This window comes from Typopeltis vanoorti, chromosome 24 (assembly GCF_054136105.1).
Source record: "Typopeltis vanoorti isolate ZY-2024b chromosome 24, IOZ_Tvanoo_1.0, whole genome shotgun sequence".
Classification (NCBI taxonomy): Eukaryota; Metazoa; Arthropoda; class Arachnida; order Uropygi; family Thelyphonidae; genus Typopeltis; species Typopeltis vanoorti.
The window spans coordinates 87,363,595-87,505,041 of NC_143572.1; the positions used below are offsets into that span (position 1 = coordinate 87,363,595).

Below are 141,447 nucleotides of genomic sequence, written 5' to 3' on the forward strand. Positions count from 1 at the left end.
TAGTGCTGAGGAGTGTAAACACCACTCTCACTGAGCTACACAGGTTATCCATTGAAAACAACATGTTAATGTCTTTTATTCTTGAAAGGAAGTAGGCAAGGCTGTTTTAGCCTTACTAACTTTTGGAGACTGAGGGATAGTTACTCTCTTCCATCCATAGCCAATCAGAGATAGTCCAACTATCAATGCTATTAAATGGTATCTGGCGAAAAGAGTATGCACGCTTGCAAAATATTGCAGATCTGAATCTGGACATTTGATTGTTGTGTGTCAATATTACTTACTGTTATGAGGGGATTTTAATTAAAAGTTTGTTCACTTGAATGTCAGATATCTGAGAGATCACTGTATAATATAACTCTGTTGCACAAATAATGCAAGGGAAAAATATAAAACTAAATTATTAGTATATCACATAAGATATAATCATAATTCAAACATAACTGCTTCTCCTTTGTTACAGTGTGGCTCAGAGCTTATTGCAATTCACAAAAATGATGTCAAATGTTCATCTGAAAATGAAAGTGATATTTTGAAATTGCATTCACTAAAAGGGGTACATATTCGCATATATAAGAGAAACCAATAAGTCAGAAGCGCTGCAACTCTCCATATAGATGGATATTTTTCTTTACAAAGCCAGTTCCATGAAGTACAGCGTTTAAGCTCTTGAATTTAAGAATACGCCATATATTAGCGTCAATGTTTTCAATTTTAGTAACAAATGGTCATCATTCAGATATTCTCCTATATTTTTACTATCTCATCCATGTTGATACCATCTTTAAATGTTAACATAAACATGCCATCTATTTTACACAAATCCTAGAATATTCCATTAAACTAATTCAGCAACATAACTGATTGGTATACTAAAAATATCTTTAACCTGTTGCTAACCCTAAGGTGTCATACCAAATTTTTTCAAATCACCTTGTCTTATTATGCTACTAACAGTAAAAGTTTTTCTTTAAAAATCTTTACTTGCTAATCATTTGTGCTTTCCTTGAAGTCATGAAATTCAGTTTTCTATAATATTACAGAAACAAAAGGAAAAGATAACCACCTTTTTTTCATCTTCATTTGTGGACATGATCTTTTTTTTATCCACAAAAACCCTTATTTTATTTTGGATAAAATATCTTTTAATTATTTTAGAAGACTATCACAGCTAAGACACCTCACACTGATATGTAAATAACAGGGTCTCCAAGTTGGGATTCACTTTTTTCTAGCAAAGCCTGAAATGCATTTTATTTTGAGCTTCTTGTACTTATTATCCTGAGACACCCAATGGAGTCAGACTCATCTAGGAGGTGCCTTTTGTCGTACACATAACTCATCAGACCATATACCTTAAACACATACAAATGCTCTGCAGACAACACTCCCAGGCAATGCATTCCAATCATTCACAAATCTCCAAGCAAAAAACCTGCTTCTCACTTACTTGCTCACACCCTCCTTATACAGCTTCCAGGGATGACCCCTTTTTGTTGACCACCAGCCTACCAACCATTTTATGAAAAACCTCTTCAACATTAATCCAACTTGTATGTCTATCATACTATCCCCCTTCCTCCTATCCACTACACTCTGCAGGTTCCATCATCTCAACCTTTCTTCATATTGGACATTTCAAAGATCAGAAAATATTTTGAGCAATCACTTCTGGATCCTCTCCAACTTCATCCTTTTGAAAACCAGGTGACCAAATCTGTGCAGACTAGTCCATATGTGTACTAATCAGAGCCTTACACAATGGAACCAGAATCTCCATAATTCTGCAAGTCTGTGTACTCACCATCATTGCCAAAATTCATTGTGTTGTCCTCGCAATTTTGGCAATGTCCATTAAATTTTAGATCTTCATCCACCATCATCCCAAGATCTCTTATTTTCTCCACCTCCAACAATATCCTAGATCTTTTGTTTTCCAAATTTTAAAACCTTACATTTCGCAACACTGAAATGGCATTCCCATACCCATTCACACAACGTGTTCGGGTCTTTTTGTAAGGCCATAACATCTACTATTGTCCTTAGTTTGTGCAAACTTTGCAACGCCGCGTTGAGACTCAGATCACAAAAAAAAAAAAGTAGGGTTAGGTTCCGAAATCGTTTTTTTTTTTTTTTAAAGATTATATGAACAATGACATATCCAACAAAAGTATATTTTTATTTAATTCAGGTAATTCATGTAAGTTAGGAAAACATATAAACTATGAAATTGTACGTAAACTTCATTGCTTATAATGCATAAAATGCTTTAGGCAAAATAAAATAAAGTGCATATTTTAATCGTCATCATTATCTTCAAAATTAACATTTCGTAGATGTTCTTTATTTACGAGTGGCCGGACGTCGTCATCACTTGAAATCTCTTGAACATCATTTGCATAATTCTCATTGCATACTTCTGCTGGTTTAGTTATCAAGAAGTCAGTAATAAGACTTCGCTTACCACCATGCCGCAATTTTTTTATTAAGTTCATAATACGAAGCTAAACAAATTTCCAATTGTCTCGTGAATTTTCCGGAGCGCCCCACTGAGAGATCAACATCCATAAAATAACTTTCTTGTAAAGTTCAATCCTTCTGCTAATTGCTTTAACGGATTCATCGCAATCAGAATCTTTGGCAGAACTTTCCTCATTTCGACGTCATCTATTAATTGTACCAGTTCCTCCTCATTTAAATCTATTCACCCATCAATTAATTCACTAATTTCGTTTTCAACTATATCGCAAAAGCGCTCTAAGTGGCTATTACTATAAAAATAAATTTTTCACACAAAAAAAAGCATTACATATTGTATGTAACTCACCAAAAAATAAAGTGCTCAGCTTGAGATTAACACACTTATGATTTTTAATGCGCTTTCCCCGCAGAAAACGAAGACAATTTTCTGCGGGGAAAGCAACAATAAACACTTTATACGCTAAACAATTGACGTAAATGTGTCAAAGGGTATTATTATTATTATTCGTGACACCTCCAAGGAGTCCGAAGACTCATCGCGGGAGGACACCTATTGTACAACTCTGTCTCCACCACCAATCAACATCAGCGCCATCTACTGTCCACCACCACAGCTGGTATTTTATGTCTGTAAATTGCGTGTGTTCTTAAAGGCCGATTTGTCTGTATCGGGATGAAAAACCTTGCTACCTTCGTAATGAGATCGGCTAACTTGCCTTCGATTGAAAAAGTGAAGATTGAAATTTCCCCTAATTTAAATTCGCTACTTATAACTACATGCGCGATACGGGCAGACACAAATTTAACGAAGATATAATTTGATTTTTAAGTCGCGCGTTGAAAAAATATATGAAAAGATAAACGGTTACTACAGTTTGTAGACAGTCATATCGAAACCGTGTTGTATAAGTACCGCGTTCAACATGGGATACTACAATTTGTAGAGCGCGTTATATCGAAACCGCGTTATACGGGGGTTACCTGTATATCCATTCAAATCTGCCCCAACATCATTAACATACAAGTCAACAGTAATGACCCTAAAACAGACACCTGAGGAACACCACTAGTCACTTTCCTCTTCTGGGATTTGCTTCCCCATACACAACTTGTTGATAGTTATCCAAAGCTGCTGTCACCTTCTTGTAATAAGTAAGTAAATTACTAGAACATGACCTTCCTTTAGCAAATCTGTGCTGTCCATCAAAGCTAATACCACTATTGTCAACTGAATTCTGGATCCTGATTCTCGCCCAACACTTTAATCACAACACCTACACAGATTGGCTTATAATTTGATGCTTGAATTCTGTAACCTCCTTTATGAAGTGACAGAATCTTGCCTTCCTTCCACTCTTTTGGAACTTGACTCAATGTAAGACTCATATTAAAGAAATATGTCAAGGCAGATGTGAACTCCATGGCACATTCCTTCAAAATATGTGTTGATATATCATCACATCCCACAGCCTTATTATTATCATCAAGTTTGCTTAATTCTCCATATATCTCTCTTCTTCTTCTTCATTCACAGTCAGTCTCTCCACCTCATCATCCACTGTTCTTGAACTTGCCATGATGTCACATTCACAAGGATGAAATACTTTTATGAACTGCTCATTAAATATTTCAACTATATCCTGCAATCAATGCCATCCTACCATAATCTTTCTTTTGTTGGCTATGTATTAAAAGAACTCCCTAAGATTTCTTTTGGCTTCATTAGCTAACTGCTGCTCATACTAAACTTTTGCTACCCTTGCCTGTTCTTTGTATTCCTCATGAAACTGATTATTACCACTCCTCTTATGTTGGCTCCATAATGCTTTTTTTTTTTCTGTATTGCATACATAATCTTCACTTGTCTACTTCATACCTACCTTATTTAACCTTCTGACCTTTGGAATACATTTAGACATTGCTTCTACTAAATAATTATTGAATATCACTCAAGCAGAACTGATAGACTTTCCACCAAACTCCTCATTTCATGCTACAGCTGCAAGCTGTAGCATGCTTCTTGAGCTTCTCAAAATCACCAGCCTTGTAGTTCCACAGATACCCTTTCCTTATGGACGTATTCACATGGTTGGCAACCACCCAGGTAATCACTTCATGGTCACTCTAACCAACTGGAGGGAGATTTGACACCTCATTTATAATAACATCCTCTGATGATATGATCAAATCCAAAACTCAATATTCATGTCTTTGTTACACACTGCCTGAGGTAGTTTTTTCCTTAAAAACTCATTTTCTTTACTTCTGGTTGCTATCTCGTTATCCCAATCTATATTGCCGTAATTAAAATCACCTGTTTCTCCCTTTGCATATACATTTCCTGGTCACTGCCCTCCACATTACCAATGTCTATTGTCTATAGCAACATCTAGCGAAGTATTTATTCTATTCACCTCTATCTCACACCATACTGCCTCAAAAACCATTAACACTATTTCCCTCTTGCATCTCTACCTTGTATGGAGATAACTATTTTTCTAATCATCAATAGCACTCCACCCACCTTTCTATGCTTTATATATTCACAAAATACATCATATTCTTCTAACTCTATTCCTGTTAGGATGTCATCCTTATCCAACCATGTCTAACTTATTCCAACAATTTTTCGGTGAATGAACTCAATCAATGCAACCATTTCCCTGGTTTCTGATATTCCAAGCATTCGTATACAAACATAACAGCTCATTCCTTGATCTATAACAAGTTTAACTGTTACCACTTATTAGATGTTACTTGTTCATACCTTCCTCGAGCTATTTCTTTCTTTCCTCAAATCCAACCGTTTTACCCTACATCCCAGGTAATCCCATTCCATTCTTGTCTACATATGCATTCACATCCTCTTGGAGTATCAACATAACTCATGCTATGTTCCCCTCTCTTCCCAAGTCTCCCCTTTTTGCTGTTTGTGTTGCACATTTGTTCTCTCTCTTACTAAAGCTAACCACTTCTTCATTCATAAGCACCACTTCAATCTCTTCTGCTCTTTCACATTGCCTTATTAATATCAATTCTTCCTTCAAACTCATTCCACACATTAACAAACTGCACTCCTCTCTGCTAATATATCATTCATAATTGATTACCCAGGCCATTAGAGTGGATTCAGCACTCCTGAAAGACAAGTAACTTTTTTTGGCATTTTAGTTGATAATAATAAGTTAACTTATTGTAGTTTTTGTTTTAAAAGGGTGTGTGATTGACTGAGCTATTTAGTTTGTAAATAAACCTTATATATTTATTTATTTATTTTTTGTTTAAATACAATATTGTTGATATGGCACCAATAATGCGTGGTAGAACAATAGCGGCAAAGACCACATTATCACGTGATTTGACGTTATTGATTAGCAGGGCTGAAAAGAGAAGGAAGCAGGTGGTGCGAAGTAATAATAAAGACTGAGCGAATGAACAAGAAAAACAAGTTAAGAAAAAAATTTTGTATGGAGATTCAATGTTCAAGGGAATACAATGAAAGTGTGACAAAATCATGTTTCCCTGGTGCAAAAATTCACGATATTAGTCATGCCATCCAGAGACAAAAAGGTAAGTCAAATGAAACGATTGTCTTGGTTGGCACAAATGATTTGAGAGGCAAGAAGTATTCTATGAGGAAATATATAAAGGAGTTGTTAGAAGAGGAAAAACTAAAGGGTGAGAAAGCGAAGATTTTAAGTCTCCTACCACGCTATGACAGAGGAGAACCGAGGAGGAGGGCATCAATGCTAATGAGTCAATATGTAGGTTGTGTAGAATTTGTATATCTCTGGTCAGTGTTTGACAGAAAGAAGGATTTATACAAAGCTGATGGACTGCATCTAAATGGTTTTAGTGTTAGGTGTCTAGAGAGAACTTTGTCCCAGGAGATTGTACAATATGAGGAATATTCTGTCAAGAAAGGTGTATATATATGGAACTAAAGGCAGGTGATTATGAGAAGCTTGGGAAGGAGCTTAAATTTGTGCCAAGGAATAAAACACTGCAGAGTAACAATGTTCGTAGTGAATGGGAAACAGTTAAGGGTCATCTACAGGAAGGAATATTAATTTGTATAACCTAAGGTGAGGAGTGTTAATCAGGTAGGAGTTAGATGGCTGAGTAATATCAATAAGCACATGCTGCAGAAGAAGAAAATGCTGTGGAGGATATATAAAGAGAAAGGTGACCAGCAAACTCATGAACAGTAAAAGACTCGAGCAAGAAAGGCAAATTTAGATTATCAAATGAATCTAGTCGAATTGACAAAGGAAATCACAATGAGTTCTTTCATTATGCAGCAAGTAAGAGGAAGACCCAATTTTTAGAATACCAAAACAAGAAAGGAAAAACAAGAAATCTTTTCAAAAAGATCAGGGAACTGACAGGGAAGTTGGATTACTTTTCAAAATTGCCAAGATGACAATTTTGAAAAGTAAACGCAAAGGATATCTTACAGAAGCTGCAGATATCAAAGAAAGATGGAAAGAGTATACAGAAGCCGTTTACAGAAAGGTCTCCAAAATTACTGAGAAATTTGAAGAGCAGGATTATACACAGGAGCCAGTACCACTGGAGAGTGAAGTGAGGTGAGGTGGGCACTGCAACAGCTATCCAGTAAGAAAGCAGCAGGAGGGGGTTGGAATATCCATTGAGCTGCTCAAAGCCTAGGAGAAGAGATAGTTAAAATTTTAACAGCTCTATGTCAGTGAATTTGGATCACAACTACGCTGCCTATGGAATAGAAAAAATCAGTTTATATACCTTTATTGAAGAAAGGCGATGCAAGAGGGTGCGAAAATTACAGAACTATAGCACTGATTTTCATGCAAATAAAGTCATACTTACGATCACTCAGAAAAGACTGGAACCATTAATGGAGAGAAATGCCAGATGAACAGGCAGGATTTTGAAAAGGCAGAGGAACAAGAGATCAGATCGCCAATGTGATATGGATAAATAGAAAGAGCACAGGAATATCAAAAGAATGTCTACCTTTGTTTCCTTGACTATAGCAAGCTTTTGACTCTATAGATCATGTGAAACTGTGGAATGTGTTAAGAACAATGGGAGTACCAGAGCATTTCATTATCCTTCTGAGGAATCTTTATTATGAACAAGAAGCTACTGTCCGAACAAATCTTGGAGAAACTGAGTATTTCACTATTGGTAAAGGGGTGCGACAAGGATGTATTTTATCTTTGTACCTGTTTAACTTGTACAGTGAATACATTTCAAGAATGGCAGGGCTGGAGGAGTCAATTCAGTTGGAATTAAAATTAGTGGAAGAAATATTAATAATTTGAGGTATGCAGATGATACCACCTTGCTAGCAGAATGCAAAAAAGATTTGGAGGAACTTATTATGAAAGTTAAAGAAGAAAGTGCTAAATATGGTCTTAAACTTAACCTCAAAAAGACAAAAGTTATGGCAACATGTAAACTTAATGATTTGAAGTAGATGGGGAGAAAATGGAAGCAGTTAACAATTTTGTGCTCCTAGGATCCCGAATTGATAAAGATGGTTATTGTACTGATTAAGTTAGAAGATTATTACTCGGAAAGAAAGCAATGACAAATTTAAGCAACATCTTTAAAGATATTAGCCTCGCAACAAAAATCATAATCATGAAAGCAATGGTATTCCCTGTGGTACTGTATGGATGTGAAAGTTGGACTCTGAGAAAGAGTGAAAGAAAGATAGATGCATTTGAATTATAGGTTTGGAGACACTAAGAATACCGTGGACTCCAAACCCATAATTCAAATGCATCTATCTTTCTTTCACTCTTTCTCAGGGTCCAACTTTCACATCCATACAGTACCACAGGGAATATCATTGCTTTCACGATTCTGATTTTTGTTGCGAGGCTAATATCTTTATCTTTAAAGATCTTGTCATTAAATTTGTCATTGCTTTCTTTCCGAGTAATAATCTTCTAACTTCTTCAGTACAATAACCATCTCTATCAATTTGGGATCCTAGGAGCACAAAATTGTTAACTGCTTCCATTTTCTCCCCATCTACTTCAAATCATTAAGTTTTGAAAATAAATCAGTGATAGACAGAATAAAGCCAGATTGCTCCCTCGAAGCTATGATCATCAAGCAAAAATTGTCATACTTTGGACATATTATGAGAGCAAATGACAGTCTGGAGAAGAGGAAGACCAAGAATTAGATGGGTAGATGGAGTTAAAGAAGTAATTGAAATGCACATAGAAATTCTGAAAGATATGGCCAGGGACAGATCTGAATGGAGAATGTATGTTTATAGAATCACCAGGAGTCGAAACCGACTTGATGAAACATAACAACAACAAGAGGAAGAATGATTATGGAAGATTAACCTTAACGAGTGATGATGATCACAAAGAGACAGAAGCAGATAAAACAGCCGAGTTACTGAGTGACCATTTTGAAAAGGTATATCATCATAGTGAGGTTACTGATTTAACATATGTAACAGATACTAATCTGGTAACAGAGGTGGATGAACTGGAGATTCTCAGGATATTGCAGAATCTCAATGTAAATACAGCTGTGGTATTAGATGGGATATTAGCTTGGGTTTTGCATGAATGTGCAAGGGAACTAAAAATGCCTCTGACTAGGCTCTTTAAGTCTCAGCTTTGGTAGATTTTCAAGGGAGTAGAAAAAGGCAAAATAATTCCCTTGCATAAGGCAGGTTCTAAGACTGTAGTAACAAATTATAGGCTGAATGTGTAGAAAAATATGATACTCTATGACGACCAACATGGATTTGTGAAGGGTTGGTCATGCCTTAGTAATTTATTAACTTTTTATAATAGAATAACAGCTGAATTGGATAAAGGAAATTGCTACATGATGATTCTGCTGGATTTTGAAAAGACATTTGACAGAATGCCACATGCAACTCTTAAGCAAATTAGAATGAATGGGAAATGGATATGACACTGGTTAAGTGGATAAGAGGGTGGCTACTGGACAGATATCAAAAAGTGGTATATGGAGGGACAGAATTGAGGCAAAAACAGGAGACTAGTGGTGTGCCACAAGGTTTGGTGCTGGGACCACTGCTGTTTAATTGTATACAAATGATAGAGGAAATAACCTTAAAGGAAATATTCAACTGTTTGCAGATGATGCAAAATTAGGTAGGGGTAATAGTAAATCACAGCGATGTGGAGAACTTGCAGGACAATTTAAATAGACTATCAGCATGGGCAAAAGATAATGGGATCAGTTGAATGTGGAGAAATGTAAAGTTATGCATTTTGGGATAAACAAGATTACAAGCTGTGTATCACATTGATGGCACTGTACTCCATGAAATGATGAAACTAGAGATTTAGGAGTGGTGGTAGACAGAGGGTTAAAGTTTAGAGGCCATATTGCTATGGTTGCCCATAAGATTACTTCCTATTGAAGAACATGCTAACAAGCAGAGATAAGGAAGTTATTTCTCTTTATGAGGCCTTGATATGTCCCCATCTGGATTACTGTGTTCAAGTGTGGTCTCCTGGGGATGAGGAATCAGTGGAGAAGATTCAGAGGCTTGTGGCCAAAATGGTGAGTGGTCTGTGGAATATTCCCTATGAAGATAGATTGAGGGCATGTGGGTTGCGTAAGTTGGTTGATAGGAGAAAGAGAGGGGATCTGATTGAAACATTTAAGTTGCTTAAAGGATTTTATAGGATCGATGCAGGGGAAATGTTTCAGCATTTGGCTGGAGGGCCCAGAAAAAAAAAGGGGGGGGTTATCCCTGGAAGTTGAATGAAGGTGTGGTTAGTATGGGTGTGAGGACTAGATTTTTTAATATAGCTTCATCTACATGCCTCTTAACCAGGGATGCATTTATACTTTTGGAGGCACTAGGCGCAACATCAATGACATGGTTATTTCTTGCCATAAAGTCCTATTTTGTGCGAGTATGTAAATGTTCTTGACAGTGGGTTGTTGGGAGTTATGATATGACTAATATATTGATAAAACTGTTGTCTAGGTCTTTCCCTCCCTCTTTTGCCAATGGGAGGATAATAAAGGAGGAGCGCCTCATGATAAGGAACAATCAGGTGCCTCAGCTGATTTCCAATCCAGTCCAATTGAGACTGTTGTGTGATCAAAAGTAGAGGAATTTGATTGGTTTCCAAGAGATCTCTATCATTGGAGATTATATCTCTATGTATATCCAAGAATTTTTTAAGACATATGGTTCCAAAGCTATTAATGAGATTTCAGCTATTTGCTGTGGAGATAATCCAAGTTTGGGATGCATATAGAAAAATAGTGCCTGCTGTGGCCTTAAAAAGTCTACTTTTAGTTTCGAAGCAAACAAGAGAGGATTTCCATATGGGAGTCATGGTACCAAAGATTGCTAGTGCCTTTTGTTTTCGGACTTTTATATCGTATTCAGTGTCCATAATATAAGAGCCAAGATATTTGAAGGTTGTACATTTTCGATTTTGTAGTTAAGGTGATATAGGAAACCATCAGTCAAAATGGGTAGAACTTTAGTTTTGAAAAAATTAATTTTTAATCACACCAAGTTAGTGAGGATAATAAGTTCGTTCAGATGCCATTGAGCTGTGTTGTAATCTGGGTCAAGTAAGACGACATCATCTGCGTAGATGAGTTCTTGCAACTTGACACTTTCTTGATTGAAGTGCGATTCAATGCCAAAATGCGAGTTATTTTGTTGAAAGATGTAATCCAATGCGATAATAAAGAGAAAGGGGCGAGAATGTCCCCTTGCAAAATTCCTGTAGAGATAGGTAATGGGTCAGTTAACATTCCACCCACTAGGACTTGTGCTTGAAACTCTTTGTAGGCAGCCTGTATTGCCTTAATGATTTTGTCTGGTATGCCATAATGGGACAGAATTTCAAAGAGTTTGGATCTGTTAATACTGTCAAAAGCTTTGGTAAAGTTGATGAAGGTAAGAATGACAGGTAGCTGTTTATTCCTGGAGCTTTCTAATACAATGGAATTAGTATATTTTTAGCATGCAGATATGCATTTCAATGCATATCTGCATGCTAAAAATAGTGTGTGGATATGCTACTTTGGAATGTGCAAAGAATAAAGAATCTTAATTAAAAGTAATTTACATACTTGATGACCATCAATTAATCATTTTAAGCCAAACCGCATTTCAAAATTATTAATGATGAACTGTAAGTGCTTTGGTTGAACTAATGGAATTTTAATAATATGAACTTCTGCATATTGTTAAAAAAAAAAATAATAATAATAATAATAAAAGGTTCAGCTATACTTGCCATCCAAGCCATCTTTAAAAAAAATTTTTTTTTTTTGAAAACTTATAAATGGCCTTTTACAGTGTGACAGGTATTTTAAATATGATTAAAATTAGCATACCAGAAGATCAAAAATGTCGCAACTCTGACAGACTTTCTACTCGATCTTCCAAGTCATCCAATTCCTATCCTCATTTCTAACTTATCACCTGACTATGCTACATGAATTACATATTGCTATGTCTCAACTTCTTCATCTACATCAACAGACATGTTCCTGCATAAAATTCACTATTGAATAGAGGGAAGAAAAGTCAGTTACTGTGTGACACTTTAATTATTCAGGAACCAAGGATTTCAACTATGCAATATATGGAAATATGTTGTGGTAGAAATACTTGATTATACAAAAACCATTATATCTAAACTTAAGAAATTACCTCTGCAGTGGATATCAGTACCAAATAAAGAATTTCCAGAATTTCAAATAAAACAGTCCCACATCCATGGGAGCCAGATACAGAGGACAGCAATATTGACAGCAATATTTCCCACATACAAATAATGAAAACGTGTAATCTAAAACCATCATCAAATTCCTGACACGTACCCTCAAGGGATGCACAGGATATGATAGTACTACATGAAGATTATTATGAAAGTACTACATGAAGATTACGGAAAGAGACAAGAGAAACAATTTTAATGTAACGGTGGCCAACGACCAGACTATTGACATAGTAAGTATGAAGAATGAGGGACGAAGCCCTCTAGGAAACCCTCATTCAGATGAAGTCAGAGGTCATTGTAGAAACTTCAAATTCTGGAAAAGAACACCCATCATGTCGGCATACAACTTAAGAACACTCCTTAAACGTGGAAAACTATATGACTTTCTCTGGGAGCGCAAGAAACCCAAATTGATCTCATATGCATTCAAGAACGTCGATGGCAGACAGAAGAAAATTGGAATGTAATGGCAACCCATCATTATAGGAAATTAATTTACAGCTTGGCAGAGCAAAATGGAACAGGAGACGTAGGCTTCCTCATCACTAATAAACTTTAACAAAACATAGCTTCAATCACCAAATTAAGCAGCCGAATAATAAAACTCACTTTACGAACAAACCCAAGAGCCACCAAAATATACAGTTGAGTGCTGCTATAGACCAGGTGATGGAATAGATGGTGGAGATAGTATGCATAAACAAATTGATGAAATGAGTGGAAGGAGGGTATGGGGGATTTCAACTATGGTTACATTGATTGGAAGGAGGAGAGGACACATGTGAGGAAGGAAATGGATTTTATTCAATTATTAAGGGATAACTATCTGAGACAGCATGTAATTGAAAATACTAGGGGTTTGAGAGTGCTTGACCTGGTAATAGCATCTCAGAATTTGACTATAATGAATATGACCATGTTGCCACCTATCGGCGAGAGTGATCATAAGGTCTTGACCTGGGAGGTGGCTAAAGGTGTGGAATTTTCGATCAAGAAGGATACGTGGAATTACCATGCTGGCAAGTGTGACAAGCTTAGGAGATTGCTTGGATCAGTGCCATGGCATGTACAACTGCAAAGACTGGATGTCGATAGAGAATGGGAAGTGATCAAGGAGCATTTACAGGAGGTTATGGCTGATTGTATACCTAGGGTCTCAATAGTAAAACAAGTAGGAGTTAAATGGATGAATAACACCATTAAGCTTGAGCTGCAAAAAAAAAGAAACAACTATGGAGGAAATTTAAAAGAGGTGACCTGCAGGCACATGAACGGTATAAAGTGCAGGCCAGAAGGGTAACAAGTGTGATAAAAAAAGCAAACGCGGATTATGAAAGGAAACTAGCTATGTGCAAGCTAAAGAGAATCCCAAACAGTTCTTTCAATATGCTGCAAGCAAAAAAAAAACTGTACATAGCAAAATGATTTTAGGGAATGATGATGGTAAGGAGGTCATTGAATCAGTCAATATAGTAGAGTTACTGGTCGAGCACTTTGCAAAAGTATATCATCCAGGTGGTGACATTGAAAAAATGAAGGAACCATTAGTTTATATGGGAATTATGATGAATGAAGTGGATGTGAGTAGTCTATTACAGAACCTTAATGTGAATACATCTGTGGGATTGGATGGTATACCGGCACGGGTCTTGCGTGAAGCGGCTAAAGAATTATCAGTACCCTTGACCATGTTGTTTAATCTGAGTCTCGGGTCTGGTTTAGTCCAGAAGGTGTGGAAAGAGGGGAAAATAGTTCCACTGCATAAAGGAGGATCCAAGACTACTGTTACAAATTACCGACCGATCAGCATATCAGCAGTCGTTGTCAAGGTCTTGGAGAAAGTAATCAAGGGAAAAATACAGGAATGGATTGATGAAAATGAGATACTGTATGGGGGACAGCATGGCTTTATGAAGGGTAGATCATGCCTCAGTAACTTGCTCAAGTTTTATAACAAGGTGACGGCAGAACTGGATAAGGGTAATGGATTTACAGTGATACTGCTGAACCGTGATACTCGTGAATAATGAGTTGTCAACAATGGTACACGATAAGGGTGTCTGCTCCAGTAGGCTATGGTATACAGCAGGGTCTCCCAAACTGTGTTCCGCAGAAGGTGAATAAGTGTTCCACGAGAAGTTCCTGGAATTTGTCATTTTAGTTTCCTAAACATTTTTCATGAATAAATATTTTATAGTGGAAATATTCTGATGAGAATAATATTCTTGAATATGTCGAAAAGCTCAGACCAAGAACGCCTAATAACATCTGTGTATCATTAATTTCACACATCGAAACCGTTCAACATTTGGAAAAGTTAATACCGCTGTTTATGACCGGTCATAAAAATTGCTTGCAAGCAGATTATAACAATGGGCAGCATAACCCCTGCTCTCAAAACTGAAGGACATGACACCTGTGTAGCATATGTCAGTGACCAAGCAGCATATTTTTAAACATTGAAATATTCATGAATTATCGTTAATTTTCACACATCGAAATCTTTCAACAATCAGCAAAGAGAATACCACTGTTTATGACTGATCATAAAAATTAACTGCAAGCCTTACAGCAATGGGCAGCATATGTATTCTCTGTTCTCAAAACTGAATGAAATAACATCTGTGTTGCAAATGTTAGTGACCAATCAGCAAGGAAGTATAAAGAAAATTTTTCCACTGAAATTGAAGATCAAGGTAGTCTGTATCCGGTTCTCAAATCAAGTAATACAGAATACTTTCTTCGCAAGTTCGTATCGTAGGGTGAAAGTGCTTGTTTCAAAACCGTAGTGCCGTGATTTTTTAAAAGTAATAGGCCTACAGATTTAAATTTTGATATGAATAAGAAACAAGGGACTTTATTTAATTTTGGTATTAAGAAATCTCTTATTGAAGGTGTTTGTGATGCAACAGGTAGTGAGTCATCCACCACCAGCCCACAAAGCAATCTCCAGGATGTATAAAAGGATGGGAAAACTACCAGCACACAGGAGAAAAAGTCTGCATTCACTTGTAAGTACTTATAATAATATACATTTTTGGTGATCAGAATGGGATATGTCAATGAAAATCAGCACAAATTAATTTAATGATGTTTATGTTTAATTAATTAATAATCATTTGTATTTGTATTAATTAACAATGGGGTGCTTAAGGGTCAAAGCTGTATAACTGAGAGGAGACCTCCACATAGCCTTTAAAGGAATGCGGAGAACCGACCAGGGCTTCTGACTTAATGTCCAATCTTCACCTTCTCGTGGTGCACCCTGTTGGGAATCTACTTGGATACCGAACGAACGAGGATGGGCTGGCAATTTGGGATTTAGCCGACCAAATTGTAGTCTTATTGGTTAAACCAAAATAAAAAATGATGGTACAACATGACAAAATTTCATGCCGGCTGGGGCATCGCCCGGTTAAACAAGGCCCCCGTTGTTTTCACCAGGGAACCAGGGTGAACAGAGAAAAGTCAGCTACTGGAACAAATCTGAAAACAAACCCCAACTCAACATCACCAGAATTAAAGATCAGTACTATCAACATAAAGCCTGAATGGCAAAGAAATGGAGCTAGCTGAGGAATTAGATAAGTACCAGATCGACATAATAGGGATGACTGAAACAAAAAAGACCAAAACTGGTGAGATCTTGTTTACAAAATGTTATAATCAGGCAATGATAATCAAGGAAAAGAAGGAATAGCCATAGTATTCAACACAAAATACGAGGCTAATCTTCTTGAATGGAAGTCAGTCTCAAGTAGAGTAATGTGGGCAAATATGAGAATGGGGAACTGGACAATGAGACTTATTTGTGCCTATGGTAGAAGGTAGAAGTGGAGGAATTTTTTGATGCTTTAGAAAAAGCAACTGACACAATGAAAAATGAAAAGTTGGTCCTTGTTGGGGATCTAAATAGCACAGTAGGAAATGATTGTGAGACATACAAAAATATTTTGGGAAAATTTGGAGAAAAGAGCAAAGCTAATAATAATGACAAATATCTGTTGGATTTCTGCTCAGGACATGGACTGGTTATTACTAACACCATGTTCCAACATAAAAATGTGCACAAATTCACATGGAGAGAAGAGGCTAGGAAGAAGAAAAATCTCATTAACTATGTTATTGTTGATAGTGATATTTTCTCCCTGGTGCAGGACACCAGAGTGTACAGAGGATTTGAAATTGGAAGTGATCACTATTTAGTCTTGAGCAGGATAAAATTGAATTTCATATTGAAAAGAATAACATGTAAGAAAGTTTTAAAGCGAATAAAAGTTGAGCAGCTCTCAGATGTGAACTGTAGACTAAAATATACAAAGATTATTGAAGAAAAAATGAGAGTTTGAGAACAGGAACCAAACCTTGGAGATTCAGTGGCAAGCCTTCAAGAAAACACTGATTGATTCAGCCAGAGAGGCATGTGGTGAGGTTGTCTGCAAGGATAGAAAAATCAGAACTCCCTGGTGGACACAGGAAGTTAAAGAGGCAGTGAAGGAAAAGAAGAAAGCATATCAAAAGTTCCTGGCAAATAAGTCAGCTTTTACTCTTACAGAATACAGAGACAAATGTAAGAAAGCTAAACAGTGTGTAAAACTAGCTAAACAAAAGTCATGGGAGGACTTTGGCAAGAATATAGAAAATAAATATCAAGAAGGTGGCAAAATATTCTGGAGGTTGTTGAAGAAGCTTAGGAATGGAGGAAAGAGTGCTGTAAAAGGAATTAGAGATGATAAAGGTGAAATGAAAACAGTAGAAAAAGATATCCTTGAAGTATGGAGTAATTACTTTGAAAAACTGCTAAATGAAACAAGCAGTGATGACAGCACAGTGATAAAAAAAAACACTGACCAGGCATGCAGTCAGGAATACATATCCATACTTGAAGTAGAAAAAGCCATCAAAGGCTTGAAATGTGGAAAGGCAGCTGGAGTAGATGATATTCGACCAGAAATGCTGAAGTATGGTGGTATAAGAGTCTTACAGTGGCTGCACTGCATAGTTCAGAAAGCCTGGACAGAGGGACGAATTCCCGTTGATTGGAGTAGAGCTCTCATAGTACCCATATATAAAAAGTGAAATAAAACTGAATGTGAGAATTACAGAGGTATTTCCCTACTGAGTGTTCCTGGCAAAATCTATGCAAGTATACTTGAGAAACGGTTGAGAAGAATTGTGGAAGAATCCAGCTTGGTGAAGAACAAGCTGGATTCAGGCCAAACAGAGGCTGTCAGGATCAGATCTTCACTTTACGACAAATAGTCGAGAAAGCATGGTAATATAACAAAGATCTGTATTTAAGTTTTGTCGATTTGGAAAAGACATATGATAAGGTGCCAAGAGAGAAGCTATTCAATACACTCCAGTTATATGGTGTCAATGGGGCATTATATCAAGCAATACTTAGTCTTTATTTGAGTTGTAAGTCAGCAGTTAGAATTGAAGGAAGTACAGGAAGATGGTTTAATGTTAAATCTGGTGTGAGACAAGGATGTACATTATCCCCTCTGTTATTCATTATCTATATGGATCACATTATGAAGGAAAGTGGTAATAAACATGATATCAAAATTGGAGATGTTAATGTCAGCTCTTTGCTTTATGCGGATGATGTTATACTTCTAAATAAATCCGCTATAAGTCTGCAAGATTCTCCGACTAAATTGAATAGCTGTTGTATTATATATGGTATGAAGGTCAGCAATAAAAAGACAAAGACAATGAAAATAGGCAGAATCATTGAAAATGTCAACTGTGTTGTGAATGGAGAACCTGTGGAACAAGTAAAACATTTCAGCTACTTAGGCACGATTTTTACTGAAGATGGTAAATTAAATATAGAAATAGACAACAGAATCAGCAAAGCTGGTATGGTGGGCAGTCAACTGAATAAATTCATATGGAATAAGAGAGAAATTAGTCGGAACACTAAATTAGCTGTATACAAGACAGTGTTCAAACCAGTTTTAACTTATGGATCTGAGAGCTGGGTCAGAAGTAAAACACTTGACCAAAGATTAGAGACTACAGATATGAGAGTCCTGACAAAGATTATAGGTGTGAACAGATGGCATCAATGGCAATATCATATTAAAAATGAGGATATTAGGAAAGAACTTGACATTGTCTGCATCCAGGAATGCATTAGCAGAGCTAATTTCAGGTGGTATGGTCACCTAAACAGAATGGGCGAGGAAAGATTAGCAAAACAAGTGTTCTCTGCCAGGTTGGCAGCAAAACGACCCAGAGGAAGACCAAGATATAGGTAGATTGATATGGTACAATGTGCCTTAGACGATAGAAATATAAGATCTGATAATGTTGGAGTCTTGACAAGTAACAGACTGATTTGGAGGAAAATTGTATATAGGAAGTTAGTAATGATATAATTTTTTCATGTAGTACTATCATATCCTGTACACCCCTTGTGGGTACATGGCAGGAATTTGATGATGATGATGATTAATTAACAATTAATTAATAATTAATACATTACAAAATAATCAAGGTGTTCCGTCAAAATTTCAGGATTTGTGAAGTGTTCTGTCGTCGGAAAAGTTTGGAAAATCCTGGTATACAGGGTACGCTGAACCATTTACTCACTGATGCTGCTTGGACCTCTGGCATTGAAACTGGATGTGATTTGTACTTTCATTGCTCTGTAATTGGTTTGTATGAGCCTGGACAGTATGTCAACCTGGTCATCTATGACATATGGTCGGCCACCACTTGCTCACTGGCGTTGGTACATCCATTGATGGTATACTCAAGGTAGACCCTTGATATGGTTGCCCTCAAGAACTCTAGGGTTCTTACCACTTGGGCAATAGAATGACCATCTGCCTTGTGCCCATAATACATCCATGATCAAAGTTGCTAAGATCACCACATTAACCCATGTTCATTGATTGCAATACACTGTTGTGAAGCCCAATGTCTACCTATTTACCATCTGCATTCAGTTTGGGTATGTTTCACAATGTGCGGGGAATGCCAATGTCAACCTCCCAGCACTCCATCTCTAATGTTTTGTACATTGAATGTATGTAGCAGAAAATTTACTGAAATGCCCTTTGTATTCAGATATGTCAAAATCAAGTCACATAAGCCTATGGAAATTTCAACTGCTTTTGCTATCACATTTGCAGTTGATTATTAATAATTTTTAATGATTAATGATCATTAATTAAAGTTCTTTCCTCTTTAAATCAATGGAACCACTGAAAGAACTGTATCTTCCATAGTAGCAAACCCCACAATATTTTCAATAAATTACATGCTCCACTATCAAAGCTTTACCAAATTTAAAACAAAGTATAATACAAACATATTGTTCTATAATTTCAGTAATGTACAAATCATCATAAAAACACTTTTAACTTTACTGATTGCTTTAACTTGACTACATTCTGTACTACTGTATCAAATACAGATATCGTTTTTGAAAGCTCTTGTATATATATATGTCTAGATGGCTGAGTGAGTAGCATACCTTCTCTCAAACCAATGGGATCTGGGTTTGGATCCCACTATGAGACCATAGCTCTGCTTATTGGGGGCCTGAAGTTCCATGTTTTGTTTCTAGAGCAGGAGAACTGGATTAATTAAATCTTAAATGTACGATATTTTTAAAGCCTTTCATGGGTAGGATGGAGGGAAAATAATTATGTGTATCACAAAGGAAATGATGAATAATAAATTCAGGTAGGATGAAGATAACACTGACAAACATCATTTCTGAAAGTAGAAGACAGTTTCTTTTAATGTATATAAATAATGGTATATACTTATTTAATGTTAGAACAAAATAGAAGAAAAACACATATCTGTCTGTATCTAAGTATATTGTGTATTTAATAAGTATTTTAAGATAAAAATGACTACAGAATCACAGTGTTGTATATAAGACAACAAATCAAATAATAAAGAGTAAGATGTCACGATGGCTCTGATGAACTGTCATAGTCAAGTTTTGATGATCCTGTGAGTCCTTCCACGTCAACTTCTGGTTCAGTTGCATTCAACATATTGAGAGTAATCTCTAGCAAATCAAACACAAAATATTATTTAGGTGAAAGTTACTTTAATAAATATATATTCTGTACTTAATAAACAAATGAAAAACATGCATCTTATATAAAATCTTAATTAGAAATAGGCAGCAGATGATAAATTGACTTCATAATGGACTGAATATTAAAGACAATCCTATCTTCTGCAATCAGATACTGCAAAATTTGTCAGTTTGTGCCTGGGAATCCAAGTTGTGATTTGGAAGAAACTATCAATGCTAAATCATGGCAATAAAAGAATTAATCATGACATGAGCAACATTTTCAAGAATATCTCCTCTCACTGCATGCCCCCCTCCCCCCCCCCCACACACACACTCTATTTATACCTTCAGCCACCAACTATGAAAAGAAAACCAAAAATAAGTACAGTATTATAAAAAAAACTTCACTCAACTAATTTGCATCCACTTCTCCAACATATGGCATAATCCCACAACATGGTTGGTTAAGTGGGATAGTTTCCATTCTCCATCCAACAGGCCATAGGTTTGAATTTCATTTCCATTTCAAATAACTGTCTTACTTAAACAAGATTTCAAGAATGCAATCACACTGCCTTACATTAAGAATGTCACAGACAAAGTGGCTGTGTTACTCCGAGAGTAAACATAAAAGTGGCTTTTTTATCTTTGCAAAAAATATCAAGATCCCTGCATCCACCAAACCTCCACATCGCCCCATGAAAAAACCAGGCGTTTATGAGATTCATTACTCTTGTGGTATTTGTTATGTAGTCCAGAACAGGAAGGTCGGGAGAGATCTGCATGTCTGAACACACAAAAGATGTTGGAAAAAGAAGAGGGCATAAATCAGGCCAGGCATTCCACATAACTACTACTACTGGCCATCGATACTCTGGAAACAAACAAAAATGTCATATTGATAGTGGAGACATTTAGGTTTCGTGAAACATTCAATTTTACTAAATATGCTTCAACATAGACTTGGCCAGAATTCACCATGAAATATACCTCACCTCTAGCTGCTTTCCAATGGAGTCTACAATGTCTAAACACTTAATTTGCCTTTTTAATAGATCCTATTATTATTATTATGGGTAGGCATATGGATGCATGCAAGCTGTTATCGCTGCTCCCGTCTTTATAGTTTTAAAGTGGTTTTAACTCATGTTTTTACTTTGAAAGTGCTGTTATTTAATTCTACTTGTTACACTGAAGACAAGAGGTTTAATTCATCAAAATCAGCTAAGTAAAATCCAAATTTTGTGTGCTGAAAGTCATAGATAGAGTGAACTGTTGTCACCAAAGAGCAAAGAACAAAGGATGTCACCATTTTAAAAGTCGCACTGCAGTTACTAAAGGGAAGAAAGTCCAAAGGTCACCGAGACATCAAAGGTCACCAAGCACAATGAGTTGTAACAAGTACAATAAGCCATTAAGTGACGAAGGGGATGGGCCCCATTGTTCTGGCTGCGGTTGAAGAACACTATCAGTGCTCGGGATCTCAGAAAGCAAGTGGAAAGCAAAAGGAGCTGCGAACCAAAGCAAATAGTGGTGTCAACTATGCCGCGAGAAAATGAAGAACAAAGAACAGACACCAAACAAAAGCACTGACGCACAGCAAGGTAAGTCCCTTCCTGATCCTAAGATTACTGACAACTTAGATAATTTTAAACTCATGGTTAAAGATTTGCTTAATACTCATATGGAACAAATTAACAAAAAATTCGAGTATGAGCATTATATACAATATAATAATGATAGTATAGAAGAGATACTTGGATCTGTGAGAGACATAAAAATGAAACTAACGGTAGTGATAGAAGTGCAAGAAAACCTAAAGTGTGAAAATGAAGAATTGCGGAAAGAGGTAAATGCTCTCAAGTGCCAAATTGAGCATATACTACAAAAAGAAGGAATATCAAAAGAAAAGACAGAAGATTTAAGCTCAATAGTGCAAGTGATTGGCACCAACATCGGCATTCCAGTCATAACCCATGGACATCACTTCTGTTAATCAAAGACCACAAAAAAATAATGAAACCACCACCAATCATCACTTGATTTACCAGCAAAAGTCTGAGAGACCAAATTCTAGCAGCAAGCAAGAAAACAAGGCCAACAACATCGATCCTAACTGATAAGCAGCTCCCAACTCCAATCTATATATCTGAACACTGGACTCCATACTTTAAAAATCAACTATACCAGGCAAGGAAAACAAAAACAGAAAAAAACTACAAGTTTCTGTGGACTAAGGATTCACAGATATTTCTGAGACAGAATGAAAACACTCGAGTTTATATAATTGCAAGAAAATCTGACCTAAGCAGTCTACCAATATAGTACATTAACTCTCCCCAACCTTAAGAGCAATATTTAAAATTATCTCTAAAAACTATAGCATGGAGATCTCAAATCTGGGTGAGCACATCCAGTCAGAAAATATAAATTTCAAACTCTTTGGAGAAACGAACAGACAACATTTCCACAAATACCGACTTCATCACACACATCATGGCATTGATGGAGATGATTCGTAGTAGAGGTTCGGTGTAGTGGTTGAGACAGTTGTAGGTATCCTCCCGCGATGAATCTTCGGACTCCTTGGAGGTATCAGGAATAATAATAATGATAAGAAGTGTCAAGAAACGTGGCTTACATTGATAACACTGCTCAACTACACCTTGACAAACACAGACATACTAATCCTGACCGAAGTTGCAATAAATGACACAAGCATTTGCATACAACATCAATAACTACCATTTCTACACCTTATGTATACCAAACAAAAGAGGAGGCGGAATCATAGCATTTATCAAAGAAAATACAACATAATGGAAAAAAAACTTCTTTAGAAACTTTAGAAACACAAATAACAAACAGTATCAAATACACAATAAACATAATATACACCCCCCCCCCCCAATAAAAATCCACTCAACTTTCTATACAAATTAGAAGCATGGCTTAGTGACATTGAACACTGTACAACACCCTAATAGGAGACATTAGAAGAAAAAGCTTTGATGTAGTAAAGTTTTTTTTTTTTCCCACCAGAGGTCAGACCAATAGTTGTAAATACTCTAGACCAGGGGTCAGCAAACTTTTGAAATGGAAGAGCCAAACCTGTCCCTCATAACAATTTAAAAATTATTTGAGAGCCATAAATATATTTTTACAAATAAGGAATAGTAAATTTATAGTAATATAAAACAAGTTATAATATTAATTATATCTTTATTAAATGAAGAAAAAAATCACACAAAAAAATTGCTCATTAGTTTTAATCAGTGTGAGCAATGAGCTTGTATTTCCTTACAAAGTTTCTGCATGTCCGGTTTGTAAATAGTCGTTTTTAATTTAAGGCACAATTCCAACTTGGCATCAGTAATTTGGCTCAATTTACATTTAATGAAATTCATGTTAGAAAACGATTGCTCACATAAATATGTAGACCGGAAGATACTGAGAACACCAAATGCAAATTTTTTCAACTCATGATACGAGTCTGGAAGACTATTCCAAGTATTGAAAATCATTGAGTCTGCCTTCTGTAGTTCTTTTATAGCAGTCTGCTTGTGCTGTGAAATCAGACTGCATTTTTCTTTTTCCAGTTCTTCTATTTCAGTACCAAGACGTACAAATTTGGAGCTCCATAAGTGTTTGCTTGTCAAGTCCAGCAATTGTATTTCAAAATTGGCGTTGTCAGCATCAAACGGAGAAAAATTTAATTCCTTCACATTGGCATTACGAGGATTTGTAATAAAAGCTAGAGTCACTTTATTATTTCTAAATTCCTGAAACCTTTGAAGAAAAGATTCTCTCATGTTTAAAACTGCTGTCTTGAAATAATTTTTGTTGATGAGAGCATTGTTTTCTCGGTGATATTGAGACAAGTTTGGGAAATAAACTAAAGATCCCCTCTAAATCTTCAGCAAACATAATCAATTTCTTTTCAAACGAAATAACTTCCTCTAGCATTGAAAAAGCAGTATTTCCCATGCCTTGTAATTTACGATTGAGCTGATTCATTGTGATGTAATGTCCACTATAAAGTACAATTTTTGCAACCACTGATCTTCTGTCAATTCTGGATATTGAACATCCTTGTTGTCGAGGAATAGTTCGATTTCATTTATGGAAGATGCAAAACGCTTTAACATCTCTTTAAATTGTCGATGGTTAAGTCCCCTTGCTATAATGGTGTTGGTAATCTTAATTACCAATTCCATAATTTTACTAATTTCTTCTGTAAATGTTTGTGCACAAAGTGCTTCCTGGTAGAGTATACAATGGAAAGTATACTTTCCATTGTATAAATTTTCCATTTCCATTTCCGTTTCCAAATTTTAAAAGGAAAAATTAATCATGAAATGATTAATTTTTCCTTTTAAAATTGAAACAAAACCCTTCTTCGCTCCCGTCATACTTTTTGCACCATCGTTTGCTATTGACACAATTTTATTAAGTGGGATATGATTTTTTACCATGCATTTAAGGATGGCATTTGCTATGTCCTCTCCAAGCGTTTGGCCTTTGAGTGGGAATAATCCCAGAAGTTCTTCTCTGGGACTCTCAGATGATACATACCGCACAAAAAGGGAAACTTGGGCTGTGTCCTTGATGTAGCAAGATTCATCTACCGCAATTGATAAAGCTTTGTTGTTTTAAGGATACTTGCGACATAAGACTGAATGATATAATCACGTAATCACAAGAAAGATATTTATTTAACCAAATATTTCGGTCTGGAAATAGCAGACCATCGTCGGTGGTATTACAAGAACAGTTTAAAAAATATACAAGCTAGAATACTAACAATAGATCGTTGAAATTAGAACATGCCGCGTGATGTTATATCACTAAGTATAAAACGAAATATTTTGAAGTAGAAACATGATTGAATTTGCTATTAAAAAAAAAAAAAAAAAAATTAATGAGTAATCTTGATTAGGCTTTCCCAGATTTTTGATATAGATATGCAGTCATTACGATTCAGGTTGGGATGATGGAGCAAGGCCTCCACGCTTTCCTTGAACAAACGTTCGAACCTATAACGGGATCTATGTAAGAGGCGCGTTTTGGACCAAAGGATGCTGTGGTCAGTTTCAATCCCGTGTTGAGCCAAACCAGACTTTTCAGGTTTATTGTGAAGAATGGATGATTGATGTTCTTGGATTCTTTTTTCAAGAGAACGTCCAGTCTGTCCAAAGTAAGAGAGATCACAGTTGCAAGGAATTTGATAAACTCCAGGAAGAGATAAAGTTGAGCGTTTGTCTTTAGGAGAAGGAAAATGAGAAGACAATTTGTTAATAGGAGAATACGTAGCTGTTAAATCATATTTCTTCAAAATTCTTGCGATAGGTTCTGAAATACCGGAGATATAAGGAATAGGTACTCGACGTATTGAATCTTTGTTGTTTTGTGGAGGATTATAAGATGTAAGAAGACGTTGAATACTTTTTTCAGAAAAGCCATTGAGTTTCATGTGTTGCTGGATAGTAGTCATCAGACTACTATCATCACAGTCATCAGACTTCTGATTTACGCACCTATATATCCACAAATTTGGATCCACATCTTTCTCACATAGTTCTAAATGTAGCTAAACGTTCTACTCAACGTGCTTATAATAAACTAAGTCAACATCTTAACCGTAAATATGAGGCTCTTTTGTCTAAACAATCCAAGCCATTCATAACTCCAGATAATTGGATTGTAAATATATCCGGACGTCCTTTGACTAAAAGCGAAACCCTCATCCTTTCAAAAGGACATGATTTTTCTATTGTTCCAAATAAAATACCATATCTAGATTTCCTAGTTAACATTGAAAGGAATCTTAATCATCTAACCAGCGATAAAGCTAATGCTCTTCGCCTAGAAGTCGCTTCTTCTCTACTTAAGGCTAAACTTCCTCCTTCTAACATATCTCCTTCTGAAATGAAATCTTTACAGTCCTTGAGAAAAAATAATCACCTCATTATCACTAAAGCTGACAAGGGAAAAGCAACAGTAGTTATGGACTCAGCAAATTACAGAAGAAAACTTTCTCTTTTGCTTCGAGATCGCTCCACATATCAAGAAATTGATTATAATCCAACCAACAGACAACTAAAGAAATTAAATTCTCTCCTTGATGAAGTCATCAGTTTGGATAAAGACACAATTGAAAGACTTAAAACTCATTTTGCAAGACCTCCTAGATTTTATGGCCTTCCAAAAATCCATAAGATTGACTATCCTCTTCGTCCAATAGTAGATTGCATTGATTCTCCTACTTACCGTATAGCCAAATATCTAGCTAAATTACTGAAATCTTACATTGGCAACTCGAGTTCTTTTTTAAAAAACTCCTCAGATTTCTTAGAAAAATTAAAAGATGTCTCATTACAACCTACAGATCTTATGGTTAGTTTTGATATAGAATCTTTATACACCAATGTACCTCTTAAGGAAACTTTAAAACTACTTGCTGACATCTTTCCTCAAGATATTATAAAACTATTCGATTTCGTTATACATTCTGGTTATTTCATATGTCAAAACAAATTTTATAGCCAAGTAGAAGGAACAGCCATGGGAAGTCCTCTTTCTCCAGCTTTAGCCAACTTTTATTTGGAACATTTAGAAAAAGTCCTCTTCACATCTAGTTTCCCTCTACCATCTTTTTGGGTAAGATATATAGATGACATATTTGCTATTTGGCCTCACAGTAAAAACACTTTATCTTCCTTTTTAAACAGTATTAATTCCTTACATCATCGCATAAAGTTTACTATGGAATTAGAAGAAAACAACCAGTTATCTTTTTTAGACGTTCTCCTCATCCGATCATCTTCAAATATTCTTACAACTACAGTATACAGGAAACCAACATTCACAGGTCGTTATATTCTGAAAGAATCAGCCCATCATCCATGTCATAAAACAGGAATTATAAAATGTCTCATCAAAAGAGCCAAAACTAATTGTTCTACTTTTGATTATCTACAGAAAGAACTTTCTACTATCCAGCAACACATGAAACTCAATGGCTTTTCTGAAAAAAGTATTCAACGTCTTCTTACATCTTATAATCCTCCACAAAACAACAAAGATTCAATACGTCGAGTACCTATTCCTTATATCTCCGGTATTTCAGAACCTATCGCAAGAATTTTGAAGAAATATGATTTAACAGCTACGTATTCTCCTATTAACAAATTGTCTTCTCATTTTCCTTCTCCTAAAGACAAACGCTCAACTTTATCTCTTCCTGGAGTTTATCAAATTCCTTGCAACTGTGATCTCTCTTACTTTGGACAGACTGGACGTTCTCTTGAAAAAAGAATCCAAGAACATCAATCATCCATTCTTCACAATAAACCTGAAAAGTCTGGTTTGGCTCAACACGGGATTGAAACTGACCACAGCATCCTTTGGTCCAAAACGCGCCTCTTACATAGATCCCGTTATAGGTTCGAACGTTTGTTCAAGGAAAGCGTGGAGGCCTTGCTCCATCATCCCAACCTGAATCGTAATGACTGCATATCTATATCAAAAATCTGGGAAAGCCTAATCAAGATTACTCATTAATTTTTTTTTTTTTTTTTTTAATAGCAAATTCAATCATGTTTCTACTTCAAAATATTTCGTTTTATACTTAGTGATATAACATCACGCGGCATGTTCTAATTTCAACGATCTATTGTTAGTATTCTAGCTTGTATATTTTTTAAACTGTTCTTGTAATACCACCGACGATGGTCTGCTATTTCCAGACCGAAATATTTGGTTAAATAAATATCTTTCTTGTGATTACGTGATTATATCATTCAATTGATAAAGCTGAAGCTAATTTAATGTCTTCAACGTTGGTTGGTCACATTTCACGACATTGTAACTGTCCTATCTGCTACTGTTTTGGAAGATAACGGTATGTTTTTAATTTTATTTAAAATCTCTGCTTTGTTTTTGAAATCCCGAAAAAGTTCTTCAGATGCATTAACAAAAGAGCATCAAATGCTCTCTTTCTTGTGTCACCGACAAGATATTTTCTGGCAAATTCGGCATGTTTTGTCGTGAAGTGTCTCTCAAATTTGACTTTTTGTTGTGCGCCAGTTTTTCTTGGCAAATAAGACAGGTTGGAAGGCCATCTGAGTTTGAGATAAACGCGAAAGATTCAGTCCATTCAATTTTAAAGTCACGATGCTCATCTGTTGTTTTTTTTAGTTTTTTCTTCGTAGCCATGTTGAAAAGCATCCTAAACAATATATTTTATTTAACATGTTATATAAATACATTTTATAAAAAGAAAATAAAAAGAACTAAGTGATTATTCAAAATAATAAATGACAATAATTCTAAAATATAATAAAAATAAATCTCACCAGTAACACGTTTTATTGTAACAGTTACATGTGAAATAAAACACGCCGCGGTACACCACAACCGTCAATGTATCTAAATATAATAAAGCCAATATTATATATATATATATATATATAATAATTGCCAGGTTGCCTTTATCACCTTAATGCAGTTCCTGGATGCACCCAGCCAAAAGGGAACACTAAGTTGCAGAAACAGCAAAGCGACACGGACTCCGCTTTCACATTTCGTCATTGCCCAGTAGAGGGGCCCGTGCGCTCACTTATTAGTCACTTTGTTGCTCTGAAAATGACCTCAGATGTCGAGCACACTAAAACCTAATCCCTAAAACCACTTTGTTTGGCTGACCTACCTACCATGTGCTCAACCATCCCCTCCACTTCCTCTGTATACCCCCTCCACGCTCGCTTTCCCCTCCCTGACATCGCGCATGTTAGTGCCACGAAGTTTTGCGAGACCTATAAAATAAATGAAATCACCATTATGTGAATAAAATCCTTTTAAAAATTTTATAAATGAAACTACGATAGTTTTATTTATCATAGTTTCATTTTCAATTTTACTTCAGAGCCACAGGTATGTAACCAAAGAGCCGCATGTGGCTCACAAGCTGCAGTTTGCTGACCTCTGCTTCTTCAACCACTAACATACCTTGATATACTAAGTCAGTACAACATAAACCCTACCATAAACTCCCCAACAAGAGAAGAAATACTCAACAATTCACTAACTCAATCATGACTGACCATATCAACATATGGGCTCCCATCAATACATATACCTCATCAGTAATTAACACAAAAATCGCTGATCACTACTTTGTCTCAGCTTAATTTCACTACACCACTTCCTCCTCCCCACAAAGCTGCAAAACTCTACAGAACTCCATCATATTAAAGAGCAATACAGACTGGAATTGCCTACACAAAATAAATGACCCTGTAACTTTATACGAGAACTGCCAACTAATGTTCACAAAAATATACAAAAAAAGCAACAGAGCCTACACAAATGATGTGAAAAACGGTTTCTATTACATTTGAGTCATTCCTCTTTAAATGCGAAACGTAGCATATCAGGCAATTTCTTACCTTTCAATGATAACAGTGCAATTCATAGAAATTGGCGCTTGTTATTTGTTTTTGAATGAATCCATTTCCAAAATCGGACTCTTTCCCTTCCAACGGGCAGTTCGTTAACATGGCAGTCTATAGGAGACCGGAGCAAATGCATTTTTATGAGAGGTACCCCATGTTCGTTCGCAACCGGATGTGACGTCACCAGAAGGAGGATGAAACCAGAAGTTACGCCAAGTTGACGTCACCGTGACGTGCAGTACAGGAACTTGCGGCAGACCGTTGGTTAGGTTAGGCTACGTTCCAGCGAGATGCTTTCCTCCTAACTTAACTTAACCAAATCAAATGTAATTTATCTACTCAAATGTAATCGATGGTATGGTTAGGTTAGATACCTAACCTAAACTAACCTAACCGAATCAAATGTAATTTAACTACTCAACTGTAATCGATGGTTAGGTTAGGTTAGGAGGAAAGCATCTCGCTGGAACATAACGTAACCTAACCAACGGTCTGCCAAAAGTTCCCTATACTGCACGTCACGGCGACATCAACTTGGCTTAACTTCTGGTTTCATCCTCCTTCTGGTGACGTCACATCTGGTTGTGAACACACATGGGGTACCTCTCGCATAAAAATGCGTCAGCTCCGGTCTCCCGTAGACTGCCATGTTAACAAACCGCCCGTTAGAAGGGAAAGAGTCTGATTTTGGAAATGGATTCATTCAAAAACAAATAACGAGTGCCAATTTCTATGAATTGAGCTGTTATCATTGAAAGGTAAGAAATTGCCTGATGTGCCACATTTCGCATTTAAAGAGGAATGACTCAAATGTGATAAAAACCTGAAAAACAGACAATAACCCATGGATAAATGGCAACATTCTAAATAATATTACTGGAAAAGAAAATCTATGGAAAAAACTAAAAAAGTCAACCAGTAACACTTATTTACAAACATCATACAAAAACACAAGAAATCAACTAACAACAAAAATTTGCAGGGCAAAAAAGACAATACTACTTTCAAAAATTTACAGAATGTAATGACAATATAAAGCAAACATGAGCTCACGTTTGCTTTATATTAGACTAAACGAATTACTAACTCAAAAAAAGGAAACTTCACCAAAAGATTTTATTGCAAAAAGCTTCAGTTAGGATGTAAACCAAGAGGAACTAGCAGACTCATTCAACCATGTCGTCACAAACTATATCATACAACTCAAAAAAGATAATCTACCAATGATCAACAAAAAATTACCAACACAAAGTCAATAGCAAACTACATATTTTCCACTTGTAACAAAACAGGAACCGAAGGAAGCGTTAGAGTCCTGTTATTATTATCTATTAGGTTACAAAATTAAATTAAAAAATTAAAAAGTAAGTCATGACGAGGGGAATCCCTATATGGGCTTTTTCAGTTGAAGGTGAGTTAGCTGATCTCATATGGTGGTAGTAGGGTTTTTTCCTCCCCCAGAAACTCGGGTTTTTCATCCCACGTACAGACAAACTGACCCTTCAGAGCACATGCAATTTACAGACAAAAAATACTGTTGTTGATGCTGATGGGCAATAGATGGTAGTAGTTGGAGAATTAAGTAGTAGCGGAGAGGATGAGATATGTTTAGCAAAGTAGAGTAGCGTGCCCTTCCACGATGAGTCCTTGGACTCCCTGGAGGTGTCACATAATAATAATAATAATAAATTAGGTTGGAGAGCAACATGTTCACAAAAAAGAAAAAAATAATAATTTTTTTTTTTACTTCTTTTGTGACCATGTTGCTCATCACCCTAATTTACTTTTGTAACTTAATAGATAATAATAATAACAGGACTCGAGCTTTGATGTAGTAAAGTTTTTTTTTCCACCAGAGGACAGGCCAATAGTTGTAACGGTTGGTCAGTAACTTTAGCATATCATGTAGATTGTAGTGCAGCTTGTTTCTTTATATACATGTGTATACTCCAGATGACCTTAATGTGAAACCCAAAACATCAAGTGTTTATTTTGGTTTATATTAAACTAAAATTTTACTCTAACACGGTAGTTGTTTCCATAATTTTCATGATGTATTCTAATTACCATGTAAGCATGAAGGAAAGGATAATCTAAGTAGTATTTCTGCAGTCCTGATTATAACTAATTTAAAGGAACAGACCGATTAAAGAAAAAGTAATGGTATCTGCATGTTAAGGCTAAGTGCTGTGAGGATATCATGTTGGAGGTTTAATGGAATATTTACAGCACTAGGAAAAGATTAAAACTAATTTTAATGCTTCCAATATTTCATCTCAGTCACTGAGACATCTTCAGGGATTATAAATAACTTTTGTAACAACACACTCAATTATAATACAATACTAAGTGAAACACGTGGGTGACTCTAAAGTCCTATCTAGGTGGTGTGCCCTCAATGGGCATTTGTAGGTGGCTTAGGATGCAAAATGGGATCTCTGATAATTAATGTTTCCCAAATTTTGGGAAATTCTATGCAACTGTATTTATTTAAATTCGGTTGATTTTTGAATGCCGCCACAAATTTTAAAAACAATCTTTCTTTTTTGAATTTACTATGGTGGAGCATGGTAGTTTTTTACCTCTAGGAGATCCTATGGATTGTATCCAAAACATGGTCTGCAAGGTCAGATTGACCATAGTCGTGATTGCTGATCTACCTGTCTGTCTGAAGTAAGTCAGCTTGTAGGAACAGGATACTTTATACATTCCAGGCACTGAGAGAGGAGGGAGCTGATCTTTGGTAGAATGAATAAGGGTAGCAAGTTTACAGTGGGGCTTAAAAACGCTGAGTGGAGGTTGTACTTTAAGGACCTGGCAATTTTTTTCTGATGTGCCATGGATGTAGATCCTACAACCGTGGCATATCAGAAAAAATGGTGATGCTGATAATTTTCAATATGATGAATGCCTCCTGTTCATTCACCTCAATTCTGTCATTAGTCACCCTCACATCAGCAACTACAAAATATCCATCTGGGTGATGCAAAGTGATCGCTCAGCAACTCAACTATCTCTTTTGTTTCTGTGACCTTTCCATCATCACTGTTGATTAAAGTTATCCTTCCCTTACTAGCTATGTATGTATGAAAAACTCTTTTGGATTTACTATGGCCCACTTAACTAATTTTCTCTCATAATTAGATTTGGCCTTTCTTACCATACTAGTCACCCTTCTTGTCTGTACTTTGTGCTATTCACAAGTATGCTGATCATCTTTTCTTTATGATCTGTCCACAATGTTTTCTCTTTTTTTGCAGGTCTTGCTTTATGTCTGCTCATCCACTTGGTTTATCTTTCTGACCATGGGTATGCAGCCTGATACTGCTTCTCTCAAACAATCCCTGAACACTTCCCATGCATGACTGAAATGTGTTCCTTGCAGCTTTTCAAGTCATGGCAATGCTCTAAAATGTCTCCTAAGTTTGTCATAATTACCAGCTTTATAGTTCAACATAAACCCATTCCTGATAGAGAATTCCACTTATTTAGCAACCTCCCAGAGCAAGACTGCATGGTCACTTTCCCTGATTGGAGGCAGAGTGTCTATTGGTTACATCTTCTACTATTATTGCCTGATCCAGCACCATTGAAACCTTGTCTCCCCCCCCCCCCCATGACATGCTGTTTCAGGTAATTATACCATAGCAACTGTATAAATTCCACTTCCATCCTGCCATTCCCCTTTTCTCCCTCCAATCTATGTCCCCATAGATGAATTCTCCCATAATAATTGTTCGGTCTGTACTCATTGTGCTAATCTGCTGATGAATGGCATGGCATCCACATCTTCTTGTGGACCTTGTCTTGAGCAGCAACCCACAATATACTTTATCCTATTGACTTCTATCTTGCACCAGACAGCCTCAAACAGGGGGAGGGGAACAGTATTAGGAAGGGGAGGGGAGTATGCAGTCAAGTGTGGGCTGAACCCACACTTGATTGCATTTCACAAAACAATCAATTCTTTCACTCTTCTCCTCTGCAAACATCTTCACTAACATTCTTAATCTTCACACTTGAGAAACATGCTTTCCTTCACTTCCTCATTAAGTACATCTCTTATCATCAAATCTTCATATGATACCTTCACCTTACTCCAAGTTTCTTATACTTTCATACTTTTCTCATTCACTTTACTGATGTATAAATTCCACTTCTATCCTGCCATTCCCCTTTTCTCCCTCCAATCTATGTCCTCATAGTTGAATTCTCCCTAATAATTGATTGGTATGTCTCCTTACTGTCACCTCAATTCATATTACTTTCACAGTCACTTCTTTCATACTTTCATTCATATTTCACACTATCGTTCACTCCTTCCACATTCTCTATTAACACCTTTGCTATATTGCCTTACATCGTTAATATCAGCTGCTTCATTCTCCTGCTTTCCACACTGCTAACATTTCTTGCACTTGCACACAAAATACAACACTCTCTCCAATCTCACTTTGTACCATAAACCATTCACTCTTAGTAATGAGTAGATGATGTAATACACATTACATCATACGAAATCCCTCATGCTGAACTCAGTGAACAAGGAAGCCTTGGCTGACATCTTCCTTCTATGCATGGGTGCTACGAATATAATGCTTTCTGAACAATATCACATATTAAATTTCACAAACACACAACTTTAAAGAATATAAAATAAAAGCAAAAATAATTACCAAAATCACTAATATTCACTAAAACAAGATTATCTGTAAAGCCTCCTTTCCTTCCTTATCTCTCACACAGCAGTGATGTGCTATAAGTTCTTGTATCTCTCGCTTGTGAGGATAAAACAAACAACAATACAAAAAAAAAAAACTGTAGAGCATAGATTGCAGTTTTGTTAACTATTACCAGATTCATGACTTCTTGATGAAAGATTCTTCTTTTTCACCCCATAATAATAATTAAATTTTTATTTGCAAAATGATTTGAAATGATTTGTAATAATATTTCCCGTCCATCCTTTTCCCCTATATTTGTAATATTTTTATTAGCAAAATGATTCGAAATGTTACTTTCTCTTTTCCATACTATAACTGGACTGTTTTTATTAATAAAATGATAAAATTATTTTGTAGCTTCATGAAATTTACTACTTAGGATGATTATTAAAATTATTATTTTGGTTCATCATCATATTCCTGACATGTACCCTTAAGGGGTGCACAGGACATGATACTGCAAGAAAGATGTACATCATTACTAACTTCCTATCTACAATTTTCCTCCAAATTAAGACTCCAACGTTATCTTATATTTCTATCTTCTAAGGCACCTTTTCTTGTGTCAATCAACCTATACCTTGGTCTTTTTCTTGCCAACCTGGCAGAGAACCCTTGTTTTGCTAATTATTTTGGTTTGACATTTTAATTGTAAAACTGAGGGAAAAAAAGTTTACTGGCATACAAAAAAAGCAGCTAGATTCCACTACTGTGATAATGAATGGTGTCACTATAAAGGAATACTATATCAAAATTACATCTGTGGCTGATCATGAATATCAAATTTGATCAAGTTAAGAAAAAATTATATTATCATTTTGCTAATAAAAATTCCAGTTATAGCAAGGAAAAGAAAGAATTAACACTCTTAATCAGTTTGCTAACTAATAAAAACATTCCAATTATAGTGGGTGAAAAGAAAATGGGGATTTATTTCACATCTGTCATGCAGTGCTTATCCTGGAATTGTTAGCCAACTGTTGTGCAAGTCAATGCCTCCGTAGCACAATTGGAAGAACGACAGTACGTTGCGCCCTTCGATTAGAAAAGGCCTAAGTTTGATTCTCATCATGACAGGAGGAATCTTTATATGGATTATTTAAATTAAGGGGATATTAAATCCCACATTGTTTCAAAACATCTGTGGCTGATCATGAATATCAAATTTGATCAAGTTAAGAAAAAATTATATTATCATTTTGCTAATAAAAATTCCAGTTATAGCAAGGAAAAGAAAGAATTAACACTCTTAATCAGTTTGCTAACTAATAAAAACATTCCAATTATAGTGGGTGAAAAGAAAATGGGGATTTATTTCACATCTGTCATGCAGTGCTTATCCTGGAATTGTTAGCCAACTGTTGTGCAAGTCAATGCCTCCGTAGCACAATTGGAAGAACGACAGTACGTTGCGCCCTTCGATTAGAAAAGGCCTAAGTTTGATTCTCATCATGACAGGAGGAATCTTTATATGGATTATTTAAATTAAGGGGATATTAAATCCCACATTGTTTCAAAACATCTGTGGCTGATCATGAATATCAAATTTGATCAAGTTAAGAAAAAATTATATTATCATTTTGCTAATAAAAATTCCAGTTATAGCAAGGAAAAGAAAGAATTAACACTCTTAATCAGTTTGCTAACTAATAAAAACATTCCAATTATAGTGGGTGAAAAGAAAATGGGGATTTATTTCACATCTGTCATGCAGTGCTTATCCTGGAATTGTTAGCCAACTGTTGTGCAAGTCAATGCCTCCGTAGCACAATTGGAAGAACGACAGTACGTTGCGCCCTTCGATTAGAAAAGGCCTAAGTTTGATTCTCACCATGACGGGAGGAATCTTTATATGGATTATTTAAATTAAGGGGATATTAAATCCCACATTGTTTCAAAACTGAATAAGAAACTCAAAGATCGGAATCAAAGAGTTTCATGCTGAATATAGTAGAATCTTTATATGGACTTTTTCAATCGAAGGTGAGTTAACCGATCTCATACGGAGATAGCAGGGTTTTTTCTCCCGGAAACAGGTTTTCATCCCGCATACAGACAAATCGACCCTTCAGAACACACGCAATTTACAGACAAAAAAATACTAGCTGTGGTGGTAGTGGCTGTGGGCAGTAGATGGTGTTGATGTAGGTGATTGGTAGTAGAGGTTCTGTGTAGTAGTGGAGATGGAGATTTGTACAGTAGATGTCCTCCCGTGATGAGTCTTTGGACTCCTTGGAGGTGTCACGAATAATAATAATAATAATTCAAACCTAGCTGTTAGTATTAACAATAAAAATGGAAAGAATCATTCTGATCTCTTAACAAATATTAATTAGTAAGAAACTTACAATTTTACTTTGAATATTGTCATTTTTTTATCACAATGCTTCTTGATTTTATGCAATGAAGCATTCATAACCTGCCTCACTCACAGCCTTAGTGATAATTTTTTTTCAGCTTTCAGAGATGATCCTTTCTTTGCATATGCCATATATTAAAAATTGCCCCAATTTTTATACAAAAGGAGAAAACTTAATCCTTGTGAACCTGTTAATCACATGCTTACACAACGTGAAGGGTGTGACCCTTTCTTTCTCTCTTTCTTGTCGCCTGCCTCTCTGGCTCTGATGTGTACTGGAAAATTTCTTCAGCATTATTTTATAAAATACTGTTAATATAAAGTTACTTGTTTCTATCATATCTCCTCATTACTGCTGATAACTTATATTTGTAACCCACAAATCTTCAATTTATCCTCAAAGGGAGCAATGCACTCTACAGTCAGCATTTTGGTCACTTTCCTCAAAATCCTCTACAATACTTCCACATCTCTAAGAAACCAAGGGACCCTAAATCTATGCATGATAGTCCAAATGGAACAATATTAGTCGTATGGAGAGGAATAATAACGTCCCTGTTATTATTCCTACCTGTGAGTTAACATCCAAGAGATACTTTGAGATATTTTGTCCACTACTGCAATATGTTCTCTGAGCTTAAATTTCTGGTCCACTATCAACTCCCGAATCTCTAGCTTTGTCAATTTTTTGCAGTCTATTTTCATCAATCTTTTCATCCCGAACATCATAACTTTATGCATTTTGCTACATCAAAATGACAGTCATTATCCTTTGTCCACAGTCTAAATCACCTTGTAGGATTTCTATATCAGTTATTAATTCTTGCCTATCCTCCTAGTTTTGCATCAGCAAACAAAGAGCTACCCTCCCACTCCAAATATTATCAGTATAAAAATTAATACATAAAACCATGTGGTAATGCTATTTTCTCTTGGATTCTTCTGTACCATATACTACTTGTTAGCTTCTTCTATCCACCAGCTATACTCTTATATGTCACAAACTTCTTTATATCCACACCATTTGCTGCAATTCATGTAACAGAGTTCCATGTGGTATCCTATCAAATACCTTTGCAAATCCAGCAGGCTATAGCCTTTTCCATTAAATAACTGAATGTCACTTTATAGTAAAAAGTGAGAAGATTATTAAAAGGCAAGGACTACTGAATTTTGCAAAGGAATGCGATAGGATACCACATGGAACTGTTACATAAATGTCATAATGCCCTTTCCCTCCACCCCATCCTCCAATCTCAGAGTATCACATGCCTGAATACAGTTCTTAACCAACTTTCCCAATACTTTTACCACCATTCATAAGATATTGATCAGTCTATAATTTGTTACCTCCGTCTTGGAGTCTCCTTTGTGTAATCAGACTATTTGGTTCACTTTCTACTTCTTTGGGAGCATGCCAGAGCTGAGACTTACAAGGAGACCAGAATGTATAATTCTTGCACCTTCTCATAATACACAGACCAATATTCAATTCAATTCTGCAGTAGTATTCAGACTGAGATCCTGTAGTATCCTAAGTGCCTTCAGTTCATCTATCTCTATTCTTACACAAGTCCCATTTCTCATTGCAATATCTCACTAGCTGACAATACATCCTTGCTAAGTAATCTCTAATATAACTATTACTTTGCTTTTGTCATCCCTTACTACCATGAGCATCCAATCCTACCATAATGATTCTTTCTTTTACTTGCCATGTAGCTAAAGGACTGTTTGGGATTTCCTTTGGCCTGCTTATTCCCCCCCCCCCTCCTCCACCACCACCTCTCCCACACTTTCCATGATAGTTTTCTTCTTACCTGTGTTTGTACCTCTTTCAGCAGGTTCACTGAAAGAGTAATACCACTATTTTAAGAAACACTTATTATAATAACAAACAAGAGTAATATGTTCTGTACAAAGTTCTGTTGCTAACTTTAAAAAAAATCTATAGCAGAAAATCATCTAAGTGTAGTGAAAGATGACCATTTGTCAGTAATTGTGCATTTTTCACATAAGAAAATTACCCATCTCCCTCTTGAGCAAGTGCTCACCAAATTGAGAAAAGAAAACAATGAACATCAGATGAAATTTTCGACACTATAATTTATGTTAATATATAATTAAATAAATGGCAATTATTGCTTTTAATAATCTTTTCTTAATTAATACAAAGACAGAGCTACAACCATTATTAAACCAATCCTTTTATTTTCTTACACATACAGAAATTACCTAGCAAGCTATCAGATATCTTAGTTATTCTATTACCAAAATAGTAAAATGAGGAAGTTAAGGAGCTTATTTTTGTAAAGAAAGCATGGAGCATTATAGTAGAGTCCAGAATAAAAGAACATCTTTGTATATGATTTAAACAATGTTATGATGCATATTAACTTGAAAAAATATTTCTGAACTTTATAAATATTACCTGCATTCTTTGCACTTGAAGACTGTGACATAATACTTGCTGCTATAGAACGTGCTGTTTCTTGCACTGGAGTTTTAATTGTAACAACATGCTGCTTTTTCAAAGGTATTCCAGCATCTTCAAATGATTTCCTCTTCATACTGTTTTTTATCTGAGTACTAAGAGAATGAATATACTTGATAAGACTACTGGTTTATTTCAGTTAAAAAAAAAATACATACATACATACATACATACATACATATATATATATATATATATATATATATTATTATTATAATTCACTCAGTGGGAAATATTATTAAAAAGTTTTAATGACTGACACCGAGAGATAAAGAGATGACATGGTATATTTGAAAAGATACTACTAGTTTCGTTGAATTGATCAACATCTTCAGATATCACAATCAAAGAAATATATAAAAAATTACAAAGACTTAAAATTGCATTAACAGAACAAATACAAAAGATAGTAGCATGTTTGAAAACAAAATGCGAGCTTGAGTTCCAAATAAACGTAGACTACGCGCTATCACGAGTGCGCCAATACTGAACAGAGGCAACGTGTGTGTCAGAGAGATTGAAATTTAGGCTGATGTTGATATGAGAAGAATCTAGAGAAATTTCTCTAGATTCGACAATCTTTCTCTCGAGCTCATCATAGCACACATGGATGTTAGAAGTTTGAGTCCAGTTCACAATGTGTTGGTGGCCTTCGTCTGAGTTAACTGAAAAGAGAACGGCTCTAGTCCTGTTGTAGGAGATATCTCTGCAGTGTTCTTCCAAACGTAGAAGGATGGATTTAGCAGTCTGGCCATAGTGAGGCTTTCCACAATCACATAAAATCTTGTACACTCCTGGAAACTGAGTTGGAAGATGTTTCTCTTTAGGTTTACTAAGTATTGAACGAAGTTTTGGGAGTGTAGTAAAGCAAGTTCTGAAGTTAAACTTCTTGAGAATTTTTGCCAGTTTCGGTGAAAGAGCTGATGTAAGGCAAAGAGATGAAGGCTCTGGGGGAATAGGGATTTTCAGAAGTAGTTGAGTGACTGGGGGAAAGAAATTTGTCAATTTTATTAGGAGAGAAACCATTATTAATAAAAGTTTTTTTTTAAAAAAAGGAGTTCATTTCCAATTTTTGCTTCTTCTGTAAGTAAAGATTTGGCTTGGTGAGCTAAGGTGGAAATAATACCAAAGTTTTGTGAGGGTAGTGATGGGAGGAAGCATGAAGGTATCTATCAGTATGAGTAGGTTTTCTAAAAATTGAGATTTTAATACTCTCAGCACATCTGGAAAGTTTCAGGTCTAGAAAGGGGAGGCAGTCATCGGATTCCAGTTCGAAGGTAAAAGAGATTTTTTAATGACACTTGTTTAGGTGGTCTAAAAATAAATTGAGATTGTTGACAATATATAAAGAGAAAAACAATATATTGTTTCTCTCTTTACAAATGTGCCTGCTCAAGATGTCCTTGATCTTCTCAAGAACAAATTATCCAAAAAAACTATTTACTTTACTCTCCCATTGCATAAAGTCAGGATACTTCAAATATGACAATAAGATCTACTTACAAAACTCAGGTCTGGCCATGGGCAGTCCACTCTCTCTGATTCTCGCAGATATATTTCTCAACGATTCTGAAGAAAAAGCTATTAACTCCTTACCCCTTAAACCAGAATTTTGGTATCATCATATTGATATTTTCTTCATCTGGGAAGATGGTGTCAACAACCTCAATTTATTTTTAGACCACCTAAACAAGTGTCATGAAAAAATCTCTTTTATCTTCGAACTGGAATCCGATGACTGCCTCCCCTTTCTAAACCTGAAACTTACCAGATGTGCTGAGAGTATTAAAATCTCAATTTTTAGAAAACCTACTCATACTGATAGATACCTTCATGCTTCCTCCCATCACTACCCCCCCCCCCCCCCACAAAAATTTGGTATTATTTCCACCTTAGCTCACTGAGTCAAATCTTTACTTACAGAAGAAGCAGAAATTGAAAATTAACTCCTTTTTCTTAAAAAAACTTTTATTAATAATGGTTTTCTTCCTAATAAAATTGACAAATTTCTTTCCCCCAGTCACTCAACTACTTCTGAAGATCCCTCTTCCCCCAGAGCCTTCATCTCTTTGCCTTACATCAGCTCTCTTTCACCAAAACTGGCAAAAATTCTCAAGAAGTTTAACTTCAGAACTTGCTTTACTATGCTTCCAAAACTTCGTTCAATACTTAGTAAACCTAAAGAGAAACATCTTCCAACTCAGTTTCCAGGAGTGTAAAAGATTTTATGTGATTGTGGAGAGCTATACTATGGCCAGACTGCTAAATCCATCCTTCTACGTTTGGAAGAACACTGTAGAGATATCTCCTACAACAGGACTAGAGCCAGCACTCTCTCTAGCCACATTCTCTTTTCAGTTAACTCAGACGAAGGCCGCCAACACATTGTAAACTGGACTCATACTTCTAACATCCATGTGTGCTATGATGAGCTCGAGAGAAAGATTGTCGAATCTAGAGAAATTTCTTTAGATTCTTCCCATATCAACATCAGCCTAAATTTCAATCTCTTTGACACACACGTTGCCTCTGTTCAGTATTGGCGCACTCGTGACAGCATGTAGCCTATGTTTATTTGGAACTCAAGCTCGCATTTTGTTTTCAAACACGCTACTATCTTTTGTATTTGTTCTGTTAATGCAATTTTAAGTCTCTGTAATTTTTTATATATTTCTTTGATTGTGATACCTGAAGATGTTGATCAATTCAATGAAACTAGTAAACTAGTAGTATCTTTTCAAATATACCATGTCATCTCTTTATCTCTCGGTATCAGTCATTAAAACTTTTTAATAATATATATATATATATATATATATATATATATATTGAAAACAGAGATGTAAAAACTTGAAATATATTGTTATTATAATATGATCTTCAAATGATTTATAAATTTTGTTAAAAAAATTCATCTAACCTACAGGTCATAAACTTATCTACAGGTTAAAAATCTGTAACAGCAGATGCTGTTATAAGGTTTGTGATTTCTCATGTGTGTGTGAGGGTTTGTATATTAAAAATTAAAAAATATATATACAATTCCACATGTAAACAAATAATACATAACACATATATAATGTGATTCCCATCCACAAAAGGTAGTCAACCTATAGTATATTAATATTATTATGATTCAGGTCTCCATGGAGTCGAAGACTTATCGTGGGAGGCTAATCCCTAATCCATGTTCTCACCACTCTCCATGCAAATAAAACACTCCTAACCCTCTTGCTACCAACTTCCTTTCACAAATTTCAGGAATAACCTCTTGTTCTCACTCTTTCCTCTTGTTTCACAAAATGAAAGAACTCCTCAGTGTCAACCCTGTAACTCTCTCAACAGGCTAAAAGTTGCAATCATATTATCTCCCCTCCTATCTACCAAACTCTTCAGTCCACATTTCCTCAGCCTATCCTCATAACTAACATTGTACAGTCATGATATCATCTTTGTTATCTGTCTCTCCCTTCAAATCCTGGGGACCCAATTTGAACTCAATAGTCCAGGTGTGGTCTGATCAGAGCTTTATACAATGAAATGATAACTCTTATCTCTGCATGCTAGTGTCCTCAGTATTACAGCAATCCTCTGGGTTACCTTCACCACCTTTGCAATATGTTCACTGAAATTCAGGTTTTTATCCATCGCCACCCCCAGATCCCTTTTCCTTCCCTGCTTCCTCCAGTACAGTTCCTCCAAAAAACTATGTAGCTTTCCATCGATGTATCCAAAACTTCAAGACTTTAAATTTAGCTGAATTAAACTGATACTCACATTCAGTTGCCCATCTATCCTGTTTATTCAAATGCTCTTGCAGGACTACCACATCTGCACTATTACTAATAACCCTTTCCAGCGTCACATCATCTGCAAACAACTGAATATATCCCCTTGCAATTCACTGACAACATCATTGATAGAGATTAAACAATACATGTCCCAGTACTGAGACCTGTGGGACCCCACTTGTAACCTTCTTCTATTATAAAAGGTAGTCATATTATTAAAACAAGAGCACCCCTTAACAAATCCATGCTGACTATCACAGATAACATTACCCTCATTTATCCAACACTATAAATGATCCCTCCCCAATTTATCCAAAATCTTAACAACTACTGATGAAATACAAACTGGTCTATAGTTTGACACCAGTCTGCTACCATCTTTATGCAATGACACCATCTTACCCTTCTTCCACTCATGGGCAGGCTAACTTTTTTTAAAATTATTTTTGAATAATAATATTGATTTGAGTAGTCATTTAATTTAGTTAAAGTAGTCTTTGAACACTTGTAGTAATTTTTTAAAATTATATTTTAAAAAATATAATTTAAAATTTTTTTTTAAAATTTAAAAAAATTTTCAAGTGTCTAAAAAGTTCAAGCCCTTCAGTAAGCAGGATAGGGCATATTCACCTAGATATTCACAACCACAGAAACCACCGGCCAACTAGACTGACATATACAGCCTATACTTGAGTAAATCAGCAATTAGAACTGAAGGACATAAAAGAAGATGGCCTGATGTAAAATCAGATAAAAAGCAAGGATGAATGCTCTATCAGCATTTGTAAAACATCTACTTGAAAAGGGAAGAACCATCAAATCTAATATCAAAATCAGAGAGAGTGCCTAAATGAAACTACTACAAGTGTTCAAAGAGTACTTTAACTAAATTAAATAACTACTCGAATCAGTTCAGTATGAAAATTAGCAGGCAGGCACATGTCATATGTGAAGTTCAATCTTGAGATGCCCATGTATAATAATAATAATTCTCAATGGAGAACTTATGAAACAAAGGGGAAAAAAAAAAAAAAAAAAAACATGCCAGCTACTTTAGGTACAATTTTCAGTAAAGATGGCAAATTATTATTATTATTATTCAGGCCTCCATGGAGTCAAAAGAATCATCGTAGGAGATCCAGAGAAACACAAAGTCTATCAAGACTCATCGAGGGGAGGCCCCCCTCCCCTAAGAAACACAAAGTCTATCATACCACTCCTTAAATGCACTGACCGTTCTCGCTCTCATCACTCCATCAGGCAATGCATTCCATGGCTCAACATTTCCATGCATAGAAACCACTCCGCACCCTCTTGCTCACAGTTTCCTTTCGTAACTTCCAGAGATGGCCTCTTGTCATCACTCACTCCCGCTGTTCAACCAAGTGAAAGAACTCCCCAGTGTCAAACCTATAACCACCTCTCAACAGTTCAAAAGTCTCAATCATATCACCTCTCCTCCTTCTATCCCCCCAAACTCTGCAGTCCACATTCTCTCAGCCGATCATCATAACTATCATTATACAGTCCTGAAACCATCTTTGTTATCTGCCTTTGTACCCTTTCCATAGTTAATTTATCCCCTTCAAATCCTGGAGACCAAATCTGAGAACAATAGTCCAAATGTGGTGTGATCAGGGTCTTATACAACGGAATGATAACTGTTTTATCTCTGCAGGTCAGTGTCTTTCTCATTATTGCAGCAATCCTCTGTGTCACCTTCACCACCTTTGCAATATGTCCACTAAATTTCAGGTTTCTATTAATCATCAACCCCAGATCTCTTGTCTCCTCTACTTCCTCCAGTATAACTCCTCCCAAAGAGTATGCAATGTCCCATCGATGTTTCCCAAACCTCAAGACCTTACAATTTGCTGCATTAAACTGACACCCCCATTCATTTGCCAATCTATTTAGCTTATTCAAATCCTCTTGCAGTGCTGCCGCATCTGCACTATTACTAATAATCCTTCCAAGCTTCGGATCATCCGCAAACAACTGAATATCCCCTTGCAATCCACGGACAATGTCATTGATATAAAGGTTAAATAATATAGGTTCCAGTACTGAGCCCTGTTCTACCCCACTTGTAACCTTCTGCTTCCTTGAAACTGCCCCACCATACACAACTCTCTGATACCTATCAGACAGCCAATCCTGAATCCAGTTGACCAATCTGACATCCAGACCCATGTGCTGCAACTTAAATATCAGCTTATCATGTGGCCCTCTCAAATGCCTTTGCTAAGTCTAAGAAAATGGCAGTATATGCCTTTCCCTCATCTAATGCTCTTGTAACTTTATTATAAAAGGCTAGCATATTGTTAAAACAAGAGCACCCCCTTCACAAATCCATGTTGACTCTCACAGATAACATTACCCTCATCTGCCCAATGCTGTATAAGGTCCTTCACTACTTTCTCCAAGATCTAACTAACTACTGATGACACACAAACTAGCCTATAATTAGACACTTCCAGTCTGCTACCACCCTTATGCAATGGCACTATCTTACCTTCCTTCCATTCCAGCAGCACCTTTCCTGCAGTCAGACTTTCACTGAAAAGCCAGGTCAAAGGCTCTGTCAGTTCCATGGCACATTCTCTCAAAACTCGCGGTGAAATACCATCCAGCACCATAAAGGTGATAAGGATGCAGCTTCAAATTATAGGCTAATCTGTATATCTGGAGTTGTGCTGAAGGTAATGGAGAGATTGGTGAGAAGAAGGATACAGAAATGGGTTGATAACAGCAGTATTCTCTGTGGTTATCAGCATGGGTTTGTTAAAGGGATATCACATTTCACTAACTCACTTATGTACTATAACAAGGTGAAAAATACCTTGGACAAGGGAGATGCATATACAGTAGTGTACTTGGATTTTGCAAAAGCTTTTGATAGACTGCTACACGACAAGCTGTTAAATAAATTTAAACAGTTGTATATGGGGGTGCAGTATCCCGAAAAAGAAAGGTTACTAGTGGTATACTGCAGGGGTCAGTTTTGAGACCTTGTCCAATTTGTATGTTAATAATATTGGGATGGGTTTAACAGATGCAGATGATGCAAAACTGAGGAGAGCGATGAAAGTCAAGCAGATGTTATAGCCTTACAAGAGGACTTGAATAGACAGGTAAGTGGAACTGTCAGTTCAATGTTGCAAAGTGTAAGATTCTGAGATTTGGTGACCAATGATGGGATGCAAAGCATACACTTGGTGGGGAAACTTTAAAGGATGTAGAGGAGACAAGAGATCTTGGAGTGATGGTGGACAAGAACCTGAAATTCAGGGGTCACACTGCACAAGTTGTGAAGATGTCACATTGGATAACAGTAATGATGTGGAGGACCCTGACATGCAGAAATAGAGAGGTCATGATGCCATTGTATAAGCCTTGATCAAGGTCTTATACAATGGCATCATGAACTCTCTCATATCATATCAAGAGTTCATTGGAATGTGGAGTATCAGGACAGATTGAGAGAACGTAAGTTGCAGAGCCTTGTGAATAGGAGGAAGGGATTTTTCATAGAATAGGAGAAGGGGTAGAACAAGAGGCCATCACTGGAAACTGTATAATGAGGGTCTGAAGATCAGGTTCTTTGCATGGAGAGTGGAATACATTGCCTGAGTGTGCTGTGAGTGTAGCCACATTGAATCAGTTTAAAGCACGATTGGATGAGCATTGTGTGCAATAGTGTGTACCTCCCACGATGAGTCTCTGACTCCATGGAGGTTGGATGCTAATAATAATAATAACTACAATAAAGGGATTTACTCAGATTTATTGCAAAAACAATTAAACTTCAACACATCTTTAAAAGATACCTATGGCATAACTATAAATAATAAATTACACAGTAATTAACTTTAATGAAATAAAGGTACAAATATTTCGTACTGAAATTAACAGTACATCATCAGTGTAGACAACAAGCAGTTCAAAGGAATGGAATACAAAGTACATAACAGTCGGTGGATTACCAATTAAAAACTGTTGCCGCATGCTAGAAATTAATATTAATTAATGAATAATACTTTGTTTTCCATTCATTTGAACTGCTTGTTGTCTACACTGATGATGTACAGTTAATTTCAGTTCGTAATATATTTGTACCTTTATTTCATTAAAGTTAATTACTGTGGTTATCGTGATAATATATCACGACATTGTGATATCGTAATAATGTGGTTATTACTGTGGCAGAAAGTCAAACATGTACAGAATGTACAAAAAAATGTGAACACTTCCAACAGTAGCTGTATTAAAACAACTAACATTAACAATGTAGATTAGTCACACATATCCATTCATTTTAGAAATTATGGACTTTACAACCATGTTATAAATAACTATTTTAATTTCTTGACGTTTCAACCTTCATATTAAGGTCATCATCTGAAGTATATACAAATAGACAGGGACAAGCTGAGTTACATTTCACACAGTATGCTAAAGAGACAATGATTTGATCAACGGTTATTCTACTAGCATGACCTCTTGTGAAAATATAATATATAAATTTAAAAAAATTAATTATTTAGAAACTACATCAAAGCTAAATTCCATTTAAGATAACATAAGAGAAACATTCTTTAATATAGATAGTTTTCTTACACTAACAATGATGTCCTATTTTTAACATTCCAATTGTTATATTAGATTTAGGATTCTGGATCATCTACAGAGTTAATAGTCCTGTTTATAGTTAACTCTTGGGGAGAAAGGTTCCGTGGGAAGAATATGTACCTTCCATATGCTTGGGATGTTTAGACCATCGTTATTGTTCAGACTGGGGTGGTTGATAAGAATCTCACATGCTTCCTTAAATTTGCGTTTGTACCATGCTTTGGTATGATGCAAAGAACTGGTGCTTTTCCAGTATTTTCAGGACAGGGCAACTCGTATATAGAAGCTAGTGACTTCAGATCACTTGGCTTAGTATCCCATAATGCAAAACACATATCCTAACGGATATGTACGTGGGCTGTTCAATAAGTAATAAGGCTAATTTTACTGTGGTGAAACTACTCATCATAATATTAATTTCTGTGGAATAAAGAAATGTTGCTGTATGTATTAACAAAAGAGGTTGACAGATGGCGCATACAGGCTGTTGTGCCAGGGTGTCACGTGACTAAACACAAGTGCTCATCGGCGTGACTACGAGGTGTGACCAGTCTTCGAAATGGAAGAGTCCTTGGAACAGCGTTATGCGATTAAATTTTGTGTGCGTTTGCAAAAATTGGCATCGGACACTTTTGACATGATACGCGAAGCTTTCCACGATGAAGCAATGTCAAGGGCAAGTGTTTTTCGCTCGCATAAAACTTTTAAGGAAGGAAGGCAAAATGTGGAAGATCTTGAATGTGAGGGAAGACCTTCAACGTCCATCACAGAGACAATGATCAACACAGCAGCGCATCAAGTACGTCAAAAGGAAGCGTCCATTGCTGAAGAATTGCTTCTTATTGCACCACGATAATGCAAGGCCACATATTGCTGGTTATGTAGTGGACGTTTTGCAGAAGAACAACACAGATATCCTACCACACCCTCCATACAGTCCTGATCTCGCACCATGAGATTTCTTGCTGTTTACTCAGCTCAAGAAACCACTAAGGGGCCGCCATTTCGAAAGCAACAAAGCATGTGTAAAAGCTGCGGAGGCGGTTTTGAAAGAACTATCAAAAAATGGACTCTCACATGTTTAAGAAGTGGACGGAACGTTGGGACAAATGTATCGCATCTCACAGTAGTTACTTCGAAAAAGACCATGTAAATAATGACGATTAAAGGTAATCTGTTTTCTGTATAAATATAGTCTTATTACTTATTGAACAGCCTACATATAATGCTATGCATTATGGGAAGGGTCACTACCCACACCCATTTTGACCTTTAATGAGGTCTCATCAGTGGTAGCCAGACCCAGAAGTGATACCAAGGTCGAAGTAATGCAGAAGTGATATTTCCGTATATTAGTAGCCAAAAGGTGTCACACCTTATTAACATAATCTGGATTAGAGATAGTTGTTGGAAGTTTTTCCACTTGGTTATACTATAAATTAAAGATGCCTAGATTTTATATTCTTGGCTTAATCCTTTATCGAAGTGTATGCAAACAAAGTTTGCACCTGAAGTATTTTCAGGAGAAGGCAACTAGTATATAGAAGTTAGTGACTTCATATCACTTGCCTTAGTATGTTTCAATAAATATGTCTTCCTGTCAACCACCACTTTGATTGATCTCATCCATCCCTTTAGGACAGGTAGAGTCCCCTAATGAGGGGTTCATGACGAAATTAATGCGGCCAGTTCGTCACTCCTTGCTGCATCCCTAAGGGTAGTATTCATGACTGTAATCCGTGTGTGTTCACGGGGCCGATTTGCCTGCTTGCAGGATGAAAAACCCCGGATAAACTGGTGGGAAAAACCCTGCTTTCTATGCCCAAGACCGGCTAACTTGGCTATGGCTGAGGAAGATCCTTAAGCTCCTCGCGTCATTGACAGGAATCGAACCTAGGACACTCCTTCCCCAAGCATATGATTGTGAAGTGCAAAGCCACTAGGCTAACTGAGCGGACAACCACCACCTTACAGACATATAAATTAAAGATGCCAAAATTTTATATTCTTGATTTAATCCTTTATCCAAGTGTAAGCAAACAAAGTTTGCACCTTAGTATGTTCCAATGAATATGTCTTCCTGTCAACCACCACCTCACACCACACTACCTCATAACCAGTGCCACTATTTCCCTCTTTCATGTCAATCTTATGTGGACATAATTCCCCTGCTATCATCAGCAGCAATCCTCCTCCCATCTTGTCCTGTCTATCCTCGCAAAAAATACTGTATCCTTCCATTTCTATTCCCATTAGGATATCATCATCACTCAACCATGTTTCACTAAATTCAATGATTTTGGGGTGAGTAAACTCAATCAGTGAAACCATTTATCTCCCTTATATCTGATACTTCTGGCATTTGTAAACAAACATAATAGTTGATTTTAAGGTCTATAGGTATCATTTTTAGGTGTAATATGAGTAATTTTTTGTTGTTTCAGTTTGGTTTGTTTCTTTTTTGGAGAGCTTTTATTTTCAAAATAATTGCAGTGATTTCTAGTCTTCTGCAGGTGGTGATCACTGATCACTCAAGCGATGTCACTTCCCATAACTTCACCAATGTACCATCCACAGGTCATGTGGTTTTGCTTGCGTATAAGCTATTAGAAAGCAGGGTATCGATCATGTACTTTTACCAACAAAATGACAGAAGTAAGCATTTTTCTTCTCAACAGATATTATACCACACAAAAGCCAAATAATCATGACACCTTGGCCACTTATAACAGGATGTGTTTTCAAAAATTATTTCCATCTATCATATATACAGTACAGGCCAACATTTTTTTTCTGTAATTTAAATTCCTAGCAATTCACTGAAAAGCAATTTGAACTCCACTTACATTGTCCTGCTCTTTATATGATCACTGATTTTATTCAGATCATCTCCAAAGCGTCTTACAGCAGTTCTCAGCATTTCAATTTCTTCATCAGTCCATTTTCCACTAACAGAAGAAATCATTACCACAATCAAATGCTACCTACTACAAAGCTTGCAGAAAAACAATATAAATACTAATTTCAGAAATATGCAATAATAAGTTTTCTTACAGTACAAATAACTGAAAGAGTCAGATCCTTTCTGTCACTGTTACATGGTGATCAGCATTCAAATTGTAGAATTATGTAAACAAATTCCCATTCTAGAGCACTTTACTAAAATAACACCTGATAGTTTGATCTTTATATCATGGTATGTATAGGATATCTAGGATACAAGCTGCATCATGACACACTATAATAAGCTACTGCATTACTGCTTTTGCCAACTGTTGACGCTGGCATGACCTTTGGTGAGGTCAAAGAAAAAGAGAAAAAAAAATTAAATAATGAAAGTACTAATTAAATACTTGAATAAGTAGAACTGCATCAATTGCTGCTGCCTGGGGTTTAATTCTTTAGTCCATTCATTGTCCATTTCTACTTTTTTTTTGAGTGAGTGTTTTTGGATATATTTAGAGTTCTGTTTTTCAGCTGTCCTATCCCTAGATGCCAGGTTGCAGATGAACCTTTCAAATAAAGAGGAAACAGTTGGAATTGAAAAGGGTTCTAAAACGAATAAGCAGAAAGGGAAATGGCCCCAGTCGAGCATGAAGAGATCACATCGAGTGATTGGTATCAGTGGAACTAGCTGTAGATCCAAAAATGAGCTGTTGTGTTTGTATACAAATGCTAGAAGTATAAGAAACAAGGCAGATGAAATGGTTGCACTAATTGCGTCTGTTCACCCAAAGACTGTCAGAATAAGTGAGACATGGTTGGAAGAGGATGACATCCTGGCAGGAATAGAGATGGAAGGGTACGATGTGTTTCGTGACAACAGAAGGGGTAAAAAGAGAGGGGGAGTGCTATTGATGATAGAGAAAGAGTTATGTCCATACAAAGTAGAGATGCAAGAGGGAAATAGTGCTAGTGGTTTTGAGGCAGTATGGTGTGAGATAGAGGTGAATGGAATCAAATACTTGCTTGGATGTTCAGGGCTGCCCCAAGGAATTTTGCTGCCCCATGCAGTAGCATATTTTGCTGCCCCTTCTCAATTATTTTTTGTATAGTTTATGCCAACTATGCCGCCACATGCAAATGCATGTCTTGCACCGTCGGCAGAGCCGGCCCTGTAGATGTTGTTATAGACCAGGTAATGTGGATGGCCTTGATAATGAAATGTATAATCAAATTAGTCAAGCAAATAAGAAAAGGGTGATCATTATGGGTGATTTAATTATGGCAATATAGACTAGAATGATGAGATAGCAACTGGAAGTAAAGAAAACGAGTTTGAGTTTTTGAAGGATAACTTCCTCAGACAGTATGTAACAGAGAGCACACGAGGCTTGAGGGTCTTGGATTTGGTCATCTCATAACCAATTCCATGAGGTCTACAAAGACCAGACAAGGAGGGTTGACTTGGTTGGTGAGGGTAGCTAAAGAGAGGTATGAACAGCAGTTAGCTAATGAAGCCAAAAACAATTCTAAGGAGTTCTTTTGAAATGGAGCCAGCAAAAGAAAGAATGACAATGACTAGAGATAATGGTATAAAGACAGCTGTTGCAGAATGTGTGGTGGAGATACTTAATAAGCAGTTCATGAAGGTCCTTCAATCTTGTGAATTAACTTCATGGAGAGATTGAGAGCAGTTGATGATGGGGAGGAGAGATTAACTGTAAGTGAGCAAGAGGTGTATGGGAAGTTGAGTAAACTAGATGTTAATAAGACTGTGGACCTGATAACATATCACCACGTATTCTGAAGGAATGTGCCAGCATTGACATACTTTTTTAATACGAGTCTTGCACTCGGTCAAGTTCTAAGGAGTGGAAGGAGGGCAAGATTGTGCCACTTCATACATTAGGTGATCGAACTGAAGCATCAAACTATAGGCCTATCTGTGCGTCAGGTGTTTTGGTTAAGTTGTTGGAGAAGCTTGTGAGAACTAGGATCCAGAGTTGGGATAACAACAATGGTATTATCTTTGATGGACAGCATGGATTGGCTAAAGGGAGGTCATGTTTTAGTAATCTACTTATTACAATAAAGTGACTACTTCCTTGGACAGAGAAGAAGGATACATAGTAATATACTTAGATTTCGCAAAGGCTTTTGAAAGAGTACCTCATGATAAATTGATAGTCAAACTTGAGCAGATGGGGTTGGATATTAGATTAGTGCATTGGATTGGAGACTGGCTATCTGATAGGTATCAACAAGTTGTGTATGGGGAGCAACATCCAGGAAAAGGAAAGTCACTAGTGGAGTACCTCAGAGGTCTGTTTTACGGCCATTACTGTTTAACTTGTATATTAATGTATAATAAATTTAGTTTAATCCTTTATCCAAGTGTGAGCAAACAAAGTTTGCGCCTGAAAATATCTACAGGACTGGGGTCAGGTAGTACAACACCGGGCAACTTGTATCAAAGGTGGACTAAGCTAACATCACTCCTATCTCATTATCTCCCATAATGCAAAACACATCTCTTTGTGGATATGTATAATGTTATGCATTAAGGGAATGGCCACTACCCAGACTAGTTTCGAACCTTTACTGAGGTCTCTTCAGTGGGAGCCAGGCCCAGAAGTAGAGATACCAGGCAGAAGCAATGGCGAGGTCATCTTTACCTATAGGAGTTGCCAAAAGGTGTGCCACCTTTTTATTAAATTACCCTGGATTTAGAGAAAGATGCTGAAAGTTTATTTTTCACTTGGTTAGACTATAATAAATTTAGTTTAATCCTTTATCCAAGTGTGAGCAAACAAAGTTTGCGTCTAAAAATATCTTCAGGACTGGGTTCAGGTAGTACAACACCAGGCAACTCGTATCAAAGGTGGACCAAAGTAACATCACTCAATATTGATGAAGATTTAGATGGATATATTCAGTTGTTTGAAGATGATGCAAAGTTGGGACGAACCATGAAGAGTAGTGAAGATGTTGTGGCCTTACAAGAAGACTTGAGTAAATTGAGTGATTGGGCATGAAAATAGGGATGAGAGTTAAATGTTGCAAAATGTAAGGTTTTAAATTTGGAAAACAAAGATGGGATGCAGAATTTATGCTTGCTGAGAATATATTGTTGGAGGTGGAAGAAATAAGAGATCTGGGGGTGATAGTGGATAAGGATCTGAAATTTAGGGGACACATAGCCAAAATTGTGAAGACAACACAAAGGCTTCTGGGAATGATGCGGAGGACACTGACATGTAGAAGTAGTGGAGATTCTTGTTCCATTGTATAAGGCTTTGATTAGGCCACACATGGACTATTGTGCCCAGATTTGGTCACCTGATTTTGTTGGAAAGGGTCCAAAGGCGACTGACTAAGGTAGTTTCAGAACCTCTGGAATGTCGAGTATGAGGAAAGGTTGAGAAGATGTAATCTGCAGAGTCTGGTGGACAGGAGGAAGAGGGGAGATATGATAGACACCTACAAGTTGGTAAGGGGTTGTCATAGGATCAATGCTGGAGAAGTTCTACAGAAAATAGTGGGAGATAGGGGGAGAACCAGAGGTCATCCCTGGAAACTGTATAAAGAGGGTGTGAGTAGGGGAGTGAGAGGCAGGTTTTTTTCGTGCAGAGTTGTAAATGATTGGAATGCCTTGCCTGAGAGAGTGGTGTCTGCAAGGAGTTTTAGTGTGTTTAAGACACAGTATGATGAGCTGTGTGTGTGTGATAAAAGGACCTCCCAGATGAGTCTATGACTCCATGAGGTCTTGGGGTAATAATAATAATAAATCCAACTATTAAGTGACCAGTCATTTTGTGCTTGGGATGATAGATTACAATCTCACGTGTTTTTGAATTTTACTTTGTATCAAGTTTTGGTATGACTGTAAGGACTGAGTGCCTTTCCAATGAATTCCATGGCATGTTTGAAGTGCTTGATTTTTCATAATTAAGGAATTAGAATTATATTTTGGATTGTATTATTTTTCCTATGTAAGGTAAATTACAGATGCACTAGATTTGATATGCCTATGAGTGGATATTGGGAGGAAGGGGTCCTTAGAGGTGTTTATGAACTTTTCAATTTTGTGGGTATCTTGAATGCAATCTTAATATTGGAATTTTGTAGTTTTCTGTCTAATCACATATTCTCCTAATGTAAGGAATGACTAGGGCCTTTTTTGTAATCTTTTTTATTTTTGGTTGCATTTTTATAAAGGATTCTGTTGATTGTTTTCCTGTTGTAGCCATTCTTTTTAAATGTTCTTGCTTGTGGGAAAATCGATACCAGGCAAGAAGATATACCAGTTGGTTAACTACAATCCAACAAACTCCATTAAAAAGAAAATGACAGAATTACTTATGTCAGTCACCATTGGCTGAGAAGCTGTTAAAAAGCTCTTACTGCATTATACTTCACTCCTAGAATTTACTACATCTTCCAAAAAATACACAAAAATAATATGCCACTGCACTCAATAGTGGCCCTAATCATCACTTAGCCATAAACATGGAGTTAGCAAGTCTCTCCACTCCTCCAATATAAAAAACACACAACACACCATAAACAAAATTAGGAATGTTATGCTCAAGAATGAAATCTGTCAGTTTCATAAATGCTTCACAAATTTCGATTCTGGGCAATGATCTCTAGATTCAGCAATTCTAAAACCCAAAATCTGTCTCGTATATGTTGAAGATATATTTGCCATTTGGTTCTGTTGCCACCAAATCTTAAATTCTTTCCTAAGCCATCCAAACAAACAAACGGATGCATCCAATTTACCATTAAGATTGAAAACAAGAACACTTCCTTTTCTGGATACACTTCACAGTCTATCACAAAACTACACGTCGCCAATTACACAAAGACTCATACAACACAAAAAATATGCCTCATAGAAATCCACAAAAACAGAGCTCTAACAATTTGCTTTGATGAGTAGGCTCTGAAAAATGAGTTTCAATTAATAAGTAAAACAATAAATAAATAAATAAATAAATTTAAAATGGCTACAAGAGGAAAAAAACCAACAGAATCCTTCAAAAGACTGGGGGAAAAAATAAGTCAGTCATTCTTTACATTAGGGTAAAATCTGAGAAAAGAGAACATGGCAAAAAGTATAATATTAAGGCTACATCCAAGCTACCCACAAAACTGAACAGTTCACCAGCTACTCTTAGAATGTCTTCCTCCCCATGTCCACTCAGAGAGATATAATTATTAAGAGAGACCACCAGGGAGTAAGGGACTCATCTAGGAAGACCACATACTACACGCACCAGCTATCATACATATTCTTAAATTCATGAAAACACTGTTTACACTTACAACATCCAATGGGAATCCATTCCAATCAAGCATCACCCTATGAGAGAAAAATCTAGTCCTCGCCTCTTCTTAGCAGTATTCATTCTCAGCTTCCGAGGATGCCCTCTTATCCTTTCCCCACTCTCCATAAAATAAAAAAATTCCATCAACTGAAATTCTGTATGACCCTTTCAGAAGTTTGTAAGTCCCAATCATATCACCCCCCCCCCTCTATCTCCTGTTTCCTAGTGTCTGAAGTCTACAAATTCTCAATCTGTCTTCATAATTAGTATTCCATAATCCTGATATCATTTTTAACACTCTCCTTGAACTCTCTCCAATATATCAGAACAGAAACCAGGAGACCAGATCTGTGCAAAATAGTAGAAGTTATCAAGGCCTTGTAAAGAGGCAAAATGACATCCTTATCTTTACATGTGAACTTTCGTGTCAGAATTGCAATTATCTTTTGAGTTGTATTTGCAATCTTTGCTACATGGCCCCTGAACTTCAACTTCCTATATACTAACACTCCAAGATCCCTAGCCTCATCAGTTTCTTCAAGCATAATCCCACCAATGTAACATGACACCGGATATCAAATCACACCGAAAATGAATGACTTTACATTTATTGACATCCATTTTCCCATGCCAACAATTCCAGCCTATTCAAATCATTCTGCAAGTACTGCATATCAGCACCATTCCTGATTACCCTACCTATTTTTGCATCATCAGCAAATAGCTGTATGTTGCTTGGCTTGTCAAATCCTTCCCAATATCATTAATGTATAGATTGAATAACAGTGGACCAAGAACTAATCCTTGTGGTACACCACTGGTTACCTTAAATCTTGCAGACTCCCCCCCCATATACCACTTTTGATACCTGTCAGTCAGCCATCCTCTTATTCACACTAATATTCTATAATCCAAACCCATATTATCCAATTTATGCAACAGTCTACCTTGCAGTATTCTGTCAAAAACAGCAAAATCCAAAAGTATCATGGTGTATCCATTCCCCTTGTCTGGTTCAATGGTAACATTTTTATAGAATGTGAGCAAGTTGCTAAAACATGACTTTCCCTTAGTAAACCCATTCTGTATCCTACTTCTCACCAATCTCTCCCATACCTTCAGCACAACACCAGATATACTGATTGGTCTATAATTTAAAGGTACAGCCTTATCACTACCTTTACGCAGTGGAACCATTCTACCCTCCTTCCTCTCCCTTGGAACCTGTGCAGTTGCAAGACTCTTATTAAACAGACATGCCAATGCTACTGCCAATTGTCTGGAACATTCCCTTAAGATACATAGTGGTACGCCATCAAATCCTATTGCCTTATTGACATCAAGTTCATTTATTTCCTCAAATACCTCCTGCTCACTCACAATTAAGCCATCCTCTCCTATGTCCTCTACACATAAGTTCTTCATAATTCTACCCAGATCAGGATAAAGCACCCTTATAAATTGATCACTTAATAACTCAACAATGTCTTCTGCAGCGGTTACAATTCTACCACGTGCATCCTTTATCATCATCTTACCATGATCATTCTTCCTTCTACTTGTCACATATCTGAAAAAACTCTTTCTTCGCCTGATTTGCCAATTTCTGCTCGCACTGCACTTTTGTTTACTGAGTCACTCTCCTGGCTTCATGTAACTGATTATTACCATTATTCATCTTGTACCTTCTCCAAAGTACATTATTTTTCCAGGTTTCATGCTTAAGCTACACATTCATCCATTTTACACCCATGTTATTCAGCCTTTTGGCCCTTGGAATACATTCACACACTGATGATGTTATGTATTTCTTTGTCAGTTCCCATGCAGCATTTATTTCCTTACTGCTCAACTCCTCGTTCCATGTTATAGCTCCAAGCTGTGTCCTAATCACCAACCTTATAATTCCACATATATCCTTTCCTCACAAAAGTCTGCATATGGCTAGCCACAACCCAGGTGATCACTTCATGATTACTTTCACCAACTGGAGGAAAGTGTGAAACTCCTACCACAATTACATCCTCTGATGAAATGATCAGATCTAGAACTCTCAATCCTCATATGCCCTTCTTCACATGTTGACTGAGATAGTTACCTCTCAAGAACTCAAGAAATTCATTTCCCTTATTCCCAAATGCTATTTCTTCATTCCAATCTATACTATCAAAATTAAAATCATCCATTACCCTTCTTTTGTTCACTAATCCAAGTTATTTATATATTTCTTCACCACCACCGTCCACATTCCCAGGACTATAGCAACATCCAACTAAATATGTCTTCCTGTCAACCTCCATGTTACACCACACTGCCTCATAACCATTGCCACTATTTCCCTCTTTCATGTCTACCTTATGTGGACATAATTCCCCTGCTATCATCAGCAGCTTCCCCATCCCTTCTTGTCCTTTCTATCCACACAAAAAGTACTGCATCTTTCCATTTCTATTCCCATTAGGATAGCATCTTCATTCAACTATGTTTCACTTATTCCAATGATTTTGGGGCAAATGAATGCAATCAGTGAAACCATTACATCTCCCTCATTTTACTTCTGGCATTTTTAAACAAACAGTAATTCATTTTTAGGTCTATAACCAGTCCTATCTAAGTCACTTGTTGGTTGTGATTTCCCCACCATACCTGCATAGTCACTTTTATCATCACTTATCACATATATCTGCTCAGTCTCAACTTCCCCACCCATATCATAATATATGCCATCTTCATACACACATTCAATGCCATGTCTCTCTGTCCACTCAGGTTCCTCCCCATTTCTCTGTTCCTCTTGCATTCCCATTCTGTCTTCATTTCTCACACTACTATTGTTTCCACTGCCAAGCACTTCTGTCTCTTCAGTACCATTCTCCTGATTTTTTTTTCTATCTTTTTCTCTCTTCATTTTTTCATCTTGTACCTTCTCTTTAAACTGTGGTTCCATCCAGCAACACTTTCTCTAGTGCACTCACCTCAAAGCCATTCAAATGCAACCCATCACACCTCTGTATATTTTGATTCTTCACTCAGATACATACCATAAATCCACAAACTGTACTCCCTTCTCCTCACATGGCTCTGCTAGAATACTATTCATGATTTTGGCTCTCTGTCGCAACTCATCATCGTTATACCTCAGTAACACACTGACAACCTTTCCTACTACACTGTTATCTTTCACTCTTTTCAACAGCCTCCTGATATTCACATCTTTCACTTTTCTCAATAGCCTCCTGATATTTGCCCTCACATCCCCCTTATGACCACTTAGATCATTTGTCCCCACAGTCATGACTAACTCTCTTGCACATTTCTTCCTTATGTCCAATGCCTCAATTATCCTACTCATTTTCCTCCTGGATAACAGTACTTATGGACTCTCTCAGTAAATAGTACTCTAACTACAGAATCTCCATATACTGCTATCCTCGAATCACTCATCCCTCTTTTACTCTTTTTTCTTTCATTCTATTCTCTTGCACACTTTCATTAGTATCCACTAGACATCCAACAATAAAAGGTGCATTATAGCTAACAATTTGAAACTGATACTATAATATCTGCCTTTGAAAAATAGCCTAAAATTAACAAAAATTGCACTGCTATAATTAGAGCAAATTTGTTCCAAAAAAGAGAGCATGTCACCCTCCTACCTCAAAGCATGCACCTTAGAAATACCATGAAATCCTACCTCAAAAACTGCTTATTCTACACGCTGCTACTACTCAGTGATGTTACTGAAAAACGTAGTTGAAAAAGTTTTAACCTTTCAAAGCCATTTTACCAGATATGTCTGTACTTTTCATTCATCAAATTACTGATATATACCCTCAAAGGGGTATATAGCACAATACAACAGTACTAAGTGATTAAATTTATATCATTACTAGTTTTTTCCTATGAACAATTTTTCCTCCAAATTATAATTATTCATCTGACCTTCATGCTAACCCCACTCTATGAAATATCTTCTCCACATTAATCTAGTAACAACCCTTTACCACTTATGTCTCAATCATATCCCCTCTTCTTCTATTCACAGGATCCTGTAAGTTGCATTCCCTCAATTTCTCCTCATATCTGACATTCCAAAGACCTGACACCAACTTAGTTAACCTTCTCTGGACTTTATCCAATACATCCTAATCCTCCTGAAAACCAGGCAACTAAATCTGTGCACGGTAGTCCATGTGTGTACCGATCAAAGCATTATACAAGGGAACCATAAAATCTTTACCTCTGCATGTCAGTGTCCTCCTCATTATTGCCATAATCCATTGGGATGTTCTTACTATTTTAGCAATGTGACACCTAAACTTCAAGTCTCTATCCACAATAAGTCCAAGATCTCTTCCAGCTCCTTAAATATTTTTTTCCATTAATTGTATATGCTTCATCTCAAGCTTGCATACCAGATTTCAAGACCTTGCACTATGCAACATTAAACTGATAGCTCCAATCATTTTCTCACTCATATAGTCTATTCAGATCATCCAGCAAGGCCATAATGTTTGCTCTACTTCTCATAGCCCTATCCAACTTTCATCATTGGTGAACAGCTGCACATCTCAAGTTAAGATAGTCCCAATGTCATTAACATACAAGTTAAACAATAATGGTCCCAAAAAAAATTCCTGCGACACTCCTTTCTTTAGCTTACAGTTAATGAATTTAGCTTGATGTAATTTTTTTTTCCCACTAGAGGTCATGCCAGTAGAATAACATATGATCAAATCATTGTTTCTTTAGCTTACAGTTAATAATGTAACTCAGCTTGTCTTGTATATGCTCCAGATGATGATCTTGATGTGAAGATCGAAACGTCAGGATAATAAAAAAATTTTTTTAGCATGGTTGTAAATTCCATAAATTTTTTAAATGAATGCCGATTACCGTGTAACTCTAAAAGAAAGGATATATGCATTTCCTTTATCGAGAGAGTTTGTCACCTTGTAATACATAAGTAGATTGCTGAAACATGACCCCCCCCCCAACAATAAAACCATTTTAATCATCACAAAGAATACTGCTATTATCAATACACTTCTGAATCCTAGTCCTCACCAACTTCTGTAATACCTTAGCAAAACCCCAGACATACTCCTTATGCAACTGATCATTACCAACATTTATCTTGTGTTGCTTACACAGTGCCTTCTTCTAGATTTCATGCTTCATCTCTTTATTCATCCATTTTACTCCTACCTTCTTTAGTCTTTTCACCTTTGGAATACACTCAGGCACTGCTTTTGTAAAATGGCTCTTGATCAATGCCCACACAGCATCTATATCCTTCTGTTATAAGCTCCCAGTTGTTTCTTAAGCGTTCCATAATCAATAGTTAGTTTTATAGAAGTTCTCATGTGACTGGCTGAAAACCCATGTGATCACTCTATGGTCATTCTCCAACCGGGGGAAGATTAGACATTGCATTCACAATCACATCCTCTGATGATATAACCAGATCTAGGACTAATCCTCTTGTGCCTTACATTACGTAAAGATTGTTGTCCCTTAAGAACTCAAGAAATTCATTCTCCTTATTCCCTGATGCTATCTCTTCATTCAAATCAATATTGCCATAGTTGAAATCACCCATAACAATAATCCTTTGTTTGCTCAGTAAGGCAAGTTGCCTATACATTTCTTTGTCTCCACCTTCTACATTCTCTGGCCTGTAGCAACACCCCCACGAAATATCTCATTCTATCAATCTCCACTTCACACCACACTGCTTCAAACCCACTGCCACTTTTTCTCCTTGTATTTCAACCTTGCACAGACATAATTCCCCTGCTATCATCATCAGCGCATCCCTCCCTTCTTGCCTTTCCTATCTTCATGACAAACATCACATCTCCCAATTTCCACTCCCATCAAGATGTCATTCTCATCTAACCATGTTTCAGGCACATAATCAATGCAACAATTTCATCTCCCTTATTCCTAGCATTTCTCAATAAACATAATTCATTTCTTGGTCTATAGCCAGTTCTACTCATGCTGTTCTCCATCCATGACTTCTCCTCACTTGTTGCTGTCTGTTTATCTTTTGCCCCACCTGTTGTTACTTATTAAAGGTTTGAAATTTCAGTCATCTAGAGCAATGCTTCTCAAACTCTACTGGCCACGACACACTCGCCTCTTTACCCCACCCTTACCAACAAATCATATTTTACCACCAGAGATGAGCCTTCATAAGACTCCTATCCCCATACAAAACTGCAGAGTAGCTGGCATAAGATATACACACATTTATATATATACATAGCATATAAATAATTTTCAATGAAAAATTAATGTGGATAAAATCCGGATACGAATGGATATACTGTGAATTTCAATAAAAAAGTGAGCTATGTAAAATATTTAATTGTTTATTCAAGCTCAGGCAAGCATTCAAATAATCAAGTTTGTATAAAAAAGTACAAAATATTAAATTTATTAACAAGAAGAATGGCACTACTTCCTTTCAGACAGCAGTAAATACATCATGCTCCAAGCTGAAGAATCCAGTTCCATATTTAGCCAATTATTATTATTATTATATATATTTTTTAAAATTTTTTTATTCCCAGACAATCAAGTGTTGAAAACCCAACATCACAGTTACATCACTACATCAGTGAACCACAGATATTCAACTGTACATAGCCAAATGTTAGTCAAATTTTTCTTCTTGAACAAGCTCTTCTGTGACATGTCTGAAGTGACCTGTGACAAGCTGAAGAATCCAGTTCCACATTTAGCCAATTATTATTATTATATATATTTTTAAAAATTTTTTTATTCCCAGACAATCAAGTGTTGAAAACCCAACATCACAGTTACATCACTACATCAGTGAACCCCAGATATTCAACTGTACATAGCCAAATGTTAGTCAAATTTTTCTTCTTGAACAAGCTCTTCTGTGACATGTCTGAAGCTAGGTCTCTCTTTTGATGAAAGTTTACCCTCAATATTTTTATATACTCTATTCATGCAAAAAAATTCCTGATCCATTGATACTGTCCATGGTTCTGAAAATCTTCTTATACTTCTTTTCTTCAAGGATTATGCATTTGTCTGTTTGGATTTACAGGCCTTTCCATCTTGCAGCTGGACTTCCTCTCTCTCTCTCTCTTTCCCATTAATCTATATTTATCCATCTCTTTTGGCTGCCAATATCTTTCCATCCTAAATAGAGCTCTTTCTATTTCTCTCTATATTACTTAATATTTTCATATGCACAGTAAATATCTAGCTCTCTTCTCATATGTTAATTTTTTATATGGTCTAATTTTGTGCATCCTGTAATTGCTCTTAAAATTCATATCTCTCTCTGCACCTTGTATTTTACTTTCATCTTTCTCTTTAACAGTCCAAGTTTCTGAAATATTTGGCCATTACTTTAAAAAATTTTAGTTGAGTTTTTTGTCTTGTTTTTTTCATTAACTGTTCCAGAGCTTTTCTGAAATTTTTTTATCTATATCTTTATCTTTTAGATATGTTATGCAGCCTAAATAATTAAACTGTGTCACCTGTTCTATTATTTTATTTTCATGATTATTTTTGATCTAACATGATCTCGACCTTTAAATGCCACGACTTTTGTTTTCTTTTGTGAAATTTTTAAATTGCATTGTTGGCTTCGTTTGCATAATTCATAAACTGATTTTTGAAGGGTATCTTCATTGTTTTGTAATGTAATCTGACCATCTGCATGCAGCATTATATTGATAAGTTCTTCTAGTCAACAAAATAACTTGTGTTATTGCGTTCCTAATTTTAATAATCTGATCAATATATATATGTTTAAAAGAGTTGGAGATGATCTACATCCTTGTCTAACACCTTGATTAATTTCAATCTCTTCTGTTAATTTATTAACAAACTGTACATTTGTATCTTTATATAAACTTTGAATAGCTTGCATCAAATGTAGTGGATATCCTTGTTTTTTCATTATATTTCATAACTGTTCTCTGTGTATTTTGCCAAAAGCTTTCTCATAATCTATAAAGGACAGATGAGTATCTAAATTAAATTGTCATTTTTTTCCATAATTTGTTTTAACACATAAATAGTGTCTATTTTCCATGTGTGAAATTTTGTTCTGAGAATAGATTGTTTGCAATATTTCTAAGTGTTTTTATTCAGAATTTTACTGTATATTTTGTAATGTGTATTTAATAAACTTATTCCTCTGTAATTTCCATAATAATCTCTGTCTCCTTTCTTAAGTGTAAATGTAACCTTAGCTTTTGACCAATCTGATGGTACCTCACATTTCCTCCAACAATTATTAAATTTTAAGAATCTGTGATGTAAATATTCTTTGCCATATTATCAAAGCTCTGTATTTATGCCATCTAATCTGGTTCATTTTCTACTTTTTGATACCTTTATAGCTTCTTTTAATATAATAGGTTCTATATCAGTACTGATTTCTTCATTATTTTCTGTTATTAAATATGAGTCATACTATGTGTATGGTGGGACAATATCAAGGAAGCAGAAAGTTACAAGTGGGGTTCCACATGGCTCAGTACTGGGACCCGTATTGTTCAACCTTTATATCAATGATATTGTCAATGGATTGCAAGGGAATATTCAGTTGTTTGCAGATGATGTGAAGCTGGAAAGAGTTATCAGTAATAGTGCAGATGTGGCAGCCCTGCAAGGGGATTTGAATAAACTAGACAGATGGGCAAATGAATGGGGATGTCGGTTTAATGCAGCAAAATGTAAAGTCTTGAAGTTTGGGATCCATTGATGGGAGGATGCATACTCGATTAGAGGAGCTATACTGGAGGAAGTAGGGGAGACAAGAGATCTGGGGGTGATGATTGATAAAAAACTGAAATTCAGGGAGTATATTACAAAGGTGGTGAAGGTAACCCAGAGGATTGCTGCAATACTGAGAAGGACACTGACTTGCAGAGATAAAAGAGTTATCATTACACTTAGACTATTGTTCTCAGATTTGGTCCCCAGGATTTGAAGGGGATAAATTAACTGTGGAAAGGGTACAGATACGGATAACAAAGATGATTTCAGGACTGTACAATGTCAGTTATGAGGATTGACTGAGGGAATGTGGACTGCAGAGTTTGGTGGATAGAAGAAGGAGAGGTGATATGATAGAGACTTTTAAACTGTTGAGAGGCAGTTGCAGTGTAGACATTGGGGAGTTCTTTCACTTGGTGGAACGGCAGGAAGGAGCAATGACAAGGGCATCCCTGGAAGTTACGAAAGGAAGCTGTGAGCAGGGGGAGGTGGAGAGTGGTTTCTTTGCATGGAGGGTGGTTGAACCATGGAATGCATTGCCTGAGAGAGTGGTTAGAGCAAGAACGGTCAATGAGTGGTATGATAAACTTTGTGTTTTCTAAAAACTTTTGACTCCATGGAGGCCTGGATAATAATAATAATAATAAATTCTTATAATGTTCTATCCATTGTTTCTCTTGTATACTGCTGATTTGTGCTATCTCTTTCTTCATTGTTTAGTTTCCTTAATAATTTCTAGGCTATGTCTTATCTTCCATGTATGTCTTTCTCTTTTATTAATAAATCTGTTCCAAGAATTTTGGTGAGCTTTCTGCACTATGGTTTTAGCTATTTTTTTGTTTTTATATATTACTTCTGTTTCTTTTGCATGTATTTGAAGGAATGATTTGTATGCCATTTGTTTTTTCTTTTATTGTATTTTCTATATCTGTGTTCCAAAATTTTAATGTATTTCTTTTTCTTTCCAAGTACTTCAGAGGGTGCTTTATGAATTATCTTTATAAAAGTTTTGAATTCTTCTTCTGTATCTTCATTGATTTTGGCTTCTTTTAAATAATCTGTTAATCATGATTGATTGATATAGCATTCTAATGCTTTCTTGCATAGATGTACATTGTATTCATGTTCTATTTCTTGTTTTTACTTATTTACTTCCTTCCTCCATTTTGTTAGTATTTCTATTATGGAAACTATTAAGTAATGATCTGGGAAACATTTCCTCTGCAAACATCTCTTACACATGGGTCTAGTTTCTGATCAGTAATGATATTATCAATTACAGATCTTGTTCCTTGCCATTCCAAATATATTTATTTATATTCTTTTTTGAAAAAAAAAAGTATGCTATTTTTGATTTTGATTCTGAAAAATATTTTTTAAATTGCTTGCATAGGCCTTGTAAGTGCTATTTGAGGCCTTCAATAATCAGGTTAAAGATTTTTTTCTTTAAAAACAAGAATGAAGTCATTCAGAGTCGTGAAATTCTCAAAATCCTGATTGTAAAGCATTTCTGCCATACTTCAATTTTTGTGCAGATCACAATTACTTACTATGAACATTATAAACTCTTACTTTACTTTGTAAGGAAAAGTGTCACCATCTTGTTGACATCTTTTACTTGCAAAGTTCGAACCATTCAAAACGCTGAAAATATTGGTTAGGTATGCTAGTTGAGCAAGCCAGAGGAAATCATGCATGAGTTTGGAGAGGTAAAGACGAGACAAGATTAAGATCTACCTCCATGACAGTACAAGTAGATTTTGATCTCATCTCAGAGTTCAAAGAAATGGGTCAAGAATATTTCCATGAGATAGCAAACTTCAGTATGGGAAAAAGTTGTGTGTACTTTGCATTTCTTCTAACATGATATTAAACAAAGGAACTATTTTTAATTAATAGGATATTTAGTACATCATTCTGAACTATATCTGAAAATTTGCAAACTACAATAAAAAATAAAAATCTTTATTTACTAATAAATATTTTATTAGTAGCACATGAAGATAGATGTGGTTGGTCAACATGAGCTGTTAAAAAAATAAACGCATTAGTAGTAAGAGAAAATTTTATTTTATTTGCTTTGTTACCAATACAGGTTTTTAAGTTTGTGATATTGAAACAGACATTTTTTTGGATGATTGGTGTAGCTTTGTTGTGTTTTGTGCAATTTAGTGCCTTTGTGGTTTTTTGTGTGATTGTTATAGATTAGTGGTATATTGTAGATAATTATGGCAGCTGCCAGATCTGACATGTATGTCACCCAGCCTGCCACCATTTAAAGACTATGATTTGTAGCATACTCAAGAATTTTACAGTTTGCTATGCATGTGGCATACTATAGTTCTGGCAGAGCATGTGATGAATGGGAATATGTATGTGTGCATGAATGGGAGATCAGAGGAGAACAAGAGGTCATCCCTGGAAGCTGTATAAGGAGGGTGTGACCAAGAGAGTAAGAAGCAGGTTTTTTTTGCATGCAGAGTTGTGAATGATTGGAATGCCTTGCCTGAGAGTGTGGTGTCTGCAGAGAATTTGAATGTGTTAAAGGCAAGGCATGATGAGCTGTGTGTATGACAAAGGGACCTCCTAGATGAGTCATTGACCCCATGGGGGTCTTAGGATGATGATAATAATAATAATAATGAAATGTAGGCTGCGAGAAGCACCAGAAGACAAAGTGTTTCAATCTCGGGATTCGGCAGCAGTGTAGACAGCACTTTGAAACAGGTGAGTGCCTATTTCTGAATGCTAATAGTGTATTAGAGAGCAAAGAGAATGTGAAAGATGTACATATGGATTTGATCTTGGGCAGTGTGGAAGAGGAAGATGGTGTATCTGAGGGCATTAATTGTGTGTGTGTAAATGTCAGATGAAAGTAGGATGTGGAGTGAGAGAGAGAGAGAAAAACAGAACTGCCGAGAAAGTAGATGGAAGGCATGAAGCCTGAGTTGTAGAGGGTGAATGAAGAGATTAAGAGGCTGGAGAGAATGGTGAGAGAGATAAGAAGGAAGAGAGATTGGAAGTAGAAAGACTGAGGGATGCCACTGAGAGAAGAATGAATCTGTATGGAGATTCAATGATCAGGTACAAAGTAGAGTACTGGAGGAGTGATTGCCAGATTGAATGATAGAAAGTGTGGCAATGAAATGAGGTGAATATGTAGAGAAGATGACAGTAACGGTTGTTATGAATGAATTGAAAGATAACATGAATCATGTTGCAAGAGATCTGAGACTGATGTTAGAGAGACTGCAGCAGAAATGTATCACAGGACAAATAGTGAATGTGTTGTCTTGGTATGATAATGCAGAGTGGAGGAAAAGATAAGGAATAAAGAATGAGATGATAGTGAGATGAATCATAGTAGGAAGCTGAGAAGGGTTATTAGTAATAGAGTCAATGTGGTGGATCTGTGGAAGGTAATATTATATTATAAATTTAGTTTAATCCTTTATCCAAGTGTGAGCAAACAAAGTTTGTGCCTGAAAGTATCTTCAGGACTGGGGTAAGGTGGTACAACACCAGGCAACTCGTTGCAAAGGTGGAGCAAGCTAACATCACTCATATCTCAGTATCTCCCATAATGCACAACACATCTCCTTGAGGATATGTATAATGTTATGCATTAAGGGAAGGGCCACTACCCAGACTTTTTAGTTTCGAACTTTATTGAGGTCTCTTCAGTAGAAGCCACACACTTGGATAAAGGATTAAACTAAATTTATTATAGTCTAACCAAGTGAAAAATAAACTTTCAAGATCTGTGGAAGGATTTGAATAAGCTGGACAGATGGGCAAATGAATGGGGACATCAATTTAATACAAGTAAATGTCTTAACGTTTGGGATTCAGAGGTGGGAGGTTGCATACTCTGTTGGCAGAAGTGGAGGAGGAGGAGGAGGCAAGAGATCTTGGGGTGATGACTGATAAAAATTTGAAGTTTAGGTGATATATCACAAAAGGTGGTGAAGATAATCCAGAGGATTACTGCATCCTGCTGAGAAGGATGCTGAGTAGCAGAGATAAAAGAATGGCTATTCCAATTAATGTAACAATCTAGATGTGGTCTGATAATGATTCTATTATGAGACCAAATCTGGATTACTGTACTCAGATTAGATTACCAAGATTTGAAGGAGATATATTAACCTTAGAGAGGTTGCAGAGGTGGATAACAAAAATTATATCAAGACTGTACAATGTTAGTTATGAGGACTCTTCACTGAAGGCATATATACTTCAAACTTTAGCAGATAGATGATGAAGACATGATATGATTAAGACATTTATACTGTTGAGAGGTAGTTACAGGGTTGACAATGGGGAAACTGTCTTTTTTTTTTTTTTTACTGTGGACAAAGGGATCATCCCTGGAAGTTGCAAATGGAAGTAGTGAGCAAGGGGTGAGAAGTGGCTTTGTCATGGCTCAGACTGTTGTCTAAGATGGGCCTCTCATAATGAGTCTTGTGATGCTATGGAGGTTTTGAATAATAATAATAATGAATAAAATTTCTTTCACAATGTGGTGTTATTTATTATGTTATTCACTGTAAAGTAAAAAACGATTTCATCTATTTAATTTAATTTTCTGATACCCTCCCATTATTGGAGTCTCCACAGCTCAGTCAGTATAGACAAAGCTCTTTGGTCATAGAGACCTGGGTTCGATTCCTGTCCATGATGCAAGAAACCTTTATCAGCTCTTTTCAACTAAAGGTGAGTTAGCTGGTCTCATACAAAGGTAGAGGGGGTTTTTTTTCCTCCCAGAAACTCTGTTTTTTAATCCCTCAAAACAGGCAAACTGGTCCCATGAACACACACATCTACAGACATAAATACTTACAACAGGGCAAGGAAGGCAATGGGAAGCCATCTTGTAACATAATCAACATTCCCTAGTCAAGCAGCATATTGCTACTCCACTAACCATAAGGTTGAAGGGAAAAAAAAAAAACAACAATCCCATTATTAATATTCTCTCTCTCTCTCTCTCTCACACACACATCGATGAAGAGAGTCAGTCACTCAGTCTTCCAGGTTCTGATTGGGCATAGAGTTGACAACCTATCTTGTAAAAGATCTACCTGGTCATGAAACAAGTATCAAGTAATCTTCAATGGATGGGCTTAAACAGATATCAACCCAAGCATTAGAATAATGGATTCTGAATAGAACCATGGAATGTGAGAAGTCTGTATAAAGTGAGCATTCAGGAACTTACCTATAAATTTAAAAGATATGAAACAGATATAGTAACAAAACAAGAGACAACATCAATAGGGAAGGTAATTTGAAGAAAGACAACCTATTCCTACTTTATGGTGGAATCAATTCAGATAAACATGAACTTGGAACAGGTTTTGTTATCAGGTAAAAATTATGGTAATCTGTGATTGAATTAGAAGCTTTTAATGAAAGAATAAGAGCCTCTAGCTCAGTTGGTTTCGACAATGCTCTTCAGCTGGAAAGATCAAAGTTCAAACCTTATCTGTCTAGGACACAAGCCTTTATTAGGACTCTTCAACTGAAGGTGAAGCAGCCAGTCTCAAATGGCAGTGGAAGGATTTTACTCCCTGGAAACTCTGAATTTTCATCTCGCATACAGGTAAACTGGGCAGGAGAACACAAGCGATTTATATACAAAATATGCTCAGGCATACTTTATCCTGGAATCATGATTACAAAATCCAAGGACATCTTGGACAATTATTGGCCTGTTAAGAACCATAGAAGACCAAAAGAATAAGCAAGATAAGATTACAAGTATAGCTTGCTTATTTTTTGCAGTTTTCTTCTTCTGTGTTTCTTTTATTAATACCCACAGAGAGAGGGAGAGAGAGATAGAGAGCTGCAGAAGAGGAAATAAGATAAATTCTATGAAAAACTGCACGTAATCCTCAAAAAAATTTCACAAAATGATGTAATGAGCCTCATTTCAATGCAAAAATTAAAAAAGAAGAAATATATAAAAAAAAAATTAAAAAAAACTATTGGAAGATGAAGCCTTCATCAACAAACGAACATTAATGGAGAAACATTGATTAATTTGCCTGCATCTAGAATTTAATAATAAGCAGCTACATTTATGGAGGAATAAATAAAAACAATCATAGAAATCTTCCAAGTATACATTTAACTAAATGTATGTGAAATTCCACCATTGCAGCATGGCTTCGTAAAGGGTAGGTTCTGTCTTAGTAACATTCACATTTTATAATAAAGTGACAGCAGAATTGGATAAAGGTAATGGCTACACACTGATACTGCTCAACTTTGCAAAGGCATTTGACAGAATACTGCATGAAAAATTATTACAAAAACTGGAGCAAATGGGAATGGATATGAGGATAACAGCATGGATAGGGGAAGTGGCTGACGGACAGACACCAATCTAACAGATAAGTTTAGGTGTTGATTCTTATTCATGACTTATTTTTCACGGTATTAACAACCCCACACAATTTTATCAAAGCGACAGTAAGTGAGTGAAACAATATAATTGCAAAAGACAAAAGATCTAAAGTCCTACTTTTGGCGCCCTCTAACGGGGAAAAAAAAAAAAAAAAAAAAAAAAAAACAGCTATGCAGGAGTTTTCCATAGGATAACAGTCTCCTAAATTTTTTGGCAAATTAATGCAACCATATTTGTTAAGGTTGGGAGAATTCTTCAAAGCCATTGCTGATTAAAAAAATAATCTTTCAGATCTATAACGACTCCTGAATAGTACATTCATTTTCCTCCATCTAATCCTGTGTGAAGGAGTGTCCAAAGAGTGGTCTGCGAGTCTCGACTTGCCATAGTAATAGTAGCAAATGTATCTTTCATGTTCTTCCAGGCGGATGTTAACTGATCTTCCTGTTTGCCTATAATAGGCCAAGTCACAAGGAACTTCATACACTCCTGGGTGTGCTAAAGGGTGAAGTTTATCCTTAGGCGAGCAGATCAGAGTTGCCCAACTTGACATGAGGTTTGAAAGTGGTGCGAAGGCCATGTTTCAACAATACTTTGGCTATCTTTTCTGATGTACCTCTGACGTAGGGAATAGAAATAGTCATGTATTCTTGTGTATTAGGGGAGGGCAGAGTAATGGGCCTATGTAGTATTTTATCCATTTTGTAGGGATTGTAGCCATTGGCTGAGAATGTATGGCGCAGATATTGGAGTTCCGTAGTCAGAGCTGTATCGTTAGAACAAATGGCTCTGGCTCTGTGTAAGTGTTTTTAAAATGCCATACAGTTGGACAGGATGATGATGTGATTGTTTATGTAGGTATCTTCCTGTGTGTGTGTGTGGGCTTTCTGTAAATAGAAAAAGATAGTGATCCATCTGAAAGGCAGGTGACTAATGTGTCAAGAAATGGTAAACAGTTATTTGATTCTTTTTCTACTGTGAAGTGGATTTTGGGGTGTTGGCTGTTTAGGTAGGTGACAAACGCATCCAAAGTGTCTGTCCTCCATGGGGCCAGATGGCAAACACATCATCTACATAGCATAACCACACTTGTGGCTTGTATGTAGCTGTGGTAAGAAGTACGTTGCTTTCAAAGTGTTCAATGTAAAAATTTGCTAACAGTGAGGGTGAAAGAGAAATCTGATCCTGATCTTCACTTTATGACATTTGGCCTGAATCCAGCTTGTTCTTCACCCTTTTTATATATGGGTATTATGAGAGCTCTACTCCAATCACAGGGAATTCGTCCCTCTGTCCAGGACTTCTGAACTATTCAGTGCAGCGACTGTAAGACTTTTATACCACCATACTTCAGCATTTCTGGTCGAATATCATCTACTCCTGCTGCCTTTCCACATTTCAAGCCTTTGATAGCTTTTTCTACTTCAAGTATGGATATGTATTCCTGACTGTATGCCTGTTCAGTGTTTTTTTACCACTGTGCTGTCATCACTGCTTGTTTCATTTAGCAATTTTTCGAAGTAATTACTCCATACTTCAAGGATATCTTTTTCTCCTGTTTTCATGTCACCTTTCTCATCTCTAACTCCTTTTATAGCACTCTTTTCTCCATTCCTAAGCTTCTTCAACAACCTCCAGAATATTTTGCCACCTTCTTGATATTTATTTTCTATGTTCTTGCCAAAGTCCTCCCATGACTTTTGTTTAGCTAGTTTTACACACTGTTTAGCTTTCTTACATTTGTCTCTATATTCTCTAAGAGCACAAGCTGACTTATTTGACAGGAACTTTTGATATGCTTTCTTCTTTTCCTTCACTGCCTCTTTGACTTCCTGTGTCCACCATGGAGTTCTGATTTTTCTATCCTTGCAGACAACCTCACCACATGCCTCTCTGGCTGAATCAATCAGTGTTTTCTTGAAGGCTTGCCACTGAATCTCGAAGGTTTGGTTCCTGTTCTCAAACTCTTTCATTTTATCTTCAATAATCTTTGTGTATTTTAGTCAACAGTTCACATCTGAGAGCTACTCAACTTTTATTCACGTTAAACTTTCTTACATGTTATTCTTTTCAATATAAAATTCAATTTTATTCTTGCTCAAGACTAAACAGTGATCACTTCCAATTTCAAATCCTCTGTACGCTCTGGTGTCCTGCACCAGGGAGAAAACATCACTATCAACAATAACATAAGCAATGAGACTTTTCTTATTCCTTGCCTCTTCTCTCCATGTGAATTTGTGCACATTTTTATGTTGGAACATGGTGTTAGTAATAACTAGTCCATGTCCTGAGCAGAAATCCAACAAATATTTGCATTATTATTAGCTTTGCTTTTTTCTCCAAATTTTCCCAAAAAAATTTTTGTATGTCTGACAATCATTTCCTACTCCGCTATTTAGATCCCCAACAAGGACCAACTTTTGATAGAAACCTTTAAGAGATTAAAGGAGTTTTATAAAATTGATGCAACTGAAATTTTTCAATATATGACAAATTCACGGATGACGTAGGGGTCATCCGTGAAAGTTATGTAAGAGTGTGGTTAGTAGGGGTGTGTGGACCAGAATATTTGCATGGAGAGTGGTGAATGAGTGGGATGGATTGCCAGAATTGGTTTTGAGTTTCCAGATAATGAATGGATTCAAGAAGTATGATAGGATTTATGTGTATGGTGGTTGATCTGAATCTTCTCCTCCTGCGATGATTCTCTGGCTTCCATGGAGATGCTGTAAATAATAATAATGATGATGATGATAATAATAATAAACTGACCATATCATAATAAAACACATAGGAACTGCATCTAGAATATTTGGAGTACAGAGGAGATGCGTGTGATTCATTATTTTTAATTGGTGATATCAGGGGTTTTGCATAAGGCTGGTTACCTTTATAAGTAAAAAAATTTCTACAACTCAGACGCCTGAAGTGGAAAATGACCAAGTAAGTATAAAAGGTAACCAATAAGGAATCTCGGACATTTTAAAAGTAGCCATGTGGAATGTGTGAAGCATAACAAGGAAATTAGAATTAGTAAAACAACTAAAAACTAAAAATATTAATATTGCTGTGATAAAAGAAACAAAAAAAGAAATTTAAGGGAACAAAAGATATAGATGGTTTTACTATGCTATATAGTGAAATGGACCAACATATCAGAGCTTCTCTCAGTGTTGCCATTTTTAATTGATAATAAATTGAAAAATAGAATATGAAAGTATAATTTTGTAAATGATCAAATTATAATATTTAATTAAAAACAAATGGAAGGTACCTAAATATCATAGGAGTGATCATTATGGGTGACTAATTATCCAGCATTGATTGGACAGAAGAGAAATCTCATGATAAGAATGAACAGGAATTTATTGAATTGCTGCGAGACAACTTTCTCAAGCAGCATCTGAAAGAAAAAACTCGAGGTCAAAGAGCTTTAGATTTGTTCATAGTGTCAGAAGGGACCTCTTAAGAATATAACTATTTTACCACCAGTTGGTGACAGTGATCATGTCATGCTTTCTTGAGAAGTATCTAATTATATTGATGTTCTCATTAGAACAGTTTACATGCTGAACTACAAAACTGGAAATTATGATCAACTTAGGAGAATACTGTCTTTAATCCCATGGTATCAGTCGCTGAATGGGAAAAATGTCAGCAATGCATGGGAATCTTTGAAAAAGTGCTTAAATGAGGGGGTATCTGAATGTATCCCTAGTGTTCAGAGAATAAACAGGTTGGGAGTGAAATGGATGTGCAACCTCATTAAGCAAGAAGATGATGAGGAAAGAATATCATGAGAATAAGATTGTGAAGAGTTATGAAATATATACAGCTCAGGCCAGAAAAGTAACAAGTATTGTGCGGAAAGCTAAATCGGAGTATGAAAAGAAATTGGCCATGCAAGCTAAAAGGCAATCCAAAAGAATTTTATCGTTATGTCACAAGCAAAGAAAGAATGAATGTGAAAGAATAACTTTATTGAATGCAGATCGTACTCGAGTGTCGGAAGCTAATGAGATTATTCAATTAATATGTACTCACTCTGCTAAGATATAACAACCAGGTGTATGTAACATGGTGCACAGTGCTACATTGAATGAAAAGTTACAGGCTCATGAAAATGAGACTGAAGACCTGTTGCATAATCTGGATAATAATTTGTCTATAGGGACAAATGGAATATCAGCCTGTTTGATAAAGGAATGTTCAGTCAAATTGGCTAGGTCTTTCACATGTTTGTATAACTTGAGTCTCAGCTAAGGAATGATACCACAGGAATGGAAGGAATGTATTCCGCATATAGATGTGGCGCTAGTGAGCCAAGCGCAGTGGACGTGTATAAGAAGAGCTCCTGATTGAGATAAATTATTCTAGGAATAATTAAGTATATATGTGTAATTGTTTGAGTAAGAGCGGCTGTAAACGTTGTGCGCTACTGGTATTATTAGTGTAGGGGATTTTTCTTGCCTAAACTTAATTACGAAATCGTTATTATTAGACCTAGTAACCTGCAGGGAGAAAAAAAAAAAAAAAAAAAAAGTGGCGGCGGCATTCTCATTCCATGATTTTAATTTAGATTTCAGTCGTTTCATTAAGTGTGAGGTCTGTTATATGTATTCCTTCGATTACATAAATGATTTGTGGAAGTTTAGCATGGATGGAAGAAGGGTGTGTGCGAAGTGTCCTGAATGAGGAACTGATGAATGCAAATATGAAATTGATGACAGAAAGTGTCATCAATTTTAGTAACGATTGTGTCGCAAGTGCACGTTTGAAAGGGATGGCGAGAAAGAGAGGCGAAAAAATGTTAAAAAATCAGGAAAAAAGATAAAGGGGGATTTGAAAACCGTGACGGATGTTAAAAGAGACGAAAGTGAGGCAAGAGCGTCAGAAAGAAACGAAATTGAGAGAACGAATGAAACTAGAAATGGCGTGACGCAGAAATTGCAAGTGAAAAAAATCGAAAGAATAAATGATAGCGAAAAAAGAATGAATGATGGAGAAAGTTGGATGCATGTAGGACTGAAAGTACTGAAACAAAGAAAGATGAATGAGAGTAAAAGTGAGAATGATAGCACAAGTTGGACGCATGTTAGTCCAAAAGTACAGAAACAAAGAAAGATAAATGAGAGTGAAAGTGAGAAGAATGATAGTGAAAGTTGGACATATGTTGGACCGAAAGTACGGTCCAACATGCGTCCAACTTTCAACAAGGATGAATGAGAGGGAAGTGAGAAGAGGGGGTCGAGAGTTAGAAAGATTTAATGATAGAGAGAATGTGTCGCGAGATTCGGAAAGTGAATTGGATTGGATGAGGCAAGAAATGAAATGGATGCAGAATGAAATTAAGAGAATTCAGGTCAAAACTATTAAAATAAATCATGATGGCATGAAAGAGTTAATGAAAGATGAGCGAGTTGTGTTGTATGGCGACTCCATTATTAAAGGTGTGCTAGAGAATAAAATGCACAAGGTATGTTTTCTAGGTGGTAAAATGAGTAGAGTGATTGAGGCATTGAATATGAGGTGGGAGCGAGCAAAAGAGTTAATAGTATTAATTGGTTCAAATGATTTGAGAGAGAACAAAGAGCATGTCAGATTGAATATCAGGAGGCTGCTTGGAAAGATAAGACAGGAAGGGTAGTCAGTGTGTTGCCTATGACTGTGGTGATATGAGGCGGAGAGCAAGGATTATGAATGAAATTCTGGCTGAAATGTGTGAGGAGATGGGAGTACAGTTTGTTAATGTGTGGAATGAGTTTAAGGGACGAAGTGAGCTGTATGGGAACAATGGACTGCATTTGAATGGTTATGGTGTGAGTCACTTGGAGAGACTGCTGCTGGAAGGTAGAAGTGAATAGAGAGAATGAATCAGATCGAGAGGGGAGTGATGTGGAAGAGCAGGAGAGTAAGACAGGAGAGACTGAAGAAATGGATTGAATGGGGAAGTGAGTGGTATGAGTATAGAAAATGAGAGAATGGGTGTGCAAGAGGAGCAGGGAAACAGGGAGGGTCAGGGTGGACAGGGGTACACAGCGTGAGAAAGGTGGATGCTCCAAGAGGAGGTGAGAGCATGTGTAGGCAGGAAAGAAATGAGATGACCAGGGATCAAGAGGAAACAGATGGAATTGAAAAGGGTTCTAAAATGAAGAAGCAGAAAGGGAAATCACAGCATGGAGAGATCACATCGAGTGAGTGGTATCAGTGGAACTAGCTGTAGATCCAGAAATGAGCTGTTGTGTTTGTATACCAATGCTAGAAGTATAAGAAACAGGGCAGATGAAATGGTTGCACTAATTGCATCTGTTCACCCAAAGATTGTCGGAATAAGTGAGACATGGTTAGATGAGGACGACATCCTGACAGGAACAGAGATGGAAGGGTATGATATGTTTTATGAGGATAGAAGGGGTAAAAAGAGAGGGGAGTGCTACTGAGAAAGAGTTATGTCCATATAAGGCAGAGATGCAAGAGTGAAATAGGGCCAGTGGTTTTGAGGCAGTATGGTGTGAGATACAGGTGAATAGATTCAAATACTTGGTGGGATGTTGTTATAGACCTGGTAATGTGGATGGTGGTGATAGTGAAATGTATAGTCAAATTAGCCAAGCAAATAAGAAAAGGGTGATCATTATGGGTAATTTTAATTATGGCAATATAGACTGGAATGAAGAGATAGCAACTGGAAGTAAAGAAAATGAGTTTCTTGAGTTTTTGAAGGATAACTACCTCAGACAGTATGTAACAGAGGGCACACGAGGATTAAGGGTCTTGGATTTGGTCATCTCATCAGCAGATGTAATTATAAATGAGGTGTCAAATCATCCACCAATTGGTGAGAGTGACCATGAGGTAATTACCTGGGTGGTTGCCAGCAGTGCAAGGATCCCTGTGAGAAAAGGGTATATGTGGAACTACAAGGGAGGTGATTATGAAGAGCTCAGGAGACAGCTTGCAGGTGTAGCATGGAATGAGGAGTTAGCTGGAAAAGAGATCAATGCAGCTTGGGGGATTTTCAAAAACTATCTAGTACATGCAATGTCTAAATATATTCCAAGGGTGAGAAGGTTAAATAAGGTAGGTGTGAGATGGGTGAATAAAGAGATTAAACATGCGATACAGAGAAACAGGGCATTGTGGAGGCAGCATAAGAGAAGTGGAAGTAACCAATTTCATGAGGTCTACAAAGACCAGGCAAGGAGGATGATTTGGTTGGTGAGAGTAGCTAAAGAGAGGTATGAACAGCAGTTAGCTAATGAAGTTAAAAAGAATCCTAGGGAGTTCTTTCGGTATGTAGCCAGCAAAAGAAAGAATGATTATGGAAGGATGACATTGATTGGAGGAAATGATATAAAGATAGCTGTTGCAGAATGTGTGGTGGATATACTTAATGAGCAGTTCATAAAGATCTTTCAATCTTGTGAATGTGACTTCATGGAGAGATTGAGAGCAGTTGATGATGGGGAGGAGACTGACTGTAAGTGAGCAAGAGATGTTTGGGGAGTTGAGTAAACTAGATGTAAATAAGGCTGTGGGACTTGATAATATATCACTGAATATTCTGAAGGAATGTGCCAGAGAGTTGACACCTGTCTTGACATATTTTTTTAATATGAGTCTTGCACTTGGTCAAGTTCCTAAAGAGTGGAAAGAGGGCAAGATTGTGCCACTTCATAAAGGAGGTGATCGAACTCAAGCATCAAACTATAGGCCTATCTCTGTGTCAGGTGTTGTGGTTAAGTTGTTAGAGAAGCTTGAGAACTAGGATCCAGAGTTGGGTTGACAACAATGGTATAATCTTTGATGGACAGCATGGATTTGCTAAAGGGAGTTCATGTTTTAGTAATCTACTTACTTATTACAATAAAGTGACTGCTTCCTTGGACAGAGGAGAAGGATACACAGTAATATACTTGGATTTCGCAAAAGCTTTTGATAGAGACCCCATGATAAGTTGACAGTCAAACTAGAGCAGATGAGGTTGGATATTAGATTAGTGCATTGGATTGGAGACTGGCTATCTGATAGGTATCAACAAGTTGTGTATGGGGGTGCGATATCCAGGAAAAGGAAAGTCACTAGTGGAGTGCCTCAGGGGTCTGTTTTAGGGCCATTACTATTTAACTTGTATATTAATGATACTGGCAAAGATTTAGATGGAGATATCCAGTTGTGTGCAGATGATGCGAAGTTGGGATGAACCATAAAGAGTAGTGAAGATATTGTGGCCTTGCAAAAAGACATGAATAAATTGAGTGATTGGGCAAGCAAATGGGGATGTGAGTTCAATGTTGCAAAATGAAAGGTTTAAAAATTTTGAAAACAAAGATGGGATGCAGAATTTATGCTTGGTGAGAATATATTGTTGGAGGTAGAGGAAATAAGAGATCTGGGGGGTGATAGTGGATAAGGATCTAAAATTTAGGGGACACATTACCAAAATTGTGAAGACAACACATGGGAATGATGCGGAGGACACTGACTTGTAGAAGTAGGGAGATTCTTGTTCCATTGTATAAGGCTTTGATTAGGCCACACATGGACTATTGTGCCCAGATTTGATCACCGGGTTTTCAGAAGGATGAAGAGATGTTGGAAAGGGTCCAAAGGCAACTGACTAAGGTAGTTTCTGACCTCTGGAATGTTGAGTATGAGGAAAGATTGAGAAGATGTAATTTGCAGTCTGGTGGAGAGAAGGAAGAGGGGTGATATGATAGAGACCTACAAGTTGGTAAGGGGTTGTTATAAGATCAATGGTGGAGAAGTTCTACAGAGAATAGTGGGAGATCAGGGGAGAACCAGAGGTCATCCCTGGAAACTGTATAAAGAGGGTGTGAGTAGGGGAGTGAGAAGCAGATTTTTTCGTGCAGAGTTGTGAATGATTGGAATGCCTTGCCTGAGATTGTGGTGTCTGCTAGGAGTTTGAGTATGTTTAAGACACAGTATGATTAGATGTGTGCGTGATAAAAGGACCTCCCAGATGAGTCTTTGACTCCATGAGGTCTTGGGTAATAATAATAATAATAATGAATAGTTCCATTGTACAAGGGTGGTGCAGAAACTGATGTGTATCTAACTACCGACCTATCACTATCTCCGGTGTGGTAGTGAAGATGTTAGAGAAGTTTGTAAGAACTTTAATACAGCAATGGGTAGACAAACATGCTATACTCTGCAAGGAGCAGCATGGGTTTACTAAAGGAAAGTCGTGTTTTAGCAATTTGCTCATATTTTATAACAATGTTACGGCCTAGTTGAATAAAGGAAATGGATGCACTGTGATAATGTTGGATTTTTCTAAGGCATTTGATAGGATACCACACGAAAGGTTGTTGCATAAACTGGAGAATATGAGATTGGAATATAAACTCTTGACTTGGATCAGGGGATGGTTTACAGACAGATATCAAAAAGTGGTATATGGTAGGTGTGAATCTGCCAGATTTAAGGTGACCAGTGGAATACCTAAAGGTTCAGTCCTTAGGCCATCATTGTTCAATCTATACATTAATGACATCAGGCAGGGTTTATCATCAGATGTGCAATTGTTTGCCAATGATATGAAGATAGGCAGGGTAATCAGAGCCACTACTGATAACCAGCACTTACAAAATGATTTGAATAGGCTGGAAATTTGGGCAAACGAAAATGGCTATCAGTTTAATGTTAGTAAGTGTTAAGTTATACACTTTGGCATGATTATAGTTCCAGCAGCATATTATGTTAGCAGGGTTATACTACAAGAAACTGAGGAGGCAAGGGATCTTGGTGTATTGGTGGATAGGAATTGGAAGTTCAACAGTCACATAGCAAAAGTTGAAAATATAACTTGGAGGATAATTGCGATGTTGAAGCAAACTTTGACATGTAAGGATAAGGAAGTCATTTTGCCTCTTTAAGGGTTTGATAAGACCACACCTTGATTGCTGTGCACAGATTTGGTCTCGTGGGTTCAAGGGGATAAAGAAGCTGTGGAAATGGTGCAAAGAAGAGTTACAAAGATTATATCTGGATTATGGGATTTAGATAATGAGGACAGACTGCAAGTATGTGGATTGCAGACTCTGGTTAATAAGAGGAAGGGGGGGCAATATGATAGAGATCTATAAACTTTTAATTGGGTGTTATAAAATTTCATCTGATGAAATTTTTCATTATATGGAAGGTGGGGAGAGAATACGAGGGCATCCATGGAAGTAAAGTTTGCTCACAGTCAAGAGGGCAAGAGCTAGTTTTTTCTCCCAGAGAGCAGTGAGTGAGTGGAATAGTTTGCCTTTAGGGGTGATGAACGCATCTAGTGTGAATGAATTTAAGGGAAGGTATGATGGTTTCGGTGATTTATAGCCTCCCTCAACGAGTCCTTCACTCCCTGGAGGTCTCAGATAATAATAATAACCATCAAAAATAAAATAATAGAACAGGTGACACAGTTTAATTGTTTAGGCTGCATAACATATGTAAAAGATCACTAAAAAACACACGTACTAGCCACAGTGATAAGTTTTAATACGTAAATATTTCATCCCAAGTATCTTGGGACATCCTCAGTACATCAATTCAAACAATACTAGGAATAACATACAGTTAGGGCACATCATTACAATGGAATCTCATTATGCGTGCAGTAGCATGTTATAGAATTAAATTAAAATATAACCGAAAAAAAAAAAAAAAAAAGATAACATATATAAAGAGATTATTTTACACAATTTTGTATGACAATTTCCCATACTTTAGGAATAGCAAGAACATCATTGCAGTTTAAATTTGGTCTGTGTAGTAGGGCTTCAGCACTTTCTTTATATAAATGTTCATTTATATAAAGATCTATGTAAAAGTTATATAAAGAAAGTGCTGAAGTCCTACTACACAGACCAAATTTAAGCTGCAATGATGTTCTTGCTATTCCTAAAGTATGGGAAATTTTCATACAAAATTATGTAAAATAATCTCTTTATATATGTTTTTTTTTCTTCCAGTTATATTTTAATTTAATTCTATAACACGCTACTGAACGCATATTGAGATTCCATTATAATCATGTGCTCTAACTGTATGTTATTCCTAGTATTGTTTGAATTACTGTACTAGGGATGTCCCAAGATACGTGGGATGAAATATTTACATATTAAAACTTATCACTATGGTTAGTACGTGTGTTTTTTAGTGATGAATTCACCACAGGTTTCATTGTATAAAAAAAATATGTAAAAGATAAAAATATAGATGAAAAAATGAAGAAATTTCTGAAAATCTTTGGAACAGTCAAAAGGACATTGAATGGAAAAAACAAGACAAGGTACTCAACTCAAATTTTATAAAGTAATGGCCACTTGATTCAGAAACCTGGACTGTTAAAATGAAAGACGAAAGTAAAATACAAGCTGCAGAGATGAGATTTTTAAGAGCAATTATAGGATGCACAAAATTAGACCATATAAAAAATGAACACATGAGAAGAGAACTAGATATTTACAATGCAAATGAAAAGATCAAGGAATATAGACAGAAATGGAAAGCGCATCTATTTAGGATGGAAAGATATTGGCTACCATAAGAGATGGATAAATATAGACTAATGGGAAAGAGAGAGGGAAGCCCAGCTGTAAGATAGAAAGACCAGTAAATCCGGAACAATCAATGCCTAATCCTTGAAGAGAAGAAGAATCCATTTGATATTCATTTTAATCAGAGGTACAAAGAGCAGCAAAGCAAGGAATCCAATAAAATAATCAGACAAGAAAATCTTCACATGAACAAATAAGAAATCAGAAATAGTTTATGTTAAATAATCAAAGAAAATTCTTCTATGAAATTAGAACCAATGCCAGCTTGGTGTGGCCGAGTGGTTAGCGTATCTGCTCTCCAGCCAAAAGGCCACGGGTTCAAATCCACCACAGGCATGGATGTTTGTGATTGTCTGTGAAAATACTAGTGGTGGTGGGCAGTAGATGGAGTTAGCGTAGTTGCGGTTCATTGTAGTTAGTGGATTTAGTGGTGGAGACGGTGAGTTGTAGAGCAGGTGCCCTCCCTCAATGAGTCTTTGGACTCCCTGGAGGTGTCACGTAATAATAATAATAAAACATGTCTACATATGAAAGCAATCAACAATAGCCATGGACAAAATACTGACAACTTGAGATGAATTATCAAACAGATGGAGAGAGTACTTTAACCAACTAAACACTTTCACTAGATGAAGTAAAAAGAAGTACAAAGCAACTCAGAAACAACACAGCAGCAAATACTGACAGAATAGTAGCTGAACTCAAAATATCCCAACCAGCTGGGCCTGGTTGGCTGAATGGTTAGCCTATTCACTCTCCAGCCAAAAGGCTGCAGGTTCGAATCCCGCAGTAGGCATGGATGTTTGTGATTGTCCCTGAAAACTACTGGTGGTAGTGGACAGCAGATGGCGTCGGTGTGGTTCATTGTAGTTGGTGAATTGAGTGGTGGAAACAGAGAGTAGGTGCCCTCCCTCAATGAGTCCTTGGACCTCCTGGAGGTGCCACGTAATAATAATATGGCAGTAGCGAATTAATTACCGAAATAAATAAACTGATAAATTCAATATTGGAAAACAAAGATACCCTCAGAATGGAAAGAATCACTAATCATAATATAAAGAATGTAAATATTACAGTGGGATATTACTCCTTGCATTACTCCATCTTTAAGTTCTTGGAAAGAATTCTCCTTAAAAGAATTTCACCATTCATCAAAGGACCATTCTCAATTGAACAATCTGGCTTCAGGTTGGGAAGAAGTTGCTGTGACCAGGTACTGGCACTGACAACACAGATTGAAGCAGGCTTCCAGAAGAAACTTAAATCTGGAGTCACTTTAAATGACCTAACATCGGCTTGTGAAGTCTGGATCAGGGGCCCTCCTCTTAAAGCAAGGCAATATTATAAGGTGCAAAAAAAAACTTTTCAGCTTTTCGGATCCATTCTCTCCAACAGAAAGATCAGAGTCCATATTGGTGGAAGAAAGAGCAGGCACAGATTCCTCCACAATGGTCTCCCACAGGGCTCTGTGCTAGCCTCTACGTATGTGGTATGTCAACATCTACGTCTGACATATCACATACCAGCTCAAGAAAATACATATACGCTGATACCTAGCGATTCTACACCAGGTAGGATCACTAGGTACCTGATTTGGCTTCGGGTACCAAGCAGTGGTACCTGAAGCCAACAAAAACTGTGTTCACAGCATTCCACCTAAACAATGTCAAGGCAAATTGATACTTCAACCTCTTTTTTTTTTTGCAGCAAGATGGCAGAACATGAGCCTTACCTGAAATACCTTGGAGTGAGCCTGGACAGAAGCCTACCCTATAAAATCCCATCACCAAGCTGTCCAACAATAAAACGAGAAATAATATCATTTCAAGGCTTGCTGGAACAACCTGAGGTTGTGGGGAAGAAGTCCTAAGGTCATCAGCACTAGCCCTCACATTATCTGCAGCAGAATACTGTGTCCCCATCTGGGAAAGAGGTGTGCACACTAACATCATAAATACCCAGCTAAACTCTACCATATGCAATTAGTCAGACACTGAGAAGCACCCCTCTACCTTGGCTGCCTGTCCTATCCAACATTGCTCCAAATACACAGAGAAGACAACCCTCTATTAAAGAATTTAATAAAGTAAAGAGCAATCTGCTCCTGCACTGGACTCTCAAAAATCCACTTAGTCTTTGCACCAAGATAGTAACAACACAGCTCAGCTGCCTTACCATCAGCATCTGACACATGGAGAGAACAGTGGCCCAACAAGATCCCAACAAATGGCTTCCTGGCTAAAGATCCCTGTGCTCAGCATACCTGGTTTTGCTTTTCCTAGGAGAATTTAGTCATCTGTCAACAGGATCATAACCAACCAGCGCAGATGTGGCTACCTACTACACAAATGGAAACTTTCAGAACACCCTTATTGTGACTGTTCCTCCATAGCCCAGACAATCACTCATATTGTGAATGACTGCCCAAGGCAACAATTTCATGGCAAACTCCAAGACATCCAGAATATGATGGATGAGACCTTGGATTGGCTTTCCAGGCTGGACATTAATCTATAGCTGAATAGTATTCTTTTCTTTTCCCCCATAAGAATAAATAAATTGGTTCTGTCCATAGGCTACAAAATTTCATCTAACATTATACGCGTGATAGGCTTATGTGTTCGTCAGACATGTTGTAATAGATTTAACGGTATTGATATGAACACAGATGGATAAGAAAATGACTATTTATTAACTTAAAAGCCAATATTTCGCTATATTATATTCAGCATCTTCAGAGCACACAACACAAAGTTTGTTACAAATGCAAGACAACCACAATCCGGTGTAACAGCGGGGTTAGTATAAGTAATTGCAGCATGCAACACAATGTGTTGCACGGTGTTGCTAATAATGTGTCCCTCTAACATTATTAGCAGCATACCTCCATGGAGCCAAAGACTCATTGTGGGAAGTACACCATATCATCATCATCAAATTCCTAACATGTACCCTCAAAGGGTGTATAGGATATGATAGTACTACATGAAAAATTTATATCATTACTAACTTCCTATTTACAATTTTCCTCCAAATCAATCTGTTATCTGTCAAGACTTCAACATTATCAGATCTTATATTTCTGTCTTCTAAGGCACTTTTTACTGTATCAATACATCTACATCTTGGTCTTCCTTTGGATCTTTTTCCTGCCAACCTGGCAGAGAACACTTGTTTTGCTAACGTTAGTTTGTTTAAGTGACCATATCACTTGAGATTAGTGCTAACATATCCCTGGATGCTAACAATGTCAAGTTCTTTCCTAATATCCTCGTTTTTAATATGATATTGCCATTGATGCCATCTGTTCATTACCCTAATCTTTCTGAGGACTCTCATATCTGCGGTCTCTAGTCTTTGGTCAAGTGCTTTACTTCTAACACAGCACTCAGATCCACAAGTTAAAATTGGTTTCAACAGTGTCTTGTGTAGAGTGTTTTGACTAATTTCTCTCTTATTCCATATAAATTTAATCAGTTGACTTCCTACCATACCAGTTTTGTTCATTCTGTTGAATATTTCTATTTTTAATTTACCATCACCACTAAAAATTGTGCCCAAATAGCTGAAATTTTTTACTGTTCTATAGGCTCTCCATTCACAATGCAATTGATATTTTCAATGCCTATTTTCATTGTCTTGATATTGCAGACCTTCATACCATATCTATTACAATATTTATTCAATTTAGTCAGGGAATCTTACAGACTTGTAGCAGATTTATTTAGAAGTATAACATCATCCGCATAAAGCAAAGAGCTGACATTAACATCTCCAATTCTGATATCATGATGGTTTAATACGACATTCCTTCATATTGTGATCCATATAGATAATAAATAACAGAGGGGATAATGTACATCATTGTCTGACACCAGATTTAACATTAAACCCTCTTCCTGTACTTTCTTCAATACTAACTGCTGACTTACAACTCAAATAAAGACTAAGTATTGCTTGATATAATGCCACACTGACACCATATAACTGTAGCGTTTTGAATACAAATCTTTGTTATATTCACATGATTTCTTAACTATTTGTCTTAAAGTGAAAATCTGATCCTAACAGCCTCTATTTGGCCTGAATCTAGCATTTCTTCACCAAGCTTCTCTTCCAAAATCTTTCTCAACAGTTTCTCAAGTATACTTGCATAAATCTTAACAGGAACACTCAGTAGAGAAATACCTCTATAATTCTCACATTCAGTTTTATTTCCTTTTTATAGGTACTATGAGAGCTCTACTATAATCATCTGGTATTCGTCCCTCAGTCTAGGCCTTCTGAATTATGCAGTGCAGTCACTGTAAGACTTTTATACCTCCATACGTGAGCATTTCTCATCGAATATCATCTACTCCAGCCTCCTTTCCACATTTCAGGCTTTGATAGCTTTCTCTACTTCAAGTATGGATATGCACTCCAGATTGCATGTCTGTTCAGTGTTTTTTTTAAAACTATGCTGTCATCACCACTTCTTTCATTTAGCAATTTTTCAAATTAATTACTCCATACATTAAGGATATCTTTTACTCCAGTTTTAATGTCACCTTCATCATCTCTATTTCCTTTTACAGCACTCTCTCCTCCATTTCTGAGCTTTTTCAACAACCTCCAGAATATCCAGCCACCTTCTTGATATTTATTTTCTATATTCTTACCAAAGTCTTCCCATGACTTTTGTTTAGCTAGTTTTACACTGTGTTTAACTTTCTTACATTTGTCTCGGTATACTCTAAGAGCACAAGCTGAGTTACTTGCTAAGAACTTTTGATATTTTTTTCTTCTTTTCGTTCACTGCCTCTTTAACTTCCTGTGTCCACCATGGAGTTCTGATTTTTCTATCCTTGCAGACAACCTCACCACATGCATCTCTGGCTGAATTGACCAATGTTTTCTTTTGGATTTGCGACTAAATCAAGGTTTGGTTCCTGTTCTCCAACTCTTTCATTTTTTCTTGGATAATCTTTGTGTATTTTAGTCTACAGTTCACATTTGAGAGCTGCTCAACTTTTATTCGCTTTAAAACTTTCTTACATGTTATTCTTTTCAATATGAAATTCAATTTTAGACTGTTAAACTGGAGGAAGTAGGAGAGACAAGAGATCTGGATTTGATGATTGATAGAAACGTGAAATTTAGGGGACATATTGCAAAGGTAGTGAAGGTAACACAGAGGATTGCTGCAATAATGAGAAAGACACTGACCTGCATAGATAAAATAGTTATCATTCCGTTGTGCAAGACTCTGATCAGACCACACTTAGACTATTGTTCTCAGATTTGGTCCCCAGGATTTGAAGGGGATAAATTAACTGTGAAAAGGGTACAAAGGTGGATAACAAAGATGGTGTCGGGACTGTACAATGTTAGTTATGAGGATCGGCTGAGGGAGTGTGGACTGCAGAGTTTGGTGGATAGAAGAAGGAGGGATGATATGATTGAGACTTTTAAACTGATGAGAGGTGGTTACAGGGTTGACACTAGGGAGTTCTTTCGCTTGGTTGAACAGAAAGAAGGAGTCATGACAAGGGGCTATCCCTGGAAGTTATGAACGGAAATTGTGAGAAAGAGGGTGAGGAGTGGTTTTTTGGCATGGAGGGTCGGTGAACCATGGAATGCATTTCCTGATGGAGTGGTGAGAGCGAGAACGGTCAATGCATTTAAGGAGTGGTGATCAATAAAGGTCGAAACCGGTATGGGTAGTGGCCGTTGCCTTCATGCATAGCATTACACATATCTGCAAGGAGATGTGCTTTGCATTATGGGAGATACTGAGATAGGAGTGATAATAGCTTTCTCCACCTTTGCCAAGAGTTGCCTTGGTGTTGCACCACGTTAGCTCAGTCCTGAAGATACTTTCAGGCGCAAACTTTGTTTGCTCACACTTGGATAAAGGATTAAACTAAACTTATTATAGTCTAAAAGTGAAAAATATACTCTCAACATCTTTCTCTGAATCCGGAGTAATTTAATAATAAGGTTGTACACCTTTTGGCAACTCCTATAGGTGGGGATGACCTCTCATTCCTTCTGCCTTGGTGTCTCCACTACTGGGCCTGGCTCCCACTGACAAGACCTCAATAAAGGTTGAAACCGGTAGTGGCCCTTGCCTTAATGCATAGCATTACACATATCCGCAAGGAGATGTGCTTTGCATTATGGCAGATACTGAGATAGGAGTGATAATAGCTTTCTCCACCTTTGCCACGAGTTGCACCACCTCAGCTCAGTCCTGAAGATACTTTCAGGTGCAAACTTTGTTTGCTCACGCTTGGATAGAGGATTAAACTAAACTTATAATGGTAGTAGCTGTGTTTAACTTTTTTAGTTCATTTTTCAGTGATTCTCTATAACAGCTTTTATTGTGGTAGAGGTTTTGTAGATCCATACTTTTGCCCTTACTAGTCTGTGGTCATTTCCTGTACTGAATCTATTAAGCACTTCTTTATTATTTATTATATATATTTGTTGGAGAGGATGAAGTCTATTACATTATTGGTTTGTCCATTTGGGCTTCTCCAAGTACATTTTCGGTTGATTTTCTTCTTGAAAAAGCTGTTCATAATAAAGAGGTTATTTTCTTCTGAAAATTCAATAAGTATTTCTCCTCTTTCATTCCTCTGTCCATCCAAATTTACTGATGGAGTTCAGATGTTATCACTGCTTCCAATCTTGCCATTAGTCACCCATTATAATTATGTAGAATTCTTTAGAATTATTTAATGTGAATTCTAGTGTTTCATAGAAATTTTCTATCTCTTCATCTGGATGGTCCATGGTTGGGGCATAGACCATCCAGATGAAGAAGAGACTTAGTTGGTAACTTTTATTTATGAAGAGACTTAGTTCAGCTATTCTCGATGTTATTTTATTAACAAACAGGACATTGTCTTTGAGTGTTTTATTTATTAGGAATCCTACACCACCAGCATCAGGTACCTCGGGTTTGCCACATCTGCACTCAACTAAAGTGAGCTCCTGTTGGTCACTTCCAATTTGAAATCCTCTGTACACTCCAGTGTTAAGCACCAGGGAGAAAACATCACTATCAACAATAGCATAGTCAATGAGACTTTTCTATTCCTTGCCTATTCTCTCCATGTGAATTTGTGCACATTTTTATGTTGGAACATTATGTTGGTAATAACCAGTCCATGTCTTGAGCAGAAATCAAACAGGTATTTGCCATTATTATTAGCTTTGCCCTTTTCTCCAAATTTTCCCAATATATTTTTGTATGTCTGACAATAACTTCCTTCCTACTCTGCTAGTTAGATCCCCAACAAGGACCAACTTTTCATTTTTCATTGTGCCAGTTGCTTTATCTAAAGCCTCAAAAAATTCCTCCACTTCTACCTTAGTAGAACCTTCTTTTGGACCATAGGCACAAATAAGTCTCATTGTCAAGTTTCTCCATTCTGATATTTGCCCACATCACTCTACTTGAAATTGCCTGCCATTCAAGAAGAATAGCCTCATATTTAGTGTTGAATACTATAGCTACTCCTTCTTTGCAATGATTGTCATTGCCTGAATATAACATTTTGTATTTACTGCTCAGAAAGATCTCACTATTTTTTTTGTCTTTTTTGTTTCAGTCATCCCTATTATGTCGATCTGATACTTATCCAATTCCTCAGCTAGCTCCATTTCTTTGTCATTCAGGCTTCTTATGTTGATAGTACTGATCTTGAACTCGGGTGATGTTGAGTTGGTGTGTGTTTTAGGATTTGTTCCAGTAGCTGACTTTTCGCTATTCACCCTGGTTCCCTGAAGAAAACAACGCCGACCTTGTTTAACCAGGCGATGCCCCAGCCAGCATGAAATTCTGTCATGTTGTAACATCATTTTATATTGTGGTTTAAGCCAGTAAGAATACAATTTGGTCGGCTAAATCTCAAATTGCTAGCCCATCCTTGTTTATTCAGTATCCAGGTGGATACCTAACAGGGTGCACCACGAGCAGGTGAGGATTGGACATTAGGTCAGAAGCCTTAGTCGGATGTCTGCATTCCTTCAAAGGCTATGTGGAGGTCTCCTCTCAGTTACACTTAAGCTTTGACCCTTAAGCACCCCCCTGATAATATCATTCAAGAACAAAACTGTTGTCAAGTGTTATTAGAATGAGCAATACTATTTTCTCAGTGACTAGTTTTGCTAATTCTAATATTAACTTAGTAGCAACATGATCCTCGAAAAATTTCTTTAATAAAAATATATTTCAACGTTACCTAGATGGAGAGGGCTCTGCAACAGGATGAAGCTGCATGGTTAGCTCACCAAGTTTGGTAAATGCTGCTCCTGCAGCTGTAAATATTTCGCCAACCTGTTGGAGAACAGATACTTTTATATTACACAATATATAATAAGAATTAACAATTTTAATTTATGAAGTACAGGCATCTTAACATACTAAGTCTTCTCATATCTATAATGAGCAAATTTAAATACTGGAATTAAAAAAAAAAATTCTGGAAAGTCCTGAGTCAAACACAAAATAGTGTGGATTATAAAATGAATAAACAATTTGAATTTTACATTATTATTATTATTCAGGCCAACATGGAGTCAAAAGAATCATCGTGGGAGGTTCCTCCTAGGAAACACAATGTCTATCATACCACTCCTCAAACTCATTGACCGCTCTCACCACTCAGGCAATGCATTAAATGGTTCAACCACCCTCCATGCAAAGAAACCACTCCTCACCCTCTTGCTCACAGTTTCCTTTCGTAACTTCCAGGGATGGCCCCTTGTCATCACTCCTTCCCACTGTTCAACCAAGCGAAAGAACTCCTCCAGTGTCAACCCTGTAACCACCTCTCAACAGTTTAAAAGTCTCAATCATATCACCTCTCCTTCTTCTATCCACCAAACTCTGCAGTCCACATTCCTTCAGCCAATCCTCATAACTAACATTGTACATGTAACTAACATTTACATGAATTAAGATTTATAAATATGAAAACAGACTGAAGAAATTTGAGATGTATGATTACTATTCTCAGACCTCCAGAAAGTCAAATGACTCATCATGGAAGGTCTTCACTATTAAACACAATTCTCGACTTTCTACTTTAACTGTTTCCATATGCAATGCACTCGCATCCTCTATAATCTTACACTTACCCACCAACAATGACCTTTTGTTATGCTTGTACTTGACTCCACACTACAAAAAATTTCTTCTATATTATTGTGGTACAAATACTCACTAATGTCTTAATAATATCTCTACAAAGAGATTTTAGAAAGGGTTTAGTTAGTTCTTCTCTGAACCCTTTCCCAAATCTCTTTTCTCCTTGAAAATTAGTGACCAAATCTGGACACAGCAACAAATGCAGTTTGATCAAAGTCTTGTATTGTGCAACTATCCCATTTTTCATTGCATGTTAGGTCAGTAGCATGTTATAGCCAAGTAACTTTGAAACACAATTAATGCTTTGATAGTGCAGTTAATCCATCTACATAAGCTACATGTTTGTCAGTTGCTGTGTTCTGGCTGGTTTGCCTATTTAGCAGTATGAAATACTTGCATTTACAGAAGGGGAAACCCTGATATCTCCAGATAAGAACTAGCTCATCTTCAATTGAAAAGCCTTGATAAAAAATTCTTGGCATTCTAGCTGAGATTCAAACCTAGGTCTTTCCAACAAAACATTAATGAAATTAATAAGTAGAAATAAACTGGTTACAGTGCAACTATAACTAGGGTTTGACAAATACACTTTCTCACTCACCTGTAGTAAGTAGATTTTGTCAGTTTTGAGCAGCTGAACACAGAACAAAATAGAATATTTGTTATTTAATAAAAAGTAATTTTCTATAAAAAATTTTTCCCCTTTTAATTTCAAGAAAACACAGAAGAATGTGTGTCATATAAAGCGAGATTCTAGTAATAAAAATTAATGTAAAGAAATATATTTTCCAAAAATCAATGTTTTTTACTATTCTTATTATTTATTGATTTCTCCATCTTGGAATGGTTCCCACATATAGGAGCTGTTCTCCAAAACAATAATACAGCACCACAAATTATTTTAAGGAATTCCTTATTGACATATTAAAAAATAGATGAGGAGCAAGTTTTTTTTCCTTCTCTTCATGGTGAGTAGGATTTTGCATAATTTGTCAAGCTCTGACTAGAACTATATTTCTACTTGTCAATATCCTTTAAATATTCTGTTGTGTCATCATCACAATTCTCACAATGTAGCCCTTAAATTTCTGGACTTTGTCTTCTACCATTCCTTTACACTTTTATATCCCAAATGGTACTCTCATATGTCCCAAATGGTTTATATCTCAAAATCACTCTGAGTAAGGCCAAAGAAAATGCCTGTGCACAACGTACAGATATGCCTGGAGCATGAACCAAAGATGGTTGCAACAAAGCCAAGCATCGAGAGGTGTAACATGTTTCGCTAACTCCGAGAGACCAACTGCAGCTCAGAAGTGGCCATAGTTGTAAGCCAGAGTTATAGAAAAGAAAAAGAGCCTTCAATACAAGTTTTACTGCCAATCAATGCACACTAATTGTACAAAGATTGATGAATCAGCAATAAAACTCTTGACCAACCTCAGCCACCATTTTGCCATCTGTAAAATGGTGGCTCTTTGTTTCTAAACCTCGAAAGTGCATGGACATCTTAGAACAGCTCCTTATAATGCTTGAGTAGTACTTTTTTGTGTAATATCAACATATTAGGAAAAGACTAAGTGATTCACAATCGACATCTCAATATTAACTTGCCAAATGCTGAAAACATCAGCAAGCTTTGCAGCCTCATTGCCTTATCAGTCCAAGACACCATGGAAGAAGAGAATAAAAAATACAATATCATCATATCAAACTTTCATTCAGAAACAGATACAACACTAAATGATGACACCTGCAACTTTGCCAAACAATACAAATTTGACCACATGAAAATAGTCATGTGTCACCTCTTGGGCCCATAAACATGCAGAAAGATGAAATGAATCTCCTACGGCTAGTAAAAGTGACTGTAATACACTGATGAGAGATTGGTGTTCATAACTGCTGTAAAATGTGAAATTTAAAAAGTTGGAGCCTGTGGGCCATGTAGCCAAACTGCAAAGACATCATCTATATACCTCAACCATACTTGAACTACAGGTGAAAGCTGAATTAAGTGCCAAAGATTCAAATTTTTTCATGTAAAAGTTTGTAAAAGTAGAGAGCCCATTGCTATGCATTCAATCTGTTGAGAGTGAAATCTTCTGCTAGAATAAGTGGTAGGACATCTAGAATGTAGTGGGCCTCTATGTAATTCAGATCATAATCTACTTGCCTCCTCCCCTGCATCAAACAAAGCTCACATAGTCACTTCAAACAAGAGTAGAAACAGTATGCCTCATTCCCATGGTTAGACTGCTGTTTTTGGCCTTCCAACCAAAACATGTGCACCAAACATATCACTGAAGTAATCCATACTGGAACGAAAAGCATACATTTTCCATGCTAATGAGAACTGCTGTCCCCCTAACTAAACCTTGGTTCTCCAAAAGATGTACCAAGGTAGTACGAACAAAAAATCAAGCAAACCACAACCAGCTTACATCAAGAACTCCATCTTCCTATAGAAAACTATCAATACTTCCAAAACAGAATTTGAAACTGCAAAAAGCAGGAAACTTGCATCTTGTCCAAATGTCAGCTAAGCATTTTGATCTCTCACCAAAGCAACTGGTCATAACTTGCCTAACACTATTCTCATCCCTATCAAACCGCGATAGTCCCATTGCATAATCACCCACAGAAAAAGCCAATCTCCTGGCTTCATGCTTTACTTTCAATGTACACATAACTGACCATGGTAAATTCCACCAAACTTACAGATGGCCAATTCTCAATGGCTCCTCTGTCCTTCTGCCAGAAAGAGATCAGAAAAATATTGTCCAAATTAGACACAAAAAAGTCTCCTGGCCCTGATGGTATTCCTCCAATTGCCCTGCAGGTTTGCACACCAGATCAATTCCTGTCCAATGTTGCCTGTTTATGCTCTCTTACTCTACTGGTATCTATCCCCAAATCTTGGAAATTGGCCTGTGTTCAGCCCATTCTTCCCAAGACGGGTGACAAATCACTACTATCAAATTAGTACCTTACCTCACTCACTTCAGTCCTATCTAAAGTGATGGAGAGAACCATCAATACCCTGAAGGCACCCAACTAAAAATTGGCCATCCATATGGATTTTGTCGCTGCTGATCAACAGAATTTGTCACCTGCTCACATGTCACCAATCTCTCGATAAATGCTAAGGAGAAGTTTGGTGAATCTCAAGTGGTTGCACTTGAGATCTCCAAAGATTTTGAGTGGGTCTGTTAAACAAACAAACACCCATCATTTAGTCTGTATCATGACTTCTGCAATTGGATTACCAGCTATCTGACACATAGCATCACAAACCCTCATCAATTTTAATGTTAGTCAAACTCAGTTGTGCCTTATTTCTCACAAACAAGAACCATATTCTTCCAGTATTATCCTTGACAACATTTAAATCTCTAGACAAGATGAGAATGCTCTTCTTGAAATTACTATAACATCAAGCATCCCTGGTATAAATACATAGCAAACATAACCTCAGCTTCCGAAAAAAAAAAAACTAGGATTTCTTTGTTGCTTAGGGCATCACTTCACCTCCAAACAGCTGTTAGCCTTATACTGTCTCCCTCACTTTTCCCACACGAAGTGAGTGTCATACCCTCAATGACATACTAATCTCACCGTAGAAGGCACAGACCCTCAAAGGTACAGTAAAATGGTTCCACAGGCTGAATGCTAGTTATTACATAGGCCTGAATCAGTTAGTAACGAATCTAGAGCCTTCCTGATCATCAAATCCTGCAACCATGTATTTTGCTAGTTCATGATTGGAGGAAGACCAAACACTGTGGCTGTAGGGGGGGGGGGGAACTATCAAGGTCATGTAGGGACAGGAGACAGAGTTCCCTCAGTGTGCGAGTCTGTCACCTCTCGCTGCATGCCCCACATATTTTTATCTCTTCCTCACCAAATACAATGGACCACTACCCAAATAAAAATTTTAACACAGATTACAAAAATTCTCTCACAAACAATAGTTCAAAAAAATCCATAAAAAACAAAAAAGTAACCAAGAAATCATAAAAAACAATAGAAATCCAACCAAACAATCCACCAACATTAATTTTTTTTAATCAAAAAACGTTTCCACGTCCACTTGACCAACATCCATGGCCTAAACAGCAACATAAACAATGTGCACTACCACCTACAGTCATCTAAAGCAGAATTATTCCTATCAGAACCACAAATGGCAACCTCAACCACCACTGTCCTGTTCTGTTATATTCTCTCAGGCGTACGTGGGGATAGCTATATGCTACCATACTAGGGAAATGATTATGAGCAAGTGGTTTCCCAGTTGCCTTCCTTGCCGTACTAAATCCTGTGAATGTAGCCTGTGTGTTCACAGGGCCGGTTTGCCTGCTTGCGAGATGAAAATCCCCAGATAAACTGGTGGAAAAAATCCTGTGGTCCATGCCCAAGACCGGCTAACTTGGTTATAGCTTATGTCATCGACGGGAATCGAACCTAGGACAATCCTTCCCTCAGACATATGGTTGCAAAGCACATAGCCACTAGGTTAACCATGCAGACCAACCATCACTATCCACCTAAAATACCCAAACTACACATTACACAGTTCTTTCTTCCACAAGGGCAGCACTTGTGCATTCATCAGAACCAACATACCATGCTAGAGATTGCAAATCCTCAAATTCCCACTGTACGATCTACTTTGGCTCAAAATCAACCTGCTCTTTCTCTCTCTCTATAGATCACCTTTCTGCAGTCAAAATACCCCAATAGTGAGGTCATCCTTCTTGAGGACTTCAATGTCCACAACTCATATTGGCTTCCCTTCTCCACTTTCACTGATCAAGTAGGCAAGGATGTTGAGGTGTTTGTCATCAGCAATGACCTATCACAGATCATCAATCTTCCTACCAGAATACCTGACAATCCCCTCCTATTTGCCAACACACTTCTTGACCTCTTCCTAACAAGCTCCCATCCTAAGTACACTGAGGTTGTCAGTTCTCCCTTTTGGTAACTCAGATCACAACATCAGACAAGTCTCTTTTGGCACAGAACAACCTTCATCCACCAGTTTAGTCTCGTGTCCTTTGGCACTGCAAGGGTGCCAAATAGGATGACCTCCATAACTTCTATTCCTCCTTCACATGATCTGACAATCACTTCAATTTTTCTGATCCAATAAGAGAAATCATCCTCACAGGAATGAAGGCTTTCATCCTTTATTCCACTCCAAATTCTCATGCAACCATCTAAGCTTTGGTTCTCAAAAAAGTGAGTCAATACAGTAAATGAAAAAAAAACTTCGGCTGCTCACTATGCCTATATTGCAGTTTGCAACAGTTGTAAAAGAATCATCATTCAATGCCACCAAAACTCAGTCTAGTCTGATCTCTTGCAAAAAAAAGTGCTTGCATCTTTCCCCTGTGATCAGATCAGAACATGATCAGATTTCTCTTCTTGGACTGACCTGCACCTCCGATCTTTCCTGGCAAAACCACATTTCGACTATAGAATCAACAGCCCAAAAAACTTGGCAGCTGTAGGAAAAAGATTACTTTTTCACATAGACACTACTTCACATCTTCACAGCTGTTAACACTATACAAATCCCAAAATCCATCCAACCATGGAATATTGTTCCCATATTTGGGGTGGTGCACCAAAATCCTCTCTAAGATTGCTTGATTCTATCCAGAAGAGGGCAATCCAGATAATTAATGATCTCTCTCTCTCTCTCTCACACATATCCACTTCAATCCCTTTTTCAGACATTCTCTTCTACAAACAATTTCATGGCCTGTGCTCTGCTGAATTGGCCACTATTATTCCTCCATCCACTCGCATGCAAAATCATTTGAACAGCCACTGCTGACCAACATCCTTTTACAGTCCATCTTGAAACTTGCCAAACCAAATTCACTGCCTCCTCTTTCATACAATCCACTTCTGTTTTTTGGGACAGTCTCTCCCACCCTGCTTTCCCCAAAGATTACAACCTTCAGCTGTTCAAGCAATATGTGAACAGATTATTTTCTTCTATTCTTCTTGTCCACTTCTTCAAGTGTCATCCCCTAGAAAGAGGTGGGTAACCATGTCATAGAACTTTTTCTTTCTTTTGCTGCTGTGGAAAATGGGATATTGTATGGGGGACAACATGGTTTTGTGAAGGGTAGATCATGCCTCAGTAACTTGCTCACGTTTTATAACACAGTGACCGCTGAACTGGATACGGGTAATGGGTTTACAGTGATACTACTGGACCTTGCCAAGGCCTTTGATAGGATACCACATGGAACCCTAATCAGTAAACTGGAGCAGATGGGTATAGATATAGGGTTGGTGAGATGGATAGGAGGGTGGTTGAAGGAGAGATATCAAAGAGTGGTTTATTCAGGAGTGGAGTCTAAAAGACGTCTTGTGACTAGTGGAGTGCCACAGGGCTCTGTTCTTGGACCACTGCTTTTCAATTTGTTCATCAATGATATTGGAAAGGATCTGCGAGGAAGTGTTCACTTGTTTGCTGATGATGCAAAGTTGGGTAGAGCAATTGTGAGTGCACAGGATGTCAAAATTTTACAGGATGATTTGGATAGTTTGGAGGACTGGGCTAGGAAAAATGGATGTCAATTTAATGTGGCAAAGTGTAAGGTTATGCACTTTGGGGTGAAAAGAATAGCAGCAGTATATCGCATTGGTGGAACCATACTCCAGGAGATTGATGAGGCCAGGGATTTGGGAGTGTTGGTGGATAGGCAGTTGAAGTTTAGGGGGCACATTGCAAAAGTAACTAAAATAGCTCACCAAATCACTTGGCTTCTGAAAAATACTTTAACATGCAGAGACGAACAAGTTGTTGTTCCTCTGTATCGAGCCTTGATAAGACCCCATCTGGACTTCTGTGCCCAGCTATGGGCACCAGGGTTTCTTCGTGATGGGGAGGAAGTGGAGAGGGTCCAGAGACGAGTGACCAAGATGATAGAAGGTCTGTGGAATGAACCTTATGAGAATAGGTTGAAGATTTGTGGGGTTGCAGAAATTGGACGATAGGCGAAGGAGGGGTGATATGATTGAGACATTCAAATTACTGAAGGGTTTTTATAAGATTGATCCAGAAGATATTTTTGAAAATATGACTGGTGGTGGAAGGACTAGGGGCCATGCATGGAAGCTGGGCAAGAGCATGGTTGACAAGGGTGTTAGAGCTAGGTTCTTTACTTGGAGAGTGGTAAATGAGTGGAATAAGCTTCCAGAGTCTGTTGTGGGTGCTACGACCGTGAATGAGTTCAAGGCAAGGTATGATAGATACTGTGTGAATGTTGAATAGTTGTTCTTGACATGATGTTAGGGCCTCCCTCGATGAGTCTGTCGACTCCTTGGAGTTTCCCGGAACAATAATAATAATAATTAATGTTCTTTTCATTTTTGCTTTTTTTTAAAACATCTTTTTTAAATGAAAAACATCAATTGTTTTTCATTTTCCCTGTACATGATATTTTCACCATTCTTTTGATGGTCCACATTTCAAAAGCTTCTAATTTCTCTGCTTCTTTATTTAGAGTCCAAGTTTCACTATTGTAGAGATGGCTTGACCAGATATAGCACTTTATTACTCTTTTTTTGTGTGTCTATGTTAATGTCTCTGGATGATAGAACAGTTTTCATATCAATAAAGGCTTTTCTTGCTATCTCTATCCTTCTTTTTATTTCTTTAAAGGAATTTCCTCTGTCAGTAAACATATGTCCCAAATATATAAAAAAATTGTACCTGTTCAATTTTCTTTTCATTAAATATATTTAGTTTCTTATTTATTGGTTCTTTTTTTTTTTTTTTTATTAAACACCTCCAGGCAGTCCAAGGATTCATTAAGGGAGGGCACCTGCTCTACAACTCTGTCACCGCCACTCAATCCACCAACTGACCACAACTACACTAACACCATCTACCACCACCACTAGTATTTCCAAAGACAATCGCAAACATCCATGCCCATGACAGAATTTGAACCCATAGCCTTTTGGCTGGAGAAGGGATACACTAACCACTTTGTCAGCCAGGCTGGCATGTGTAGTAAATGAGAAAATGCACAAGGTCTGTAAAATAAATATAGTGATTGAGAAGTTAGATATAAAAAGTAAGAATACAAAGGAGTTGGTAGTGGCAGCAGGAAGAAATGACTTGCCTAGGAACAAGGAGAATGTAAGACTAGATATCAGGAGGTCATTGATAAAAGTTCTTCACCTCACCTCATGTTAAAGAGATAATAGCTCTTCATCTCGTCTCATTGCTGTCATATCTGAGGAACTCAGGTTTGACAGCAATGACACGAGGTGAAGAGCAAGATTTATTATTATTATTATTATTCAGGCCTCCATGGAGTCAAAAGACTCATCGAGGGAGGTCCCTCCTAGAAAACACAAAGTCTATTATACCACTCTTTAAACTCGCTGACCGTTCTAGCTCCCACCACTCCATCAGGCAATGCATTCCGCTGCTCAACCATCCTCACACAAAGAAACCACTCCTTACCCTCTTGCTCACAGTTTTCTTTCATAACTTCCAGGGATGGCCTCTTGTCATCACTCCTTCCCGCTGTTCAACCAAGCGAAAGAACTCCCCAGTATCAACCCTGTAACCACCTCTCAACAGTTTAAAAGTCTCAATCATATCATCCCTCCTTCTATTCACCAAACTCTGCAGTCCACACTCCCTCAGCCGATCCTCATAACTAACATTGTACAGTCCCGACACCATCTTTGTTATCAACCTTTGTAGCCTTTTCACAGTTAATTTATCCCCTTCAAATCCTGAGGACCAAATCTGAGAACAATAGTCTAAGTGTGGTCTGATCAGAGTCTTGTACAATGAAATGATAGCCATTTTATCTCTGCAGGTCAGTGTCCTTCTCATTATTGCTGCAATCCTCTGTGTTACCTTCACCACCTTTGCAATATGTCCCCTAAATTTCAGGTTTCTATCAATCATCAAATCCAGATCTCTTGTCTCTCCTACTTCCTCCAGTTTAACTCTTCCCATAGAGTATGCAGCATTCCATCGATGTGTCCCAAACCTCAAGAACTTACATTTTGTTGAATTAAACTGACACCCCCATTCATTTGCCCATCTATATATCTTATTCAAATCCTCTTGCAGGGCTACCACAGCTGCACTATTACTAATAACCCTTCCCAGCTTTGCATCATATAATCATGCACTTTGTTTTCTTCAAGTTAATAATTAATCCCATGTCTAGGCTTCTGTTGTAAATTCCTGTGACTAAGTTTTAAAGATCATCTTCAGATTCAGCAATAAGGACAGTGTCATCTGCTTATCTGAAGTTGTTGAAGTTCCTACCGCTGACTTTTTACACCCTTCAATTCTGCAATCTTTAAAAACTTGTTCACTATATCGATGGGATGCTGCATACTCTATGGGAGGAGTTAAACTGGAGGAAGTAGGAGAGACAAGAGATCTGGGTTTGATGATCGATAGAAACCTGAAATTTAGGGGACATATTGCAAAGGTAGTGAAGGTAATGCGGAGGAATGCTGCAATAATGAGAAGAACACTGACCTAATAGCGCCTCTATAGCACAATTGGAAGAGAAACGGTACGTTGCACCCTTCAATTGGAAAAGGCCTAAGTTCGAGTCTCGTCATGACGGGAGGAATCTTTATATGGACTTTTTCAATCGAAGGTGAGTTGGCCAATCTCATACGGAGGTAGCAGGGTTTTTTCTCCTGGAAACTCGAGTTTTTCATCCCGCATACAGACAAATCGGCCCTTCAGAACCACGCATTTACAGACAAAAAATACTAGCTGTGGTGCTGGTGATGGGCAGTAGATGATGGTGATGTAGATGATTAGATGAGGTTCGGTGTAGAGTTGGAGACAGAGAGTTGTACAATAGGTGTCCTCCCGCGATGAGTCTTTGGACTCCTTGGAGGTGTCACAATAATAATAATAATAAAATATATTATACAGTAATGGTGATAAGACACATCCTTGTCTTACTCCTTTTTTGATTTCAAAACGATCAGAATATTCATTTTCGTATATTATTGAGACCATTTGATTGCAGTATATATTTATAATTATACATAGATCTTTGCCTTTTAACCCATTATTTGGTAGTATATGCATTAATTTCTTGTGATCTATTGAATCAAATGCTTTGGTGTAATCAATAAAACAAAGATATATGCTTTTCTAGTTATCAAGGCTTCTTTCGCATTATGCTTTCATTTTGAAAATTCCTTCTCTTGTAATTTTGTCTTTTTGAATATCTGATTGAGTGTATTCTATTTCTAATTTTTAATTAATTTAGTGATTAAGTGTATTCTATTGAGAATGTTCGTAAACGTAAATAAAATGAAGGAGCGAGTGCTGTACAGAGATTCGTTATTAAGAGGTGTGATAATTGAGAGTTTGACAAAATCGTACCAACCGGGTGCAACATAAAGGACGTCAGCGAGTCTATTAGAGTGCAAAAACAGTGGCAGGTACAAAGGATTTGAAAGAAGACAAAATGGAAATGATAGAGGATGTGAGGGAATTACTCTAGGTAGCAAAAGAAAAGAGTGAGAGAGTTAGGATGGTGAGTATTTTGCTGCAGTATGACTGTGAAGTGTTTAGGAGAAGGGCCATAATTGCCATGGAGGGTTGTGTGGAATTTGTGGACGTGTGGAGTGATTTCGATGGGCGAAAGGATTTATATAAGATGGATGGTTTACATTTGAATGGATTTGGTGTACGGAGGCTTGAAAAAGTGTTGATGCATGAAGTGGATGTACAGACTCAGGGAAACTAGATTTATTAAGGGGGGGGGGGTAGATATGCAGACTTTAGGGAGGGATGTTGAGTGTATGAATGAGTATAATATGCCCGAGCGAGTAAGAAGGATAACAAATCAGAATGGGATAGCTAGTATAAGGTATCAAAGTAGGGATGGGACTAATAGTCTTCTGCAATTCATATACAATAATGCCAGGAGTATTAGGAACAAGAAGGACGAGTTTTTGGCCTTGGTTGGCACTTCCAGGCCACAGGTTGTTGGTATTAGTGAAACATGGCTGACAGAAGATGATAAAGCTAGTGGGATTGAATGTGATGGGTATAGCGTGTTCAGGAGTGACAGGGAGAATAAAAAGGGGGAGGAGTGTTATTGATGATAGCTGATGAGTTGCAGCCAAGGAGTATAGAAGTTGAACTGCAGGATAGAGAAAAGAGCACATTTGAAGCTATTTGGTGTGAGATAGAATCTAGCAGAACAAAATATACAATTGGGTGCTGCTATAGACCAGGTGATGAAAGATGGTGGTGACAGTATGCAAAGGCAAATAGAAGAAATGAGTGGAAGGAAGGTGATTATTATGGATGATTTCAATTATGGTAACATTGACTGGAAGGAGGAAGGAATTGGATTTTATGCGGTTATTAAGGGACAACTTTCTGTGACAACATGTAATGGAAAATACTAAGGGGCAGAGAGTGCTTGACCTAGTAATTGCATCTGAGAATGTGGCAGTAATGACCATGACCATGTTGCCACCAAATGGTGAGAGTGATCAAAAGGTCATGACTTGGGAGGTGGCTAAAGGAGTGGAATTTACAATTAAGACAGGATACATATGGAATTACCGGGCCGGCAAGTACGACAAGCTTAGGAGTGTGCTTGGCTCAGTGCCATGGCATGTAAAACTGCAAGGGCTGGATGTTGATAGTGCATGGGAGGTGGTTAAGAAGTGTTTGCAGGAGGCAATGGTTGACTGTATACCAAGAGTCCGAATAATAAATCAAGTAGGGGTTAAATGGATAAATAACACTATTAAGCTTGAGCTGCAAAAAAAGAAACAATTGTGGAGGGAATTTAAGGAAAAAGGTGACCAGCAGGTGCAGGAACAGTATAAAGCTCAGGCCAGAAAGGTAACAAGGGTGGTAAGAAAAGCAAAAGCGGATTATGAAAGAAAATTGGTCATGCAGGCTAAAGAGAATCCCAAACAGTTTTTTCAATATGTTGCAAGTAAAAGGAAAAATGTTCATGGCAGAATGATATTAAAAAATGCTGAGGGTAGGGATGTAACCGAATCAGTCGATATAGTGGAATTACTGAGCGAGCACTTTGTAACAGTATATCATCCAGGTGGTAACATTGCAGGAATGGAAGAACCAACAGCTTATACTGGAATTGTGATGAATGAAGTAAAGGTAAATAGTCTATTACAGAATCTCAATGTCAATACATCTGTCGAATTGAATAGTATACCAGCTCGTGTTGTACGTGAAGAGGCTAAAGAATTGTCAGTGCCCTTGACCATTTTGTTTAATTTGAGCCTCGGGTCTGGGTCAGTACCAAGGGGGTGGAAAGAGGGGAAAATAGTTCCGCTGCATAAAGGTGGTTCCAAGGCTGCTGTTGAAAATTACCGGCCAATCAGCATAACAGGAATCGTTATCAAGGTCTTGGAGAAAATAGTCAAGAGGAAAATACAGGACTGGATAGATGAAAATGGGATACTGTATTGGGGACAGCATAGTTTTGTGAAGGGTAGGTCATGCCTCAGTAACTTGCTCACGTATTATAACACGTGAGCAAGTTACTGAGTGACGTGAGCAAGTTACTGACGGCTGAACTGGATAAGGGTAATGAGTTTACAGTGATTCTACTGGACCTTGCTAAGGCCTTTGACAGGATACCACATGGAATTCTAATCAGTAAAATGCAGCATATGGGGATGGATATAGGGTTGGTGAGATGGATAGGAGGGTGGTTGACGGAGAGATATCAGAGAGTGGTTTATTCAGGAGTAGAGTCCAAAAGACGGGCTGTGACCAGTGATGTGTCACAAGGATGTGTTCTTGGACCACTGCTGTTTAATTTGTTCATTAATGATATAGGAAAGGATCTGAGAGGAACAGTTCATTTGTTTGCGGATGATGCAAAGTTGGATCGGGCAATAGTGAATACAGATGATGTCAAAATTTTGCATGATGATTTGGATAGATTGGAGGTCTGGGCTAAGGAGAATGGATGTCAATTTAATGTGACAAAATGTAAGGTTATACATTTTGGGGTGAAAAGATTAGCAGCAGTTTACTACATTGGTGGAACTGTACTCCAGGAAATTGATGAAGCAAGAGATTTAGGAGTGTTGGTGGATAAGGAGTTGAAGTTTAGGGGGCACATTGCAAAAGTGGCCAAATCAGCTCATCAAATCACTTGGTTGCTGAAGAATACGTTGAGGAGCAGAGACAAGCATGTTATTGTTCCTCTGTATCGGGCCTTGATAAGCCTCATCTCGACTACTGTGCCCAGATTTGGTCACCTAGGTTTCTTCTTGATGGGGAGGTAGATAGAGAGGATCCAGATGCGAGTGACCAAGATGATAGCAGGTCTGTGGAATGAACCTTATGAGAACAGGTTGAGGATTTGTGGGTTGCAGAAATTGGTCGATAGGCAAAGGAGGGGAGATATGATTGAGACATTCAAATTACTGAAGGGTTTCTATAAAATTAATTCAGAAGATATTTTTGACAACAGGGCTGGTTGTGGGAGGACTAGGGGACATCCATGGAAGCTGGGCAAGAGTGTGGTTTGTAAGGGTGTTAGAGCTGGGTTCTTTACTTTTAGAGTGGTGAATGAGTGGAATGGGCTGCCAGAGTCTGTGGTGGGTGCTGTGACAGCGAATGAGTTTAAGGCAAGGTATGATAGATACTGTGTGAATGTTGAATTGTTGTGACGAACATGATTTGGGGCATCCCTCGATGAGTCTAAGGACCTCCCTGGAGTTGCCCGTAATAATAATAATAATTTCTATTGACAAAGTGCCTTTTATTCTTTCTAGGATTATTCTCAGTAGTAATTTCTTAGCATGGCTTGTTAAATTTATTAGTCTATTTTCTGAACATTCAAAAGTTTTTGAAATTTTGGAGATACTGACAAAGATGGATTTTCTTAAATCATCAGGGAGATATCCTGTATCATATATATTTAAGGAATATATCCTGTATCATATATATTTTAATAACCTTTAGATCATTAATTGTGATTTCATTTAATTTCTTTAACAATTCGATAAGGATCGGATCAGGGCCTGAAGTTTTACCTGTTTTCATTTCCATATTTTGTATATCTGGTGCGTATGTGCGATCAGAGTCACAGTTCTTTTCCATATTTTTTTCATCTTTTTATGATATCTTGTGTTTCTAGTAGTTTTTTCCTTTCTGATCTTTTATACAAAGATTATGGTTGAAATTTTTCTTTTTATTTGTCGCTTGTATTGATCTATGCATTTCTTTACTATTGTGTTTGTTGTCCGATTCCTATATTTCTTAACATTTTTCATTTACCCACTTGTCTTTAGCAATTCCTGCACTCATTTTTTATCATTTTACTGAGAATTTTACACTGTTGTGTATTTTTCTTTTTTCATCTTTCATTTATAAGTTCTAATATTGATTCTATCATCCAGGGTTTTTTCTTATTGTATTGAATTTTTGGAATAATCTCATTGCTGTCTCATACATTGCAATTCTAAATTTTGACCATCTTTTTTCAATTTTCTCTGTGTTGCTAAGTATACTGTCTTCTGTTTTATATCCCACATGATCAATTTTTTTCCTAATTTCTGAGTTAAACACCATTATGTTGTCAGGTATATTCAGAGATGTCAATTTAAGTGTTTTGGTATGATTGTTTTTAGAAATGTTTTTTAGTTTAATCTTTAAAGTAGACACAGCAAGGTTATGGTCTGAACCTATATCAGCAGCACCTGGGTATGTTTTGATGTGGTTAACATTATTTTTGTATCTATTATTTATCATTATAAAATCTATTTGATTTCTTATAGTGTTATCAGGGTTTGTCCAAGTACGAGGGATGCTCAAAAAGTAAGTTCCAATGGGCTGTCAGAGAAACAAAAATATACTTACAAAAAAAAATTTATTGGAAATTAAAGTAGACATCTTTCACTACTTTTCTACATAATTTCCACCATTGTTCAGGCACTTATCATAACAGGGCACCAAAAGTTGTATACCTTTGTCGTAGAAGGCTGCCGCCTGTGATGTAAACCACATATTGACTGCTTCTTTGACCTCGCTATCGTCTTGAAACCGCCAGCCACCAAAGAAAGATTTCAGATGTTTGAACAGGTGAAAGTTGCTTGGCACAAGGTCAGGACTATTTTGCGGATGATGGAATTGTTTCCAGCTGAAGGTGGCGACTATTGACCATCTTCGTACCACTGAATCACTCATTGCATGTTCTCCATAAACCTCAATAATTTGCTGATGAATTTCAGCTGCTTTAATGTTCCTTGCATTCAAGAAACAGATACTGATCTAATTTCACATGCAGCGAGTGATTTGATTTTTTTAGACATTATAAACACACACCAAGAAGCGTACGCACTGCGAGAATGTCGTGAGCTGACGTGTAGAAGTAGAGAGATTCTTGTTCCGCTGTATAAGGCTTTGATTAGGCCACACATGGACTATTGTGCCCAGATTTGGTCACCTGGTTTTCAGAAGGATGAAGAGATGTTGGAAAGGGTCCAAAGGCGACTGACTAAGGTAGTTTCTGACCTCTGGAATGTTAAGTATAAAGAAAGATTGAGAAGATGTAATTTGCAGAGTCTGGTGGACAGGAGGAAGAGGAGAGATATGATAGATTTCTCCTCTTCTCCAGCATTAATTCTAGATTAATGCTAAAGAAGTTCTACATAAAATAGTGGGAGATAGGGGAGAACCAGAGTTCACCCCTGGAAACTGTATAAAGAGAGTGTGGGTAGGGAAGTGAGAGGCAGGTTTTTTTCGTGCAGAGTTGTGAATGCTTAGAAAGCCTTGCCTGAGAATGTGGTGTCTGCAAGGAGCTTGAGTGTGTTTAAGACACGGTATAATGAGCTGTGTGTGTGATAAAAGGACCTCCCATGAGTCTTAGACTCCACGAGGACTTGGGATAATAATAATAATAATGTCTGAAAATGGCACCAACACCTTGCTAAGGAATCAACAAACTCAGCATGCATGCGCACTATTGCGATCACAGAGCTGCAGTGAAAATATTTAAAAACGAAATTTACTCTCTGGACGTCCCTCGTATATAGTCTGCACATTGGATGTTGAAAGAAAGTATTCATTATGTGTAGGTTGTTTTGAATTGAGAATTGTATCAATCTCTCACCTCTTTAAATTCTTTTGCCCAATCCAAATTTTCTAACAACTGGATTTTCTTTCCCTCCTCCAACCTTTGCATTCAAATCACTCATCACTATGAGTATCTCATTTGATCTAACATATTCTATAGATTTTTGTAAGTTATTATAAAAATCTTCTATTTCTTCATCATTCTGAGTCATCACAGGGGTGTAAACCTGAATAATTATGATGTTAAAAGGCTTTGCAGCTAATTTAATAAGTATCATTCTTTCATTTATGGGCCACAGCTCCATTACAGATTTAAAGATGCCTTTCTTAATCATGAAATCCACTCCATATTCATTCTTCTCTCCATCAGAATATACAAATGTAAAGCCATCTTTATCTAGTTTTCCTGAGTTAGGCAATCTGGTTTCACTAATTCCCATCACTTTTCACTTTCTGTATAAGATTGTAAAAATTTTCTAGTTTATATAATGTTCTCACATTCCAAGTTCCAATTTTCAAGACCCTGTTTCTTGAAAATTGGAACTTGTTTTCAAACGAGGAATAGCAGATGCCGACCTTCCTTTTGGATTTAAGTTGACATCATCATGGAATACAATTATTTGAGTTGCTCGTTTTACTCATAGTTTCAGTGTCTTCTTCCCTGTAATTATTTACAGCTTGGGACATTGCAGGGATTCCAATTTCCAAAGCATAGCTTGTAAGATATTTCCATTTCTCCATGGTCAACTATAGGATAGTAATGTGGTGAAGCTCCAATCTCCTCCACGTCTGCAATAGCCAGCTAACTTAGCTCAAACTTCCAACTGTCGATTTGTATTTAGATTCTTCCACCTACCAGTTGTTTCACATTGCCTTGATATATGAATTCTTCAGCCAATGATAAAACAGATGCGATTGCAGCCCTAACATCTTCACCAGAGCGAAGATGTCAGGCCCACACACAGCACTAATGTGTGATAGGTTAGGTGGCATTTTATGTGTGGATCAGATAGCTTTTATATGTATATATAAAAATCCACCCAACTGTTGAATACTCTCATTTGGGATGAGACCCAAAAGCTCCCTAAAAATGCTTGACTCAATACAGAAGAGGACAATCAGATTGTTTAATAACGCATCTCTTACCAACTCACTCCAACAGGCATTTGGTTTCTGCAATATGTATGTCCTATAAATATTTCTATGGCAAAATGTTCATGTGAAATAGCATCAACAATTCCTCCACTCTGTATTAAATCCACTGGAACATGTGCAACCACCATCCAACACGCCTTCAAGTACAACTAGAAACCCACAGAACAAGTTTCTTTTCCACCTTCATCCCTGCTGCTGCTGTATTGTGTTACAGTCATCACTTATGTGTTTCCCAAGTAACACAATAGACAGACTTTTTAAGCCAAATGTAAACAAGTTACTCCTTTCCCAACCCACTCCCATCTATGGTACTAACGTACTATAGGCTGAATAATCCACCTCTTGTGTATAGGCTCAACATTAAAAAAAAAAATTTCCTCTCAAACATTGAGTTATATCACTGATATATACAATAAACAATGGTTCTAGAGAAAACCCTGTAATACACTTGCAACCCTTTTTTTTTGGAGGGGGGGGGGGGGTAAGAGTTGACATTAAATTTAATTACACAACTCGCTGGCTCCTATCAGCCAAACCATCCCTATAACAAAACTATTAAGTGACTATCCAATTCTCATCCTGTTCAATTTCAACAGTACTTTGTCATGTGGTAATGACAAACTACTATTGAAACCAAGCAATTAAACCTTAACATACCTCCAGAAAAATCAATGTATAAGGATCTCTCCTCTACTTTTCATCCCATTATAAAATGTAACTAGGTTACTAAAACAAAATCTCCCCTTAACCATGCTATCGGCCAGGACGTATATATACGTCCAAGTTACCATGGATGCGAAGTGCATATTAAAATTGTAATACCATTGATATTACATTAAAGTATATGATGGAAACGAAGCGTATGAGGATGCGTATTTGATCCATAATGGCCGGTAATGTGGTTAACCCATGCTACTCTCAAAAGTTGCGATTCTTGTGAAACCAAGTGTTTTTCCATTTCTAATCAGCCTCTCTATCTAACCTATACCACATATGCATAATGAATTCTGGTCACCATTCTACAGTGACATTATTTTCCATTCTTTCCACTATCCTGAGATTGCTTCTGTAGTCCGACTCTTGCTGAACAAGCCAAGGGTGCCACCAGCTTTATGGCACATCACCTTAACATACATAGTGATATCTCATCCAGTCCCACAGCCTCATTAACATCAATGTTACTTTTCAACAATCTGCATTCCTGAGCTGTCAGTCTTCTGTCCTCTTTTCTATTGTTTTTTTTCTGCCAAACTTATAGAATCACTTTGGTAACTTTCTTTCATGTCCTCCACCCTACTCTGCCTGTCAACTAAATTCTACAACCCACACACCTTCAGTCTCATAGGGAACAATCCACAGACCTGTCACCAGCTCTGAATCCTCTCCAACCTGTTGATCTCAAAGAAACCCAGGTGACCAAATCTGTGCACAGTAAACATGTGGCTGACTGATAGCCTTACAAAGAAGGATAATAACTCCTCTACTGTTATGTGTCAATGTGTCCTTCAACATTCAAGTGATCCGTTGAGCTATTTTGTCAACTTTTACAATATGTCATCTGAACTTGAATAAATCTGTATCCACCAACACTCTGCCTCCCAGATCCTTAGCCTCATCAATTTCCTGTATATGATACAAAGCATGTAATCTTTTCATTCTGAAGTGCATTACATTACATTTTGCAACATCAAATTAAAAATAACTGTCTTTTGCCCACATTGCCAATTTATTTAAAGTTATCATGCAAGATATCCACATCACCTTCATCAACCACTGCCCTCCCCAATCTTGCATCATCAGCAAATAACTGAATATCTCCCTTAAATCCTAAGCTATATCATTAATATTTTGAGTTAGATTTTTGGTACATTTTTTGGGTTACTGAAAAGGCAAGATCAGAGTTGGAAAGATCTGCAGTGGAAGAGAAGAGAAGTTTTTGTTATTTAGTATAGTAAATATAGTTTATACTTGTAGTATAGCACAAGTAAATTAGCTTACAGTAGAGCGTATAACATAGTATTTAGCGTTTAGTTGTAGTAGCATTTAGAATTTAGCTTTTAGTTGTAGTAGCATTTAGAATTTAGCTTTTAGTTGTAGTAGCATTTAGAATTTAGCGTTTAGTTGTAGTTACTCCACACTAAGTTAATGATGGCGGCAGCTGCAGCTCCAATTACAAATGGCATGTCACCAAGTCCTCCCCCATTCAAGGACTCTATTTTACATAACATAATAAAGGATTTTGTGGCATGTATGTGTTCCAGCAGTTGGATATGTGGCGCGTGAGAGAAGGGGGAGTGCATATATGCATAAAATGTAGGCAATAGGAGGAATTCAGTGAGTTAGATATTATGATATCTGACCTTGTTGCATCAGGAGCGGGAGAATCTTGAAAGACAACTAGTATGATAGGTGAGAATAACGAGTGAAATACGAATGAAAAAATAAGAGTAAGGAGTGTGGAAGACTGTGATTGTGAAGTTTTCGGAGATGGTCTTTATTAGGAGGATGAATGGTGAGTAAGAGTGACTAACTTGCAGACAGACATAGATTAGTTGAAAGAGGAGGTGGAAGATCTCAAGAATGAGATGAGAAGTATGAAAAATGAGAGTAGGCGAATGGAAGACATGAATGCAAGGTGAATCAGAGGAGGAGTGAGAGAGAATAGAAACAGTAGATGAGAGAGAATGAGAGAGAGGTATGGGAATGGTAGAAGAGTGATGCTAGGACAGCAGGTAAGTAGGGGAACACTGAGAGAAAGGGTTAGAGGAGAGAGAGAGAGAGTGAGAGAGGGCAGGTGAGAAATCAAGGAACAGAGTGGTAACAGGTGTGATGTATTGAGACTCGATGATCCGTGGTGTGCAAAATAGGATGCAAGAGGAATGTTTACCTGGAAGAACGATAGAAAGTGTGGCTATGGCAATTAGGTGAAGTGAAAGGGTAGATAAAATGATTGTGATGGTGGGCATGGACGACTTGGGAGGCAGTGTAAATCGAGAGGCAAGAGATCTGAGATTCATGCTTGAGGTTGTACAAAAGAAAACGCAGAGAGGAAAGATAGTGTGTTACCGTGTGTAGAGGCGTGTTACCCAGGTATGATAATGAGGAGCTGAGCAAAAGAGCTGTAATAATCAATAGCATAATAGTCAGAATGTGTCAGAAGAGAGGATTAGAATATGTGGATGATTGGAGGGCATTTGAGGACAGGAAGGAACTGTATGCAAGAGACTTCCTGCATTTGAATGAGGAAGAAAGTACACATCTAGAGAGAGTGCCGTTTTCTGAACAAGTCGGTGGGTCAATGCAGGGCAACTAGAATTCACAGGGTGGATGGTAGCAGGGGCGGCCACTTGTGGGAATGGGTGCTTGGTGGAAGGGGAAACGACATCAGGTAACACTGAGTCCAGTGGGGTCTGGAGGGGATAATGATAAGTATAGAAATAGTGACATTTTTATGCTTTATATACTAATGCCAGGAGTATCTAGAATAAAGGAGATAAATTGGTGGAGCTGATAGTCAGCCTGGCCAGATTATTGGGATCACTGAGAAGTGGTTGACAGAAGATGATATAATAACAGGAATAGAAGTAGCAGGGTATACATTTTTCGCAGGACAGGAGGGGAAAACGTGGTGGTGGAGTACTGCTTATGATAAGTGATGACTTATGTCCTCTAAGAGTGGAGGCTTTGGAAGGCAGTGACACTAATGGTTTTGAAAGCATATGGTGTGAGGTAGAGGTGGGCAAGACAGGATATTCAGTGGCGTGTTGCTACAAGCCAAGGAGTACAGAAGGTGGGGAGCAGGAAATGTTTAGGCAGTTGAGCTTGTCAAGTGCAAGAAGAATGATTATTATGGGAGATTTTAACTACAGCAGTATAAGCTGGGAAGAGGAAAATGCATGTATTAATAAGGGAATGGAATTTCTAGAATTCTTGAGGGACAAATGTCTTAGGCAACATGTAATAGAGGGAACAAGAGGTTCAAGAGTTTTGGATTTCATCATAGCATCAGAAGAACTGATAATAACTGAGATGACATCTCCCCCACCCAAGTTGGAGAGAGCGAGCGACCATGTGGTTTTGACATGGAAGATGAAGAGATGCAGGAGTATCAAAGAAAAGGGAACATATGTGGAATTATAAGGTGGGTGATTATAACAGTCTTAGATATCAACTTGGAGCAGTTCCATGGAGAGCGGATTTGGAAGGCCAGGATATCATTAGGGCTCGGGAAATGGTAAAGGAATATTTGTTAGCTGCAATAGTAAACTGTAGTGCTAGAAGAGGAGAGAATGGAAATGGTAGGAGAGATGGAATGAGAGAGAGGTATGGGAATGCTAGAAGACGAGAGGATGGAAACAGTAGTAGGAGAGACAGAATGAGAGAGGGATATGGAAGTGCTAGAAGTGGAGAAAATGGAAACAGTAGGAGAGAGGGAATGAGAGAGATGTATGGGAGTGCTAGAAGAGGAGAGAATGGAAACAGTAGAAAAGAGAGGTATGGGAATGAAAGAAGAGGAGAGAATGGAAACAATACGAGCGAGGGAATGGTAAGAGGTATAATGTATGGCGACTCAATGATCCGTGGTGTTCAAGATAGGATGCGTGAGGAGTGTTTGCCAGGAGGAACAATAGAAAGGGTGGCTATGGCAATTAAGAGAGGTGAAAGGGTGGATGAGATGATTGTGATGGTAGGAACAAATGACTTGAGTGGTAATGTAAGTCGGGCAGCGAGAGATATGAGATTTTTGCTTGAGACTGTACGGAAGAAGACAGAGAGAGGAAATATAGTGTGCGTGTTGCCTAGGTATGATAATGATGAGTTGAGCAGAAGAGCGGTGATATTGAATGGCATAATAGCGAGAATGTGTGACAAGAGAGGACTGGTATATGTGGATGCTTGGAGTGTGTTTGAGGAAAGAGAGGAATTGTATGCGAGAGACCGTTTACATTTGAATGACGAAGGACGTAGGCATCTGGAGAGATTGCTGTTCTGAACGAGTCAGTGTGTCCCAGGGAGGATGATAGCAGGGGTGGCCTCTTGTGAGAATGGATACTTGGGAGAAGGGAGACAATGTCAGGTAACACTGAGCCCAGTGGAGTCTAGAGGGAATAATGCTGGGTATAGAAACAATGGCATTTATATGCTTTATACTAATGCCAGAAGTATCTGGAATAAGGGAGAGGAATTGGTGGCGCAGATAGCATCAGCCTGGCCAAAAATTATTGCAATCATTGAGACGTGGTTGACAGAAGGGGATATAACAACAGGAATAGAAGTCGCTGGGTATAGCATTTTTCGTCAGGATAGGAGGGGAAAGCGTGGTGGTGGGGTGCTTATGATAAGTGATGACCTATGTCCTCTAGAGAATTTGAAAGGAAGTGAGAAAAATGATTTTGAGAGCGTATGGTGTGAGGTAGAGGTAGGCAAGACAGGATATTTAGTGGGGTGTTGCTACAGACCCAGGAGCATAGAGGATGGGGACCAGGAGATGTTTAGACAGCTAAGTTTGGCAAATGCAAGAAGAATGATTGTTATGGGAGATTTTAACTTCAGTAGTATAAATTGGAGAGAGGAAGATGCATGTGGCAATAGGGGAATGGAATTTCTAGAATTCTTGAGGGACAAATGTCTTAGGCAACATGTAACAGAGGGAACAAGAGGTTCAAAAGTTTTGGATTTGGTTATAGCATCAGAAGAGTTGATAATAACTGAGTTGACGTCTCTCCCACCAGTTGGAGAGAGTGACCATATGGTGTTGACTTGGAAAATGAATAGACATGCAGGAGTATCAAAGAGACGGGAACTTATGTGGAATTATAAGGCAGGTGATTATAATAGTCTTAGACATCAACTTCGGGAAGTTTCATGGAGGGAGGAATTGGAAGGCTGGGATATCACTAGTGCGTGGGAAATTGTGAAAGAATATTTGTTATCAGCAATGGTAAGTTGTATACCACGAGTGAAGAAGAGGACGCAATTTGGAGTAAAGTGGATGACAAACAATATTAAACAGGAATTGCATGCGAAAAAGAGGCTATGGAAGAGATATAAGGAGACAGGTGAAGAGAAGATGCATGAAGAATATAAGACACAGGCCGGAAGAGTGACTAGTGTGGTAAGCAAAGCGAAACTGGAATATGAGAGGAGATTGGCCCTAAGATCCAAAGAAAATCCTAGGGAATTTTTTAGCTATGTGGAGGGTAGGAGGAGAAATGACTGTGGAAGAATGATATTGTGGGATAAAAATGGGAATAGAGTGACTGATGCAGAGGACATAGTGGAATTGTTCAATGAACACTTTATTGGAGTGTTTCATCCTAGAGGAGTCAGTTTTAATGCTAGAGGGATAGGACTGGTTCGAGGTCTGGAGGTACAGGAGGAGAGTGTGTTTCAGATATTGAGTACTCTGGATGTCAGTAAAGCTGTGGGACTGGATGGTATTTCACCACGAGTTTTATGAGAATGTGCTAGGGAATTGACAGTGCCTTTAACGTGGCTTTTCAATGAAAGTCTGGCTTTGGCGAAGGTGCCCAGGGAATGGAAGGAAGGTAAGATAGTGCCATTACATAAGGGTGGTAACAGACTGGAAGTGTCTAATTATAGGCCAGTCTGTGTGTCATCAGTAGTTGTTAAGATCTTGGAGAAAGTAGTGAGGGACCGTATACAGCATTGGTCAGATGAGGGTAATGTTATCTGTGAGAATCAACATGGATTTGTGAAAGGACGCTCTTGTTTTAGCAATATGCTAGCCTTTTATAATAAATTTACAAGAACATTAGATGAGGGAAAGGCATATACTGCAATTTTCTTAGACTTGGCGAAGGCATTTGACAGGGTGCCACATGATAAGCTGATATTTAAGTTGCAGCACATGGGTCTGGATGTCAGATTGGTCAACTGGATTCAGGATTGGCTGTCTGATAGGTATCAGAGAGTTGTGTATGGTGGAGCAGTTTCCAGGAGGCAGAGGGTTACAAGTGGGGTCCCACAGGGCTCAGTACTAGGACCTATATTGTTTAACCTTTATATCAATGACATAGCCAGTGGATTGCAGGGGGATATTCAGTTGTTTGCGGATGATGCGAAGCTGGGAAGGATTATTAGTAATAGTGCAGATGTGGTAGCCCTGCAAGAGGATTTAAATAAGCTAGATAGATGGGCAAATGAATGGGGGTATCAGTTTAATGCAGCTAAATGTAAGGTCTTGAGGTTTGGGAAACATCGATGGGAGGAGTTATACTGGAGGAAGTAGAGGAGACAAGAGATCTGGGGTTGATGATTGATAGAAACCTGAAGTTTAGGGGACATATTGCAAAGGTGGTGAAGGTAACACAGAGGATTGCTGCTATTATGAGAAGGACACTGACCTGCAGAGATAAGAGGGTTATCATTCCGTTGTATAAGTCTCTGATCAGACCACACTTGGACTGTTGTTCTCAGATTTGGTCCCCAGGATTTGAAGGGGATAAATTAACTGTGGAAAGGATACAAAGACGGATGACAAAGATGGTTTCAGGACTGTACAAGGATAGTTATGAGGATCGGCTGAGAGAATGTGGACTGCAGAGTTTGGTGGATAGAAGAAGGAGAGGTGATATGATTGAGACTTTTAAACTGTTGAGAGGTGGTTACAGGGTTGACACTGGGAAGTTCTTTCGCTTGGTTGAACAGCGGAAAGGAGTGATGACAAGAGGCCATCCCTGGAAGTTACAAAAGGAAACTGTGAGCAAGAGGGTAAGGAGCGGTTTCTTTGTGTGGAGGGTGGTTGAGCCGTGGAATGCATTGCCTGATGGAGTGGTGGGAGCGAGAACGGTCAGTGAGTTTAAAGAGTGGTATGATAGACTTTGTGTTTCTCAGGGGGGGACCTCCCCTCGATGAGTCTTGACAGACTTTATGTCTTAGGAAGGACCTCCCTTGATGAGTCTTTTGACTCCTTGGAGGCCTGAATAATAATAATAATTCCACAAGTGAAGAAGCATACACAATTTGGTATAAAGTGGATGACAAGCAATATCAAACAGGAACTGCAGGTGAAAAAGAGATTATGGAAGAGATATAAGGAGAAGGGTGGAGAGCAGATGAATGAAGAATATAAGACTCAAGCCAGGAGAGTGACTAGAATGGTGAGGAAGGTAAAACTGGAATATGAGAAGAGACTGGCACACTAAGATCCAACGAAAATCCTAGGGAATTTTTTAGCTATGTGGCCAGTAGGAGGAGAAATGACTATCATTTATTTTTATTTCATTATCTTTGTATATATTCAATATTGCATGTAGTAAAATATTGGGTATATTTATTCTTTGTAATATATCAAACAGTATATATCTTTTTACTTTGTCAAATGCTTTTTCGTAATCTATAAACAAAAGATGAGTTTCCAAATTAAATTCTCTTCTTTTTTCTATAAGTAGTTTTAAACAGAAAGCTGCATCTATTCTAGAGCGTCCTTTTCGAATAATATTTTTTCACTGTATATTTTTAGTTTTTCATTAAGTATTCTGCTATATATTTTGTAGCATGTATTCAATAAACTAATACCTCTGTAGTTGGCAGGTTTTGTTTTATCCCCTTTTTTAAATATAGGTATTACTATGCTTGTATTCCATTCTATTGGTATTTGTCCATTTGTATATATTTTATTTAAAAATTTTAGTAATCTCTGATGAAATTTTTTTTCCAGCAAATTTATTTTAAGGTATTTTGTAAGTTTCTGGTGTAATTATTTTTGATGCCAGTATTATCCGTCCAAAGATCTGTAAAGTAATCCAAGAATTCTTTTACATCTATTTCACAATTTATATTTGCAGTTTCTTTTATATCTGCATTCATGTGTTTTAGTATTTTGTATGCACTGGGTCTTATTTTGTATATGTCATTTTCTAGATATGATACAAATTTTTCCCAGCTTTCTCTGTGTCTCTTTCTGGTTTCTCTTTTGGCTATTGCTCATCTTTTTTTATATTCAATTTCATCTTCTTGTTTTTTGTTACTTAACTATCTTTTAAAATGCCAGCTTTTTATTTTCAATTATTGCTTTTATTTCATTGTCCCATATATGTAATTTTTTATATTTATGATATTTTTTGTGTTCCTAGACTTTCATATGCTGCTGATGCAATAATTTCTTTTATATTATTCCATTCTTTCTCAATGTCTTCATTTTCTTGTATTTTTTCTAAGTAGTTATTAATCCTCTGTTGGTATAAATTTCTTATACTTGAATCATTTAGTAGTCCTACTTTGCAATTAGATTTTGTTTCTCTAGTTTGTTTATTTTTTGTATTTTTTGTACCAGTTTGGTGGAAATCTTATTTTTGCCTGTACTAAATAGTGATCTGTGTCAATTTCTAGCCTTCTTCTAACTTTAACGTCTGGGAAGAGGTTTGCTGCTTTTTCATTTGCTACAAAGTAGTCTATTATTGATTTTTGTCCTCTTGCACACCACGTATATTTATGTATATTTTTATGTTTGTAAAATGTATTTAATATTTTTAAATTATTATATATTGTATAATCAATACGGCGGGAAACAAAAATTGGCGAGGAGAAGTTTGGATTTAGGCCAGGAAGAGGGACAACGGATGCAATATTTGTGCTAAGGCAATTGATGGAGAAATATAGGGAGATGCAGGCATACAACAGAGTAGCCAGACAGGAGATATGGAGGTGTATGATGAAGGGGGTATCGGAAAAGTACGTGAGGTTGGTGAAGGAGATGTATGAAGGAGCGAAAACTCAGGTCAGGTCTAGTGTCGGCATGACAGAGGGGTTCCCCATTGTGGTAGGGATCCATCAGAGATCAGCTCTGAGCCTATACCTCTTTGATCTGGTCATGGATGTACTAGTGGAGGACGTCAAGAAGGAGGCGCATTGGAGCATGATGTTTTCCGATGATATTGTTCTCTGCGAATCATCCCGAGAGAAGCTTGAAAAGACCCTGGAAGAGTGGAGAAAGGTATTGGAGGAGACAGGCATAAAAATTAACTGGGTAAAGAACGAATATATATCAACGGGGAGTGACAAGGATATGATCATACGACTCCAGGGTGAAAGGTTAACTTCAGGGAAGAAATTCAAGTATCTTAGATTGGTCATCGAGAAGAATGGTGACCTGGATGTGGAAATACAGCACCTAATAACATACGGCTGGATGAACTGGAGGAAGATGAGTGGGGGTCCTGTGCGACAAGAGAGTGAGTTGTAAGATGAAAGGAAAGCTGTATAAGATGGTAGTGAGGCCGACGATGCTCCATGGTGCAGAGACGTGGCCTATAACAAAGGCACAGGAGAGGAAGATGGAGGTGGCGGAGATGCGGATGTTGAGATGGATGAGTGGTGTGACAAAGGACAGGATAAGGAATGACTACATCAGAGGGACGATCAAGGTAGGACCGATCGGTAAGAAGGTACAAGAAAGCAGGCTGAGGTGGTTTGGTCATGTAGAGAGAAGAAGTGAGGAGTATGTTGGTAAACTAGTGGAGCATATGGAGGTGGAGGGAAGGAAGAAAAGAGGCAGGACCAAACTCAAATGGAGGGATAAGGTGGCAGAGGATCTTAGGGAGAAAGGATGGCCTCGAGAAGATGCCCTGGACTGGAGAATCTGGAAGAAGATTAAAGATGGGAATGCCGACCTCATTTAACATGGGATAAGGCATAGCAAAAGAAGAAGAAGATATATTGTATAATCAATGAGTCGCTTTCCATTTTTGTTTACTGTTGGTTCTTCAGACTTTTGTATATTATTGTTAATTTTTTTCATTCCTATTCTGGCATTAAGATCTCCGGCTATAAATGGCCTGTTTTATTTAATTTTTCATATATTGCTTGGAACTCTTTGTAAAAATAATAATTTTCTTCTTCTTTTCCTCCTTCAGGGGCATACACTCCAACAACTGTTAAATTTTCTTTATTTAATTTTAATCAAACTTCTAATATTCTTTCATTCCAGTATGTATAATGAGTTATTTCTGCTTTAATTGATTTATGGATTTAAATCATTACACCAGCTTTTGCATGTATTTGTTTGTCCATTCCACTATATGTGACATTGTAGTTAGCTGTTTCTTTTGTTCCTTTAAGTTTCTTTTTTGTTTCTGTAAGAACTGCAATTTCTATATTTTCATCATTTAAAATTTTATCTAATTCTTCTTCTTTATGTGCTATGCTTCTAACGTTCCATGTAGCATATTTCACCATGTTTTTCTTTTTCCAAAGTTTCTTAACCTTTTCGAGTTTGCAGTTGTTTCCCATGTTTTCTGTGCCGTTTGGATTTCGTTGAGACTTAAAAGTAATATGTGTTTCCCAATGTCAAGTGACTAGCATGACGATAGGTATCCTAGTGATGGGGCTGCCACCTTAAGACAACTAGGCTTGCCTTTTTTAGTAGATAGTGGAAACTACAGTTTGAGAGGAAAGAGTCACCCCCCCCCTCGCCCTCGAGTTGCTCTAATAGCACTGGGGGGGGGGGGGAGTAAGAAGTAAGAGAGAGAGTAGAGGGAAAGAAGAGTAGAAGACCAGTCTCCAGATATGATATACCAAGTATATATTATATGAAGTAAGATCAGGTCTAGCTTGGGTATCTCGGGTTTGCCATGCCCGTACTCACCAATGTGAGCCCCTGAGAAAGGGGCTCACTTGTATGAGACAATATGATTAAATCCAATGCTCCCACCACTGCCTGCTGCGCGAGGTAGTTATCTCTAGAGTTCCAAATAATTGAGTCAACTGCCACCACACACAACATGTATGTTTGGCGCAAAATGTAACGAATATATTTCTCCTTCGTTATTTATATTCAAAGAAGAAGCATCCCCCCTCCTCTCAACAACACTCACTTGATAAACACTCCTATGGATTATGATAGATAAAATAGTTTAAACGTACCTTACTTGCAGAACTTCCGTGGCTCATTACGATTACATTTAAAGATCAATTTATCAACAAGCACTTATCCTCTAAAAACATATAGCTTTTTCCTGACAAAAACTTAAATCAAATAAACAAAAATCAACTGCCTTCACACAGTTGATCATCACCCAGCGTATAAATAAGAAACACGCCGCACTCTTACAACCATTTGTAAACACGCGGTCTTGCGGATATTTTTATTGGTAAAAGTGATTTCACGGGCCTTCTAATAAACTTAAATAATTATTAAGAGGACTCTCCTACTCCCTATACGGGAATAAAGGGCGGTAGCTGATTTTTTTTTTTTAAATTAAGATTTTAGGAATCCCATTTTTAATCATTTTCCTTATTCACTTAATTTTAATGCTTTCTCGAGTTCTTGAGATGGAACTAGATGAGTCTTTGAATCCATGAGGTCTTGGGGTAATAATAATAATAATAACTACCATACTTGCTTTGTCAAGTTTCTTAAATCTTATTTATTAAAATACAGTGCAACAATCAGAGAAATCATCTGGACTTCAGGATAACAATACTATGAATGGGTTAAGAATTAGGTAGAAGGGTGAAACACACATAAACACGCACAACTGAAAACCCAAGTTGATTGATAATTAATGTAGTTGAGTTTTAAGAAGGGTTTAAGGAAAATGAAAAAAAAAAAAAAACCTGTAGATTCAGAATGGGATTAAAAATGCGTGTAAACGTTTCCATGCCCTAAAGTAAACCTGAAAAAAAAAAAAAACTTTGCAATCATTTTTACAGCTGTCATTTAAAATGAATCCATAAATTTAAACCAGATTTTAAGAGATCTCTATAGACATACATGCAGTATTCTACATGGGAAAAATTTTTCGTTTGTAGTTGGATTTGATTTGATCATGTTCCTAGAAGAAAGCGAAAAAGCTCTGGACGTTTTTATTCAAAGAAGCGATACTTGTAGAGAACTTAAATGGTTCTAAAAGTATCAGCAGATAAATAATAAATACATCTAAAGCCTTTTTTGTTCCCCAAAAAAGGTGAACAAAAGACAGTTTTTCCCCTGAAATATAAGAGAGGAGTAAATTAGAAGAATGGGATTAAATGGCTTTCTGCGGGGTTCTTAACTCGATATTACATAACATCGAAGGTACAACTCAGACTGTTTGACACAAAAGTAGTTTTAAGGTTTATGATCGGAAGATTACTGTAGTTGACCCATGCTATCTCTCCTCGGAATCTAGAAAATCATATCAGTGGAAAAGAATTCAGTTATCAATGACAAGAATGAAGTCTACTGTTTTCCAAAAGTATTCTTTTGGAAACAAATATCGAAACTTAATGATTAAGCTCCATGCATTATTCTCACGAAGGGGTGTAGAGGGTTGTATCTATGAAGAAGAATAGAATTATGGGGTCTGCTGGGATGGAAACAAACTGTTGACAAAGAAGAAATTAGTTTTAAAAATTACATCGACAATAGCACTGAGTAGATCCTCCAAGACATTTCATAAGAAGGCCTTCTAAAAGCAATAGGAAATAAATTCGATTAAAAATGACAGCAAAGTAACCGAATGTGCGCTGGAAACAGGGGAAATCTCTTTGAAACACTAAGGAAAAAATTCATCTGGCCAAGAGGTGGCTACCATATGACTATTATTATTATTATTATTATTATTATTATTATTATTATTATTATTATTATTATTATTATTATTATTTCGGGCGACTCCAGGAGTCCTTAGACTCATCGAGGGAGGCCCTAAACATCATGTCCACACAACTATGCGATTATATTCTCACAGTATCTATCATACCTTGTCTTGAACTTGTTCACCATCATAGCACCCACAACAGACTCTGGCAGCTCATTCCACTCATTTACCACTCTAAAAGTAAAGAACCCAGCTCTAACACCCCTGCTAACCACACTCTTGCCCAGCTTCCATAGGTGTCCCCTAGTTCTCCCACCACCAGTCCAGATCTCAAAAATATCCTCTGAATTAATCCTGTAGAATCCCTTTAGCAATTTGAATGTCTCAATCATATCTCCCCTCCTCTGCCTATCAACTAGTTTCTGCAACCCACAAATCTTCAACCTGCTCTCATATGGTTCATTCCATAGACCTGTTATCATCTTAGTCACTCGCCTCTGGATCCTCTCCACCTCCTCCCCATCAAGAAGGAACCGAGGTGACCAAATCTAAGCACAGTAGTAGAGATGAGGTCTTATCAAGGCTCGGTACAGAGGTATAATAACTTGCTTGTCTCTGCTCGTCAAGGTATTTTTCAACAACCAAGTGAGTTGATAGCTGATTTAGCTACTTTGGCAAAGTGCCCCCTAAACTTCATCTCCCTATCCACCAACACTCCCAAGTCCCTTGCCTCATCAATCTCTTGGAGTACAGTTCCACCAATGTGGTATACTGCTGCTAATCTTTTCACCCCAAAATGCATAACCTTACATTTTATCACATTAAATTGACATCCATTCTCCTTATCCCAAAACTCCAATCTATCTAAGTCATCCTGCAAGACTTTGACATCTTCTGCATTCACTATTGCCCTACCCAACTTTGCATCATCAGCGAACATACGAATTGTTCCACTTAGATCCTTCCTTATATCGTTAATGAACAGATTAAACAGCAGTGGTCCAAGAACAGAACCCTGCAGCACACCACTAGTCACAGGCCGTCTTTTGGACTCTACTCCTGAATAAACTACTCTTTGATATCTCTCCATCAACCAACCATCTATCCATCTCACCAACCCTATATCCATTCCCATATGTTGTAGTTTACGGATTAGTATTCCATGTGGTATCCTGTCAAACGCCTTTGCCAGGTCCAGCAGTATCACTGTAAACCCATTTCCCTTATCCAGTTCAGCCGTCACCTTGTTATAAAACTTGAGCAAGTTATTGAAGCACGATCTACCCTTCACAAAGCCATGCTGTCCCCTCTACAGTATCTCGTTTTCATCAATCCATCTGTTTTGCTTGCAAAACTAGTTTCCTTTCATAATCCGCTTTTGCTTTTTTTACCACACTCGTTACCTTTCTGGCCTGCACTTTATACCGTTCGTGTCCCTGCAGGTCACCCCTTTCTTTAAATTCCCTCCACAGTTGTTTCTTTTTTTGCAGCTCAAGCTTAATGGTGTTATTAATCCATTTAACCCCTACTTGTTTTACTATTCAGACCCTAGGTATACAATCAGCCATTACCTCCTATAAATGCTCCTTGACCACTTCCCATGCTCTATCGACGTCCAGCCCTTGCAGTTGTACATGCCATGGCACTGATCCAAGCAATCCCCTAAGCTTGTCATACTTGCCAGCACGGTAATTCCACATATACCCTGTCTTAATCGAAAATTCCACATCTTTAGCCACCTCCCAGGTGACGACTTTATGATCACTCTCACCAATAGGTGGCAACATGGTCATATTCATTACAGTCAAATTCTCAGATACTATTACCAAGTCAAGCACTCTCACACCCCTAGTATTTTCAATTACATGCTGTCTCAGATAGTTATCCCTTAATAATTGAATGAAACCCTTTTCCTTCCTCCCATGTGTCCTCTGCTCCTTCCAATCAATGTTACCATAGTTGAAATCCCCCATAACAATTACCCTCCTTCCACTCATTTCATCAATTTCCCTATGCATACTATCTCCACCATCTTTTCCATCAGCTGGTCTATAGCAGCACCCAACTGTATATTTTATTCTGCCAGTCTCAATCTCACACCAAATAGCCTCAAATGAGCTCCTTTCACTATCCTGCGATACAACTTCAATTCTCCTTGGCTGCAGTTCATCAGCTATCGTCAATAATACCCCTCCCCCCATTTTATTCTCTCTGTCCCTCCTAAACACACTATAACCTACACATTCTATCCCACTAACTATATCTTCTTCCGTCAGCCATGTTTCACTAATGCCAATAACCTGTGGCCATGAAGAGCCAATCAAGGCCAAAAATTCTTCCTTCTTGTTCCTGATACTCCTGGCATTAGTATACATGAAATGCAGTGATCCCTTAGTCCCACCCCTATATTGATGCGTTATTCTAAATGACCCATTCCCATTTTTTGTCCTTAGTGCTGGCTCGGGTCCATTATATACATTCTTACACTCATCTGTCTCACTGATGTCTGCATATCCATTCCCCCCCCCCTCCTTGGTAGTTCTAGTTTCCCTGGTTTGGCACATCCATTTTCACTTCATTCAGCAACACTTTTTCCAGTCTCCGCACACCAAGTCCATTCAAATGCAGGCCATCCATCTTGTATAAGTCCTTTCGCCCTTCAAACTCATTCCACACGTCCACGAATTCCACACCACACCGTCTGCATAAACTACGCATAATGTCATTTGCGATTATGGCCCTCCTCCTAAACTCCTCTCTGTCATACCGCGGCAACAGACTAACCATTCTAACTCTGTCACTCTTTTCTTTCGCTACCTTTAACAATACTTTCACGTCCTCTCTCATAAAAAATTTATCACCTTTCAATTCATTCGTACCCGCCACAATTATTAATTCTTTCACCCTCTGTTTTTGCACTCTAATACTCTCACTTACATCCTTAAATTTCGCACCCGGTAAGTACGGTTTAGTTACACTGCCATCTATCACCCCTCTTAACAACGAGTCACCATACAACACTCTTTCCTTCATTTCAGAAACTCTCTCATTCTTGCACTGTTTTTTTACGTTAGCCGAATCACTCTGGAAAGAGTTTTGCAGGTGCTCTAATTGCCGCTGCGCATTTTGTATCACTGCGCGCAACCTAGCGATCTCACTTCCTACAAATAATTCCTCATTATTTTTATCATTTAAACCATTTTCTCTCTCAGTATGGTTGCTTTCACTCTTTCTTAGATCACTGCTCTCATTGCCATCTTATACATCGCAATTCTCTATCAAGCCACTATTTTCACTCACATTCTGGCAATTCTGGCGTTCTTCAACCATAACTATCTCACTACCTGACACATACTTCAACTCCTCACTTTGCTTACACTTTCTGCACATTCTCCCACCACTATCACTTTCAATCCAAATTCCAGCCTCATTCGGGAATGCATACATCCTACACACATCACATTGGACAAACTCTCTCACATTATAGTTTTTGAACAATGGCGTCGTATTTTTGGACACCATTATCTTACGTCGCATTGGTGCCATATTCAAATCTATGAAACGTAACGTTATATACTAAATTAAATAACGTAATTCACACCAAAATCCCACAGACACAACAAGCTACCAAAATTAGGCAATATTACGTTATGATTTTAACCTATATTCTAATTTTTACTCAAAATTGTAGTTAGCTTTCGGGAGCTCTCTGAAAACACAACCATCCGTCTGGCCCTCACCTATACGACTATAATATGTATATATTTAAAATGAAACAGAAGAATTCATTCTAGTAACACAAGAACATGCCTTATATTCTAATGCAGTTAAAGCAAAAATTGAGGGTATCAGCAACAACTAGAAGTACGGCTCATGTGATCAGAAAGATAAAACTGTAGAACATCTGATAAGTGCTGGCAGCAAGATAGATAAAACTGATTACAAATACTCTAATGATCACGTGGTCAAATAATTTATTGGAATGCAATGACGGACCAAGATAATTTCGCGTCCCAGACAAACCCGTATTGGATACCCCAAATTTTTTTTTGCTGTTGTTCAATTAATTGTAATTAAAAATAACTATATAAATCAGTTAACGAGTAGGCGGGTCCTTTAAACCATATCTAGTTTTGGAGACTGAGCGGGCAGTTCAATCTCCACTGGTAGCCAATCATACATAGCTGGCCCATGTCTATCACTAATTAAATATGACACCGGTGAAAAGACGGGCAAACATGTGCTGCCATCTCTTGGTACCTAACACCACATTATGTTACTGTAGTAAATAATGTGGGTTCTACGGTCGATTTTATTGGTTTACGGAACGAAATTCCCGAGTTTCCAGGATGAAAAATCCTCTTCCCTATGCTAGAGAGCGACTAAAAAAAAATATATATATATATATATATATGCTTATTCTAATTGTAAGTATAAGTATTTTTTCAAATTATTAATAATTTCATAATTTCATTATTTCTACTTTTCATTTTTATTCACTCAGATATACTACATAAAAAAGAAACAAATAAAACTGATTACAAGCAAAAATTATTGATTTTACATTGTAATTTTAACTTAATCAATTATAATTTAGATATTTTTTTCTTGATTTTAAATCTACAAAAGCTTTTATTCTGTTACTAATGTCTATTTTCTGAGCAACAGCATTTTCAATAGATAACAAGGCTAAAGTATTTAATCTCTCACTCCCCATTGTCGATCACGAATATTTTATAAGTTTTAATAATGCTGAAACTTCTTTCAGCTGTTGCTACCGTTATAGGAATTGTCAGCAAAATTCTCAATGCAACCTACATGTTTGGAAATATATTATTATTATTATTATTATTATTATTATTATTATTATTATTTTAACGGTGTCTCCATGGAGTCAAAAGACTCATCTCGGGAGACCCAACATTGACACACTAACCATTATTTACACAATACCTGTCATACCTCTCCTTAAATTCATTCACAGTTGAAGCATTCACAACCAGTTCTGGCAAAGCATTCCTCCCATTCACAACCCTCCAGGTAAAAAATCTAGTCCGAACACCCTTGTTAACCACACTCTTACACAATCTCCAGGGATGGCCCCTCGTTCTCTCACATCCTGCATTGGTCTTAAGAATATCATCAGTATCAATCCTGTAAAATCCCTTTAACAATTTAAATACCTCTATCCTATCTCCTCTCCTATGTCTATCAGCTAGTTTTTGGAGCCCACAGATCATCAATCTATCCTCATAGGGAACATCCAACAGACCTGCAACAATCTTTGTAACCCGCCTCTGAATCCTCTCTACCACTTCCGCATCACCAAGAAATCATGGCGACCAGATCTGTGCACAATAGTCCAAATGCAACCTTATTAATGCCTTATAGAGTGGAACAATAACTTCCCTATCCCTGCTTGTTAGTGTGTTCCTCAACAACCATGTAATTTGATGTGATGTTTTGGCAATCTTAGCAATATGCCCTTTAAACTTAAGTTCTCTGTCCACAATAACTCCCAAGTCTCTTGTCTCATCAACTTCCTGCAGTTCAGTTCCGTTAATATAGTAAACAGCATGCGATGTCATCCTCCCGAAGTGCATCACCTTACACTTAGCCACGTTGAACTGACAGCCATTTACCTCAGTCCATAGCGTCAGCTTATTTAAGTCATCCTGTAAAATATCCACATCATTTGAATTGATTATCCCTCTTCCCAATTTTGCATCATCAGCAAACAAGTGGATATTTCCATTCAAGGTATTTCCAATATCATTGATGTACAAATTAAACAATAGAGGACCAAGAACTGAGCCCTGAGGTACACCACTAGTCACTTGCCTTTTCCTGGACTCAGCTCCTCCGTAAACCACTCTTTGATATCTGTCCGCCAGCCATCCTTTAATCCAAATCACCATCTTCGGATCCAAACCCATATATTAATGCAATTTACATATTTTTTAAAAATTTGTAAAGTTTCTAATGGCGAATTGATGTTTTCTGGAAATAAACTGTTTAGAGATTTAATTTCTTCGAAGAGTTCGTTCCCGTCAATGTCATTACTATTTTTTCGTTAAGAATTGAATGCAAATCCATACAATGTTTTCTTAATTCATGTAAATCGCCTATTTTATTTAAATTAAAGGGAAAACCCCAATTTCGTTTAAACGTTTTAATCTGCTCAAATCTTTCTTCAAGAGATATTAATATTGTGTCTAAAATGATATTTTTCTACGCTTTGTTTTCTCATCAACGGCAAAGATGGTGTATTCAGTTTCGTAATTAAATAATTTCTTTTTTACGAACTATCATTTTTTTTCTGAATATTGGCTCTGTTCCTAAAAGTTTTAATAAATTTATAACAGTTTTTAAATTCATATTTTTTTGCTTGCATAGATTTTCTTAGTATGTTTATCCGATGAAGTATGTCATAGCAGTTCATTAACATAACTAAGAAATAGCCGCAAAGTTTTTCTACGTGTTAAAGATTCAGATTTGGTGGCTGCATCTGTTGAATTTTCACTAAGTATTATCAGTGCATCATGTATTGCATATTACTCTACATGGATTGGTAATTATTTTTTGGAAGGAGGGCAGGATCTAAGGCCCTAGTCCAGCCTTAGTTTTGGCGCCTCCTACACTTGTCGCCCCGGGTAAATTTCCAGTCAGCACGTCCCATAATCCGGCACTGTTGGCGTGTACTATATGATCAGTATATTATTTTCCTAGTACTGATGTTCTAGTGGGAGCATTACATGGAGACATACTGGAGAGCACAACGAGAAATATTCTCTCAGACTTTAGAATACGAAATCACAGACCTTTCGAACAAAATACATATGACTTCACAATTATTGTAAATCGGCCGGTATGGGTTATTAACATCACATTACCCAATGATAACAACATCATGAACAAAGAAAGGGGTGGGGGAACTACTCAATATAGAGATCTGGTAAATGAAGTAGGCCAGGTATGGCTTAAAACACACGAAAGTTATCCCAGTTGTCATCGGTGCACTTGGTGCAATTTTTGAGAAGAAACCTATCCAACTGTTTACAAGAATTAAATGAAGTAATCAACCGCATATGATCAACAAAAACAGCATTACTTGGAACCATCTATCCAGTGGCGCATTTAGCTATTTCCCGCCCCTATGCCCGCAGAAAGTGCCGCCCCCATATTTAATGAACATGTTGATTTGCATGCGTAACCTATTTATATGGTGAATTCGTAATATAAATATAATTACAAAAATGAGAGCCCGGAAATTTCTGCCGCCTCTCAAAATTTGCAACTCTAGGCCCGAGCCTGTATGGCCTATACCTAAATATGCCACTGCATCTATCTATTACAACACTACATTATACACTATTCTTAGATTCTTGAGTGCAATCTGAGTTGCTCTATATTTCCAGTGAAATTGTTGTTTAAATGATATTTTGTGTTGATTGTGTTTCAATTATATGAATAAAGTTCACTACTACTGCTAATACTATTACTACAATAATAACAATAATAATAATTTTTGACACAGCTTATTGTCTTTCAAAAAATTACATGAGTATGGTGTACATTTTGTTATATGTTACTAAAAAAATTACGATTACGAAAATATAATACTATATCGACCGTAGTACCCACATTATTTCAAACAGTTATATTTCTTAAATATAGAGAGCCAATAGGCTTCACTTCGGCGATGTAACATTATTTAAATTAAGGGGATATTAAATCCCGCATTGTTTCCAAACCGAATAAGAAACTCAAAGATCGGAATCAAAGAGTTTCATGCCGAATATAATAAACTATGAAAGTTTCGGCGAATACTAGCGTAAGCCAAAGCACGTAGTCCAACACTAGGGCAATTCGTTGCAAAGGTAAGGAAAGTTCTGATCACTATTCTTAGTATTTCCCATAATGTAAAAACCATCTCCTAGGAGATTATTATTATTATTATTAAGACCTCCAGGGAGTCAAGGACTCATCGATGCATGATGTTATACATTATGGTGGAAGGTCACTACCCAGACCGGTTTTGACCTTTATTGAGATCTCACCAGTGAGTAGGTAGACCAAATGAATACTAAGGGTATAGCGAAAAGAACTTGTATACTCTGCTATACGAATTGTCAAAAAGGTGCACCCATTAAATTACTTAAATATAAAGAGCCAATAAGCTTCATTTTTTAGTTTCTTATTAGATTTTGAAACAATGTGGGATTTAATATCTCCTTAATTTAAATAATGTTACATCGCCGAAGTGAAGCCGATTGGCTCTTTATATCATCATCATCTTCCTTATACCCACTTTTACCTTGCGGTGTCGAGGATCCATTGATCATCGGACCTCACTCCGTTTAGAGGATAAGGTGGTCAGCCTTATGCCCCGCTGTATCCTATGGCCTGTAGCGTTGAGTTCTCAAGGCCAGTTTGCCTGCTTTGTGGGATGAAAAACCCCAGAATAAACTGGGGAAAAAACCCTGCTATCCACGCCCAAGACTGGCTAACTTGGCTATGGATGAGGAAGATCCTTCAGCTCCTCACGTCACAGACGGGAATCGAACCTAGGACACTCCTTCCCCAGGCATATGGTTGCGAAGCGCATAGCCACTAGGCTAACCGCGCGGACTGGCTCTTTATATTTAAGTAATTTAATGGGTGGATCTTTTTGACAGCTCGTATAGCAGAGTATATAAATTCTTTTCACTATACTCATAGTATTAATTTGGTCTACCTACTCACTGATGAGACCTCAATAAAGGTCAAAACCGGTCTGGGTAGTGACCTTCCACCATAATGTATAACATTATACATCTCCTAGGAGATGGTTTTAGATTATGGGAAATACTAAGATTAATGATCAGAACTTTCCTTACCTTTGCCACGAGTTGCCCTAGTGTTGGACTACGTGCTTTGGCTTACGCTAGTATTCCCCGATACTTTTATAGCTTACTATATTCGGCATGAAACTCTTTGATTTGATTCCGATCTTTAAGTTTCTTATTCGTTTTTGAAATAATGTGGGATTTAATTAATATCCCCTTAATTTAAGTCACATATCTTGTTAAGGTTAGGTAGCAAAAGATGGCAGCCCTTGTTTGCCAGCCTCTTCATCATCATCATCATGAATCATCGGGTCACTGACCGTTGATGTCCAATGCTTGCTTCACTATCTTCTTCCACCTTTCTTTGTCCAGTGCACAGTGTCGCAGTTTTTGTACACCCATTCCACACCAGTCTTTTATATCTCCTATCCATTCTCTGTATGGTCTACCTCTTCTGTTTAAACCATCCAAAATTCTGCATTAGATTCTGTTTTGGTTGTATCTTCTGATAGAGCTCTTCATTGGTGATTTTCTGTAACCATCCTATTCTTAGAATCCTCCTGTAACAAGTCCTTTCAAATGCCAGAATTCTTTTTCTTGATTCCTTATTTATTACCCATGTTTCAGATCCATACAGTGCACCGCTGAAGACGTATGTTTCCAGTACTCTTAGTTTTGTTTGCAGGCTGTCAATTTACTTTTCCAGACGTTATCCATGGCCTTCAGATTTGTTTTTTCCTTTGCAATCCTGATCTTTATTTCTTTTTTACAGTCCAAGTCATATGTCAGTTTACTTCCAAAATATGTGAATTGTTCTACATTTTCGATATCAGTTCCATCCACTTGTATCTTTTGTTTCATGTTCTTCTCACCAAATACCATTGTCTTCCTTTTTATCAAGTTCATAACAAGTCCAAATCTTTTCCCTTCCTCTTTTAACAGTATCAGTGTTTGTTGTACTTCTCTTTCATCTTCTTCAATAATAACAATGTCATCTACAAATCTCAGATTGTTAATTCTCATTCCGCGTACAGATATTCCTTTGGCATCTTCTTTCATTTTATCCATTGCTCTTTCTAAATGCTTGGTGATATTGGGTCTCCCTGTCTAGTACCTCTGCTTGTTTTAAACCATTTCCCCAAATCATCACCTATTCACACAGTTATGCTGCAACTGCATTCTGATAAACATCTTTTAATATAGCTATTAGTTTTTTTCATCAATTCCATAGGATTCCAGAACTGCTAATGTCACTTTCTGGTCAATACTGTCAAAAGCTTTTTGAAAATCAACAAAGCAAGTATATATGTTTTTGTTTTTTCTCCTAGCTTTCTCTGCTATTAACCTCATTGTCAAAATCTGTTGAATTGTAATTCTATCCTTCCTAAATCCTACTTGCTCGTCTGCAAGGTATGCTTCCAATTGTGTTCTCAATCTTTCTGTCAATATGATCGTCATCAGTTTACCAAGGTGACTTATCAAGGCAATTGTTCTAAACTTTTTACATTCTAGCTTAATTCCTTTCTTGTATAATGTTACTAATATTGATTTCACCCACTCCTCTGGCATTTTCCCTTCTCTCCATACCATATTACATAGTTGGTGCATTTTTGTAACCATACTTTCACCACCATATTTAATAATTTCTCCAGTAATGTTATCGTTATCAGGACTCTTGTTGTGTTTTAGGCGTCCAATTGCTTTTTCTACCTCTCCTCTTAAAATGTCCATATCATGCTCATTACCTGGTGGTGATATCTGCTTCAATTCTTCAGTCAGTTTCCCAACGCTGTCTGAATCTAGTTTTTCTTCATATATTAACTTCATATCTTCATATATGAACTCACTACAGTATCTTGTCCACCGCTGTACAATTTTTTTCTTTATTCATCAATACTTTGCCTTTTTCATCTATAATTGTGGTCTGTTTTGGTTGCCACTTTCTATTAATAGTTCTGATCATTTTGTATACCTCCCTTGTTTTATGCTCTCCATAGTACAATTCTATATTTTAGCATTGGGCTTATCCATTCTGACTGCTTTTCTCACCTCATTTCACTTTCTTCTATATTGCTCTTCTATTGGTTCTATGTATCCCTTCTTTTCTTCAACATTCTTTTCTCCTGTACTAACTGCAGTATTTCTTGTGTAATCTATTTCTTCTTGATCTTCTCTTCTTCTGGTATTGTTTCTTCAACTGCATCGTCTATCGCCTTCGTTACCCTTTTCACTCTTAAATTCGAGTGTTTTTCTTTCTCCACACTTTTAATTTTCTCTTCTAACATTGTTCTGTACCTTCTTTCTATTTCTGCTTCACTTATTCGTACTGTATCTCTACTATTCTGATGTTGGGGTTTATATTCTTTTTTAATTTCAACTTGATGTTTGCAATCACTAAACTGTGGTCCGATTCTATATCCGCTCCTTGAAAAGTTCGACATTGCTGTACTGAGCCTCTTCATCGGTGGCTGCTATAATTAGTGATAGACAGGCAGGGACGCGCCGGTAGTGTCCGGCGCCTGTGTGCAAAACTTTAGTTGGCGCCCCCCCCCCATCCAATACAAAATCACTTTACAAAAACGTTTTTTTAAAGTATTTCCTCCTCTCTGGCGCCTTTACCATCCTGGCGCCTGTGTGCGTCGCACACATTGCACAAATGGCCGGTGCTCCCCTGTAGACAGGGGCCAGCTCTGATTGGCTACCGGTGCAGATTGAATTGCCCACTCAGTCTCCAAAAGCTGGATAGGGTATAAAGGCCTCGCCTACTCCCTATAAGGGAATAAAAGGCGTTAGCTGATTTATTTATTTATTAAGGTAGGAAATGTTTGTCGAATTTTCGTGATGGCGGCTCCGTGTTAGTGTTTCGTGTATTATTGATGGTGATTTGTGAATTTGATTGATATGTTTTTAGCGATTCATTCTTATTCATTAGTAATAGTAGTTAATTGCTTGCTACCATAAACAGACGCTTTATTTTTCCATAGTGGTTGATCCAAGTAAGTCTATTGAAATTACAAGGGCGATACGCTAGGCCTACTGCCGCTGGTATCGTCATTGTTTCATATCTTGTAATCACAAGCAACTGTCTATTTGCTATCGTGGCAAGGGCAAGGAATCTCCTGCCCTACAGAACACACTTTGGAACCAATCATGGAGGCACCATATGAAGAACTAAATTTCAAAGAACTTCTGGCTATCTTCAAGCATGTAGGCAAACTACTGCACACTAAATGGCCAGGTAAAGTCGTAATTCATGAAATAAAAGAGGTTGATTCAGATGTCCCTCAACTCTTTGAACTTCTTACCAGTATCCATCAAGATAGCACCAGCGTAATAGAAACAACTGCCGATGACAATTCCATTACAGATCACAACGATTATCAGGAGGTTTGCGCTCGCAAAATATGCAAAACTGCAGCCTCTGAACCACCCAAAGCGGATCGAATGGAAGAAGACGGTCCTGACCCGGACACTTCTACCTCCACAAGGGAAAAGATACCTCCGATTATTCTGCGAGAAAAGAAAAAAATGGATGTCCCTAAGGACTATGATGTCCAATTTAAAGATTTCATACAGTCAAACAAAGAATGTCACCGAAGCAATTAAAATACAGCCCTGCTCAGTGATGGATTATCGAAGGTTGACTGGTGAATTGGATTCCAAAGGTATACAGTATCAAACCTTTTCACTAGGATCAGAAAGAAACCTCAAGGTAGTAATCAGAAGTGTCTTGGAAGACGTATCCATAGAAGATGGATACCAAGACCTACCACCCGTTAAGGTCAATAGAATGACCAAAAAAGACAAGACTTCGATGCCACTGGTTCTAATTGAGATCAGTCAAGCTTATAAGCACATATATGATCCGACATCCATCTGTGGACTAAAAATTACTATAGAACTACTAAGAAAAAGAGCTTCAAGAGGGCATTGCCACAGATATCAAATATTTGGCCATACCCACAAGATGTGCAGGGCTGAATTCGGATGTCTAATATGTGGGCTCTCCCACCCAATAAATACATGCACTAAATCAAAATCTACCCGGGCTAAATGTGCCAATTGTGGCGGTCCACACACTGCCAATTACAAAGGATGCGCTCACAATCCAAGAAATAGAAAATCAGAAGCAGAAACATTTTCTTCCTCACTCAGCACACCTATGTCAGAGACTACTTCACAGTTTCCTGAAGTTCAGTCAGAGACGCCCTTCAGACAAAGCCAGAGGTTCCCAAAAGAGTAACTCCACAACAATCTAGGACATATGCGGATGTAACTCGTCCTAAACAGCCGTTCCGTGAACAGAGAACAGCACACACACACACATATCTGACAGCTATCATTATCTCTTCTCTCGAAAATGTGCTGTTGGATTTTAGCAGATCCAACCCTTCATAAAGTTCTACTAACAGATTTCTAAAGGATACACAAGCCATTATTTCAGCGCTCGCTAATGAACAGTAACAAATTAAAACCAGAATCTCTAGAGATCATTGCGTGGAATGCAAACGGCCTGAGGAGTAAGATTTTAGAACTTCAAAATTTCGTCCAAAGACATCGGCCAGATGTCCTTTTACTAAATGAGCCGCACCTAAGACCTACAGACAACCCCAAAATTTGTGGATACCAACTGTACAGAGCTGATACTATCCCAAAGAGGAGGAGGCATGGCAATTTTCATTAAAAATTTAATCTCTCATCACTGCATAAATATCCCTCCTACCACCAATCTCGAGGTCACCAGCATTGGGATTCTGACGAATTCTGTCGGCAAATTAAAAATCTTCGCAGCATATCATCCTCCACAAAAATCGTTACTCTTCTCGGATTTGAACGCATTGTTCGATACCGGAGAGCCTATCGTTGTGGCAGGTGATTTAAATGCCAAGCATTCAACCTGGAATAGCCGTTCCATCAACAAAAATGGACAGATACTACAAAACTATGCTGGTTTCAACAACCTTCATGTAATATGTCCCGCTGATCCCACCCATCACAACACTTATGGTCGGACTGATGTGTTGGACGTAGCCATATTGCAGCACATCAGATTCCAATACAATTTAATGACGATTAACGATCTGTCATCAGACCATAACCCATTACGGTTAAAATTGGGAAATCTTGAAAAATTATCACCCCCCCCATTCATTCATTCCTTGGGAAAGGCTCTCCAAGGTACTTTCGAAACATATTGGTCCTGTTCCCATCATTAAATCAAAAGAGGGCAGAAGATATTATGAATCTGATTAAAGAAAAAAATAAGGCAATAAAAAGATACCACAACACCAGGGCGCCGAAGACAAATGGATCTTGAACAGGTTCCTACAGTGAGAACTCTGCAGTGAGAGATGCCCTCGCAGCCCACAGAACTCAACTCTGGGAAGAAAAACTGACCTTCATCTCTACTGATAACCACTCCATATGGAATCTCATCCGAAAGATTAAAAACAGAAATAAACCTCTTCCCCCTCCTCCAAACAGAGTCAAGTCTCATCCACACTGATGCTGATAAAGCTGAAGCAATAGCAAATCGTCTTGAAAAACAATGTAAACCTGCATACGATCACCTCGATTTTAAACATATATACAAGAACCACTGTAACGTCAGATATTCTCTCAATTCTGCTCTCACATATTCCACTCAAATTGCACCCACCTCACCTGCTGAAATATATGCTATTATTAAGAAGTTCAAGATCAAAAAGGCTCCTGTACCCGATGGTATCTCTAACAAAGTAATAAAGCTTCTACCACGTAGAGCTATTGTCCATTTGACAAATATAATTAACTTCATCCTTCACTACAAGCATTTCCCTTCCTACTGAAAACTGGCGGACATAATACCGATCCATAAACCTGGAAAAGATCCCAGATTGCCTCAAAATTACAGACCAATCAGCCTCATCTGAAATCTCGGCAAAATTGCCGAAAAGGTAATTCTTACCAGATTCCAAGATTCAGTACTCCGACTAAATATCCTGCCTGAGGATCAGTTTGGCTTCCGACAATCGCATAGCACCACGCAACAAATACACAGATTAGTGGAACACATCATCATGGGTTTTAACTAGCATCAATGCACTGGGGCTGTTTTCCTTGACATAGACAGTGCATTTGACAAGGTTTGGCATTATGGATCGCTATGCAAACTGATATCATCTGGTGCACCAATCGGAATCATTCATCTTATAAACGCTTACCTCTACGATAGGCGCATGCAAGTCAGGATGTGTGGGGTAGTCTCGACACAATAACGCATCTTGGTTGGAGTTCCACAAGGTTCCTTGCTAGCACCAATCCTATTCTCCTTATACTTGTATGATATACCGCACAACCCATTATCTTCAATTAAAGCTCTATACGCTGATGAAACAGCGATATTGGCCAGATCTTTAAAGCCTCACCTAGCTATCAAGAAACTACAAGAAAATCTACTGCTAATCGAACAATATTTCTCCAAATGGCGACTCCAAGTGAATCCCCTGAAGAGCGTAGCCGTCCTATTCTCTAGAAGATCTTCCTAAAGAAGATATTCTCCTTTTCAACACTAAAATTCCGTGGAAAACCGATATCAAATATCTTGGTGTAATATTCGACAGAAAACTGACTTTCACCTGCCATATCAAGACTCTCTGTGCAAACACATCAAAAACCATAGCCCAGTTCTACCCGCTAATTAACAGAAACAGTAAGCTGAGAACCAGAATCAAACTTCTCATATACAAACCGATGGTTCGTCCAATACTCACCTATGCTTCACCGGTCTGGAGTCATACTTCAAATACTAATATTCTCAAATTACAACGTATCCAGAATAAATGTCTCAGAATGATCCTGGGCGCCCCATGGTTCATCCGAACTGTCCAGCTACATCGGGACACAAATGTCCCCTATATTTACACTTTCACGCAGACTACAGCAATCAAATTCTTCTCAAAAGCATCTGTGCACCCTAACAAACTGATCCAACTGGCTGCACATTATGACGCAATGGATTATTTCAAACATAAAAGACCTAAAGCCGTCCTAAACTTCAACACTGAGGACTAATCTCCTAGCCCACTCAGGGCGAGCATGAACTTTCTCTACTCAGTTTCTCTCAAGATAGCCGGGAAGATAAAAAGCTTTTGCTTCACCCCTTATGTCAGTAAAGTTGATAGTTGATATATTTATTTATTAATGTTAAAATTAATAGTCATCCTAACGAAAACTTTTACAGTTACAGTTTTTAATTTTTTAATTTTTTTTTAATTATATACTTTATTTTTCTTCACAATTCACATTAACAATTACGTATTTGTTAAAATGCAATAGATAATGCTAAATACATTCATTTCATTTTCACAATAATAATTACATTTAAAAAAATCGACAGCAACCATGAACAGTGAAACTTTACAATTTTACAAATTTACAATTCTGTACTAACCATGAGTATAATTCGGTACATCAATTTAATTTCATTTTTCATTACCTCTCAGAGATTGACATATATTTTATCATATTTAGGCAAAAGTGCAATAATTTCTTAAGTTACACTTTTCACTCTTAATACCTTTATACTTCGCATAATGTGGAATTCATATGACAGAATAATAACGATCACAGTAATCGTTTGCAAATATATTTCAGTTACACTAGGTAGTTCATATGGTTGCATGCTGCACATGACATTTTATTATATAGGTATATGTTTAACTCCCTTTTTTATTTGACAGATTATTATCATTATCATATGGCTTTTTATTTAAACTATTTACATATTATATTTTCTATTTAGTACAGAATGTTATATAATAAAAATAATAATAATTTGTATCATCCTTATTATTATCGGTTAAGGTATTGTGACTTTCATGTTAATTGTAGTGATTGGCTGAAGATGATGATTTGATCAAGCCATGCTAATTCCACCTACTTCGAAGCTAGGGTTAGCTTTTATGAAGAGAGTGGGATTAGTATACACTATTTATGTTTGGTATTTTTTATGTGGAAAGCAGGCGTTGCGTTTTGTTAATGTAATTCCTAACTAATGTTAAGTAGTATTTCAGATTTTTTATGCTCAGGATTTTGTGCATCGCAATATAGGGTTCGGTTGTTGACTGTTGTATGTAGGGTCTCCAAATCACTGTTGAAATAATTTTCGAATGTAATGTTTCTCTTTTCTGTAGATAGATGTATGTGTTAGCATAGATTGTTATGCTGTACATGAGTAGCGATCCGGAGAAACCGTGATATATGAGTTTTCTTATATTGTATGGAATCATGTCACATACCTGGAAAAGTTTTGCTGAAACGATGCAGAGTTTAGTATATAGGTATTCTATATGTTTTGTCAATTGGTAGTGGCAATTTATGTAAAGGCCAAGATATTTTGCATATGTTACAGGTGAGTTTTTGGGGCATGGGCAGTGTCGAATATGAGGTTCACGAGTCTCACCAGTATAGGATTTAATTTTTCAGTGTGTTAAAAGGTCTGTGAGTCTGATTTCGCCAATTCCTGGAGTAGTCTTTGTGTTTAGCTGTAAGAGCTCTTCCTTCAGTTCCTGTTTTGTTACTGGCAGAAAATATATGGTTTTCTGTTGACTTCGGGCTGGTATTTTTTTTTTTTTTTTTTTTTTGATCGTTGTTAGATTATCTTTTTTGAGTTGGGTGATATTGTTTGTGAAGAAGTAGTTAAATAGGACTGCTAGTTCCTTTTGGTTCATATCCTTACAAAGCTTCTTGCGAGAAAATTTTGTGGTTAAATTTTCTTTTTTCTAGTTAGTAATTCGTGAAACCCATGTTTTCTTTATATTCCATACATTTTGGATAGTAGAGTCTTTTTTTTTCCTACGAATTTTTGTTGTTAGATGATTTCTTGTGTTTTTATATAATCTTTGTAGTTGAGTGTTACTTGGTGAGTTTTTTAGTCTTTTCCTTAGATTTTCCCTTACAGTAATATTATTTAGAATGTCGCCATTTACCCATGGGTTATTGTCGGATTGTCACCTCGTTTGTGTAGGCTTTGTTGTTTTTTGTATATTTCTGTGAAGATTAGTTGGAAGTTCTCGTATAAAGTTACAAGGTCATTTATTTTAAGTGGGCAATTCCGGTGTGTATTTTTCACAAGATTGTCGACAATGATCTTTAATATGATCGAGTTCTGTCGAGTAATATGGTGTTGGAAGGGGGGTCGGAGGTGACATAATGAAACGAAGTTGAAACAAAGCGGTGATCGGCAATTTTGACGTTAATAATATAATTATTATCCTTGATCATATTAATCATCATTAATAATAACAATTATTATCATACTGATTATTCTCGGTTAAGGGAATGTGACTTGGAAATTAATTGCAGTGATTGGATAATGAGGATTATTTGATGAAGCCGTGCTAATCCCACCAATTTCGAAGCTAGGGTTAGCTTTTGTGAAGAGAGTGGAATTAGCATGCACTATTTATGTTTGGTATTTTTTTATAGGTGGGAAAGCAGGCATTGGATGCTGATGGTTTGTGAAATGAAAACAGGTGTGAGTGCTATATTAACTGTGTTGGTATAGCTTCCACAGTTCGTATTTTAATGTTCTGTAATTGTCTGTGTTTTAAATTTTATGGTAGGTTGTTGACTAGCATGAGTATGAGATTTGATCACAATGCAGAACCGCATAACTTGTTGAAGGATCTAGGGGTGTAGAGTTGTGGTGAATCGTGTTATGTGCTACGTGTCTCTGTTGTTGCTCTAGGTGTTCTGGAAAGAATTCCTTAGTAACATTAATTAGTGTGTCAGATTTTTTATGCTTAGGATTTTGTGCATCGCCATAAAGGATTCGGTATTGGCTGTTGTATGTGAGTCCTCCAAATCACTGTGGAAATAATTTTCTGATATAATGTTTC

The 141,447-nt window shown here is 37.2% G+C and overlaps 1 protein-coding gene across 2 annotated transcripts; it reads right to left on the bottom strand.

Moving 5' to 3' along the window:
- Nucleotides 1-20,060: 20,060 nt before the first annotated feature.
- LOC150093525 (BPTF-associated chromatin complex component 1) lies at nt 20,061-121,279 on the bottom strand. Of its 2 annotated transcripts, XM_090413944.1 has the most exons (5): nt 121,081-121,279; nt 91,015-91,109; nt 50,591-50,692; nt 39,259-39,416; nt 20,061-20,274 (listed from the first exon to the last, which is right to left on the bottom strand). In XM_090413944.1, exons 1-5 carry the CDS (start codon nt 121,105-121,107, stop codon nt 20,171-20,173), a joined length of 486 nt encoding a protein of 161 aa, XP_090270070.1. In that variant the 5' UTR covers nt 121,108-121,279; the 3' UTR covers nt 20,061-20,170. The 2 variants fall into 2 exon arrangements, with proteins under 2 accessions (XP_090270070.1, XP_090270071.1); XM_090413945.1 differs by lacking the exon at nt 50,591-50,692.
- Nucleotides 121,280-141,447: the final 20,168 nt, after the last annotated feature.

Bases quoted from the DNA above. Each gene is read 5' to 3' on its own strand.
- LOC150093525 (XM_090413944.1), bottom strand. From the start codon at position 121,107: ATGAGCCACGGAAGTTCTGCAAGTAAG. The intron at 91,110-121,080 runs GTACGTTTAAAC...GTTCTCCAACAG, and splicing joins ACGGAAGTTCTGCAAGTAAG to GTTGGCGAAATATTTACAGC. The intron at 39,417-50,590 runs GTAAGTGGAGTT...TCATTCTCTTAG, and splicing joins CATATAAAGAGCAGGACAAT to TACTCAGATAAAAAACAGTA.